General features: G+C 37.6%; 17 protein-coding genes and 1 non-coding gene across 22 annotated transcripts in view; 9 read left to right on the top strand and 9 right to left on the bottom strand.

Moving 5' to 3' along the window:
* LOC126793211 (probable methyltransferase PMT20) overlaps nt 1–751 on the bottom strand; it is a 4816-nt gene extending 4065 nt beyond the window's left edge. Inside the window, exon 1 of the mRNA XM_050519670.1 lies at nt 611–751. The gene's annotated coding sequence lies outside the window, so the exon portion shown is untranslated. The remainder of the gene's footprint in view (nt 1–610) is intronic.
* Nucleotides 752–14243: 13492 nt separating this feature from the next.
* On the top strand, nt 14244–16413 carry LOC126793243 (uncharacterized). The gene is made up of 2 exons (XM_050519706.1): nt 14244–15725; nt 15836–16413. Exons 1-2 carry the CDS (start codon nt 15585–15587, stop codon nt 16097–16099), a joined length of 405 nt encoding a protein of 134 aa, XP_050375663.1. The 5' UTR covers nt 14244–15584; the 3' UTR covers nt 16100–16413.
* Nucleotides 16413–17134, top strand: LOC126793247 (uncharacterized; the record flags this gene model as incomplete). Its single annotated transcript, XM_050519708.1, has 1 exon — nt 16413–17134. A coding segment is annotated over one exon (627 nt), but the record flags the coding sequence as incomplete, so codon positions are not given.
* Nucleotides 17135–17780: 646 nt separating this feature from the next.
* On the bottom strand, nt 17781–21546 carry LOC126793204 (replication protein A 70 kDa DNA-binding subunit E-like). Its single transcript, XM_050519660.1, is given in 3 exon segments — nt 17781–17880; nt 18175–20852; nt 21195–21546. Coding segments are annotated over 2 exon segments (2775 nt in total). The 5' UTR covers nt 21467–21546; the 3' UTR covers nt 17781–17880; nt 18175–18349.
* Nucleotides 21547–22895: 1349 nt separating this feature from the next.
* On the top strand, nt 22896–27923 carry LOC126793232 (uncharacterized). Its single transcript, XM_050519695.1, has 5 exons — nt 22896–23203; nt 23478–23608; nt 24089–24214; nt 24440–24567; nt 27070–27923. The coding sequence occupies exons 1-5, from the start codon at nt 23029–23031 to the stop codon at nt 27380–27382; spliced, it is 873 nt and encodes a 290-aa protein (XP_050375652.1). The 5' UTR covers nt 22896–23028; the 3' UTR covers nt 27383–27923.
* An 8823-nt stretch (nt 27924–36746) lies between these two features.
* LOC126793214 (protein CYCLOPS-like) lies at nt 36747–42725 on the top strand. Of its 3 annotated transcripts, none has more exons than XR_007672036.1 (13): nt 36747–37147; nt 37260–37498; nt 38042–38091; nt 38324–38464; nt 38650–38698; nt 38800–38852; nt 39155–39849; nt 40241–40284; nt 40396–40444; nt 40818–40866; nt 41191–41319; nt 41704–41833; nt 42070–42216. XR_007672036.1 is itself a non-coding variant. In XM_050519673.1 (12 exons), the coding sequence occupies exons 2-12, from the start codon at nt 37313–37315 to the stop codon at nt 42194–42196; spliced, it is 1572 nt and encodes a 523-aa protein (XP_050375630.1). In that variant the 5' UTR covers nt 36753–37147; nt 37260–37312; the 3' UTR covers nt 42197–42725. The 3 variants fall into 3 exon arrangements, 1 of the variants encoding a protein (XP_050375630.1); XR_007672037.1 differs by having other exon boundaries at nt 42053–42177; XM_050519673.1 differs by lacking the exon at nt 41704–41833 and having other exon boundaries at nt 36753–37147; nt 42070–42725.
* A 335-nt stretch (nt 42726–43060) lies between these two features.
* On the bottom strand, nt 43061–44611 carry LOC126793239 (probable ribosomal protein S11, mitochondrial). The gene is made up of 2 exons (XM_050519702.1): nt 44366–44611; nt 43061–43929 (listed from the first exon to the last, which is right to left on the bottom strand). Exons 1-2 carry the CDS (start codon nt 44475–44477, stop codon nt 43364–43366), a joined length of 678 nt encoding a protein of 225 aa, XP_050375659.1. The 5' UTR covers nt 44478–44611; the 3' UTR covers nt 43061–43363.
* Nucleotides 44612–45201: 590 nt separating this feature from the next.
* Nucleotides 45202–47292, bottom strand: LOC126793231 (phosphoribosylglycinamide formyltransferase, chloroplastic). Its single transcript, XM_050519694.1, has 5 exons — nt 46892–47292; nt 46531–46642; nt 45844–46020; nt 45628–45754; nt 45202–45343 (listed from the first exon to the last, which is right to left on the bottom strand). Exons 1-5 carry the CDS (start codon nt 47256–47258, stop codon nt 45230–45232), a joined length of 897 nt encoding a protein of 298 aa, XP_050375651.1. The 5' UTR covers nt 47259–47292; the 3' UTR covers nt 45202–45229.
* A 159-nt stretch (nt 47293–47451) lies between these two features.
* On the top strand, nt 47452–49112 carry LOC126793238 (uncharacterized). Its single transcript, XM_050519700.1, has 2 exons — nt 47452–47628; nt 48150–49112. The coding sequence occupies exons 1-2, from the start codon at nt 47471–47473 to the stop codon at nt 48700–48702; spliced, it is 711 nt and encodes a 236-aa protein (XP_050375657.1). The 5' UTR covers nt 47452–47470; the 3' UTR covers nt 48703–49112.
* A 12679-nt stretch (nt 49113–61791) lies between these two features.
* On the bottom strand, nt 61792–67477 carry LOC126793205 (E3 ubiquitin-protein ligase ORTHRUS 2-like). The gene is made up of 9 exons (XM_050519661.1): nt 66963–67477; nt 65409–65941; nt 65161–65286; nt 64487–64586; nt 64297–64358; nt 64124–64226; nt 63814–63958; nt 63346–63560; nt 61792–63078 (listed from the first exon to the last, which is right to left on the bottom strand). The coding sequence occupies exons 1-9, from the start codon at nt 67398–67400 to the stop codon at nt 62122–62124; spliced, it is 2679 nt and encodes an 892-aa protein (XP_050375618.1). The 5' UTR covers nt 67401–67477; the 3' UTR covers nt 61792–62121.
* A 1575-nt stretch (nt 67478–69052) lies between these two features.
* On the bottom strand, nt 69053–69562 carry LOC126795569 (uncharacterized). The gene has a single exon (XM_050522381.1). The coding sequence runs from the start codon at nt 69560–69562 to the stop codon at nt 69053–69055; it is 510 nt and encodes a 169-aa protein (XP_050378338.1).
* A 9135-nt stretch (nt 69563–78697) lies between these two features.
* Nucleotides 78698–81297, bottom strand: LOC126795570 (uncharacterized). The gene is made up of 7 exons (XM_050522382.1): nt 81145–81297; nt 81040–81057; nt 80864–80956; nt 80561–80592; nt 79582–79942; nt 78997–79092; nt 78698–78911 (listed from the first exon to the last, which is right to left on the bottom strand). The coding sequence occupies exons 1-7, from the start codon at nt 81295–81297 to the stop codon at nt 78846–78848; spliced, it is 819 nt and encodes a 272-aa protein (XP_050378339.1). The 3' UTR covers nt 78698–78845.
* TRNAP-AGG (transfer RNA proline (anticodon AGG)) lies at nt 80046–80117 on the top strand. Its single transcript has one exon. It is a non-coding gene; the product is annotated as a tRNA-Pro (tRNA).
* A 2099-nt stretch (nt 81298–83396) lies between the features above and the next one.
* On the top strand, nt 83397–85949 carry LOC126795571 (uncharacterized). The gene has a single exon (XM_050522383.1). The coding sequence runs from the start codon at nt 83397–83399 to the stop codon at nt 85947–85949; it is 2553 nt and encodes an 850-aa protein (XP_050378340.1).
* A 5271-nt stretch (nt 85950–91220) lies between these two features.
* On the bottom strand, nt 91221–96734 carry LOC126793218 (probable polyamine transporter At1g31830). Its single transcript, XM_050519675.1, has 2 exons — nt 96622–96734; nt 91221–92758 (listed from the first exon to the last, which is right to left on the bottom strand). Exon 2 carries the CDS (start codon nt 92753–92755, stop codon nt 91298–91300), a length of 1458 nt encoding a protein of 485 aa, XP_050375632.1. The 5' UTR covers nt 92756–92758; nt 96622–96734; the 3' UTR covers nt 91221–91297.
* Nucleotides 96735–111195: 14461 nt separating this feature from the next.
* On the top strand, nt 111196–113193 carry LOC126793246 (acyl-CoA-binding protein). The gene is made up of 4 exons (XM_050519707.1): nt 111196–111329; nt 112598–112715; nt 112833–112895; nt 112978–113193. Exons 1-4 carry the CDS (start codon nt 111318–111320, stop codon nt 113049–113051), a joined length of 267 nt encoding a protein of 88 aa, XP_050375664.1. The 5' UTR covers nt 111196–111317; the 3' UTR covers nt 113052–113193.
* Nucleotides 113194–113916: 723 nt separating this feature from the next.
* On the bottom strand, nt 113917–117196 carry LOC126793226 (uncharacterized). Its single transcript, XM_050519687.1, has 4 exons — nt 116429–117196; nt 115329–115384; nt 115048–115237; nt 113917–114491 (listed from the first exon to the last, which is right to left on the bottom strand). Exons 1-4 carry the CDS (start codon nt 116975–116977, stop codon nt 114138–114140), a joined length of 1149 nt encoding a protein of 382 aa, XP_050375644.1. The 5' UTR covers nt 116978–117196; the 3' UTR covers nt 113917–114137.
* Nucleotides 117197–129446: 12250 nt separating this feature from the next.
* On the top strand, nt 129447–140881 carry LOC126793200 (uncharacterized). 3 transcript variants are annotated; one of them, XM_050519653.1, is made up of 24 exons: nt 129454–129529; nt 129572–129613; nt 129981–130266; nt 130401–130469; nt 130617–130754; nt 130854–130971; nt 131623–131705; nt 132100–132195; nt 133422–133590; nt 133666–133808; nt 133880–133966; nt 134179–134364; nt 134856–135023; nt 135636–135756; nt 135853–135922; nt 136482–136569; nt 136899–137019; nt 137197–137390; nt 137476–137584; nt 138256–138411; nt 138623–138725; nt 139157–139330; nt 139767–139912; nt 140573–140881. In XM_050519653.1, the coding sequence occupies exons 3-24, from the start codon at nt 130024–130026 to the stop codon at nt 140764–140766; spliced, it is 2976 nt and encodes a 991-aa protein (XP_050375610.1). In that variant the 5' UTR covers nt 129454–129529; nt 129572–129613; nt 129981–130023; the 3' UTR covers nt 140767–140881. The 3 variants fall into 3 exon arrangements, with proteins under 3 accessions (XP_050375609.1, XP_050375610.1, XP_050375611.1); XM_050519654.1 differs by having other exon boundaries at nt 129513–129529; nt 129978–130266; XM_050519652.1 differs by having other exon boundaries at nt 129447–129613.
* The last annotated feature ends 1293 nt before the right edge of the window (nt 140882–142174 follow it).

Below are 142174 nucleotides of genomic sequence, written 5' to 3' on the forward strand. Positions count from 1 at the left end.
TGACTCTCTTTACAGCCGTAATCAGACTGTAGAAATCAAAAGGGATTTAGAGTGGAGAAGAAAAAAGAAAAAAGCAACAAAGCAATTTCCATCATTTCCTTGAACGTAAGAAAAGTTTTTATGCATGATTCCATTGCCAATCAGCTGCTTTCTTTCGCCATCATTCAGCATGAAGAAAACCAACAAAATCAAAACCACATTCTTTTTTTTATGCAAACCCACAAAGAACACAAGCTTGAAATTCACTGAAACGGAGCAACCAAGATTTGAACCAAAGAACCAATGCCAGCTAAACTAGATGTCGACAAGCCAAAGAAAAACAGAGCATTTGCAAACCAATTTGCGAGAGATGTCATCTTCATCCAAATATAGTAAAAAACGAAAGAGAAGAAAAATGGGTTACTGTCCGAAACCCAGATCTAATGCGCAGAACAAAGAAAACCCAAGATTGCAGAAGAAACGAATGACGGAATGCCAGACCCAAAAAGACCAAAGAAACAAAAGCAAAACGATGATGGGAGATCTGACACAGCAAGTAAGTAGTACAAAATAAACAGTGAGACCCAGTTCTTAAGTAAACAGAACAAAGAGATAGAAGAAGAAGAAGTACCTTGTTGTCTATAAGCTGACAAAGAAAATAAAAGAAGGGTGGAACCCTTTCTCCAGTTCTCTGCAACAATCGTGAGAACCCACGATTTAGAACCACAGGTGGGTTAAACGGGGCAGAGAGGAAGGAGAAGGGATATGGCAAGCAGCACAATATATGGGATTTATATAGATAAACAACTCTGCTTCCTCTTCTGCTTCGCTGTCCTCCTTCAATTACTCTTCTTTTGTAATTTTTTTCTTCTTTCTGTTTTCTGGTGGTAAATTCTTCTGTTTTTCTTTCTGTTTCCTTGTCTTTTCAGTTTTTTACTGACCCAAAATATCTCAATTGACCTTATTCAAGGGATTTTCAACCGCATTGATGATAACAAAAAATCTGAATTTTGGTGAGTTTTCTAGGCTGATGTGTTTTTAGTCCCCTCCTCCTTGCCATCTTGTCCTGCTGGAATGTTTTTGTTACACTATTGTTAGACGACATATTAACTCCAAACTATAATGAGAAGTCGTTTTTTATTTGCGTGACAAGATCTAAAATCTGTGCAGCCAACATTACAAGTATTACTAAAGAAATAATTAAATGTAGAAGTATTTCCAAGTTCAATTCATTAGATCAACGTTGAAATTTTAACTAGTGTAACCTAGATCGGAAATTGCATGAAAGCTAGCCTTCTACCAATCTAGCACCGTGGCCGTTAAGGTCTCATGTGGTTTCCATTTCCGACATCGTCATATGAAGGAGGACCTAATCAAAATGAGTTGCTAGATGGCAAAAGAACCTCAAGGAGTCTGACATTAAAACAGAGGCTCAACGTACTCGACCCATTTGGACCAAAAAAAAAAAACGTACTCGACCCTGATCCATAACAGCCTTCTGACGCTGCCACACCTGAAGTTGAAATTCCTTGCAAAACTATAGTGTTCTACTTTTGCCCTTCTAATTTTGTTACAAAGAATTGAAATCTCATATTCTTTTGTCACACAAACGATTCTGCTTGGAATAATCCAAGAAATAGGTTAGGAACTTTATCTTTTCTCTTTTATCACTTTCAATTTTCTTTTTGCTCCACCAAGCAACAAAAATTCGCTCCTGATGAATCATACCTTGTTTTCCATATTACCTTTCTGAAGCTAGTTTATATTCACCCTTTGTGAGTTTATCTAGTCGGTGATATTCACTGCAGATCGAAGTTGGTAAACCAATGGAAACCCGTGCAAGAATGGTGCAATTATACACATGCAATTCCGAGTCAAACCGAAGTTCATATTCGAATTCATGGGTTTACAAAACTGTCGGTAACAAAAGGAATACTTAATTACTTATGCACATCACCTCAGATACTGATAGTCAGATTATCAGATTATACTTATTAATTATCTGGCCAAATTGCATTACTATAGGATTATATTTGGTATTTTGTCGAGAAGCTAGAGAGATCGAGGTCTTATTTTTCTATACAAAATTTCTTCAGGAAGTGCGCGCGGTGGGAATTGAAGAGCACAAAGCCACGAGTCAGAAAATCACAAGGTTTCTGACCATCTTTAATACTATACTACTCCTTCATTCAATCATCGTATGTCAACTTCAGTACAGCCAACGTTAGTTTCCTTTATTTCTGAAATCTGAATCCCATTTTTCATTGATGATAGGGGGTCAGTCAGTTAGAGAAAGCCATTATTGAAAAGTTTGGTCTTCCTGCAGATCAATACGTAGTGCTTGACTCACCGTCATCAAGAATATTAACCCAAAAGGACGACTTTAAAAACTTCAAGAGAGGAATATGGTTCAATTTTCATCGCTAAGCAGTCGAAGTGAGAACTTAGTGGGAATCAACCAACCAACCAGTTACTATGCAGGATTAGAAACTTGTCTAGATTAACTGGAATTTTGTTTTTTAAATTTTTTTTGTAGAAATTTAGAACCAAAACTTAGCCTTAGCAGAATAATATTTAATTAAAAGATACTACAGAAGTACACATGCTAAAACTATAACAAATAGGTAGAAAGTTCATTGTTTAGGAAAATTAATTAATTAATAGAAAGAGAGTGAAGAGAATCAGAGTAAAGAAAATTAGATGTAATTTAGCCAAAAAAATAGGAAAAATTAAATGGAGAAAATGATGAAAAGCCCAAAAAAACAAGGGCTAAGAGAGTTCGAAAACCTCTGTCCTTCGAGGATTGTAGGAGAGTTGGAGAGTGAACCAACTGAATGAGGGTAATTTTCAATGCAAAGCTACATTTAGTTTAATATATCCTTAATTTTTGTCTGGGCTGAAGCGCATAGAGCCCACCACTTGTACATGTCCCTGCAACCACCAATTAATGGCTTACGATTATTTGCATGCTATCTTGTTACGATTAAGGTGCGCCTATTGCCATCTCACCGTCTTCTTTGTTCACCCCACAATTATATGTAAACTCAAATATCCACCTTACCTTTAAAAAATCATAAATATTGTAAAATCACACGATTAAAAAAAGGTCAAACTAAAATGAATATCTCTCTTATTTTTTCTTTTAATTCGTCATACTATTTGGTGGTGGGAACCCAATCACGACGGCACAACATGGTGTACGGTGGTGGTGCGGCAATCCTGACGTCAGGCTATTTACCGGATTACATCAATGGTTGTTTTATGAGTTGCTCGATTGACAGTGCCGCGTTGATATCGGTTCGACAACAGAGTGATTCAGTGACGGCAGCACTCGGGGGTTATTAGGCTCTACGGGCCTGGGTTCTTTCTATGCCTCAGGTGTCGATGGCCTGGGCTTGGGCATTGGCATGTGTCCGGGCAATTGGCTTCCTGGAGGTAGCTATGTTATTTTTTATTTTTTATTGCTTTTACTTAATTCTTGTTATGCATGGCTTCATGTTTATGAGCCTATCTCACTCATGTGGCGTATTTTCCCTCTATGGGTTATTGTATTTGCTTTGTCCAATTTGGAAGGACTCTGCTCCATATCATTATGTCCATCTATCTCAATTGTTTCCAGAGTTTTAGTCCTCGATTACCAAAACAACCCAACAACTATCATTGTGTACCTTCATGTGAGCATGTGTGTCTGTACGCATAAAGTGCAGTTGTGCACTTACCAATTAGATTATGGGTGCTCACGTGTGAGTTCATCACCCCCCTCCCTCCATTTTCTTCGGTACTGGTTCTTGTCCTTGGTTACAGTTTTCGGTTCACTCTCGTCAGCCACAGCTCTTACATTGCTTAAGTGACATTGGTGGATTGTGTGGTGTTGTTTTGAGGGAGCTCTTCCTCTCGGTAGTGGACTTCCATATATTATGTGTATTGGGATTAGTTTGGCATCAGTTCGGGCATCATTGCTCAAGTCATGGTAGCGGCTGGTTTTGTGTTGTTGCTGATGTTGTAATTTTAGATTTGTGTTTAGGGTTACACTTAATTACACTTTCCATGTGGATTGTGATAACTTGTAATTTTTCTTAGCTTATGTTGTTTTGCTCTGGGGTTTCCCTGATTTTTAATGAAGTTTTTCGTCAACCACAAAAAAAACCATATGTTATTATCTCTATTCAAATTTCTTCGCAACCTTTTTTTATATATAACTTTCATTCTTTTTGCTTGATATTTTCTCTACTTGAACTACACACACACACACACACACACACACACACACACATATATATATACACAATAAGTTTCAGGTGCAGACATCTGCACCATGCAGATTCCGCAATTCTGGCGACTAACAATACGCAACGATGGTGCGGAAGGTGCTGGTCGTGCTCCCCCCTCATGACGCTCTTGTATGTGTCGGCCAGAGCTACATCGCCGGTTCATGGCGGCCGGAATCTCGAAATTTTTGGAAATTTCAAGTTTCTCGGCACCGTGCGGAAATTTCAAGATTCCAGCCACCATAGACCGGCGTTGCAGCTCTAGCCGGCACAAACAGGAGCGCCGGTAGGGGGAGCATGGCCAGTTGCCAGAATCGCATAATCCGTATGATGCAAACGTCTGCACTTGAAACAGATTGGACAAAGACCTTAATTAGAATACAATATGTAGGAAAATAGTACCAAATAGTCATATGACGAGCTGTTTGAGGTGTTGCATGTGTTTACTATTAAAATTTAAATAATTATTCAATTTTGTTTATTGTTAATTATGTTTTGTTTTACTATTATTCTTTTAGTTTCAAGGATAAAAGTGAAATATTTGAATTGAAATATGATTATGGGGTGAACAAAGAAGATAGTGGGGTGACAATAACCGCATCATACGATTATTTAAATGCTATCTTGTTTGCGATAATGAAGCGGGAAATGCGTGAGTATATGGAGATGCATGTCTTTGGTATCTTATGTGTCTCAGGTTCGAAAGGAATAATGCATTAGCCAACTCGAGAGCTTTGTTATGGGAGAGGGTATTAGAAAACAAATATTATCTCTATGTTTGTTCCCGATTATCCTTGTTTCCTCCAACAATTTTAGCTATCGTGTACATGGCAACGTGCAGTTCTGATCCTTGTAGATATGTTCATTATGTACGTTGTCATAGTACTGTCTAGTTGAATGAATATATAGGGGTTTTTTAGGTACCGAGGACTGTTTCTTAGCTTAAGATACATATTTTTATTTTTTGCCAATTTTCTGATTGAATTATTACATCTTCACCGTCAAGTTTTTAGGTAAAAACATATATATTATCTCTGCAAATTTTCAGTCAATTGGGTAATCGTTAAGTCACTCAAAACTGTGTTTTTCTATTATACACATGAACGGTTCAAGTTCGGTAGATTTAATCCATTCATTGGTTTAACTTAGTTAGATACCTTAACGATTACCAAATTGACTGTAATTTTACAGAGGTGATCTATAAGTTATTACCTAAATATTGGACGGTGGAGATATGAAAACTCGATCGAAAAGTTGATAAAAAATGAAAATCCGTATCTTAGCTTAAAGAACAGACTTCCGCACCTGAAAAATTCGGTGTATATATATATATATATATATGTGTGTGTGTGTGTGTTGATTTTCACTTTACCTGGTTTTGTATACGTCGTCAAGGTCGTTGCGAACAAAGAAATGGCCCATTCTTTAGAGAAATCTACTAGATGCTAGAAATGATAAAAAATTCACCATAATGTGCCAATTCAATGTAATGACTCTTTTGTAGGACCTCTAATAATTAAATTGATTGCAAAGTGTAATTCTACGTGCCATATATTATATTTTAAATATATATATATATATATATATATATATAGTACGCGATGTATTTAGCTTGCTCAAGTTTCTCAAAATTGAGTTTGTTGTGTCATCTCACAGTGCATTGAGTGTAGCAGTGGAAGATCATTTATTTTCACATGTTTAGTTTAAGGTTCGAAAAAACACTAGACGGTATACAGGTGGACAACTAGGTAGTCTCGTAGGTGGCGCGTAGATGGATTCGAATTATTAAATATTTATTTTTATTTTTATATATGTATTTAAACTATTTATATGTTTAAAATATATATAATAATGCTCAATAATTTTCAAAATAGTCTAAACTCAAATTCAAAGTTCATACAAAAATATTAAAACAAAAGGTAAATTGTAAAACAAATGCAAGACTAAATCTTAAGTTCTTCTTCTTCAAATCCTTCAATAACTTTTTCAGTATCAGACTGAAACTCAATATTTATTTTTATTTCCTCATCTTCCGCGTCATCATCCGAAATAAAATATTCAATATGAAGTTATTTTACTTCAACTGCGTTTTAATTTTTTTTTTCTAAAAATTCACTGATTTTGACCGCCGAGGAACGTCGCGGACCGCCTAGGTGGCTGTCAAATCCCTCAAACGCCACGAATGACCAAATAAGTAAAAAACGTGGCGGTGACCCGCCTCCTAGCGTTTAGGCGGCCGCTTTTTAGAACAATAGTTTAGTTACATGCGCACTTATGGGTTAGTAACTCAAAAACAAAAAATGGTGAGGACATAGCCCAAAACGGATAATATCTCACTATATATGTGTTGTTAGATTCAACCTGCTTAGATTTCTAATCAGTGTCAATGCTGGACATGGGCGGAGCTACGTACTTTAAGATCAACAGGTGCCATGGCACCCCTCCAAGTTTGAGCTATCAGCTATATATGTATTTCATATCGCTTTATTTACTTTTTCTTTGATGGCGTATTAACATATCTTTTTAAGTTTTTATATACCTTTTCTTCTAGTGAATTTTGTTTCTCATCGAAAAACACAAACAAATAAATAAATAAAGCATTTATGTTGTGCGTAGATTATGGCTCTTTTTTGTTGATTAATGTCATTTACATATCAAATAATCTCCACCGACATGTTTGTCGTTTTTCCTTTGTTTTCTGGTTTTGTCATGTATGTGTGCTTTGCTCATTCTCTTAGTACAACAAAACAACACAATCCCATCTAAAAAATAAAAAATAAAAACAACGCAATCAACCAAATTAAAGCTACCAATAACGTGAATGATATTACATAAGATTGTTAATTTCTCTCTGCACAAAAAAGAAGAAGAAGAAGAAGAAATATATAAGTTTCTCTCAGACTTATCCACATTTGGCATTTTATGAGTTATTCAACTCTAGCTACTTAATTGAGTCATTTTCAACTGGCCTTCATATATTATCTTCTAAACGGGTACGTATGGCCGGGTATGTAGACTGTAGTTGTATTGTCAACTTCAAGATTTATATGATGCATGATGCATCAGTGGAACGTAAGTAATAATAATTATCAGATCCAGATTGCTGATACATATGATCATTCAGGTTTAATTGATGTCCTGATCGCCAGCATAATAAAACAACCTCAGAAGCAGTGTGGGAAAACAATTAAAGCTTATCCATATTCTTTGATTCTCCAAGATTATATGTCTAGGGCCGGCAAGTTAATTAAGTATCGGGTTCTCTATTAAAGGTATTTTCACAATAACCTGATGTTCGAACCAAAACCATCTTACTACCGGGGGAGCGGTCTCTGCAGCGTCCCGAACAACTTACATTCTAGCATGTTGATACGTACTATATATGTCCACAGTCCACCCCGTTGTTAGTTAATTTTTTTGTCCCTATTTATTTGGATGATGCCTATTTAATCATAATGAACAAAATATCAATAAGATTCTAAGGCAGTCGTTATATGCAGGGTGATGGCGGTACGGTATGTTTCTGTCTCAAAGAGAAAATCGTGTCCCTTGTGGTTAGTTGGTTACTCGAGTCTTTTCCAATGCCGACATTGAACCAACACTCTTCCAATGATCCCGCACTGCTAATTTTAGGAATATCAAGTTGATCGAAGATAGGAAATTAGGAATGTTCCTATATCAATTGGTTTGAGTTGCATGTGAGAATCTAGATATGCATTTCTATAATGTGACGCACACGTTAGCTTTGCATTGAATTGCGATGAGGAAATGTAACCAGTATTGATTCACCGTCGACTGTGTCTTTTGTTTTCTTGCTCAAAACAGAGGGCCGTCAATCATTATGTTCTATACTTCTATATGATATGAAATGGTTTTCTATCTTCACCAATCAAACATAGCTGCAAACATTTTCTTTTCCTGCACGCGCGCAGTACAGCCTCATCGATATCTGAGCACCCGGCAAGCCTTACCGGAGTTTGTCGTACCGTCGATCGTCGTCATACTACAGTGAAGAAACACGTACATTGCCATCTCTTCTTTAGCTCTAACGCAGGTTCCCGATTGCATTGATTCTTCTCTTTTTGGGTTCGTCAGTACATGAATTGCATGAAATTAAGCTTCTTCTCCTTTCGAGAATCGATCGGCTTGTACCCTAATACATGCAAGCTATGTACGTACTTGCGTTGGTTTTTCTTATAACTTTTTTTTGTTCTTAAATTTGCTTATGTTGGTCCCTTTTTAATTAAGGATGGAGTGATGGACGATGAAACATTGGGGGCTATTGTGCTAGTGACAACAACTTGGATAGAGGCTTCGCTAGTGGCGGCAACCCTACTAATATGACGTTGTGTATAATTTTCATAATCAATGGATTAATTAACACAATAGATGGGGACATGGCATGGACCACATTGTAGACTCTAGTAGTTCTTAACTTTGGAACTTGCAATCTAGCTAGTAGTTCTCACTTTGTAATCGATCGAATAGATTAGTTAGCTCAACATTCTCGAGTATCGTAATTCTTCAAGTTGATTTTGTTCTTTGTTAACTAGGATTGATTTCAGGTCTCTATTCTTGGTCCTAACCAATAGTCTAAATATCGTTTTCGGTATCATATCGATCGAGAGGTAAAACGATATATCGGGGGATATATCGGTTTTATCGGATTTGCTTATTTTCAATAAAAATTATAAAATTATACTTCAATATGTACCAAATAAACTAAAAAAACGGTACTAAGTAACTAAAGAAAATAAGTATTTAATTTAATGACAATTAAAGTACACGAACGACATCTAATAATAAAAATAAGTATTTAAGAATGATTATTTAGACTTGAAATTCATCATATCTATTTAAAATTTATATAAATTAAAAATATATATGAAAAAAATGAAAAAAAAAGTTTTTCAAAAAAAAAAAGAGGAAATAAATATTTAAAAAATTAAACAAAAATTGAAAAAAAAAATTCAAAGTTTGACCGATATTTGACCGTTGACCATCATTTTTACGTTGACCGATAAATTTTGACCGATATGCTCTTATCGTATCGGATTCGAAATATCAGAGATATATCGGCGATATCGCCGATATTTCGAACAGGGTCCTAACTAGTTAGTAGTTCAAGAAAATTAGTGCTAATTAATATGTTTATATCCAATCATTTCTGATGTGAACACATTGTTTGTCATTGTGATAGTTTAAAATCCAATAATGGTAGAGCACTATTAACTCCATGCACGTCCTAATCATTTGATCTCAGAACTTACTCCATTTAGTGTATTCTTCCAACTTAGGATTCTCTTGGTACCATTGCAAGATTTAGGTGAACAAACATATTAGGTCTAACAAATTGCATGGAAAATAAGATGCATGGGTTCACATCAAATTAAAATCGATAGACAAAAAAAGTTAGGAGGAAACTCACATGGTTTAGGGCCCTCCCAGATTGAAAACTAAGCCTAAAACGAGCTTGAAGAAACAGAGTCGGTGGGGATGAGTGGTGATCTCAACACGCATTTTAGATTTGTAATAAAGATTTATTATAAGATAACTAACTCAAAGATGATGCGTAGTTAGTGTCCCTATTCTATTTGAACGACTAATGACCTGGGCACGAAGAAGAACATGGTGCATATTATTGACATTGGCATCAATTAACTTCACATGGCATGTTGATGATGTGAGGATTTGCATGTGGAGATAAGAAAGGGGAAAGAAAGAAATAGACCTCTAAGCCATTGTCTTTGTTTCTGTTGTCGATCTTTTGGCAAATGCCAACTGTACGTGGTGTTTGGAGTGTCGACAGTGTTGTAGTTCTGAAATTTCTTTTTTAATGTATACGCGTACACATCATTAGTTAAGGAGTAGAGACTAAGGTATCAATTAGAAGATGTATATAGATGTGAGATTTTTTGTAAGAATGATAGGGAAAGCAACGATTAGTGAGCATTAACTCACCATTTCCCTTTCATCAAGAGACAACTGAAATGTCTCGTTTTATCGGATGCTTGAAGCCATAATTAATACACATCTTAGATAATGATAGTGTTTAGTGGTTTTCTGAAATTTTTTTCATGTCATGATCATAGGGAACGAAATTTCGTATGCATTGCATATTATTGTAAGATGCACTAGTAACTAGTTAATTCCTTTAACAACAAGTACGTACTCAAGTTAATTGCATTGGAAGTCACACGCTTTATAGTCACTTTCTTTCATTACTGAAATCATGGAGGTAGCATTCAAGATAAAACTTTTTTCAACTCTACTGCTAATTAATTATCTGATTGATAATGATGTTACTCATGTTAGTGTAGGAAACCCGCTTAGTTCAAATACAAGTTTTTTTTTTGTGATATCTCAAGCAAAAAACTTAGAACAGACGTATGATTGAATTAGAGATGGCAAACGGGATACTTAACGTACACGAGCACATTTAAACAGCACCGATAATTTTAAAGAGTCGGACTGAGTCGAGTAATATTGTAAGCATTGAACAGTAAAGTTTGACATATATGACAAAAAATTTGGTCTAATAGTGGTTGAAGAAGTTTGAATTTTGATAGTTGAAGCTATTGCCTTTTTTTTTTAGAAAGGTTCGCATACAACATTTTCTTAACCATTTCAAGCATGTAATTATTGAAGGAGATATATATATATATATATAAATTATTGACTGAATTAATCGAAAAGTTAGAGTCCCGCGGAGGATTCGAATATTTTTCATGATATTTGTATAGTCTGCTGAAAAATTTTTCGTGAGTCTAATTTTGTAGTAGCAGATTACTTGGGAGTGTGCTTCTCGTGATTTTATGTTTTAGTTCCTTAGTTTTGTTTCAGTGGTCCAAAAAATAAAAGGCCGAAAATGTTACAACTGCCACATCATTTAGATTAATATTTGATAAAATTTCAATAATGGTACATGAATTTTTCTCCATTGATAATTATGGTGGAGTACATGAAGTATTGAACTTGAACAAGTTTTCGTACATCCCGTTAACTTATCGTTAACTCATTGTTGCAGACCCTGCTGTAATGGCAAAGATGAAGGGTAAAATTGTATTTGCAAAATCTTAACCTTAAAATACACACCCATGTTGATATCTCGGCCTGAGTTCTTTTCCTCTTTTCATCTTAGTTCTTTTCATCTCTCTTCTCCATTTCAAATTCACTTTTACCTCTCTACAGATCTATAGCGATAGTTTATGCTCACTTTCATTTAACAATGGAGAATTATTAGAGGTACTTTAGGCTTGGTGGAGATCCACCCATATATGGAGGTATGAATTGCGTGCTTACTATTGTCTTTTAGGTGTTTGTTTATCTTTTGCTGTTGTTGAATGATTGTGGTCCAAAACTCCAAATATGGGGTCTTTGATTATGAGAGTCAAATTTGGGTGTCTAGGATTTGGGAGTAGTTTGTCCAAAGTATAATTTTCTTATTGTCAATGTCTGCAAGGTCGATTAAACTGGAATTGGAGTTGTGGTTATAGAGGTTATGTAGTTTAATTTAATGTACTTAGAGTTTTTGGTTTTGGAGGGAGTTTAATGGTGTCGATGTAAATGGATATGAGGTTGTTGAAATAGGTAGCTGCCGAATTTTGATGTTTGAATATAAATATAGAACTGAAAACTGACAAAGTGAATGAACAATGGCTTTTGTTATTATACTTATGTTGGCTTCAAATTAGTGCACATGTCGAAGATGGGATATGTGTGAATTCCATGTGGACATGACATTGTTGCAATTTACTCAAAATGAGGAAGTTCAAATGATTTTGTTTCTGAATGGTACACAAAGAAGAAATATATGTAGGCTTATGAGGTGATTCTACATCGAATAGTTGGAACCAATGAATGTGAGCATATGGAAAGACCCATTGCACCACCATTGTACCACAGACAACCGAGGAGGCCCAAAACAAACAGAACCAAAGAATCAGGTGATGTTTCGTCAATTTATTTTATTTATTAGCATAAATTGCAGTTGTAATATACATACCAATTTTTATAACTAAACACTATCATTGTAATGTAGGAGAAGTAGCAGCGCCAACAGGAATTGAAAAATTACTGAAAAACTATTATTCTAAAGTAATCGCTTGTAAGATGTGTGGTAAACCATGCCATAACTCTAGAACATGTTTAAGAAGAAGAAACTGGATATTATATTAACAAGTCACAATATTTATTCAATTCTTTGTTATAGGTGCCACCAAATTCAAGCAAGAGATACAAGTTGCGTGCAAGGAGAATCAATATTACATCTAAGGCTCAAGTTGTAGCAAAAAGAGATCAGACCAAAGATACTACTCAAGTTCATAAAAATTAGATGCAGAGGAGATTCTGGAAGCCTTGAAGGCTAGCTAGTCTACTAAATTATTCAACAAAGGAAACCATGTTGTATTTTTATGGCATGTAAACCAACTGCTCTAGTGACTTTTTCTTTTTAAACTTTGAAAATGTCATGGCTTTCTGTAGGCTTTTATGATGCAAATGGTTTTTTTTTTAATTTTGAACAATGTTAATGCCATATGTATTGGTTTTTTTTGTTGTGGTATGATCTTCAGAATGTATCCCAGCTTTATATTAGTAATTCTTTTTGGTATTCTTTTAAAATTGGCGGGAAACTTTTCAAAGGGAAAATTTAAAACATCATTGCATATTTAGTATGAGTAAAATCGAGAAAAAGTTAAAAAAGACGTAATTACCCTTTGTAAATGCAAGATAATGTTGAGTTAACGGGGATGTACAAAAATTGGTTAGGATTCAATAGTTCATGTACTTATGTTGTAATTATGAAAGTTGAGCAACTATATTTATCAGTGAAGGAAAGTTCATGTACCATTTTTTCAAGAATGGTATACCAACTATTAGTCACTGATAATTTCAGTATACCGACATTGAAAACTAACACTAAAGTACATGACGTTTGAATCCTAATATTATTTCCATATGTCGTTAACTTTTTCGTTAAGTTTGACGTACAAACAAAATTTTTTTTTGACACTAGCAATTAATCAACAAATTTTCCAATAAGAACTAACATTCAACATGCTAAAACATTTTTACCTAACGTTCTCATGTCTATAGTTACTTTAAACTTGGCGGAATCACTACTGCCTCAATAATCTTTAATAATCATTTTCAGAAATAATCTTAATAGAAATACCCTGAGATACTGGGATACTATATATCAGATTTAAAGAAGATACTGGGATACTATGTTCGAAGAGACATAAAATTTTTCCATGAAACCCTTGAAGATGACCAAAAACCTCTTAATATTTTGAGTATCGGTTAGATCCGTCCTAACTGGTATTAGAGCTTGTTTTGCTAAAAAAAAAGCAAAAATCAAGCTTATGCCATAGAGTTGGCTCATTTTAGCCAATAAAAAAGAATCTAAACCAAATAATTATTAGTCATTTTGTACTGAAAAAACTACTGCTAAGTAGCAAGTTTGCTTTCATTCAAAGCATATTCATGAAAGCCAATACTCAATTAAATACATATGTAGAATACTAAATATTTCATACGACGAACATATTCTTCTCCAAAGAGAGATTGGAGTAGCAGATTTTGATCCATCAAGACCAAGCCTGATTGATTTCCTAGATTATCTAGTATCAATGTTTTGGAGTAGTAATCGTAGACATGAGATCGTTAGGTGAAAATGTTTTGACATGTTGAATGCTAGTTCTTATAGGAAAATGTGTAAAAAAAAAAGTTTTGTTTATAAGACAAGTTTAACGTAAAAGCTAACGACATATATATAAATGATGTTAGGATTCAAACTTTATGTACTAAAGTGTTAGTTTTCAAAATTGATACAGTGACTAATAGTTGGCATATTGTTCTTATCATTTTCCCAATTAAGAAAGAAATAGCAGTTTTTTTTTGGGCCGTGCGTCACAAGTCACAATAAACCCAACAAAACCTGCCGTGTCCTCCACACGTCTTCTTTCTCCACTGATTTCCAGCTCTCTCTCTCTACCCACTTCCCCGCTTTTGGGTTTTCCGGCGACGACGGAACTGTATTCTCGTTCTCCAGTTTTAATTGCACAGCTCAATTTGTATTTTTTCGTTTGTACTTCGTGTCAATTCTGTGGTTTCCAATTTCAATTTTCTCCGGCGTCATTTAATTTCCATATGAACAATAGCAAAATGATGGGTTTCTCTTCAATTGACATGGGTTTTGTTTTTTGGACGATTCTCCTAGTTTTTTTTTGTTCTACATTAAGATTTTTGTAGGTGAATTGGGTTTTTATTGTTGGTGTGGTTGTTTTGGTGCAGAATTATATGCATTGGAGATTTGGAGTGTGAATGTTGTGGTTTGGTCTGAAACTCTCTAGGGTTAGTCAGTTAGTGACCCGATTGGGCTTTCGGAATCTAGGTGCTCCTTCATCCGGAAATGTTGAGCTGGTTTTTATAATGGGAAAGAATTGTACTTTTTAGTATTTGTCGAGCAAACATGGTCATAAGCCTATATAAATTCATATAATGCATTAGATTTCCAATTTGTAGATGTATCTTGTCAGACGTTGAACACTGCCTCCACTGAGGTCTTACAAGAAGACATCATACGCTTATTTTCAACTTGTGAGAAACGCATGATGGTTAGACCATTTTATGTATTTGAATCACGTCGTCTGCATCATCGGATTATTGGTTGTGGTGTTGTAGACTTGTATTTGGCATTGGTGGAAACCACAACAAGTTCAATGCCAATGGGTGGAGTTATAGTATAGTGGTTAGAGGTTCAAGCTGATGTACTCAGTTAGATAAGTCTTACGAGTTTCTTTTCTTCTAATCATTGTCTATTTATGGTAACTCATAGAAAATCTTGTTTTGGGAAGAGTGGGTAGGGCAGTCTTTTGTTATCTATCATGTCCTCCCATCTACAGATCTACTCGTATTTTCAGTATCCATTATTTGGTCAATCCTAGTATCCTTCTTTTCACTTTTGTATGAACAATATTTTAAGATTGATGAAGGCTTGAATCTCTTTCCCGTCTAAATTCATTTCCATGTGAAAGTGGCTTATCTTTTTAGATTCCTCATTGGCTTGGTTGATGGTCCCTGTATGGTAAATTGCAACATAACTCTTTGTTTTTAATCAAAATTTTCAATACAATTTTTGTTTCTGGCTTGAGGTTGCCTACAATTTTTCTTCATATTTAGTTTGTGGATGGCAATGAACTAGTTTGTTGTCATAAACACAACATTTACGTATATTACACACACCTATACTAATTGCCTCTAGTATTCTTTCAGTATATTTTAAGTATTCTTTGGTTGCAGGTAAGCTGTGTTGACTGTTGAGCAAAGGATTTAATGGATTTTCTGTTCAAAGGAGTGAATGGAGAGGCTACGGGTTGCCCCTTTGATGAGAATGACATTCTAAGATTTCCATTTTTGAGGAACCTAAACAAACCCACATGCTTTTCTTTTACTTCTGTAAATGTTCCCATTCCTGTATGTTGTCTCTCTATGTCCTTTCTGACTCCATATACTTGAGGAAAGCAACTGCAAAATGTGAAACTAGAAAAGGTGTTCCATAGTTGATGTTGATTTTATCTTCTCAGGTCCATGGAGCCAAAGGTCCAATATTTGAAGATGGTCCTAATTTTGATATCGCCTTTAATCTCTTTCATGGGAAGGATGGTGTTGTCCCACTGTCAGACAGGTATTCTGAGAACAACATTCTGGAAGTGAAACCGGAACCCCAGTTCAATCCCTTAGCTGCCAAAGCTGCCACCATAAGTCTGTCAGCATTTGGACCCGGAGGGCCTTTTAGTTTTGGTTCCTTCTCTGACAAAGGAAAAAGCATAGCTCAAACGCGTCCATAAGAATGAACACCCTGTGCAGGCAGTTTCCTCTTTTCCAGCTTACTGACTTTATTAACTCTAATGAGAACAGAAAAGAATTTGGAAAGGAAAAGACTATTATTGAGCTAGTGTTTTTGCATATACGTCTGCTAGCATGAAACATGTTTTGGATTATGGTTAACTATAACCGACCCTTGGGAAATTTTGGCTTGCTCAGTAAGTTTTGAATGTGTGTTACTTGTTTCATGTTCCTTGCTCGGTGTCTTGAAAGAAAAGATCAAAAAGTTTTTAGATAAACTCTTGACTTGGATTTTTCATTTCCATTTTCCAGTAAGGGAATTCGTCAAAACATGAGGCACTAGGAAATGATTGGTTAAAAACAGGTAACTGCCCAATTGCCAAGTCCTATAGAGCTGTGAGCTCTGTTTTACCACTTGTTGCTACATCACTTCAGCCACCCGCTGGCATGAAGCTCAAATGTCCTCCAGCAGTAGTTGCTGCAAGGGCAGCCCTCGCTCGCACCACCTTTATTAAAAACCTACGGCCTCAGCCCCTACCTGCAAAAATGCTTGTTATTGCAGCCTTGGGTATGGCAGCCAACATTCCATTAGGCATGTGGAAGGAGCACACCACTAAATTTTCCCTCTCATGGTTTGCCGCTGTGCCCTTCATAGCCATGCTTAGGAAATCAGTCCTGATCCCAAAAACAGCCATGGCATTGACAATTGCCGCGTCTATATTAGAACAGGTCATAGGTTCAAGAACTGAGCGGGTTTGGATGAAAGCAGTGACCGAGAGATTGAGGGAGCCAGCACAGACGGCAGTTGAAAGTGCCATTGCTGACTCTAGATCAAGCCCGGTTGATGGAGTAACAGGCGGTCATTGTGGTGCAGAAGAAAAGATGTTCAATTCTCAAGGTGTCCAGGGTGCTAGGCCAACTTCAGCTAATATATGCTTTTAACTTCAGTGCATGAGGCGAAGGTGAATTACAAGGGTGAAGATTATAGAAAAATTGTGTGCAACTCTTATATTCTGTGAATTGTTATTATGTCTTATTATCTGCATCACCGCATGTCTCTGCAAAACAGCATTTTACATTTGGGAAACAAAAACATCCCTCCCTCCCTTTCAGGATACAAGAACTGATTCTGTCCACAAGCCTAAGACGCCTATCGTCACTGAGACAAACTTGTCCTTTCAAATGTCTCTTAAGAACCGAGAGCCTCATTTACGGCATAAAATATGCAGAATACCACAGAAGATTGAAGAAGAAAATAAATTATAACAAGCGTTCTCATCAAGTAATAATGAGCCAACTGTGAGAGGGTAGATTGTGTAAGGAACTCGGGATTAGGCCGAGAGGTTTTGGTTCCCTGGATGTAGCAAGGAAAAACGAAGTAAAAGAGAATTGCAAAGAGAATTTGCACTGGGACGAAAACGCTGTAGTTTCTATCTTCTGAGATATAAACCGGTTCAGTTCTACCATTCAGGTTTTCAATTTTACTCCGTATGATCAATCAAATTTCTGTCAACATTTTCCAGCCCACTGAAGAAAACCCTTAACTGCATGTGCTAATTGCTACCGGAAGAATTGCACACCGTCGTGGTGAGCTTACAGTATAATGCAAAATAGATTCCACAACCGTCGTCGTTTGAAACATGGCAGTGACGGCACGTTGCTGCAAAATTGTACAAGCATTCCAAAATTTAAGTAATCCCAACAAAAACTGAGCTCAACCTCTTCATTACAAACATTCGAACACTGCAGAGACAGGAGCGACACCAGACGCCTTATACACTATCTGATGCAGAAACAGAAGGAAGAGCAGTGTGAAAAAAAAAAGACACTGACCAAAGTAGATTACACAATCTGAAATTCTGAATATGTATTTTAATTAAAAGACCAAGACTTCAAGATTCTGGCAGTTTTGTACATAAAATGATAAAACAAAGAAATCCACAAGTCAGATTCGGAACAGCAACAGTTTATGGAAGAAAATTCAAGCTATGCTAGTTCTACAAAAGGCATTTACCAACAGGAGCAAGTTGCTCCGAGGTTTCTAGCACTATGAAAAGCAACTGCATGACTGAGCTACCTCGAATGAGATCCCCGATAGGCATATTACAAAACTGTCAAGAGCCAGTACTCATGAATCTCTTCAAAAGCATGACTCTGAAGCTCACCCAGCTCCAACATAGCTGATCATGTACCTATTAACAACTAAGAAACAAATAAAAAAAAAGCTAGGAACTGATGTTGGCTTAACAACTTCAATAGCTGACCCTTTGTTTTGAAACTCCATATCTGCCCGGCTGGACTCCACTACTTCCAAAAGCTGGAATATGGTTCGAGGCAGGACAGTCTTTCGCAAAGTGCCCAGGTTGGTGGCATTTATAGCATTCATCAGAATTCCTGGAAACTAGACTCCTATTGGTGTAGCCCCCTCCTGATGACTGTCCTGGAATATGGTTCGAGGCAGGACAGTCTTTTGCAAAGTGCCCAGGTTGGTGGCACTTATAGCATTCACCATTATTACTGGAAACTCGACTACTATTGGTGTAGCTCCCTCCTGATGACTGTCCTGGGCCCTTCATAACATTTGGGCAGTTCAAAGAATTATGGCTAGTACCTCCACATATGTTACAGCTAATATACAAACCCGCAGAGCCAGTTGAAGGAACCCTAGGACTAACATACTGGCTTCCAACGTGTCCCATTTGATTTGCTGGTGCTCCGAACACTCGACTAGCATCGGTGGCATTGGTACTGTAACTAACATTCTGAGCAGGTGTGTGTTGTCTAATTGCGGAGCTCACCACTCCAGTATTCATCATCCCAACACAAGGTATTGCAGTTTCCCCGTTTGTGAATTTGTCCATCAAATCTAAATAAAATCTCGACTTTGAAGAAAAATTCACTTTATCTACTTTGACGACAGTTGATTTCACACGCTGCTCATCACTAAAAGTCTCCACCTTTACTTTCAATTTGAAAATAAACTCAGTAAAAGAGACCATTCGAATGATTTCAGCAACTTTATCATCATCCTGCATTTAATGTTTCAAATGATGCAAGTCTTTTGCAGATATACCCATTATGTCTTCACCAGTCTCCTGAAAAGCTGTTACCCATGCTACGCCAGTACAGTCTTGTATCTGCAAGTTGAGTATGTATCTGTAGTCAACCAGTTCTACAGACCGCTCACATCTATCACACCTCCATGTCCCATCTCCAGCATTAATAACCTTTCTGTTGCATTGCCGGTCCCCTATCTTGAGTGGGCATGCTGCATAGAAGCAGTTATCTCTCTTTATATAACTGACGCTTGCACTGACTGTAATCCAGTCTGGCTTCTCAGAAGTGCCTAGCTGCTCATCTTTAATCTGGGAAATAGTCTTCCGGACATCATTTCTTCCCACACTCGATGTGTCCCTGGAGATAGAGACACATGGAAAATTAATTCCTTCCCTCTTAAACCATGACCTCACCTCATCAGCCTGAGGGTCATTTAGCTCTATAAAGAGCTGACTAGCAGCTGTGGTCCCCACTGCCTTGCCATTGAAGTCACTGACTCTGCCGGCTTTGACAGCTAGCACAGGAAATAACCCAGAATCGCACTTGCTTTGAAGTTCTTGCCCTTCTACATTACACAAATTCCCCCAGAGAGTTACTTCAATGCTGCGACAAGACATATCCTTCAACTGGAGAGTTCTCTTTTGAGTCTCACCATTTTTTGTCCTTATTAAAGCAGCAGGACTGATAAATGATACCACACCTATTATATCCACAATAGTGTTGGCCTCCAAGCCTTCAACATCACTTAATGGCCGAAAATTGAACCGCTGCTGTGGAATTGAGCCATCATCCTCCAAACATTGTTGTATTGTTGAGTTGGTGTCCAACTGAATTTCAAACTCATGATTCAAATGATTATATTTCCTTTGGGCGGGCTTCACATTCCCTTTGGATATAAAATAGACCTTACCAACTACAATCAAACTGTAGAATTCTTCAGCTACAGAATTGAAGCAGCTTGCTCTAATTTCTCCACCCGAATCAGTAAGATCAAAACTAAATACTTTTCCCTCACCACGTGCATTCTTGAAGGACCTCAAATCTGATTTAGCCGTCACTCTAGCCTTGATTGTCCACCTATTACTGTACTGATTCAGAGCACCAATTTGTACTATTCTACCAGGAGCTTCATTTTTGGCAACTGGTCCTCTGTTACTATACAATGCAGGTGGCTGTTGAGGAGTTGGCTGAGGTGGGCGTGCGTAAGAACCTGAAGGGGCCTGCTGATAAGTCGATCGTGGCGGTTGGGCATAAGAAGTTAAGTGTGACGGCTGAGGTTGCTGAGCATAAAAACTCTGACTTGGAGTTGGCACCTGGGATCTAGGGCTGCGTAAACTTGTGTTCTGACCAGCATACATCCCACTTACCGGTGTTGATACAGCAAAATCAGAACCACTCCCAGGTCTAGGGTGATTGGGAACTGCACTCATTGCAGCACATCTCCCCGGTTCAGCACCGTAAGAACCACCAAACGGGTGATCGACTCTAGGAGGTTCAGCACTACCAGAGTAAGCACCGCCATACGCTTGATCCAATCCAGGTTGTTCAGGAGCCGCCTCAGTCACACGAGCACTGCTGTTAAGAGATAGGCTGTTTCCAGGAATTGCCGCTGGGGACTGCGCATTGGACAACTTAACAGGCTGTCGAATGATATCACATTTATCAACTAGCACATCCAGTGAGACTATAATGATGATCCTGCACCCAGCATACGGAATCCACAAATATATTCCAAACAAATAATTAGAATGAAGGGACGTAAACTATAGCCAAGTAGCCAACAAGCTAACAGCACACACAAAGAGATCAAACATAAAAGTGATGGCAATTTACTATTATCTTTAATATAATGTACTCGCTCTCAATTCCATTGTTAAGTTCTTAAATTTTTCGGCAGCGAAAATCACTAGACTTCTGAACACTAAATGAATAAAGTGCCACATAAAAAGCATGGCTTTCAGTATCCATTTCAATCAATTCCATCACTGGAAAGCGAAACGAAACGAAAACCGAAACAGGCATGGAATTTAGAGGGGTTACCGGCGGGACTGGAGGACGGTGCAGGTGAAATTGCTCAGCCTGATAACAGACCCCTTCTGAAGGAGGCCTTGGTGAACCAGGTGGTTGTGCTGAGTGGCCAGCATCCCTTGCTCGGCGTGGGACCCATCGGACATGCTCAGCCTGTACCGCTCCGAGCTGCCGCCGCGCTGCGTGTTGATTAGCCTCAAGTCGATGACTTGCAGGATGGGCTCTTCGACGGCGACCTCCGTCGTGATCTTGAGTATCGCCCCCTCCGTTAGCCTGACGTCCATCGCCGGGAAATCTGGGGAATCGGTTCGCCGGGAATTAGAAGGATTGATTGGCCGGGAAAATGAGAGAGAGAGAGAGAGAGAGAGAGGTCCCTAGAAATTTTGGGGAAAAAGTGAGAGAGCACCAGAGAAGGAAGCAAGTGTGTGTATTTGAGAGGGAAAAAAGTGAGGGGGAGAGAGTGAGCGTGTCTTGCAATTTTCATTTTCCTTTTAGTATTGAAATACCCAACGTGCCCCTCACACAAGCAGGCTCTCATTCGCCTGCTGCCGTGGCAGGCATGCATCTCTCAACGTGTGTATTCCTGCTCAGGAGAGTCTATTGTACGTTCTATCCTCGATAACTGAATAATATCATTACGGAAGAAATTATTAGTTTAGCGACATTATAATATTATTGATAAATAAATAATTTATTTAAATATTAATAAATTATTATTTTACAGAGAATTTTTTGTACAGTGTTTAGTTTCATTACTATACCTATTTTTAACTATGATTCTATATTTATTCACTTTCCAAATATAGTATAATTTCATGCCTAGAAGTAACTTTAAAATGATAAATTTAAATAATTACTTTTCTTAATTTGTATTATGAATTTTATTCACTATTTCTTTTATATATTTTATCAATCATTAATCATTTTAACTATTTTTAAAATTTTAATAAATTACTTTATATATTCAATATGATGTAAAAAGATTTCAAAAAATATTATTATCTTATGCATTTAACAAGGTTCCTAATAATATACACTGGTCCCGAGTTGGGATATGAGAAAATTATTATTTAATCAAAGTTATTAATTTATCGAATATTTATTTATCAAGGTTAGACGGTATATAAATTTGTATTAATTTATTTTAATTAATAAACTTTTTGAAAACTGCAGGTATTCTTTAAAATTAAAGCTTTTTTTTTTTCGTAATAATGATTTTTTAATGCATTTTACTGTTGTGACTAATGGGAGAAGGTGTATCATAAGGTTGCTTTTGGGTGTTAGAATTTCAAATCGCTTACCAATACACATTCCGAGTTTCCGACCGATATGAGTTCTGATTTGAAACAGATTGGATCCGAATACAACTAATTAATCTTATAATCTCAAATTTAACTACATGCTGAAAATTATGTAAATTGATCGGACTGTTATACTCCTAACTATCCTACTTTCCTTCCATCATGAAAAAAAGCGGTATTTGATTGTTAGGGGCGCTTCTACTAACTAAGAATGAAACACACCAATTTCTGACTTCGGGTGAAGATGGAGATCATCTCCATGCCCATCTTTATTTCATAGTGACTCAGAAAAGAAAAAACTATGTATCAGAAAATATAATAATCTGACGGTTCTAAAAAATAAAATAAAAATAACCAAAAATCGAAAGACCTGAAATCCCCAAACATTGGGCCCAAAAAACGCAAACACATCATTAGCTCATTTTCTCCTGCCCAGTTTTCTCTAGGCAAACTCCGATCACCGGATAGATGGTTCCGGTGACGGAGCCTCTCACCAAAAACCCCAAAAATTCAATTTGATTCTCAAAACCCATATAAAAACCTGAATGGATTTCTCTCAAAAAGCCTATGTAGTTCTCCGGTGGTCTCTCGCTCTCCTCTTCCCTATCGCTGCCTTCTCTTCTCTCTCACTCTTGCTCATTTTAGTCACCGTCTTCGTATCCAATTCTTCGGTCCCCGGCCCCATTTCGGTTTCGTCTCACTGCAGGATCGTCTCCAGTAGTAAGCTTCTGGTTTCTTCCCTCATGTCAAATTTGGATTAAGCTCTGTTTCAATTAGGGTTTTCGGCATCGAAATTGCTTGAAATTTATGTCTTGAGGTGTTGGCATGCTACAAGTTAAGTGTTGGATCATCTTGTGAAGTAATATGAGGACAATGTTCTTAGTCTGTTTGCTGACTTTGATTGATTGATTTGTTTTTTATTTTAGTGTAGGTGCTGTGTACTTGTAGGCATTGTTTTCCGAGATCGTTGGCGTAATTTCTGTGATTTTTGCAGGTGTTGATCTTAAGTCGGCCAAGGTTTGTGAGCTGGGATTGTTGAATTACAAAGCCAAGAATGTATTTTATCCTTTAGAAGGGAGAAGGTTTCGGTGTCGTTATGATTACTATTGGGCTTCTGTTTTTAAGGTATTGGCACTTCGCTCTACTCTATGTCTTTTTGTAAGCGTAGCTTTTGTTTCCACTTTTTACTAAGATTGATTGTGCTGTGTCATACTGTGGTTCTTAAGTTTTCATGAAATTGACCAAACATAATGACTTAACTGTTTATATGTTTTGAGTGTCGCATTTGAGAAATACATATTGAATATGTAGCTGTCTTAATCTTTTTCCCAAAGCCGTAGACATCAACATCATCTAGGCTCAGGTTATGTTCACGTGTAATTATGTTTAATTGAAATTAGTAGTTTGTCTCCTTGGAGATATGCAGTTGATATCTTTTTTTAGGAGCGCTGCCATTAGGTTTTCCTTCAGGCTTGAGGAAAGTTTAGTTCATTGTCAACCAAAAGAGATGATTGAAATCCTTTTACATGTATTGGGTATAGTAACTTATATGCTTTGCATACTTTCTGTTCATTCAAATGTTGGTTCATGTTTTCGTGATTGCAGGTGGAATACCAAGACCAGTCTTCTGGTCAAACTCGGGTTGCACTAGCTGAGGCTCCAACTGAGGCTCTTCCTCTAGATTGCAGACCTAATTTTGGTGCTGCATGGTTGACCAAAGACAAATTCAAGGTAGATTTTACTTATAGTTATGATACGATGCCGAAAGCAAGGTTGAAATTAGTGTTGTGGACTGTTAGAATTTAGTATCACATTAAAATCCAGCTTGATGTTGCTGATATCTGTAGTTGATATTTTTTGTTCTACATCCTTGCCCTTAAGTTGTCCATAGACATTTAGACTTTTGCATTTTCTTTTTTATATCTATTCTTAATTTTCTCACCTTTGTTTGGTCAGGTCAATAAGACTTATGACTGCTGGTACACATTTGGTGTTTCTCAAGTAAGCTTATATGAGGATGGTTTCTTCAGTTGCCAAGCTAAAAATCCGTCTACATTTGAAATGATAAGAAGATATTTCTTCCTGTGAGCAAACTAACTTTATCTGTGTTAATTACTTTTTTTTTTTTTTGCTTTCATTCTGAATGTTGTATCATTGCATAGATAGATTTAAAGGGCCAGTTTTGGATTACATCATGAAATCCCACATGAAATCCCATAAACACAAGAAGATAGTTCTTAGATAATTTCTTGTTTTCTAAGTCATTAGCACTGTTACAATTTTTGTGTAAATTTCTAGGGTCAAGAATTTTTTTCAGAACATGACAGTAGTGAATGAACTTGAGGAGATATTAATTAATTATATTATGTTTGAATAGAACATTGAAGAAAATTTAGGTCTGTACTAGGTTAATGTTCTGGGGCATTGTTTTGGAGCAAAATACTTTTGGAGTTATTTGGAGGAATTGGATGAGGCGAATGAATTTAGTAGATTGGTGGAAAATATGAGGAGTTTTGTTAAATGGCTTGGTAATTATGTCAAATATACATCAAAGAATAGTTTTTATTTTTCTTTAAAGAGGGCCAAAGTTGAAGGACTTATTGATGGTTTTAGAGGCATTCAGCTTGGCTTCTGGGTTTAAGATAAACAAATCTGAATGCTTGATCCAGGAATAATCAGTGGAAGAGTTGGCAATAATTTACCTTTCATAGTTCCCACTTGGGACTTCAGTTGTCAAAAAAGTGGTAACTGGAGTAAAGCCAGTTTACTCTCACGTTTTTGGATTTCTAAAGTAGCTAGAAGGATTGAAAGTTTAATGAGAAATGAGGATATTTCTGCGGGAAAGTCTGATGGGAGAAAAAACAGATCATTTTGTCAAGTGGCAATGGGTGGCACAAGCAAAGGATAAAGGGGCATAGAACTGGCACAGCCGCACAGGTGACCAGGAAGAGTGAGGCTTTGCATGGGAAGTAGTTATTGCCAACTGCTAAGAGAGAATCTGTTTGTGTTGCTGTCATTAGGAGCGAGTATGCTTTGCATGTGATTGGATGGGATTCAGACATTGTGATAAAGTGTTTAAGGGTGAAAAGGTTAGGTTTGTAAAAATGTTGGGTCGGGGAAACAACTTTCTATAGTTTCTTCCCTCACGTACCATATTGCCAGTGCATTTTTATATGCAATTATTCTTTTTCCTTATCTTAAAAATTTGGGTCTCAAGAGATCTAACCACTAGTACGGTGGGACTGTTTAATACCGTATTGTCCTTTTTAGAATATTTGAGGCTGGGCCAGGTAGGCGGTTATGGAAGTTGGAGGCCTCTGGAGCTTTTAGATATCAGTGTTACACAACAAAAGTACTGAACAACTCTTCTCTTTCCTCTTTTGGTCCTATTAATGCTGTATGAAAGGTTGAAATACCTGCTAGTGTATGAGTTCAGCTTGGATTTTTCTCATGGATTGAAAGCCTGTAATATGGTACTTATGAGCAGGCTTCCTGATGTCTACACCACAGAAATGTGATGTTGTTTGGCCACATGCTTAATATGTATATTAGCTGTTAAAATTTGAAGCCTTCAATGTTTGTAAAAGACGCCCTTCATATGTTTGTTAGTAAGTGGGACTCCTTGCTTGAGTGTCGTTCTTCTGTGATAACAAGATTGCAAGAAAGGTATGAATCAATTAGCTAAAGTATTAATCATTATTCAGGCATAAAGTGAACCTCAACCCATTTTTTGTTGGTGTATTTCTTTTCCTTTGTTTTTTGGTTGGAGTACAGGGATTTGCTGTATGCTGTTATTTGTTAAACTATCTCATTGATTCTCTGTAGTCAACCTAGTCTAGATTCAATACATAGGTACATGTTAATCTATAATTATGTACTCCCATAAAGTTAGCCATTCTTTTAATTTCTTAGCATACAAGTTTGATTTCACCTATCTGAACTCCTGTTTCACCCAAACCTTTCATAATGTTGCCATCTTTCTACTGTTTTCTCTTGTACACAGTTCCAATATTAGAAAATTTTAGAACCAAGCCGTTATGTTTGGAGCTGCTATAGCATATAATAACACAGATGATGCAGTATAGACGTATAGTTTACGAGCAGGCAGGTGGAGCTTCTTATATGTTCTAGAATGCTCATTAACGGCTTTTTCTAGATCATTGTTGCATGTTCTGTATGGGCATTCTGTAGCTACACATATATTCAACACCATTTAATCTTTGATCTTGTAGTGATATTATCATTCCATACATTTCGCTTAACCATTAAACAGATAAGAGTTGGATTTAAAATGTAATATGATTTATGATGACTATGTTGGTCATTTTGTAAATAAGTACCATGTATTGAGAATTAGTGGTGAGAGCTGGAAGTTTATCTTTTACAAATGTGGCTTTTGACAAGTTACTAAGCCTTTGCACCCTTCCGCTCTGCCTTTCTACATCTGGCATGAGAATTTAGTTAAAGAGGCAAATTTCTTGTTCTAGCACTGACTCAGTTTTAAATTTATGTCTGTTTTATGGATTTGGGATCTTTTATGCATCTTTACTTAGTGATATATGTATTTTGGGTGTCTTGTTTGTCAGGTCAACAAAGATCTTACGCTCCTGGTTGTTAAGCCAGGAACCGGCCGTGTTTTGGAGGTGGGATACCATACTTGGAGTTGTTACTGGTTTTTCAAGCGCTTTGATCTCAATAACCTTCATTAGACTCATGCAGATCTTGAAATCCCAATTGCCTGATATCTCTGCTAGAAGATTGTTTAAACAGTCAATCTCTGCTGTTCTCTTCAGTCGCACTTGTTTTCTCGTCGCATACATCTCTTTTATGGGTTGGTTGGCCATTGAGTATGGGAAAAGACTTGGCCTGCCTGAGATTTTCACTCTTCTTAAGGACTGAGGCAGGCAGCACTCTTATCTGACAAGTGCTAATTCCGTTTTTGTCCCCCTTTGGATCCTCGATTCTGAAAATTCGGAGCTGCTACACGTACATGTTTCATTCATCCCCGTGATATACAGTTGAGTAGGTAAATCGTAAATGTACTTCAAGTTGTTGAGTAGAATATGTTTTGCTCTATAGAAAGTGTATATGTAAATTACCTGGGATGGAACAACAGTTGCAGTTATCTCATGTCAACAAAAAGATCCCCAACATTAACCACATCATCTCCCCAGGTTTCTCTCTTGTCCCTTTCTGCTGGGTCAGGTACAGATTGGGTCTAATTTAATAGCAGTAATAATGATAATACTGCAGTCATGATTTATGTCTTCACATGTATATTTTCTAATGTTTAGGTTTTTAGGACTTTATAAAGTAACCAGTATAGTTCACTTTACCGGTTGGCAGTATCCATTTTCTTTTGTAATGGAATGAAAGTTACATTGGCCTCACTATGTAAATTGGCAAGGATACCACACACTGTATCGAACTCCGACCACCCTTTTGCTTTCTCGATTAACTATTGTGTATTTAACCAATATTTAATTATTTATTTCGAATTCTACCATTGCGCCTGTGAATTATTCGAAGACATTGCATTGAAGCACTCTAACAGTCTAATTCATCAACTAGGTGGGAACTTCATTCCTTCCAAGCTTTGCAAACATTGGGTTGGGTTGTGGGTCACAGTCTCTAAAATAGAAAAATCGAACCGAACCGAACCAAATTTAAAATTTGGGTTGGGTTATGGGTTTTGTCCAAAACCGAACCGAATGGACCCGTGGCCACGCCTAGTCAATAGTATCAGAACCAAGGTTCAAAATCTTCCCGATATTTCTTATATATCCTCTGATATTTTCCTTTAAAAAATATATATATATATATATATATATATATATCTTAGGGTTAAATATCTTATTTTCTTCCCGTATCTGCAATATTTCTCCGATAACATAAAATATCTTTGATATGTCTCCGATATTTATGATATATCTGATATATCTTCGATATTTTAGAGAAATATCCCAAAACGTTTATTTAAATTTTTTTATCTCAACTTGAGGATGTCTCGGACTCTCGGAGAGGAGTTTTTGATTAATTAACTACCTCGAGCCTCGAGAGATATTAAAAAGAAGACTAGAAGAGTAGTCTCTCAATCGGCTAATTTTTAATTTTTTATAAAAGAAATCTGGATGGGGAGTGAAGGTTCAAGTCTTAACTCTTAAGAGTCAAGACATATCAGTGATAAATACTCTCATTGACCTCGATGATGAAAATAGCAACCCTCCCCCACACGTCATAGAAAAGACAACTGATTTTGAAATTGATATAAATAAGGTATTATATGATGAAGTTGGAGACCTAGAAATGATTATGATAATGCTATTTGTGGGGCGGCGTAGCAACTCTAGATAACTCAGATGATGGTGGTGGTGGTGGTGGTAATGGTAGTTGTGGAAGTCGAAAAGGTGGTAGAGATACAAGATTTGAATATGGACAATCTTATGTAGGTGGAGGATTTGAGCAGTTTACTTGTGAAAGTAATTTTGATCATGCTACCCAAGATGAGGATCATAGATCTAAAGTAGGTTGTCATGGTGCTCAACAACAGAATAGGTAGGTGCGGGAGGAGGACAACATGAGTCATTGATGATCAAAACATTTCATCTGATATTACTTCAGTTGACTTAAGTTTTGATTCTATATTGATAGAACACATGATATAGTAGGACGTCAAACGAATAACATAAAATCAAACTATCAATCTAGTTATCCTATTTACGATTATGATCAGTTTGGAGAAGTATATAATCAATCATCGAGTCGATTTTATCCTTACTATCATCTTTTCGGAGAAATTGTCAGCAGCTCGAAAGAGATATATGAATATCATGTTAACTATTACAAGTCGTATTATATGGCTCATATGTATTGGGCAGAGTACTGTAGTTTTGTTGACCAACGTACATATTTTCAATCACATAGTCTTTTTCTGGTACTAAATAAAATTAATAATTGTATATGTTTATATGTAATTTAATAATAAATAAATAAAAATTTTCAGAACATGAACGATATATTTTTTCCAATATTCCTGATATATCTCTGATATATCCGATATCTCCATTTAAAAAAAACGATATATTTACCGATATCTATATTTTGAACCTTGATCAGAACTCTCCAGCTCTACCTCTAGGGTGATGGTCTTGCCGGTCAAAGTCTTCACAAAAATCTGCATGCCACCACCAAGCCTGAGCACGAGGTGAAGAGTTGACTCCTTTTGGATATTGTAGTCCGCGAGAGTCCAACCGTCCTCGAGTTGCTTTCCGGCGAAGATGAGCCTCTGTTGATCTTGAGGGATGCCCTCCTTGTCCTAGATCTTGGCTTTGACGTTGTCGATGGTATCGGAGCTCTCGACCTCGAGGGTGATGGTCTTGCCGGTTAGGGTTTTCACGAAGATCTGCAAGATTGTGTTTCAAACGAGTAATTAACGAAGTTGATCGAAAGGGGTTTAGAATTCGCAGACAGAGCTTAAGAAAGGTGTGTGAGAAGGTTGGGAGCCATATGTGGTCTATTTAAACTGACGATCCTTTTGTTTTCTATTCCAGAGAGGACGCACGAGAACTACAAATTCTTTATGGAATACAATTAGGAACTCTTGTAGCTTTAGAACTCTAAATCGTATTGGTTTTAGGACATTACAACCTTACATAGTGCCTACGTACTAAGCATAGCTATAAACTATAACAGATCAAATACGCTAGCTAAACATAAAATCTCCAAAATTGATAGACAAAGTAGACATTCCTATTTCCTAACTCACCAAGATAGCTACGAATGTTCTCGACTCGCTTTACTTCCTTTGCAAGCTGAAGCAATTCAGTCCCCAAAGTTCTCTGCAGCTTTTTCCAACCACTCCCACTTGCAACACAACCAACCCAACAACAAAAGAACCCACATTTTCAAAACACCAAAGCTAAAAACTTTCAACAAAAAGTAATGAAAAGAATAAAGCTTTGGGAAAACCCAGATGGAGGAAGAGTGCAGCCCACCTTGGGAAGTGATGAGGCTGAGATTCTGGAGACTGGTGTCGAGATTGTGGAGCGTGGTCTCTCTTCCGAAAAAGAGAGATGAATCCATGAAACGGTGAGTTGGGTAAGAGTTGATTTGAGGTGTTGGAGATGAGAGGAGTGGGTGGTGATGTTAAACAGCGACAAGCGTGTCCCGTGGACCAACTGTACCGATATTGTCCCAATTTAGCCACCTCACAGGTGTTGGGTTTTAATCACAAAAGGCCTCGGTACAATTGGTTATTATCTACCCACTTATAAGCTTTATTTTCTTTGTCACTTCTTAGATGTGAGATCTCTCATCTCCAACACGCCCCCTCACGTGCAACCTAATTTTTAGGTCTGCACGTGACAGATTAACATCCCACATACTGGGATGAAATAAACTAAGGTCCAGTAACCAACGACACTTAGTGGTCATCCAATCGGAAATCCTCCGATGACATGACAAAATGGCACCCAACTCGGGCCCACGAAAGATTGGAGGCGCGACTGGAGAGGGACCCGCTCTGATATCATGTTAAACAACGACAAGCGTGGCCCGTGGACCAACTGTATCGATATTGTCCCAACTTAGCCACCTCACAGGTGTTGGGTTTTAATCATAAAAGGCCTCGGTACAATTGGTTATTATCCACCCACTTATAAGCTTTATTTTCTTTGTCACTTCTTAGATGTGAGATCTCTCCTCTCCAACACGCCCCCTCACGTGCAACCTAATTTTTAGGTCTGCACGTGACAGATTAACATCCCACATACTGGGATGAAAGAAACTAAGGTCCAGTAACCAACGACACTTAGTGGTCATCCAATCGGAAATCCTCCGATGGCATGACAAAGTGGCACCCGACTCGGGCCCACAAAAGATTGGAGGCGTGACTGGAGAGAGACCCGCTCTTGAATAATTTGATTATATTGCTTGATAATTTTCATACACATATCACCTACATATATACTAGTCTACCCACAAAACACTCCATGATTCACTCCGTGAATCACGGGTCGTGTTTCACGCTTACACTCCCCCTCAAGTTGGTGCATACATATCAACCATGCCCAACTTGCTAAGTGAATCATAAAAGACCATTTTAGACACTCCTTTTGTGAACATATCGGCAAGTTGCTCTTCTGTAGAAACAAAAGGAAAACTAATGATCTTCGCGTCTAGCTTCTCTTTTATAAAATAACGATCAACCTCCACATGTTTTGTACGATCATGTTGCACATGATTATGTGAAATATCAATAGCTGCCTTGTTGTCACAGTGCAGCTGCATAGCACATTTAGGCTTAATACCCAAATATGGTAGCAAATTTCTAAGCCATAACAATTCGCACACTCCTTGAGCCATACCTCTGTATTCTGCTTCAGCACTAGATCGTGCTACCACATTTTGTTTTTTACTCCTCCACGTAACAAGATTACCTCCAACAAAGGTAAAGTACCTTGATGTGGATCTCCGATCTGTAATATTTCCAGCTCAATCTGCATCTGTAAAGCCACAAATCTCAAGGATATTGTTGTGATTAGAAAACATTACTCCTCTCCCTGGAGCTGACTTTAAGTACCTCAAAATCCTCACAACAGCATCTATGTGATCCACACTCGGATTATGCATAAACTGACTCACTACACTTACTGCATACGCAACATCTGGTCTAGTATGTGACAAATAAATCAGGCGTCCAACTAGCCTCTGATAACGAGTTTTGTCAGTGGGTACTTGATCTGGGTACTCTGCTAACCGATGGTTCTACTCAATAGGAGTATCAATTGGAGTGCAATCTAACATACTTGTCTCAGTTAGTAGATCAAGCATGTACTTCCTCTGACACAGATAGATACCATCACTTCCCCGGGCTACCTCAATGCCCAAGAAATACTTGAGTGTACCTAGGTCTTTCATCTCAAACTCTGTGGCTAGTTGCTTCTGTAATCTGTCCACCTCAATAGTATCATTACCAGTAACTACCATATCGTCAACATATATGATTAGGGCTGTTACCTTCTCTTATTGGTGTTTGAGAAATAATGTGTGGTCTGAATTACTCTGCATATAGCCAATTTTCCTCATGAATTGTGAGAATCTTCCAAACCAAGCACGAGGTGACTGTTTAAGACCATACAAAGACTTTCTCAATCTACATACGGAGTTACGTGGAGAAGTGGCCACATATCCAGGCGGAAGATCCATGTATACTTCCTCCGTTAGTTCTCCATGAAGGAATGCATTTTTAACATCAAACTGCCTAAGTGGCCAGTTCAAATTAGCAGCGACAAAGAGCAATACCCGGATAGTGTTTATCTTTGCAACAAGTGCAAATGTCTCATCATTGCCATATGTCTGGGTGAACCCCTTCGCTGCTAGGCGTGCTTTATACCGGCTTACTGACCCATCTGGATTATGCTTCACTGTAAACACCCAACGACATCCTATAGTCTTCTTGCCATATGGTGGAGGTACAAGCTCCCAAGTATTGTTCTTTTGTAATGCTTCCATCTCTTCCTCCATTGCTTTCCTCCATTTTGGATCTCTCAATGCATCATGCACTTTGTTAGGTACTGATACAGTAGATATTTGATTCACAAACGACTCATATGACTTAGATAATCTTTTGGTAGATATAAAATTTGCCACATGATACTTTGCTTTAGTCTGAAGGGTAGGTTCATATTTTTTTGTTGGTTGACCCCGAGTAGACCTATTTGGCAAAACATATTGTCTACTATTATCCCTCATAGAATGACTAACCTCAGATGAGTGATCGTCTGTACAAGGAGAGCTTTGATCAGGGGTATAAACAGCTGTACGGGAAACATGAGGGGCAGTTGTGTTGTCAGCTTCTGGTGCCTGAATCTCCTGAGTGATGACCTCCGGTGATGCCCGTGTAGCTGACACATTGGTAATCTCAACGGAACCTGTTACCATATCGACTGACTCACTGGTCTCCCCTTCTCCATGATACAGCTCTTCAAAATATGAATTCTCCCCCTGAAGAGCAGTATCAGAAGAGGAAAAATAACTCATGTCCTAAAAAAAGGTAACATCCATAGTGACATAGTACTTCCGGGTAGGTGGATGATAGCACCGGTACCCTTTCTGATGTCCTCCGTACCCAACAAACACACATTTAACTGCCCGGGCTTCCAACTTAGAATGCTGATGTTGTGGAAGATGAACAAAAGCAACACAACCGAAAACACGGGCAGGAAGATTATGAAAAGAGGGTAATGAGACATGAGATGCAAGTACCTCATAGGGAACTTTTCTTTGAAGGACACGAGATGGAAGACGATTAATGAGGTGGGCGGAAGTAATGACAGCATCACCCCAAAGGTATCTAGGCATATGGGCACTAAAAAGAATACACCGAGGCATATCAAGTCAGAAACCCCATTTTGCTCAGGTGTGTAAGGACACGTTGTTTGATGAACAATTCCGTGTGTATTAAAGAACTCCTGAAAGACATGATTCACATATTCCCCCCCCCATTATCAGAACGAAGAACTCGAATGGTGGCATTATATTGTGTTTGGACAGAGGTATGGAAGACACAAAAAGCGGGAAAAACCTCATCTTTATTTTTAAGAAGAACAATCCATGAAAGACGGGTGCAATCATCAATGACTGACACAAAATATCGCATTCCTGACACAGTAGACTCTTTAGAGGGTCCCCAAACATCAGAATGAATTAATTCAAAAGGAAGAAAACTTTTAGTAGAAGTATTAGGGGAATAAGTAGATCGATGACTCTTGCCCAAAACACATGTCTCACAACTTAAAGAAGACTCATCCACAGTCATAAACAAAATAGGCATGGATTTTTTCATAACACTAAAAGATGGATGCCCTAACCGACGATGCCATAACCAAATTTCACTTAGCTTGTCAGAAGTGGAAAGTAAAGCAGTCCGAGACTGTCCTCCTGGTTTTTCCCCTGCGTATGTCAAATCCAGATGAAATAACCGGCCCCTCAGATACCCCCGACCAATTACTCGTCTGGTGAGAAGATCTTGAAATATCACATACATAGGGAAAAAGGTCACTGAGCACTGAGCGTCAGCATTCAATTGGGGAACAGATATCAAATGATGAGATAAGGCAGGTACATAGAGTACATTGTGAAGCTCTATGGTAGGAGTAATACGAACATACCCTGTCCCTAACATCGGGAATGCCTCACCATTAGCATTAGTAACATATGGTACGGGTGGAGGGGACAATTCGGTAAAATAAGATTTATCATAAGTCATATGATCAGATGCACCAGAATCAATAATCCATGTATCAAAACTAACAGAGTGAGAAATATTGAAAGCCATACCAATTTGACCACGGCCAACAATGGAGGCTGTAGGTGCTCCTCTAGCAGTATGATGATCATGCCCAACCACACCATAAATATCTGGTTCCGGAACTAATTGAACATCAAGAAGCCTAGAGCTCTCCGTTTGGTGTCCAGAACCCATTGAAAAGAAACAATGTAAAAATCAGGGATTAAGCAGCAAAAATCACAAGAAATGGAGAACAATCTGTCGCCGGTGCACTTGCACCGTCGGTGCGTATGCACTGACGGAAGCTAACCAGACCTGATCGGGTCGAGTTGACCTGTCGGGTTGAGTTGACCGGGTCGGAGGCGGAATTGACCGGGTCGGGTCGAGTTCACCGGGTCAAAGGCAGAAATTCGTCGATTGATCTTGGATGTCGTCTTCGTCGTCGCTGCGCCTCCGGAGGTATAGCGCGATCGTGTAGGAGAGGAGCGTCTCGAAGATCGCGTGGATAGAAGCAAGTGATGGTTCCGGGAGAGAAATCACAGACGCCGCCTAGATGAAGAAGCAATACTCAAGTATCTTGATCAAGTACAGTTCTCCGTAGCTTACAATGTAATGGTGGAACTAGAAGCTTTGATTCTTTGCTTTAGGAATGAAAGGTAGCGGCAAGATAACCGCAGCATTGATTTGGGGTTCAGCTTTTTTAGCCTTGGGGTCACCTGAACATAGATGCTTTCTCCATCCTCGTTTTCCCCTGAAGAGATGCGCCGATTTACTCTCGGGTCAGTTGGATGAATTGATGCACCTCACGGTGCATAAAAGGAGTCGAGAGCAGCAGGGAGGTGCCTCGGGGTAACCACCGGAGCAGAAGACAAGCACCGAAGGTTAGGAGCGCCTCGAAGATCGCGTCGTCGTCGGAGCGAGGAGGGGAGAGCAGCGGGGAGGTGCCTCGGGGTAACCACCGGAGCAGAGGTGGGCTTGGAGGAGAGGGCAGCGGAGATGGGGAGGAGACAGCAGCTGTGACCACCGGAGCAGCACCGGAGCAAAGGAGAGCTTCTGCGTCGTCCTCGGCGAGACTGAAGTGCAAAGGCCGAAGTGCACGGCCCAAAAAAAAAAACAAAATCCCAGAAAAAACAGAGACTCAGCTCTAATACCAACTTGAATAATTTGATTATATTGCTTGATAATTTTCATACACATATCACCTACATATATACTAGTCTACCCACAAAACACTCCATGATTCACTCCGTGATTCACGCTTACAGGTGAGTGAGGTGAAGAGAGGGGGGAGCTTTGTGGAGAAGATCTTGGTGGGTTTGGAAATGCTGGTTCAGAAAGCTCACTTGGTGTTTGGAGAGGTCACTGGGTTTGGGCAAACAAGGAGTTGAACAACAAGTAGTGATGTCGAGAATGTGGCATTAAGAATCCACTTTTGCATGAATCACACCACGACGCGCAGTAAGTAATCAAGGCGCTCACCAAAGTATCACTATAAATTCCATTGGAATCGTATGTTAGAGGGACAACGAGAATCGAAGAAACACCCATAGACCATAGTGACATCGCAACCCCAATTAAGCACCACTTGTAGAATCATGCGCCCGCCCCCAACACCCCGCTCCAGTCAAACGAGTCGGGTGAGGAAGTTTACTTAACGAAGTTTTCCGCATCAAGAATTACTAACTAGCCACGTTGTCTGTATCTGTCACAAAATATTTATGGCCAAAACAAGAACAGGAAAAAAAAATCTTCAACGGCTACAGTTTTTAAATACAAATCAAACCGAGAAGTCCCTTTCCTTGTTGTCATCATTTCTTTGCTGTATCAAGGTCATACCCAGACTCCTGCACATTTTTCTGCTTAAATTAACAAAACCCAGAAAGAAACCTGTAATTGGTCATGAATATAAGGCACTTTGTTTTAGTGGAAGATTAAATGTTGGTTTGCATTAGTCCATTTCTTACTCTTCCTGTTAAACAAGTGACTTACTGCCTCAAGATGGGAAGGAAAAGACAATCCATGGCTGTAAGGAATCTTTTAGGCAACCCTAAGTGATTGATTCCCAGATGTTTTATAATAGTTTAGTTTTGTTGACCACAGCCCAGAAATGTCTCAAGGAGGGTCTGACATATGATCTTGGCGCTTAGACCTTTTCTTTGGCATATACTGATTGGCTTTGAGGCTTGAATGATTCCCAGTTGGTCTTATTGCTAGTTTGTTCACATAGCTGATGTTAATTGTTGTCTAGACTGAGTTGCTTGCCGACTACTCAACTTGTGTCGAAAGTGGTTCTTCCGGCTTGCAATAAAGGGATCATAACCTTCCTGGAACAGTTTGACTCTATCTGTTATGGTGTGATTGAAGATAGCTTGCAGGTATACATAATATAGTTGACCCTTTTGAGTTGCTTGAGTTTTTTTTTTTTTTTGTTTCCGGCTGGTCAATGATCTAGATGAAGCTAAGTAAATGATTCTTTTGTGAAACCAGAAAGCAGTTATCGGAGTTTGAACTCGTTAAGGGTTTAAAGAAGTGAAAGAAAGATGGAAGGAAGAGGGCTTTCAGACTTCTATAGGAATACTAGTGAAGAGTTGATCCTGAGATCTTATATGGAGAGCTCAAATGGAACCCCTCTACCAACCATGGAGATGCTTGGCTTCAAGAACTTGTCACAAAATTTTCGTGCAGATAGCGAGGAGCTCTTCAAAAGCTGGCTCACAACTGGAGAGGCAAGCAACTAAGTTGTTTGTATATTTACTTTAATCCTAGCTAGCAAACATATATTCATGAAAAGTCTGATAACATCTAGCTTATAGTCAGCTGGTCATTCACTTTCAACACCGGTCATGGCACCTTGTTGTCTCTCTTTTATAGTTTTGCTCCAAATTTTCAGATATCTCTTTTAAGCAACTTGATGAAACATTAAGCATCCTTTCTGCAGCCTGCAATTTATCTGTGTATATATTTGAATGATCCCAGTCCACTGACTAGTTTCTTGCTACATTAGTCTTTTGGTCTCAATCTACAGCTTTAGACACACTGGAAAGCAGCCGAATTTTTCCATCTTTCAATACTCTGATATACAAATTATTAGTTAAAAGTTAACAAAGCCAAAGGGAACAAAAGTGAAATAGAGTTATCAGATCTTGATGAGATATTATCCAGAAGAACATAACTCATTCCATGTATATTTTTCTTTAATTGGTTTCCTTACTCATTGAACCCATTTTTGATTTTCTTCATATTACTGATTGACATGTATCTGCTTGCAGAATAATACCTTTAATTCCTCAAGCATTGCACATCGAACTCGATCAAGGAGGTAACTAGATCTTCATTACTAGTAGCATTATTTCTGATAAATTCTAACAAGCTTTTGCTACACGCCTACACCTTTAGGATAATCTCTCTCTCTCTCTCTCTCTCTCTCTCAAACTTTCTACTGCTTTGTGATCTCGAAAACTTCTCATGTGTTATTTTTTCCTCGGACAACTTCCTAAATTTGATTGTTGTGGTTTGCTCATTGATAGCTCTTACTACTTTCTAAATTACAGGATATCCACTGAAATTGCTAGTTTGTCTGCCCACCAACCTATCGGTCTACATCAAAAGGAAAGAAGCAATGAAGTTTTATTTCCACAATATAACCCCATGCCTGATGAGATCTCAGCTGACCTCAATCAACATTCTAACAGGTGGCTACTTCTCCTTCAAATAGATTTTCATTAAATATAGTATGTTCCTTGACTTCCTTCTGCCAAGTTCTGCGTATGCACCTCTAGATGTTATTCCACATCATGCTTTTCTCACAAATTAACATTGATACTTTATCAGAATTAGTTATATATATTAATTCAGTTTGGTCTCTTTTTATTATCAGGCTTGGTGTTGAAAGAGGAATGCAAGCTAGTGACTTATACTTGGCTAAGGCGTGTTGACATTGATCTTTTCATATTCAGACAATTCAGTTATGTCAATGTGTGATCCCATTCCTATTCAGGCCGTCTCTAATATTTTGCTATGACTACAGGCCTGGTTTCACAGTTCCCTACCTATGACAAGAAGCCGTTCATCTGAATTGCGGTATGGTATATCATTTGCTTAACCACTTAATTTCTGTTCAACTGTCTCCTATTTTGAGCCCTCTATTGACTCTAGCAGTATTTATGCCCTTCATAGCCCTCAGTTCATGCCCTCTGCTTTGAGATACCAATTTGTTTTTTTAATTGTGATGTGGAGATACCGATTCATTACTTTTTATGAATTGTGTATGCAAATTGTTTGTTAACTATACAAAGAAATCCAAGAACACTACTTAGATTTCACATCTGGTTTATCTTGCATCATCTGATTAGGTCCACTGACACTGTATAAATGGTATGCAGGAAGAGATATGTAGCCTTGCAAAACTCTCAACCGCCAACAGGTACGGATGGGCTGCAAAATGCTTCAGGGAATTATAACAATATAGATAAAGAAGAATTTGCATTCTCAAATGGCTTCAATGTTCCTTCAATATGTGAGGTTCCTAACCAGATGGGAACCTTCATTTCTTCATCCAATTCATCGTCATCCACTTTTGATGCCCCTCAAATGGGGGACATGGATAAAGTATCATCTGTTGTGAGCATGCTAAAGGGTACGTTAGAGCGCAAAAAGCTTAGCAACCAGATGGGAAAAGGTGCAGAGGATGATAGCTCCACTAGGATTTTTCCAGGTCAAGAAGTTGTTGTCAACACCCGTTTTGATCAAGTGCAATGTAATCAGCTTCAAGATATGGTGAGAACTTTTCAGGAAGTATCCACTATGGAAGTTGATGATCATGGGGGTATGAACAAAGTTGAAGGACCCCTGGATCTTGAGATGGAAGGTTTTGTGAATCTCACAAATCCAAACCACCCGATGAGCAGGAATTCTCAAGAACCATCACAAAGTGAATCATCTGCTGCAGCACCAGTAGTTTCATCTGGGATTGATGCATGTGATGGTCCCAGCAACTCAAGTCAAACTATGAGCATATGTGAAAGTTCACTAAAACGAGCTGGTAATAGGAGTTCAGAAAATGGCTCTAGATCGAAAGGTGAGATTCTCTACGTGTACTTAGAATGCATGCAATCCAATGAAAATTATTGTCTGTCACTCCCTTTTGATGCACCATTCCCTACATTTACAAGCTGTTAGACGAATGGGGTTTAAACTCAAATTGCTTGAACAAAGGAGGAAACATTGTACTTCAAATCTTCAACTTTAAAAGTTGATCTGGAACAGGCTATAACTTATAAGTACAGACGATAACTGTGCCTTCATATTTTAATGATGCATATCCTAACCTTCATAAGTCTACCGAAACGATATTGATTGCTTGTGCTAACATTACAATTTACTGAAGTATAAATACTTAAACCTTGGAAGCATGTTCTTAAGTTTAATATTCTTTCATGCAATAAAAGTCCCTTCCCATGGAACTGCAGATATCAGAGAACGTATAATTGGCAACTTGAAAGATGATCAAAAGGTAAAATCCATTATGTTATTATGAATAATGTGGTAGCAAACTAATCATGTGAGTGGAGCCAATATTCAAAATGTTTACCTAAGTTCCAATTTTCTTGGTCCCCTTTCACAGACGGGGGCACGCTTAGAGCGATATGGATCTGTGACATCAGCCATTTCAGGTAATCAATCATGTTTGAGACTAACTATCCCCCTGAAAATTGGATCTCTATTGGATGTTACCTACTAGAGAGCCAAATTGTTTTTAGTTATTCAAGCACAATACTGATCTTAGTTTGTGACTTGTGAGGTCATCAGAACTTACCTGATTGTATGATTGCATATGATATAACAGATAGGTTATCAATGTGGACTTACCAACATTTTTACTTCCCCAGATGACGGACATATATGATCTGACTTTTTATTTTGCCCATGTTTTGGAAACCTTTTCCTAAACTTCCCTGCATGAACACATTTTTGAAAGATGCATTACTGTATAATCTGCAGTCTACCAGTCTCATAATCTATCTAACCATAAAAACGGTTGTGCAGGAGATAAGGAGGATGCCACAAAAAAGCGGAGGGTGGAGAGATCACGCAAGTACGTATCTAAAACTTGGGGAGAGTATATTGTTTTTCCCAGCATAAAACTCTTCTATTCACAATTTTCCTTTTTCTGTTTTCTTTGTGTTTTAACAATGGGTTGGTCTGAGTCAAACAAATGAATAATAATTGAGTTTTGTTTCTATTCAATTATTTCAATCCAAGAAAAATAGCCTTCATTTGATTTGGATTCTCATGTGTGGAAATTATACTTGATTGTAAAGGGATTACTTAACATGGTAACAATCATCATCTATTTCTGAAATGCTACAAGTAGTTACAGATGACAGTTTTATTTATTTTGAGTTTCTTGGTTGTGTAGAATGGCAGAGGCAAAGGAAAGGTACTCAACTCCATTAATCCCATCAGATATGCAATCTGTCTTGAAGCGGTGTGAAAATCTTGAAAAGGAAGTCCGGTCCCTAAAACTTAACTTGTCCTTCATGAATAGGTAAAGGAACAAGCTCACTTTCATTTACTTAGTATTATCAATTTAGGATGTTTCCAAGTTTTAAGCAACTCTGAGGGGGGTTTTTACTCTATCATAGTTCAGCTATTGAATTTGCATATAGCTAGGATGTTCTAGTGTCCAAAGAAAGTATAGAAAGAACTGTTTATTGGATAACGATGTCCATATTGAAGCAACAGTTTGACATGGATAATATATAGTGTCTGTATAAAACTGTAAAATGGAACAGACAACTCACAAATAGCTTCAAGTTCGGAAGCAGTTGGGTCTACTTTTCTGAATAATGTTAACTTTTTATCAGTAGAGTACTAAGTGTGTTTGTTCATCAACTTAATGGAATACACATAATTTTTCAAGTAAGAGCAGGAAAGGGAAAAATATATGGAGTATCCAGACTCCATAGTCTGTGAGCTTACAGCATTATTTTGATTGCTGGGTCCAATGTCTTCACATTTGGGACATGCCATTCCTTCCTAAATTGCGATTGAGCAGTTAGGTTAGTAGTCCTATGTAAATCATTGGATGATTTTTCAAGTCTGAATTGATTTTAATGTTCATGATTTGTTTTCATGTCTTAACAACTTGGAAGTGGAAACCTATACATTTTTACTCTAGTTTAATCGTTTTCTTCTGGGAAGGACATCTATCTTTTGGAACTTGTCCTTCGATTGAGGTGAAAATGTAAATTCATGTTGTATGTCTGTTGCTCAACTAGGTGCTAAATTGTTTCAGGAAGGATTCCGAGCAGACAAAGCAGATAGAGGAGCTTCAGCAGCAAAACGAAGAATTGACGGATGAGAAAGAGCGCCTTTTAGAAGAGATCGAGAGGATCCTTGCAGAAAATGGCAAGATTGGATAACATGGTAACCATGGTTAGCCTCCTGTAATATATACAACATATTCATGAACTTCGATGGTGTAGTGCGTGCAGGCACATCTCGTCATGCATTACCTGAAGGAACTCTCAAAATAAAGTGGACATGCATTTCCGGGACAAAGTTGCGGTTGCAGACAATAAGACTACTGAAAAGCACAGCATGTTCGTGTCAAAGCACTGCATCCTATCCATGGCGTTGCCATCTCATACCAGGAATTGATTTGGCTGGTAAACCAGACGCAAAGACTTCCTAACTTGTGCAACGGAGTTGCATTTCAAGCCATGAACTATCTTATTTTGAGTTGATTTAACGTGTTAAGAGGAGAATATTGGAGGAATGCAATAATTCTTGCATTTTGCAAATAGCAAAAGTGTAGCATTTTGTACATAGCAAAAATGCTGTCAACACTTTCCTGTATGGTTCACCAATATATGGATCTGAGCAGAGTATAAACCAATATCTGAACTAATCGCAACGAATGAAGCATTTGGCAAGCTGTAGATATGAGAATGAAGCATATATGAAGTTAACTCCATGACAGACCATCAAGAAGACATTAATTGACCCAAAAAACTGTGCTGAAGTAGTTTCTTAGTGGTGATTTGTCTAAAGATATCGAATTTAGTTGTAAGACAAGCAAACCATGACTATAACAAGTATGAGGCCGGACTCATATTAATACTACTTCCCAGTTCCCAGCAACTGACAAGGACCATTTTGCAACAAAGATCTGAACAACACTGTTGTGAACTAACTGAAGTTTTTGGCAAGCTAATATATAAGAGCAATGAGTGAATATGCATATACAACTTTATAAACATGCCCTAATATAAGTACTTATCACAATAGGAACAGATAAACTTTGTATCACCAATACGGCCACAGAAGTTTCCAATCAGCTACATAATAATAATAATCATAAAATCCATATCCGAAACCGACTAAAGTGATCTTCAAATAGACTACAAAATCAGATATGGATTGAAGTGAAATAAAAAAGAACAATTTAAGAAAACAATGCCAAATGTTTTCTAGAAAAAGTTTATTTGGTAGTTGCCACCACCGAGTTTTTACTCACCTCAGTAATTTTAACCAGATGCTTTTAGCCACGCACATGTAACACTTGGTCAACGGAGAGCATACTGTATCTAGGTACGACGCTGCTTTCGGAGCCGGCATCCATTATGGGGCTTTCGGGTGATATCTTCAATGTATGCAATCGGATTCTGACCCACTCTGGAGTTAGTGTAGCCATTATTCCAGCTCAAGATAGCTGTCTTCTTCTTCTTGAAAAAACAAAACCCTTTTACTCTCATCACAACTGATTTCAACCCAAAATTTCTAGACATCCGTCCAACATATTCGGCAGTTGCTTCGGCAGCATACCGAGACAATTTTGCTCCTCCTTTCATTTCTGGTACAGATCCAGCTGAAGCCCCAAGTTTCTTGTTCCCCTTTGAATCCGTGACAGTAACAAAAGTATTATTACGCAAAATCTTGATGTGGACTACATCAGCATTCTGCTCAATATGTCTGGTAGGGACCTGAAACTGAATATTGCCTCTGTTTTGACTCTCATCTTGGTCTATAATTTCCCTCACAAAGTTCATCGACCTGGAATTCCTTCTGGGAAACCCTGAGTCATTATCAAACTCCCTTCTGGTCCGAACATTCTCAGAAGCATTAGCACCCTGCTGAAAACTCTCTGACAAACCTGCAAACGCCACATTATTTCAATTATTCGCCAGCAATTCAGACCTCCATCAAAGCGTCTCCATTCACCATTTTTTTTTTCCATCAAACTAGTCTTACAAACAGACCAACTTATGGCAACATTGTTATCCTAGTGCCTGAAATACTTAGATTCACTAATCTTAAAGATAGGAGTACAACGAATATCGGGTTGTTATCCTAGTTCTCTCTTCTATCATGTAGATAATCAGAAGAACCCTAGCATTATATCATTATCAACATCCAGTTAAGCATCTCCCAATTAGTAGCTCAAATTGCATCGACAAAAATAAAAATCATCATAAAGCAGATAAGTAGGATAAAAGCTAATATGGAGTTTGATTATTGGAAAGATTGTAAAACAAATCGAACTTACTAGACATGAGGAGACACAAGGGAAGATAGAAGAGAGAACTTGCCTGGTGGGGGTGGGGGTGAGGGTGAGAAGTTAAAGATGGAGGAGGAGAAGGACCTTAGAGCAGTGAGATCGCCGCCATGGCGAGGGACCAGCCGAGACAGAGAGGAGAACATCACTTGTTGCTGAATGAAGACCAAACTAAAGTAAAATCAGTTGAAGCAACAAAAGTACCCAAATCAAAACAAACCTCTAGATTGAAGAAAAGTATGAATCTTAGCTAGGAGGAGGAAATGAGAGTGAGGGCTGAGGAGGAGGAGGAGGAGCCGCGACTAGTGTCGTTTTTAGTCTTTTAGAGAAGGGAGAGGGCGTTATGGTCAATTCCCCTCTCTGATGAGCTAGATCGCACACCTTTACAAAATGACCAAATTAGTGTTGGTAACATATATTCAATTTATGAGTTAATTTCAGTATGAAGCATTCAGCAAATGAAATGAATTGGGCACTTCTTTTGCCTTTGGAATGTTTCTTTAACTTTCTTGCCAACAATTAGAGTTATTTTTTCCTTTTTAATAGAGGAGCCAACGATCGGAGGTTTAAATATCACAATGATTTTGGAAATTGGGTTACAAAGATGTTCTGGTGAAGAAAAATCAGTGCAATTTACTGCAATACGGCCAATACATGAAATACTTGTACAACACCCTATCAGCCTTTTCCCTCAATTACTCATAGTCTCATACATAAAGTAAAAAAAAAACCTTTGTTACTCGTATGTATGAAGCTTGTTTTTCAGCCCCATTGTGTGATTGTAGGATGGCTCCAACAAACTGAAAGGGCCAGTGCACAAATTCGGATAATTGATCAAAAATGGAATCCTCTTTGCATTCTCTTTAGCAAAGATTTCTCTTGTGTGATTGTTCTTCTGCTAGTTGTATTCATTGGGATTTTCTTTGCTGAGGATGATAGGAACACCATCTTCCCTCCAACTTACTCGCTCTTCGCATAATGCAGTTATCACCTCCACATATAAGCGATGCTCCTACATCAGTTCAGAACAAAGTCAGAAAGTATATTGCATAGTGCACATAATAGCAAATTTATGATTCCATCATTCCAGAAGGATCTTATGCAAAATTAAACAAATGAAAAAGCTCTTTCAGAAAGGATTATATGTGTTTAAAGTAGAGCATCCTTTTGTTATATATCAATTTCCTTTTCTTTGTCTCATAAGAGCCTTGACTTCAATTGACGATCAAACAATTAGTTGGTGAAACAGATGAATAAACAAATTACAAATATACGTGGAACATAAAATTGCATTACCTCCCTAAGAACCCTTGCAGCTATCAACTCAGCAGTGTCATTAGCAAGCACCGGGACAACTCTTTGAGCAAGGATACGTCCAGTGTCATAATGCTCATCAACAAAATGTATAGTAGGGCCTGAATATCTGGACCAAAGTAAAAGATACATTATTAGGAGACTCGCTACAGTGAAACAAAAATCAAAATGATTGGATTTTGGTAACTAATAGCATACCTTGCTCCAGAAGCAATGACTGCTTTGTGAACCCTCATCCCGTAGTTACCTTTGCCTCCAAATGCAGGAAGAAGAGCTGGGTGGATATTCACTATGGCTCTGGGAAAAGCTTGTATCAACTCTACTGGTATAAGTTGTAGGTAACCAGCCAGAAGAACAAAATCAACCTCAAGTTTCCTGTTTATATAAGCCATGAAAATGTAATCAACAACAAAAAGCACAATCATATACAGGGCCTACTTATAGATTATCTAGCAATGCTAGCATCGTCCCTCAATTAGCAGACATATCCAAAAGCTTAGAAATACGAAAGGAATTTCAACGAGAGTAGACACTGAAATGTAGTCATTGAAGAAGATAGCGATTTTCAAAAGCATTCGAAACTGAATGTGTTTCAAATTTGCACAAATTGTCAAGAAGCTGATATTAAACTGTAAAATTAAAACACGCAAAGATCATTTCTAGGTACTGAAAATACAGCCAAATGAGATGCAAGTCATGCAACTAATCCCCAACTCACAGTGCAAGTTTGAGTTAACAGTTCATTCCTGTCTTAGCAAAAACTATAAAAGCATCCTTTTTGCACATAAATAACAAAAAGGATGGTTAAACCTTGAAATCTACCACGGAGAGATATACATACTTGACATGACAACTTAAACTGTTTATCTCATAGAAGAGGCTGACCTGAGGACAGCGACAAGGTCAATTGGAGATATTCCGTCAGGCTCTTTTTTAGTTTTGGGAAACAACACAACTGGAAGGCACTTATCTCTTGCGTACTCCGCACCTCCACAACCTGTCAAGTTGCAACTACAATAAGGTACAATACACATCAATGAACATGATACTACTCTAATCACACAAGCCCTTTATGCAAAATACATTTCCAAAGCTCCGGAATACTCAAATTTAACAAAGTCATGAGTGTAACACAATGACGAGAAATCCGAACAGCTCTACTACTTGTGTCAACTATGAAATCAAATACACCATGTTCACTAAACAAAAACATGAAGAGAAGTTGAACAAGCAATGCTGTCAATACCTTGTTTATTAGTAACTAAGACAACAACGTCGCCATGAATCGAACCCCGAACGCAAGCTTCATGAATAGACCTGAAATTAGAGCCTCCACCGGACACAAACACCGCAAGCTTCTTCCGCCTAATCTCATTCTTCAAATCTCCATTATCCAAAGAAGCAACGGCCCCACTTCTCTCTCTGCTGCTCCTGCACTCCACCACATTCCTAGATAAAGCCCTCTGTGAACTACAAGGGCAGGCCTTGAAGGAGACCCAACTCTGGGACTGAGCAAAAGAAGAAGAAGAGGGAAACTTCACTACGAACTGGGTGTTGGGGTTTTGAACCAATGGAGTTGAGCACAACCCAGACAGCAGATGCTGAACCTCCATCGATGCAAGCACTAAAACCCTAAACCCCAGAATCCCAAAAAGTTCAGAGAATGGAGCAAACAGAGGAGAAGAAGAGGCTGCTGGACTTTTTGCAGGGAAATATATATGTAGGGGCAGTATTGTCATTTAATTTCTTGGTAAAATCTGGGTCCATTGTTGGTTTCATAATTCACTTTTTGGTCCGAAACGTAAATTTTGTGCTGAAAAAAACGATGGGAAATCGTAGGAAGATTACGACTGGGAGAGGCGGAGGCGGAGAAGAAGAGGAGCTGCACGTGGCGGCGAGGTCGGGCGACCTGAGTCAAGTTCAGGTGATTGTCAGCTCCAACCCTTTGAAGGTGAATGGGAGAGATAAGCACTCTAGAACTCCGTATCCTTTTTCTTTTTGTTACTATGTTGTTCAATTCAATGAATTGCGCTTCGTATTTTGAAGTATTGTGTTTTCAATGATCTAGCTTAATGTCTGTAGAATGGTTTTGATTTTGAATGTGATGATGGGTATGAGTTTGAGCTGAGATAGTTAGGTTAGTACTACCACATATAATTGGGGGGTTTGTGCTAAAGTTTTGAATTTTCAATTAGATTGGTTGAAAAGCACAATCGTGACTATAGCATACAGAATCAATCGAAAACAGGATATTTTGTTGTCGTAATGAATAATAAATCTGATTTGATATGGTGAAAAAATTTCAGTGGTTAATGCATTATTGATACGTAGTTGTGGCCCTTTTTTTCTTCAAATGTGTGATTGCTTGAGTAACCAGGCGGCTTGGCAGATGGTTAGCTCTTTTGTTTTTTTAGTTGGATTGCTGCCGGAAAATTCTTGCATGGTTTGTTGAGTGCACTTGTGGAAGTCAAAAGTTGTTTCTTTGACAATTAATTTTATCAAAGACTACATTTAGCTGCGTGGGCTGGGCAGACAGAAGTGGTGAATTTTCTGTGTAAGAACAAGGCTGATGTTGGTGCTGCTGCTATGGACGATATGAAGGCAATACATTTTGCTGCGCAAAAGGGACATTTAGAGGCTGTCCGTGCTCTTCTTTCTGCTGGAGCTTCAGTCAAGTCTTCCACCCGCAAGGGTCTGACTCCACTGCACTTTTCTGTTCAAGGGTCTCATGTGGAACTTATCAAGTATTTGGCTAGGAAAGGTGCAGATCTCGCTGCAAAGACTAAAGCAGGGAAGACCCCTCTTGAGCTTGCTAGCAATGATGAAGTCCGCTCTTGTTTGGAAGAGTGTGAAAGATCCTTGGAGAAAGGAGATGCGAATGGTAAACAGAAAGATGAAGAACCTCATTCAAAGAAAATCCAGCATGAAGATGCCAAGGATGAAACTATGAAGAGGAAGGGTGATCAATCTGAGGAAGCCTCAGGGGAACCTAAAAGAGCAAAAGTTTCGTTGAATCATCTCCTGGCTGCAGATGATGATATTCAGGATGAGGAATGAAGCTTCTATGAGGAGACCTGTATGGTGAAATGACCTTTGCAGGACTTCTTTCACGCACTGAACGGAAGGCCTCTCTCACGGAAGCAACCAAAGAAAGTACAGGTTAATTGCAAGTAGCTAATTGCTATAGTCATAGAATTAAGTAGCTGGTTGAAGCTAGCACTACGATATAGAATCTCATCGATCCATGCTGTTTGAAAGGTATGTACTTGTCTCTCTGATTTGTGTTACCTTTGCTCACCATCATGGTGGTATATTAGTTGTAATGCAATGCATTCTCTTGTTTTGAAGAAACATGTTGCATCTGAAGTAGCCTTTATCCAGCTTGTCATGCAGTTCAAAGTTTGTGGTTGTGAAAGAGTTTTTCTAGACTGGTATAGCACAAGCTGTGATGAAATAATTTCATATTGTCCCCCAAAGTTTAGTAGGCACAATTTAGTTCTCTGTTTCTTCTTGGCTGTCTAAATTATTCCTCTATTGTTGCTGATTAGAAGCATACCAGACCAAGCTTTTCTTTTCTTTTCACGTCTGAGAAAGTATATGGTAGTAATGTTATCACAGGGAATTGATCTAAATATAATAATCTTATTGTGTATCAAAAAAATATGCAGCAAGTAATGCAGTATCTATGACAATCTATAAGATTTGTGGGTTTTAGACATCAGGGCTTAGGTAGTAGGATCATGTATTCATGTTATACAGGTTTTCATGAGAAATGAAGTTGTTTGGGGAAGAATATAAAGGAAACTGAAGAAAAGAGAGTTAAGTTCATTAACAGAAAGACCAACGGTGGCCACTTAAGTTTGAGATGGGAAACATCTCGGCCAGATAGTACTGCAACACTCCCTGGAAATAGAAAAAGGCTCTCATACAGGTCATACAAGAGATAGTAGTTTCTCACTTTCTTGTGTTTCATCTGGTTTACGACCTAGGAAGAACCCAACTTGTAAGCCAATAAACACAGTTCGAGGAAGGAAATTAAGCCTCTTTCGGTCTTTCCTATTTCAAGGAAATTAAGCCAGTAGAACTTCTTTAAATTAATACTTGATTAATTAATAATTTTGTTAAAATAATATTTTTTGATAATCTCGACTCGGAGATGACGTGTTAAATTAATATTTCACTAAATTTGTAAGATAATAGAAATTTGAGTTCATATAGACCCCATCGAATATATAAATTAATAATGACATAATTTATATAATTAATTCTACATTTATAAGTATTTCATTGAAGAATTTGGTTGATTTAATTATCATCAAATAAAATAATACATCGGACAATATAATATTTTGAACAATGTTATCCGTGATAAATCCAACAATGTGATGCATGAACAAAAAGTAAAGTTTGTTCTTTGAAAAAGTAAAAGAAAATATTTATTATACCTTGATAAATAATAAGTTATTAATTAATCAATAAATTAATATATGGTGCAGAATGAATAATTGTGTCTTTATTGAATGATATGAGGCACATATATAGGCATTACATAACCACAATCTCATAGGATTCAGAGTCCTAATCTATTACAGAGATGCGAATCTATCTATAATAGGAAACCTAATAGGGTTAAGACACACAATGGTAGAATAATAATTCTTCCAAAACACTTTCTCTTGTGTCACATGTCTAGGTTGCATGGTGCACATATCGTTGCCTCGGTAAAAACCTTGTCAAACAAAATAAAAACATCTTAGGTGAAAAACAATAGCTTGACCGAAGAGGAAAAAAGCACAACGCTCCGTCTATATTTAATAGCATCATGTGAGGTAAGCTCACCCTGAAGTCTATGAAACAACTCTCCCTGATTAGTGTCATAATCATGGAGTACAAAGAACAACGTATACAATGTTCATTATATGCTTCTCAAAACTAGTTTTGGGCTAATGATTAATCATTAATTTAGCTACACATTTTTAGATCATACATGTTATACTTAGCGAAACTTAGATCTTAAAAAACATGATTGCATAACAATTCAAAACAAGAGTTTGCAATGAAAATCAAATTCTCGGTTAGAATGATCTTCACTCACTTAAACGACCATAACTTCTTCATCACTATAGGTATTAGTAAACCGTAAAATGTTCTAGGAAGTAGACACCCGTGGCTTTTCAATGACATAAAGTTCATAACTCAATTCGACCGGAGCAGTTCACAGTGCTTTGTCGAAGTTGACTACCGTGCAAATTTCCGGACAAAACTGCATACTTTGCTAAAACGGCCATAACTCACTACGATAGATATAATTGAATTGTTAGTATCTCTGGAAAATAGACATATAGACATTTCCTACGGTACTAAATTCACCATATTTCATTGAGTGAGTTGTCATGTAAGTCTCATTGAAATTGACCTATGAGACTGGACATATTCTGATTTATCACATTCAATGTGTCTTTCACAAAAGAATGGGGGAATGGACCTATGAATGACTGATTTTGGTCCGAGACGGAACCGTACGCATCATCTACGCTGCCAGTGTTGACAGCTACACCAAGGTGTACGTTGATGTTGCTGGAGCTGCTGGCGACGTTGGTGTGGATAGGATTTGTGTTGGTTCACTAAGTGTAGAATTAAACACATGTGAAAAGAGCAATGCAAGTCCAATGACGATGTGTTGCGAGAATCACACGTTGTAGGAACCTTGGAGGTGTGTCTTCAATTATGATTTCAGAGATAGAATTTGTATATGGGGGAGAATGACTTGTTGTTTTGGTGAAGGATGTTTGAGGTAGTATTTTGGTAGAGTTTTGGCTCTTGAATGCAAATGAGAAGTGATATTTTTCTTTGTGAATGATGTGTTATTTATAGAAGAGTTTTGGCTCCTTGAATATTATAGCTTGGACTTTTTCTCCTCAATTTCTTTCACTTATTTTTGTCATTGGTGGGTGCAATCTCCTTTGATAAATTCTTTTTTTTTTCTCTTTTGTAAGTGTCTCATTCTTTCTCTTTTACATTATCCCTTTTTCTTTCTCTCTTTTTCGTTCACTTATTTTTGTCATTGGTGGGTGCAATCTCTTTTGATAAATTCATTTTTTTTCTCATTTCTAGGTGTCATTCTTTCTTTATTTTCCTCCTTTGCTTGACTTTTTCTCTATTTTTTTCCTTCATTGTACAATCTGAAAATAATAAAAGACAAGATGATTCATATAAAAAGATGAAGTAAGTTATTAGAATAGGAGAGTAAGATTAGGAAAGTTACGGAATAAAAGTTTAAATTCAAGTAAGATTTTCCCTAATGGTACGTTTTCTAGTCTAAAAAAGATTCCTAATGCAAATATGATTATCAAAATATCGCCAATGCGACTAAAACGTAGAAAGATGAAGACTCCTAATCCAACTAGGTTTCCTAGTCTTACAAGGATTCCTACTCAAACTAGGACTCTACACCAATTCTACGTTTTTAACTCAAGTAAATACAAAAATGCATCCAATACCGCCCAAGACTCTTACTACGACTCAATGACTCAATAGTACAACAATAAGGGCTAAGCAAAGTACAAATTGAGGTAAAAACATATTAAGAACGTCGCACAAAGTGCTCTTATCAACAAGCATTAAAATGAAAATTTATCATTGGCATGTATGACCTGTTAAAACTTAGTAAGGCACGAAGATATAAAACACAATCTCTGCTTAAGATCCGTAAAACAACTACTGCGTCGTAGGACAGTGTGGGTGATTACGCAATTAGCAAGACACTTGGCATTGCAAGGAGTCTTCACCATAATAAAATTAAGAGAGTCAACGTCAGAACGTTTTTAGACAATACGTTGTAGGATATTGCAAGAACGGCGATTGAAACAAAAAGACAATCCCATCAAATGTATCGCATGGCAATAGGACTACATTCTTCAACCTAAGAGTTGGAAAAACATGGTATTGAAGCAATTGAATACCAAACCGTTAGGGTGGTAAAAATCATCCAATTGGTGCGGGTGGTCACCAATAATAATAAAATCGTTTGAGCTAAGAAACGACTTGGAGAAAACCGGAAAAGATAACCGGAAAACCATGTCCAAATAACTCAAAATCGAATGAAACTTTGGTGGGAAAATGCTTCAACAAATAATGTTGGAAATATGCCAGAAAAACAACGAGAAAACGGCGAAGAACCGCCAGAAAAGCGGTGGTGCTGGTGACCGGAAAATCGGTCGCCGACGGCCGAAATCTGGTCGGTTAGAAGGCCGGGCTTCATATCCGACTGGAAACGCCGGCAGGAACCGGGCACTTCTGCCGGAAACGAACCATAAGGTGGCCAAAACGGCCTGAAACGTCGTTAAAATGTTCCAGAAATGTGCCGGAAACGCCAGCAGAGATCATAACGATGTCAAATTTTGAAATTCTGAGGCTTGTTTTCCATATGTTAAGTGTCAAATTCACAATGTAGTATTATTGGGGTCTCATGTAACCCAAAGGCAGTCAATTTAAGAACCACAACGAGTTGTAAACGTTGATCATCATGCTAAGTGTAAGGTAAATAAAATTCTCAAAGAGATCGACTTGTAAACAAGAAATTCAAAAATTTGTCAATCTTTAATACATCACACACAAACTTCTAATTCCAAATTTAAAAGACTATTACTAAATCAATGAAAATAACAATGGCGGTTGGCCATAACAATACTTGATATCATAAAGGTAGAATAAGCTTAAAACGGCTAATCAAAATCTAGAGTGTCCATTCTAGGGACCGGAGGCTTAGCCTTGGAAGTAAGGGGTCGGGCTCCATGGAGATGTGGTGAGTCTCGATCTCAGGTTCATCCACATAGTTTGATTCAGATTGTGGAAACTTCTTGTAGGCAGAGTATGCCTTGATCATCTTCATGCTAGCTCGACAATCCCGATTAAAGTGCTTGAAGGAACTACATTTGAAGTATGGAGACTTGTCGTTACCGGAATTGGAGGCATGAGGAGGCACACGGCCTCCTTGAGATTTGGGATGGGGATGTGCGGCGCTGCCTCCATCACGGGTCCAAAAGTAGGACTTGGGCCGAGAACGGCCTAGTTCCTCCCACGATGAGAATTGTTGCTTTGTTACTGGTATGGAGCGTTGCTGGATTGATTATTTTCCTTAGGAGTTTTCCCATAGTTAGATTGTGGTGTATCAATCTTTTTAGTGCCAACGGGTCTATTGTTATTGTTGAGGAGGATCTCAGAATGTCTCTCCTTCTTTGCCAAGAGCGCCATTAAGTCAGCGAAAGTCTGAATCTTCCCTTCCTCATATGAGTGCGGTACGTATGAGCTTAAACCTCATAGTTGATTGGAAACGTGTCCAATGTCTTATTGAGAAGATCTAGGTCGGTCTTGATGACACCAACGGTGCCAAAGTTAGATTGCAGGCATAATATATCATGATTGAAGTCATCCACTCTCTTATAGTCCAATAGATGGATGTTATCTCATCTAACGGTCAATTCAGGGAGAAGCTTATCATGAACGTTGTTGTATCGATTTTTCTTATGACCATAATCTTTCAGGATCTTTTACGTTCAAGTATTGCCTCTTGAGAGTTGCATGGATTTAACGTCTCATGAAGATGAGAGCTTAAGTCTTGGTCATAGGTGGGAAAATAGTAGGAGGGTCGGCAAACATGCATTGAATCCCTCGGCTCTCAAAAGCGAGCTCCATGTCGGAAACCCAACGGTGGTATTCCTTGTCTTCAAGATCAAGAAGGTCAAATTTCAGTCGTGATGGCAACGACATCTACAAATACTGAATTGATTAGATTCAAGTATAACATAAATTAGAAGAGTGACGTATATGGTCATAAGAAAAATCGATGCAAACAGTGATACTCATGACCGCACCCAAAACAGCAGTGCACTCAGGTGACCACACGAAATCGATTAACTTCCCTTTCAAAACAATCGCGACTCTCCCAGGATCGTCACACGAAAAACATCGACCAAAGAGAAGAGTGGCGAGTTCCCTCGTTTGGCCTCATCTGCGATATAAGAATGAAGGGAGATTGAAGTAAGACGAATATTGCCCAATATAATATATCTATACGTTCAAAAGCGGGAACGTTAATTAAAAATTATCTTTGAATGTGTGGAGAATACGAGAGTAGTTTCTCTTAAGCGAAAATGTTGCTTGTTAAGTTCGCGTTGCTTGCGTGAATATGCAAGATGAGCAATTTTAAATGCTTCGATATGGGGTCTTGCGGGGCAAAAAGTTAATTTTGCCAGGCGAATGCGTAGGAAGCCCTGTGGCGTTGTGGGGTTGCATGCAAGGACTGCGGGGGTTCTACAGGGGCTATAGGGTCGACATGGACTGTAGGGGGTCTGCAGAGGCTGCAAGGGGCTGCGGGGGGTCTGTAGGGTCAGCAGGGACTGCAGGAGCTGCTGGAGATGCGGGGCCATGCAAGGCAGTTACCGACGGAAAAGGTGTCGAAGGCCAGAGACATGGGCGGCCAGCGGGAAAAAAAAAGAGTTTTCTAAGGCTCTAAAAGTTCAGGGTTTTAGGGTAAAGTGCGTGATAATATGGTACATAATGAATAACTATGTCTGTATTGAATGATATAGAGGTTTATATATAGACATTACATAATCACAATTCCGTAGGATTCAGAGTCTTAATTTATTACAGAGATGTAAATTTATCTCTAATATGAAACCTAATATGGCTAAGACACAACAATGGTAGAATAATAATTATCCCCGGAATAATAGATTATTAATTTATCAATATATTAATATCTCGTTAAAATAATAAATTTTCTTAGTTCCGAACCTATTAATTTATAGAGGTTTTATTGTAACTGTTACATATGAAAGCTAAACTAAAGGTCAGATATTCAAACGATAGGAAAGAACCAGAAATGCTAGCAATAAGAGCAGCATATACGGTAGGTCGATTTGACTCATTTGAGCATGAATCTCCTGCTGGATATGTTTTACTTGAGACGGCCAAACTTTTTGAGACCGCATCTCTATAGTTGCACAAATTAAGTTGCTCCGGTGGAAGTCTTGCATGGGGGAGGAAATGTCAGTGCTGTGCTGATGATGAATCTAATATGAACAAATGTGTATAAAGATTGCATTTGTCGATCTCCAAAGGAGCACCAACAGCAATAGCAATCCCTCGACAGGTAAGAAACTTAGTGTCAGGGTTTGTTAAGAAAATGTAAAGGACTTCAGTCAGTTTGAGCCTCTATGAAATGAGCTTTTCGTTCGCTGTACTCAATGATGATGACTGCGTCTTTCAACTTCCCAGCTATAAGGTTGAAGTGAAATAGGGTTACCCTGCAGTCACTTAGGTCTCTTCTCCGATTTCGGGACTTGCTTGGAACTACTAGTGTTCCTGCATGAGGTGCATATAGAAGAAGACGACTGCTCCATGGAGAGAAGGCATGAATTGATGTTTTGAAATGTTTGTGGTTGCTTATAGTTGGAGAGGATGGTTTTTATTTATATTTGTTGCAAATTTCTTTTTATATGAACTGTATCCATCTTTCCTTTCGGTAACTTGGTACTTTATCTCATCGACCGGAGTCTATTACCGACACAACATTGATGTTGATCGAATACATTTGAAGTACATTGATCAGTTTAGTAAGACTTGTTCACTACAAAGGAACTAAGAAAAGGCCGGACACAATTCCTCTTAGAAAGCTAAATGGTGACGGTGTGAGAGTTCTGCTTCAAGCAAAGTGGAAGAGTCGGACATCGTGAAGGATAATTTGACAACATTTTAAGAATTAAAAGCTACAAAACTCCCCCCGGCCATCCAAAATAATATCCTGGTCTTTTCCAGCAATTCTCGTAAGATCATTTTCGCTAGATGTTGTTCTATTAGGTGCCCATCTTTTAACCAAAAAGAACATATATAGATACCCATGCAATATGGCCAACTAAGTCACTAGCTACCAATTTTAAGTATCGTAGTATAGTTACCCAAAATCGTCCAATTCTAGCTACAAATATTGAAGGGTCTATGAATTTGGATAGAGATCGGATTCATGTACTGGATCCGTTCATAACGACAAAAGTGACATTGAAATTAAAAAGTCAATACTAATATTAGTTAGCTAGCAGCTTACACAAATTAATGAACGAGCTCAAGCTAGTTTGTTCCTTAAGAATCAAATAATTGAGAAAGATGCTTAGTTGCACCAAAAATGCATAAAAAAAATTGAGTTACCGATTAGGGGAGTTATTTTGCATACTTTATAGGGAGTTTATTCCACGTGTTATATTCAACTGTAGTTAGTGCGTTGTGTTTTTCTTCTCCTTCAACTAATTTTTCTATTTTATTCAAGAGGTTTTTGTTTTGCTTGATCAAGTTTTTACCGAGGCAACATTATTGAACTATGTCACATTAAGATCACGATACAAGTGAGAGTGTTGTAAGAGAATTACCTCTATAATATTCCTAGTGTATCTTGTCATAGTTAGTATTTGTTAGTTTAGATAAGAAATGATATATAATCTCTGATTCTACGGGATATTTGATGTAATGTCTATATAAAGGTCTCATTATCAATAAATAAATATGATATTTCTCCTTATTTCTGATGCGTATTACTTTCTCTTAGAATAAAAGATAGTTTTTCTCAATTGAAATTGTATTCACACATGCCTAACTACTAGATACACACCATTAATAATACACCACTAAATTACTTTATTGTTTTACAATTTTTTAGATACACACTCCTAAACTTCCTAAAATACCCTAATGTAAAATAGGCACCCTATTTACTAAATTTCTTCTAAATTACACGCACAACATCCATTTAAAACAAAAAACAAAAACAAAAAAAATACATAAAATTTTGAAAAACCTTTTAAGTACATTTTATTTGTTCAATGTTGAAGATTAACAACATAAACATAATGCATATATTCTTCTCAATTTAATTTATTCATCATAAAATCATTCATTTAATATTTTGTTCTTAATTTTTCACAATCGCGAGGAAGTTTGCAACTGATTTAGTTAATAAAATTTTCAAATTGAGTTAAAGTAATAAAACAACATATTATAATTTAAATAATTTAAAGTAAATTAATTATGAACTATTATATATAATTCCATTTGTAGTAGACATAGAAAGGAAAAATAAATTAATATAAATGAAATTATTTATGATCCATTATATGACTTCCATTCGTAATAGATGTAAAAAAAATTGTGAATGCAAACTATGTCACATACGTTTTGTACTTCAAAAACTGAATGTATTTTTTGGTAATTTAACATACATATAACATCTAATGTATGGTGCATGAAAAAAGGGATGCGTATCTAAAAACTAGAGATGTGTGAATAAAATTTCTCTTAAGATTAATGAAGTTAAGTAAAAAAAAAACATGTCAATAACGTCACTCCATCCCTCTCGAATGCCAAGGAGGAGACCAACCTATATAAAGCCTCAGTTTTCATGTGTAACGTCGAAGAAATATGCTCAAATGGGCGAGCCAACGCTGCTACACAAACTTCATTGTCATTCCGAGCTACCACTCCAATACCCCCACAACTATTTGCACACTGGAAAGCTACATCTATATTAATCTTCAAACAACCTTTAGGGGAAAGTTTCATCTCACTATCGTCATCTTTTCTTTCACCCTTACCACTATATTAGCCTCCCGATCATTAGCAGCTAATGTACTACCCAACAACTTACCCACCGAGCATCAAACCCACCCTTCTACCACAATACATGAATCCGTCTTTTCCAAATACAACTCCAATTATAACCCAGTAACCATATCCAACATGTCAATGAATCACTTAGGGTTCTAGCTAGGTATGCTCGGCTATTCAAGTTAGAGGACATATATAGAGTCCAAATCGAGCAAAATACTTGTAATTTCAAAATAAATGGACATCATCCTCCACATATTTATTGCAAAACAAACAAAAGACATCACATATAGGAACATATTTCACCTACAAATTCTTCTGAGTTGGTAAGAAACCCTACACCATCTTCCAAACTAAACTGAACCTTTGGTGGAATACTGGTTTTCCAAATTAGCTTCCAGTACCTTTCCATGACATTTCCAGCTGATGTTGAAGTCTGTATTATTATTGAAGTAGCAGGTGACATTCCAATATTGATCAAAATGAAAATTCCAATCAAATGAAAACTATGACGATCAAACAAGTAACAACAAATGAGAATAATAAATCATATCTTTATTTCATGAACATCTGCTTCTTTACCATGCAACTTTTGAAATATTTTATATATTCTTTTTTCTCAAGGAAAAATTTATTTATTCTTATTTTCCGTGGGTTGTCTTGGGCACCTTGATGTATACCATATAGTTTACAACTTTTTGAACAAAAATTACAATTAATTTGGACTAACATAACAACTTTGAGAACAAAGTCACAATATTACTTAAATAATTTTACCACATTCACAACCATTTTTTCATAGACGTACATGTAAAAATGTTGTATGTGAAGTAATTGTAACTAACAGAACTAAAATTACTCAAACAATCACTCTATTTGCCACAATAACAACAATTTTGTTGTCCATTTTGTAAATATGGAGGTATTGTAGAAAATTCCTTATTTTCTTGAAACCTATTGGTTGATAGAGTAAAGTTGAAGTATTTTCTTTTATTTACTCCTAAAATGTGTGCTTCTTTAATTTTTTTTTTTTTTGTAGTAGGCATAACCAAGAAATCCATGTCAAGACTTATAGCAAAATTAGTTTCATAGAAAATTTTTCAAAGCAATGGAAATCCACGTTCGGTATCACCCATAAGAGGGTCAAATAGCCCATATAGCCAACCTAGATACTTGAGTCCATCTGGGGTGAAACAATTTATCACGTAATCATGAGTTTATAGTTGATATATATGTTAATACACATTAGTCAGTTACCATACTTTATTGGACAAAAAAACTAGCTTAATTTTTTTTATGGATAGTGATAAATCTTCAAAATCGGTTAAATTATGTGGATTTTGTGAATCAATAAAAGTCTGGACAAATTATTATATTGCTTGATCTCTTCAAATTCCACCTGGGTTTCTTCAAATCTCACCATCCCACTGTTTATAAAAGTGTCGAACCCGGAGTCTGTAGGAGCCGGTGTAGCCTATCTAGAGCCTTATCAACAACATCATGGGAACCACTATTACAAACAAGAATTTTGCAATTACAAAATAAACCACATATATTTCATATTAATATGTTCATCAACCAACAACCATAATGTTACAATATTAAGCTCAAAAGCTCTATCATAGGCATTTAAATGTTTCAAAAGCAAAAGAAAATATTTATATAACATTTGGTTTAAATGATAGAAAATGCTAGCTATAAACTAATTAAAAGCTAGGATTTTTTGCTTCTAGGTGGGGTTGTCTTCTCTAGCAGCAGAGCTTGCACCAGAATCAGAACCATGTGCCTTGTTCCTTTTGGAGGTAACTATTAGGCTACAAAACAATGGTAAACACTTTAAGAGCTATTCCATTAAATTTTGTATATTAGATAAATAAAAATCATTGAAAATAATAATGGAGTTAAATTTGTTGGGAAATAAAAATTGAAATCAATGGAAAATAAAGTGATAAAAAATACTCTTGAAAATTGGTGGGAAATAAAACTACTAACGGTGTTAATTGACCGAATGAACTAAAATTATGCAGAAATAAAAACTCGAATTACCAATGCGATAGTTTCAAAAATGAGATACTAAAAGTTAGAATGAACAATAATTGAGATACTGTTTGTTGAAATCTCCCTAATAACTATGTTTTTCTGGTAAATCATTAACCGACTAGAAGTCGTCTTCGGAAACGAGCGAGTTCATATATAAACATCAACCTTTTGTGGTGGAAACCAAACTCTAATCGAACCAAGGATCTACCAAAACCTCTAACATGAGATGCAACTCGCTACCTAGTCTTTGGTAAATCATTGACCGACCAAAGCTCATCTCCAACTACCAATTCAAGGAAAAGCGTCTATCGTACATGCCAGCTCTGTATTGTACATGCATCAGTACATTAACCTAGTGTATATATAGGGTCTGGATGACTCCTTATGATAAATCTACACCAAATAATTCAGATTGCCAATTCAAAATGTAATCTACTATATAACACCAATCACATTATTGCTATTGCACATATGGAATTAAATTCATTAAGGAATCACGTTACTTGAGTACAGAAAGCAAATAAGTAATCAGCAAAGGTATTTTTGCTGAATATATCTGCCTAAATAAGAAATTTCTGGAACAGTAACGTCAATATGACCTGAATTCCTGAAATGACAAACACAAATGTGAAAACCACAGCCAGACGTTTTGTTATTCGCCTTTTCTAGTCTCCACTGTAATGTGTGTAAACCATAAAGTGATAAAACCCTTTCGACCACTAATCTGATTTTCATAGCAATCAAAGAAGGAAGAATGATTTCTCCTGGTTCTTCCTAATCAGAGTTTCCTAGCAATCAAAGCCTCTAGATCTTCAAGCCCTTCGCGAACGAAGAAGCAAAAGATTATTTGGGATGCCACTTGCATAACATTTATCAGAGGAGAACGTTAACATTTCACGAGCTTGATTACCTTCTACATCTAGATACTAATGAGCTTACTTATAGAAAGGCATCTTTGGATCATCATGGGATATTAAAATCCCAGGACCGATGCTAAGACATGAGAAAACTCACATATAAGTTACAGATAAATGAAACATCAAGCGAAAACAAGAAACAAATGTCCCAGAGTATGGAAACTAAAAGCAAATAGTAGGTTACTTGTGAGGATTACAACGATTCTCCTTGTGATTTTAGTTTCTATACAGCATCATCTAAGTTGTTAGCTTGTCTCAGCAATATTAGTGGTACAGTAATGTTTCCTAAATTCTAAGTTGAAACACCTTATGAACAAATAAAACAACAGATGAATGTAGAGGGAGGATCCAATCAGAAGTAGAGCATCCAGTAACAAGCAACTAGTTTATTATCAGGACTCCAGCTAATAGCAGATTCAGCACAAGTTTCATCAACATGGCACACCGGGAAATCACTAAGGCACTAAGGGTGACTAAGCAATTCACTAAGGCACGAAGATAAACTGCACTAAGAGTTGTACAAAAACACAAGCTTCTAACGTAGTTTCCTAGAGTGATCAAATCTGACAAAAGCAAGGCTTGTAATAGTTTATATTATACAAGAGGCATATCACTCTAATGAGAATATATTTACTACATCAAATATAAGTACTCCATTGCCATGAAGATTACCAACTGGTTTTGCATTACATTATCAGGCATTAAGCCAGCTACCTGTGTAAGCAATTCTCAAAAAAGAACCTTCCAGCAGCACTAAAAAAGTTTGTGCTATTAATCCTCAAAAGAACCTTGAGGTACCCAAAAGCATAACTTACCCATAAAAAAAAACCCCCAAGGTTCACACTTCCTTCCTCGATAGCAATCATTCGAAATCCGCATCCACATGGAGAGGACTAGATGGTGAACCATTCTCTACACTCACTGCTGCCCTAGCGTTCTTCCTACCTCTGGTCCTTGATCCAACACCTTCACCAGCAGGACCAGCAGCAGCTTTCACCACTCTCTTCCCACGTTTCGCCACTGGAGCCTGCAGCTCATTGCCACCCCCCTTGGCCATAACAAAATCAGAATCTACATTGCTATTATTAGTCAGGACGTCAGAAACTTCAGTACTAGGTAATGAGCCGTCCTCTTCACTCGTAGCTTCTTTGGCCCTCTTCCTTCCCCTAGTTTTCGCTCCAACACCTTGGCCAGCAGCTTTCCTCCCACGTTTAACCACTGGAGCCTGTACCTCATTGCTTTCCTTGGCAATATCCATCTCAGAAGTGGTCTCCTTGACTATATCTAAATCAGTTTGCTTAGCAATTACCAACTCTGAATTGGTCTCATTGGCTATATCTAAATCAGAATCTCCATTCACACCATTTGCGTGAACAGCAGAAACTTCATTACTTGATGGTGAGTTGTTCTCTTCACTCTCAGCTTCGTTAGCCTTCTTCCTTCCCCTGGTCTTTGCTCCAACACCTTGGCCAGCTCGACCAGTTGGCTTACCAAGTTCCTCAACAGGATCATGTACTTCATTGCTTTCCTTGGCAATTTCCATCTCAATATCTCCAGTGACACCAACAGTCTGGACAGCAGAAATTTCATTTACCTCCACAATATCGCTCTTTGGCGAGTCATTACCAGTATCAACTTTCAGTCTTTTGGGACTGCCTGTGGGATTGCATTTTGCTGGAGAAGTCTGCTCACCAACTATCACAGCAGGTTCTTCAGGCACTTCTGGAGTGTCCACTTCTTCACTTGATTCATTAGCTGGCTCCGCATTTGCTTCCTCTTCTTTCAGTGACTCTATTGCTTTCATAATCTCTGTGTTCACCTGCCAGGTTCAAATCCACAAGCTAATGTAAAGTTTGAATTAATTTGTTTACAGAAATTCCGACATGAATCTGAGTTTTATTTATACATTTTTTCTTCTGTGCCGAGGAGACCAGGATAATTAAGGCTACAATTTCCAAAAGGCAGTCAGTTCTTACAAGATTATATTACTTTTGTTGATCTACTATCTTCCAAACAATCAGATAAAGAAAAATTAAAACAAAATTGTTCTATTTCCAGATTCATGCAACACGCAGAAGAGACAAACCTGGGGATTTTGAACAAAATCAGAGACATCAGTCGGACAAGAAGGACAGGTCAGTACATTTCTCTGAGTTCGGAGGCTTCTTCCACCTCTGTTTCTTTCTGTCACCACACTCTTCCCAGCAAAAGCACCTTGAAAACATGATTTGCAGAAGTTATGCCCACAGGATGTGGTAACAGGTGATGTCATTACCTGGCGGCAAATAAGGCAGCTAAATTCTGCAAATAGAGGTGGAAAAATGTTAGCATGACAGTAAATAATTTTACAATCAACCAAAACGTCAGACTAGGTTTTCATTACAGTTGAGGCCATTTAACTGAATCTCAATTAATTGAGACTGAATACAATCATCAGCAACCGGTTTACATGGCATTCTTCTATTTGGAAACTTTTTCAAAAATATGGTTATGTAAAGGTTTTTAGTAACACACATCACCCAATAGCAAAGAAACATTACACGCACACACAAACCTTTCAAGAGCCTCTCTCTTACACTCATGTTCTGTGCTTTCCTAATCATGGTCCTTGACCTCTTCCGATCTTCAGGATCTAAAGCTTGAACAGGTTTTTTGCTCATGGGTGGTGCCTTTATCCATTTCCAGCAGCTATCTTTCTCCTGATAAAAATAGTCCATTAAATTGACTATATTTAAATAAGGAATAAAGGAGAATGCATTAACCTAGGCAGTAAGCTGCAACCAAATGTTTTAGGAAAAAAGGGAAGTAACCCACAATGTATTCTGAGTTTGACACATTAAAACCAGTAAACATAATCAGCTTACCTCATAGTCCCATGAAGGACTTGCATTCCTCTCTGTAATGTTTGTGGCTTTTGTCAACTCAGGTATAGCAGGTAATGGTCTAGGCCGATCTCCATGTTCATCACTGTAGTACATGTTGAAATCAGGCAAAGAAGAGTATTTTAGGAAGAATGTACAAACAAGCTTAAACATACCTTGTCCATGGTGCAGGTTCGTTGTCACATCTGACAAAAAGATACCGGCAGACCTTAAAACCCTATCAAACCCAAAAAAAATATATATATATTGTTCAGTAATGTAATGAAATTTGGCAAATAACAAAAACAAAACAAAACAAAATGGCTTATATTAGCCTCTCAAATGTCTGGGTTAGCGCATATTTACCTGGACTCCCACCTTTCTCCAACACTTCTCAATTCTATAAACTCCGTCATACCGCAACCCTTTCTCAGGGGGGTATGAGGAGCGCTTCTCCTTGTGCGATCTAATTAGGACATGGAAGAGTAAATATTCAGAACATTAGTGCAGAGAACCTCTAGTAGAACCGCTATTGTACTCATAAGAAAGGATGTATGCATACCTCTAAAACCAAAACGAAAAATACCGAGATTGGACAATAAACAAAAAGTTTCACCAAGACCACCACATATATTATTTGATTGATGGGACAGATCAATGTAACCTCTAATACAAGAATGCCACCACTTTATTGCCCAATAATAGGCATCCAACCTACTGAAGCTAAATCACTTTAATACCAGATATATCAAATGCCGATAGAATGGGAAAAGTACTCAAAACAGATTGCAATTTTATTAAGCTGAGGCGATAATAGGAAATTACAGCACTACGAAGAACCACCCAACTAAGGAAAAATCAGAGATCAATCGCTAAGCCTAAAGAAGATTATCTAACTGCAAAGCATTGTTTGCTATACATATTTGTCAAAACAAGATAGCGAGGTCAAACAAACGTTGTGGGTATGAATGACCTTAAGTGATTAGAAATATATATAAAAAATCATAAAATGGCAATAGAGCTTTGAGCATTATACTCACCTTACCACCCTTACAGGATAGCCCTTCTGACAACTGACTTGGAGTGCCTTGTTATATTTCTCGAATGTCTGGTCAAAGGACTGATCCTTATTAGTTCGCTTGTTCCCACTCAAATCTCTTCCGCCACTGCCATGCACAATCATGTAAGCAACACAAAAAATGGAAGCATAAAATGTTGGAGCTAAAAAGATAATAATATTCAAGAGAAACAAAATAGAAGAAACAATATAAAAGAGAAGCATGGAGACCTTCCTGTGTACAGAAACCATTCTCCATGATCCTCATCATCAAGGTACCCTCCTGAAAGCACAACAGACTGGGCACCATGATTAGACTGTCCAGCTATACCAGAAACATGGGGAAAGTGTGCACCCCATTGCCGACATTCCAGCCTATCCTCCCAACATTCGCCAACCATGACACCTTGATTTCTCTCGGGATCATTTTCAGCAGGTATAGGTCCAAAATGATCAGACGGTATTGTGACAAATATTTTTCCACTTGCAGCGTTAGCTTTTCCAGTCTTTTGTGCCCGCTCAGTAGTGTAGGCTTTGTCAGGCCTGTTTTGGTTTTGTATGTAATGATATACCTTGGCAGGCCCCCCATTAACATGTGATTTGGAAAGCTTAGCCATACGTATGGCAACTACAAGGGAAGAGTTGATACGGGGTTGAGTTGCCATCTTTGGGGGAATTGGAGCACGGCACTTTGCACAAGTATGCTTTCGTTGCCCAACCCATTTCTGGAAGCACTTCAGGCAGAAATTGTGGCCGCATGGTGTCTGAAAGCAAGACACACAAATAGATCTTATTAATGTAACTCAAGTGTAGATGTACGGCAATTTATCACAGCAGTACGCTATGAGAGTGCAAAACATAGAGGGAAGGAATCATATGGGCCTGCATTTAAAATTCTCCTGATCAATTCGTTGGTTTGATAACTTATAACTCAACAAGACCATACGGAACAACAAGAATGTCCATATCAGCAAAAAAAAAAAACACCACGATTTTCTTGATTGGCACATGGTAAAACAAAAAAGGCAGTTTTCAAAAAAGGAAGCCAAGTTGCTGACAAAATTTCAGAAACAAAGTAAGAATGCCAAGTTTTCAAAAGCTCAGAATGCTAAGTTGCCGACAAAGTAAGCACTTAAAGAAAAGATTGTACGAAAGGAGCAGCAAAAGTGACCGGACCACAGTGCCCCAAATACCGGATCAGAGGGAACAAAAAGTGAATAAAACAACAAAACAGGCGTGCACTATCAAACCAGCCTATGGGCTACGGCATTTCTTTAAACGGACACAACAGAAGCTAAAGAAGAATAAAATTTACTGTAGTTTGATTACCAATTCTTTATTTGCGTTTATTTAAGGAACTCACAAATCCATGTTCCGGGAACTAAACCGGTTAGATGCATAAGCATCAGTACTAACACAAGCACACGACGCAAAACATCAGTTTAGACCCGAAAATGGCAAAATTAGCACAGAAACCATAACGATAAACAAATCTGCGTAGCTCGCCTTTTAAGTTCACTACATACTCGAAGAAACATAGAGATGCAGCCAGAGATAAACACAAATATATCTAATCACTCATTAAAATCAAAAATAAATGAAACAAATGTAATACAACCAGAGATCATCACCACAATTACCACAAATGCACAAACAATTTAATTTCATTGCAGCGTAATCTTCAGATCTAGAAACTTTCGCAACGAACACTTGTGATTACGATATCAAATTAGAATCAGCTAAGCAGTAAGAACAAGAGCAACAAATAGAGAGAGGACTACGAACCGTGACAGGTCTCTCCGGCAGCTGCATACAGAAAGAGCAGTTGAAAATTCCGTCCAGAACATCAAGCACATCCTTCTTCGCTCCTTTCTTCTTCTCCTCCTCCACCTCCGCCTTGCCGCTCATCAGCTCCTGCCGCTTCTTCGCCTTCTCCTCCTCCGTCAGTGACTTATCCGCCATAATCGCCTGGATCTTCGCGATTAGGTCCCCGGACTCGCTGGACTTGACGGCCGGAGCTTCGACGGAGATGGAGGTGCAGTCGGGGCACTCCCACTGCGCCGTCGCGGCCAGAGTCTCGGGGCGGGAGGAGGGGGCGAGGCAGGCGGCGTGCCAGGGAGTGACGCAGGTCTTGCAGGAGAGCTTTTCCTCGTCGGAAGGTTTCGCCTTGCAGAGCATGCAGACGCCGTCGCCGTCGCACGGCAGTTGGCTAACGTGCGCCATGGCCGTTTAGAGCGAAAGATAAAATGCGCCGGGTGGTGAGGGAAACCCGGAGAGAAGTTAGAGAGAGAGAACTGGGATTTGGGTGAAAATAAGTGAGTGGGTTTTTTAAGGAGAGAGAGGGAAGAGGGAGAGACGCTGGTTGGGGGTTTCAAATTTTTGGGGAGGGATAAGGTACGGTGTGGTGTACGTGGAGTTGATGTGGTTTGTGGAATGATTGCCCCACGTCGTGATAGTCAAGAGCAATTTTGTACTGGTTGACTGGAATTTGAATATTTGGAGATTCCCGCTTTGGAATTTTTCATTGGGTGGTGCGATTGCGCTCCTATTTTAATATTTTCCTTCTCTGTCTGATTATAATTTAACTTTTTAGGAAAGTAAATATATATTTTGCCCATTTCCCAATATTTATGGGTACAATGACTAAATACCTATTATTTTGTGTCTATGTACAAAATATTTTTCTTTGTAGTGGGCAAAAAATTATCAGAAAATTTTGTATGTACTGTCTGTGTATCATAGGGTTTTAGCATACGGAGCGAAGAACTATACTGGAAAGCTAAGCTTGCTATTATTTTGTGTCTATGTACAATATATTTTTCCTTTTTATTGGGGTAAAAATTATCAGAAAATTATGTATGCACTATCTATATGATACATGATGTAATCTTAGCCATATATAATTTATATTTAGGGTCACCGTGTATATATATATGTGATTTTCTCTAATCTAAACCGTTCACACGTAATATATATATATATATATATATATATATATGAAGATTGACGTTTTACATGGAAGATTCTTTAAAAAGTTATAGTGTAAATATGAAACTATGTCTAAGACATGCATCAGTGTGGAGACTTGAGGCACGAAATGAAGGATTATTACAAATCGATCCGTATTTGTAAATGATGAGATCGATTACCAAATATCATTGTGATGAATGGATTAATGGGAGCATGACATCGTTTAACAGTGCCTTAGCCCAAATTATATTACTATTTGGACACATTGAATCATCCCATGAAAATTACTTCTTCTTTTTTTGTATTATAGGGTGTGTCAATAACACTGCCATATATATTCCACCCAAAGTCCCAAGCATTAACAGCTTCATTCATGTACAAGGCACATATTAAATACTGCAAGAAGTAGCACATCGATCTCTTATATTTTTCTAATATAGAAAAAGCCCTTCAGATATTCATAATCATAAACACTACAAAAGTTACATGAACCGTATTTCAAATTCTTAAATTGTCGCAGACCTAAAACTTCTCAAATATTATACATCAAACCCTTTCTGACTGTTGCGTTTTTTTAGCTCAAATTTCCCTTGCATCTTAAGTCCCAAATTTACCCTTTCACCCAGTTATTCAACAACCTCTTATAACCCAAAATAAATACCACCACAATGTAGTAATTACTAATTCACCCTCGTCTTTACCCACAATCTCCTAATTTGTCTCATTGTTAAAAGGAAGAACAAATATGACCTGGAAACCTGGATAAACTAGTGATGATCATGTGTTGAGAGACAAAAACTAAATAGCTTCAATAATGTTTTTGGGTCCAAAATCCATTCAGAGCCTTTTTCGTGTCCTTCGGTTTTCGGATCCTCCAAATTAATATTGACATCTGAAATTTTACGTCACTCGAGCCGAAGCAAACGCCTTAGATTTATGGTTGCTGAGTCATCGAAGCTCCTAGACACATGCTTCTTCTTCCTCGAGAACGATGGCAGAGGTAGTGAGCTCGGCTCTGGCGACATCGCGAAAGCTGATCCAGCATATTTCAAATCCACAATCCCCGCCTTTTTAGGCACCATCGTTCGCCCTTGTCCAAATCTCTCTAATTGGTTGTCGCTCGTTGCCTTCTTCATTCGGTTCAACGGCTCTCCTCGTCTCAAAATTATCACATTCTTTGCCTTCATCAAAGCATCATAGTTCGACCGACCAATTCTCTTAGAAACCAACGTAGCCGACTCTAGCCTCTTCTGCTCAGCTCGTACGGCTGAATTTCTATATCTATGATTTTGCAAATGAATGGGCCCATTTGCGTAGTACTTATAACTCACTGGTTGTGAAAACAGTGTCGTTGAACGATTAGATCTGATTCGCTCGATCAGACAATCATGTGGCCTTAAAATCTCAGTTCCCATATCCCTATAAAATTATCAAACTCTAGATGAAGAAATAAAGAATCAAAGAGGAAAAAGCTCGATTTTTTTTTGTCCTCCTCTTCTCCTGGGGATGAAGAAGGGAGGTTGTTTTATGTTTCTTTCCTTTATGCTTCTCCCTCTGCTAGAATCTTGTCGACTTGTCTAATGTTTTATTTGTGAGATAAATGTATTTTTAACAATGGTTGATAGCTTCCAAATTTTAAGGTATTTTTGATGGTGAAGAGCTATCAATGTTTCCGTAATTATCTCAATACTCACAAAGTATTACGGAGAGATCGAGATTTAAGCAAACATAATTTTGAAAAATTACATGACATTCTGGTATATGATTAAGCAAACATACAGTGACAACATTTACTCAAAAGAAACTAAACATTGTCTAGTGATTTTTTTAAATCAAACGTCAACTCATTTGTATTTCAGCAGGCAGAACTGAGTTAATACACCCGAAGGCCGACAAAAAGAGCCACCTCTTTTGACTCAATAAACAATTATCCATAAGTAAAACTAGCTAACAACTAGCTACCATCTAGATAAAACTAGCCAACAAGTCAAGATTCATCCACTTTTTCATGGTCATGAAGTACAAAATAACATGATACATATGATGTAGAAGACATGAATAAATTTTAACAACCACACCATTGTATCAATGCGATGTGATTCAAATTATGCAGAGATAGCAGAGGGGGCTCTCTCCTGCTCTGTTAGATTCTCATCAGAGGAACAACCACTGTATCCTTGTCACCTATAGCTAGCGGACTCTCCACAAGCACTATATCAGAAATCTTCATATCCCCAAACATACTAGCTATGGTCTTCTTCTTTGCAGCCATCGTCCTACCAGAAACCTTAGAAGTCCCGGCCTCATCCATAACCAACTCTCTAGCAGCCTTCGGCCGGTTAGTACTACCCTTAGGGCGGTGAGGCTTACATTTTGCCTTAGGAGAAACCCTAAGCTTTTCCATTCTTATGTTGTACAACCAAAGATACAGTTTCTTCCACCGAAATAGCCCTAGATTGAAAATACCTCTTCTATGGACGAGGTAATTCAGTCGTAGCAAGACGCTTAAGAAGATTAGATACCGGTGCTACCGACTTAAAATTCGTCGGACCCATAGCTCCCAAAGACATTTGGGAATAAACAAAAACCCTAGCCTCACCAACTTATTCCAACATCAGAGTCAAAGAAGAAGAAATAAAGCCCGCCTGAATTAGGGAAAGCTCGGTAGTAACAACCCCAGCATCTTCAGGCATCATCTCAGCCTCAGAGGAGCCCATAATCCACTTTTGGAAAGCTAGGCATAGGTTCAAATGATTTCTCCTGCTCAGCTTGAGGTGGAGATTTAGCCGGAGAATCATCATAATGAATGGAGAGACCTGCAATGTTCAAAGGCAAGTCTTGCATCAACTCCGCCCTCTCATGTATCAAGTACTCATCACAACCGAGCTCATCATCCTAAAACAACCCACAACGCTGGCATAAACCTTTGAATTTCTCAAAAATCTAAGACAGTTCCGCCTTGAGAGAGTCTGACGCCTCAAAGAGCATCCAAGATCTCAAACGGTCCTTGATATCAAAGTGAATCAGGACATGTTGTTTTGCCTCCCTATGAAATAAAGCCGCAAGATCCTAATTCTCCACCCTACCTAGAGACTCTCCGATGAACATAAGGGCTTCCTTGTATCTCAAGTTCGCCGACAAACCCTAAACCACCACCCAAGTAACCAAATCAAAAAGAGGAACATCCTCCACAGGGCAATACTCCAAGAGGATGAAGCACCGTGAGGAGAGCGAGGGATTTTATTGGCCATGGTTGATAGGTTGTGAATTTTGTCAAGATCTGAGAAACCCTAGCGGCTAGGGTAGAGAGAAACGATAGATAGTATCATTAACATTGTCTAGTGAATTGAGTATGGTTTCTCTAATTCCTTTTCTCTAATTCCTTTTTTCTCGACGATTTTAATAAACTCAACTATCATTTTAAGCTAATTTGTAAACATCCAATATTATACTATGTTAACTGAAATTTGCACTTCCCGTTTTCAATCGACACTCCTTATTTCTTCTTTTAGTAAGTCAAGTTTTGTTTCGGATAACATGTGTTTTGTCTTTTATGACTGAACCGAAATAAAGAACTAATGCATGTGATATGTAAGAATGACTGATATGTTCGAGTGTATATTTACCTAGGTAGCACGAACACGTCCCTCATCTACAGTATCGCGAACACGTCTGAATACGCCCGAACACGAGTATTGGAAATAGACACGGCCCGGACACGCGAGTATCTGCATCGAACACGTGGACACACACCAATTCATGATAAAAGTGAAAGTGCTTATGGTGAGATTCGAACGTTGGTCATCCAAAGCACCCAACAACTCATCAATCATTCCAACAGATTCAGTTTTTGTTATATTTATGCACACTTTAATATATAAGGAGAGAAACCTGTGATAAAAGTAAAAATGTTTGTGGTAGGATTCGAACTTTGGTTATCCAATGTACTTATCAAGTGCTTAGTCATTCCAACAAGTTATATTTTCATCATTTTAATGCACACTTTGACATATATATATACATCTAAATACTTTCAAATTTATAAAAAAATTTTTTAATAAAAATATATATATAAATTAAAAATAATATTTAATTAGCGTGTCCATAACGTGTCCGTGTCCAAAAAAAATTTAATTTGCCGTGTCTGCGTATCGTATTGTGTCCAATACGGACACTCGTGTCCATGTCCGTGCTACATAGATATTTATTGTTTTGTTGTCATACAAAGAGAGCAATTGTTTGGTAGTTGTAGCGCTCTAGAGGTACCATATAAATATTCGAGATTCTTGCATTCATGTAGATGTTAAGTGAGCTACTCTATTCAACACCCATTTTTTTCAAGACTCCATTCTACACACATGTGGACTTCACCAAATATGGACTTCCTACAACAAACTATCAATTATGTATGCAAGCTTAATCAATAATTATTCAAGCCTTTAGCTTTGGAGAAATTTATTTTTATTCCTTTTAGTTGCTTTTTGGTTTACATTGTATTTGATTTGGTCGTTCTTTTTCACTAACCTTATATTCGTGCGATTCGGCCACGTATTACACTATTACTGGTGAATTTTTCCTCTCAATTTTTTGTATCACCGTCGTCTCTCAATTTTTTTTTATCACAAATGTCTCTCAATTTTTTTTTAGAAAAGTAATGTATATAAATATAAACTAAGAATTACAATCCAAGAGAAATCATGGTGGTCCCTCCCTACCTAAACCAGCTATTATACTCTGTAGGGAAGCCACATTTGCTTGGTTATGTGATTTCATTTACATTGGCCACCCCATTAAAGGCCACAAATGAAATGTGTCTTTTGCCAACTATGTTTGTAGATCACTCTGAATCTAATCCACTACTATCTACCACTCTCCCCCACTGCATCCCTGGAAACAGAACACAAAGAATTATGTAATATTCAAAATAACTAGATGTAAGGAATTAATGGTTTTGTAGTAACTAAAGCCTCAAATGATAGAAACCAAGACTATATATATTGAAGATATTTGATGTGTGTTTGAATTAAAGAATCAATTAGTCTACATCCGTGTGATGTGTAGTCAACATATGTGTGCTACTTAGTCTTGGAGTAATTCTAACATTCTCGTTTTGTGTGTATATATATATATCAGTAGGTGTAGTTTTACTTTATTCATGAAATATATCAAGAGAAATAAAATTGAGTTGAAACTCTAAACTTTCATCTTCTTGTTTCATCTCAAAATTCAACATGGTATTGGAGAAGGTTTCATGGCCTATCTCTTTTACTCCGCATCTTGGATTAGAACAGGTTTCCTCATAGGACATGTTTATGCAATCTTGCTTCCGTAAAACTTCATCTTAATCTTCCTTCTCCATTAATTCATAATGTCTGGAGGAAGTAACTATATCTACAGCTATCTCACTCATTCCCAATAAGAAGTAAATTCAAATCTGAGTCATTATCTGATTTCTTCTTCTTTCATTTTGAAGAGAAATCAAGTTTGAGGTCATACCTCAATCATTCCCGATGAGGAGTAAGCTCAAATCAGAGTTTCTTTAGTTTTTGATCTTTGAACTAAATAAAAAAACCGCTTGGAGCATTCTCCATGTTTTAGTTCAAAATCAAATTCAGATCTTTCCATTCATTTCATTTTTGGAGGAGAGATTTGTTTAGGAGTTCATATCTCCACATTTCATTTTGGTCATTTTTGATTTCTTCTTTTCATGTTGAGAAGAAATCTGTTATCCATAGTCAAGATTTGATTCTTCATCTTATTTTTTTTCTCTTTGGTCGACAAATATATTTGATTCTGACCCCTCCTATTTTCTTGCCAATGAGGCTCGGCTGATCAGTCCATATTTTCCATTCCTGACGCTAGTGTTCTCCTTTGCGCTAAATCAGTTTGATCACCTTTAGTTCAAGCTTGGTTCTGCGGTTTCCCTCAATCCAGCTTGAGGGCTAGAATTAGAGCATTAAGATGTTTATGATCTGCATGGTTATGTAGGGGATGCAACCAGTGCTGCAGACCCTACATAGAAACAAAGTTGTTGTCTCTTTTGTCATTCCGATTTCTTCATCCTTCTCGATCGGTTATGAGGTCATACCTCAAATCATTCCGATAAGGAGTAAATCCAAGTCGGTCTCATTATTTGATTTCTTCTTCTATCATTGGGAGAGAAATCTGTTGTAGTTCTTCCATATAATACTCCTCATTTGTTCATTGTCATTTCATGATTTCCATCCCATTACATTTTGGAGGAGAGATTGGTTTAGAGTTCATAACTCCTCATTTCATTTCTCCTTGGCCAATTTATTATTTATTCTTTCATTTTGAAGAGATTTATTGTCCATGGTCAAGATCCGATCTCTTCATCTTTCATTTGGAGGAGAGATCTGTTTAGAGGTTTTGTTTTAACCTATGTTGGACTATTTGAGTTTTTTTTTTATATATATGTTGGTTCCAATCAGATTTTTTTCCCTTCTAGTAAGAAGGCCGGGGTCATATCCCGATTTGGCTTCAGGGGGAGCAATTTTAAGCAATCAACCATTTGAGCAAGCAATTGCTCTGTTTTTCATGATTGACCTTGCTGCACTAAAACAGAAACTGAGATTGACTCCGACCTCCGAATTCAATTAAGTAAAAATGTACATAAACTAGACACAGAGAGCTTTCCCGGCATATGTGGCTCATGATCTCAGGTTGTTAGAGAGAAAAATGGGAGCCATCCAAAGTGGACGGACAAAGCTGCCATAATTTGTTTCACTTATTCTCATCCACCCTCCCAACCATAACTTCTTTAGCCATACTTGGAAATTGTTGGTTAAACTCGGTTGTCGTTTCTCTTTCAGGCTTTGCTTGTAGGGGAGTATTGGAGCATTGGGTAGAGTTGCAAGTGGCAGACATGGCTGTGCAGACAGAGCTGCAATTATGCAAGGCAAGGTGTGAGAGCAAAGTGTGAATAATACGAAACGTATTATTCAAATTACATTTAAATTGTTGAATTGTGGTTATTGCTCAGTGGTCTTTGGCCTTAATTTCAGCATTAATTGTTGATTGAAGAATTCTCCCGTTCTTCATTAATTGTTGATTGAAGACTTCTCCCGTTCTGCATTAATTATTTATTGAAGACTTCTCTCGTTCTGCATTAATTGTTGATTGAAGACTTCACATTCTGCATTAATTGCTGATTGAAGACTTCTCTCGTTCTGCATTAATTGCTAATTGAAGACTTCACATTCGTTTAGCTTGTTAAATAGGCAGAAATGTTGCTCTTCGGTGTTAAGGAAAATAGTTTATTTCAAACTAGTTTCATTCTCTTTGTTCTTATGTCTTCATTCTTCTAACAGTCTAAATATCAAAAATTTGGGAGAGTTAAAAGTATCATTGACCCCATAGAGTGAGTGGAATATGCATCTGGAAGCCTTTGGATCTATCAGTTGTCATATAATCTGATGAATTATTAGAAAGTGACGTGCACAAACTATAGTACTGAAAGTATCATACAGAATGCACTTTACTCCACAAGAGGGTAGTAAATACTAAAGGTCTGAAGACAAATGGTTTGTCTCATTACTTGAACCATAAGCAGCGAGAGGAAGATATGCATTCTAATTATAACTCCTTATGATCCATCAATTGTCATATACTCACAGATATGGTTTTTCTCTAGTAATTTAGTGGAAGAATGAGAAACCTGCTCACGTGCTCATACTTCATATCATGTGCTTAATTGACTAAAGATTTCTTTTTGTTTCTTCTCTTTTTATGGTAGGCTCTGAGAAGCTATCCAATTACCTATCCATATCTAAGTATAAATCAAAATAGCCCACAAATTGTAACCCACTTTTGCTCTTTTTCTTCAATCTCTCTGTTTTTTTTCTCTACATATTTACAAGTGTAATTAATGTTTGATATAATTAACTATGAATATGATACAGCTTGACAAATATCAGCAAACTGCTTCAACTAATACTGATCAATGTTACACAGTAGAATACTCACCTGTACTCTCTCTGATGGACAAATGAGGCGGTCACAGAATAGCTACTTTGATAAAATCCCATAACGGAGGTTAAGAGCATCAATTGCTTTCTCAAAGGACTCTGATAACTCAGCAATGGATGTTTTGCAAGCTGAAATTGAAGCCACACATAAAGTAGTCAGATTGATTTAGACAGTAGTTTATAACTTGGCACAAACCACACTATTACATGCTGACAATTTTCTAATCAATTTGTTCATCCTTTTCGTTTCCCTCGTATCAACATAATCTATTATCCTATTAATTAGTATTACTTGTTATGGCATTTGAACCAATGTTTTCAGATGTGAAAACGAAGACGAAGGTGACATGATCAAGTCTCACAAGGCAAGAGCATCGGCGCGCTAAGGCGATCTAAGGCGAATGTCTTTCTAACAAACATTAATTTAATACAATATATTTTCAAATAATATGAAAATGAGCAGAGAATAAGTTTTCCTCTCCATTCTGACCATGAAAGATTTATCAGTAGCCATAGTCCGAACGAAACTTTACTCATCAATCCCTCCTCTCCCTTCCCAAATGGTTGACGCTCCCATCCCCCCTCAATCACCAGTCAGTTCTATCACTACTAACCCTCCACCCCTACCAGCCACTCACACCACCACAAACACTACCATCTCCAACTTCCTCACAATCCGATTGGATCGTACCAACACACCAGAACATTATTGAACACAACAACGCCATATATTGCAACAACCTACTGCAAAATGAGGAAACAAACCAAAACTCAAAAGGTTTTGTGCTCATTGTGTTTACTATTTGATCAAATCATTGATAAAGTAACCAACTTCAATGCATTCAAGTACTGCTATATACTTGAAGTCTCTAAACCAAGAAATGCTAAACAAAATAATCAAAGTAGAAGCTCACTAGTTAAAGATCTAGATTGCATGGGAGTTGAAACCTCCTCAGAAGCCTCCGAAAATCTTCCACATCTCCAGTGCATTATTCATAGTCTCCCTCACTACCTTCACCTGTTGAAATATCAATTAGCAAAATCAGGGGAAAATGCACAACAGTGCTACTAGTACTACTCAAATAATCAAGAACACATTTTTTCTTGGCAACAAAACAAAGCCTTAATACCTTATCAAATCTTTAGCTTTCCAAAGCACTCAAGCAACAAGCTTTATAGAGTGGCACCAAATCTGACTCCGCTGTGGCTACTTTTCCGAGCATCTCAGCCGCGCCCTTTCTCACTGCCCAGTCATCGCTGCTTAGAAACTCCACCACACACGACACCAGCCAATCCAACGCTCCTCTACTTGACGCGCCGTCGGGGCCAACAATGCTTTCGATAAGCACCATCAGCGCCGCCCTGGCCTTAAACCTCTCGCTCTTCGCCAGCATCTCAAAATCACAATTGCATCCTCCAATTGCGCAGCCGACTCCTCCGAACCACACGTGGGAATCGTTCCATCTCTGATTAGCTTGATAAGGTGAATGAGGTTGCTGACACTTTAGCCCTAGTTGGTCATCCAGTTGATGAAGCCGATCTCATCTCTATCATTATGAATAACGAGTGGTTGAATTACAAGGAAAAAATGACGTCGTTTTGACACTAAAAAAAAGAAAATTAAAAAAAAATCTCGTCGTCTTCTTCGTGCAGATGCGGCCGCCTCCGCTTTTCCCTTCGCTCCGCCGCTCCGGCAGTCGCCTTTGCCTCTTGGTTTGGTATTTACCAAGTCGTGGGAAGCAGCAGATTCCGTCTCCGGCGAGACCCAGTCACAGGTAACATGCACGTAATAAAGTCGTGAAAATGAATTTTATTAACTTGTAGTTTCTAGTTGTCACACACGACACTAAATTGAAAGGTTCGCTGATCATTGACTTATATAACTAGGCCCCGTTGTAAGATTTAGCAAAGTAATTTGACAACTAATTTTCTTGTCGAAACAATTTGACAAATAATTTATCAAATTAACTTAATAACAAATTAGTGAGACTTAGTTTTGGCCATGGTTTCATCGGTGGCTTTTAATTTATTTGTGTGGATTATTGGGTTGAGTAGTGTAAATGACAGTAATATCCCGAATTTTCGAGTTCAATTTCTTATAATTTATAGTAAATTGTTATACTTGGTAATTCGAGTAAATTCACATTCTACACCTTAATGTTGTTGTCTTTACAAAATGAAAGCGATTTTGGAAATTTAAGGTTGAAAAACGTTATATTTTCAGTGGCTCAAGAGTTGACTTTTAATCTATCGCTCATCTCTGAAAACTTCATTCACGAAAGTCGTAGAATTCGTAGACACGATGCACGCCTTAATCGGAAGTCGTGTTTGAAAGTTGTTAGCAACGAAAGTTTGGTTTCCGTTTTTGGAACGTGTATAAAATTGCATTTTTGGAAAACATAATTTCCTAAATCAGAAACCAAACACGAGAATGCAAGCATAAAACACTGATTTGAACAGATCAAAAGGAAAGCGGTACATATAATGTAGTAGAATTGTGGGCATATATACAAAGTCGTCAGGAATATAACTCATTTCCACATAACTGGATCATTTGTCTAAAATTTTGACAGGCTATGGATTGTATCTCAAGATTTAAAGTGACAGCACAACATTGCATTTACACCAACAATTAACTTTCTCCTAGCAAAGTATGAGAACTCAGACATGAGTTACGAAAATTTCCTTTTGTATGCAAGCAAGAAAGATACTAAGCCATAGACATACCACGAGAAGCCGAGGCCTGTGCATCTACTATGAATTCTGCATAAGAAGCCTGCAAAAGAAACAGTAGATTACTCATAACATATAGCCATAGGATACACGTTTATAAGAACAACAGATTCGGATAAAGTAAATACCATCATAGCTTCCCGACTTTCAATAGTCCTTTGGGTCTTCTTCTTGTATCCCTTGTCTGCTTCATCCAACATTTGCTGACATGCTTGAGTCTGAATCTGAAAAACACAAAAAGCCAACTAATAAACAGCTTGAGAAAATGCCCTACTCTAATCCGAGCTCATCTTCACTCTAGTTACAATTCCGAAGCATTCGCCACAGTAAATCCCCTAACAAAACATGAAATGTCGTAATAATTTCATCCAAAGAGAACACCGATTACTGTGGAAATGGTCACGCTAAGGTATGATAACAAGTGTCAACATCAAAATAACAGTTTAACTTCAATTTAATTTGCTCACCATTCCTAAATAGTTTCCAAGAATTCTTTAGGAAACTGTAACCCTAACTCACTCTACTGTATCAGAAAGCTCTTAATCAGATCTCTGGTCTAGTAATCCACTATTCAATAGCTGCATAAATTCGTAATAATTAGGCGAAAACTCAAATTTCTATCCAGTAAACAATCAATCACAAAGCTCAAAAATAAACACAAATTCGAATTGAGAGAGAGAGAGAGAGAGAGAGAGAGAGAGAGAGAGAGAGACCTTGAAGCGCTTGTGGAGTCGAGAGCGAGCGGAATCGCAATCCTTGAGGATCTCGGTGTGAGAGCGATCGATGTGTTGCTTGAGATCCTGGAGGCGCGACGAGGCGAGGTTCTTCAGATCCGGGATCGATGCCAGGCCGTTGGCGTCCGCGGCTGGCGGAGAAGAGATCCGATGACGGAAGAAGCCATGACAGCTGTCATCTTCTTGAAAAACGTCGATTTGGGAGCGGGAGGAGAGTGGTTGGGGGAAAGAGGCGACGTTTCGAGTAGCGCCGCGGCTGAGCTCCGGCGAGTGCTTCGTCTTCCACCGACTGAACCTTTCTTCATCTCTCTCTTCTGAGCGTTTGAAATTTGAAACACCTCTGTGAATACTTTACCAAAATGAACTTGGCGCTCAGGACAGGCTTTATATAAGCAAATATGGGAACATTTTATTATAAGTAAATTTACTTTTAGATTATCGAAGGGCATTTGGTCTAGTGGTATGATTCTCGCTTAGGGTGCGAGAGGTCCCGAGTTCAATTCTCGGAATGCCCCCTTGGTTTCTTTTTCATTTTTCACTTTTTTAACCTGATCATAGAAACCTGGAGCATTCAACAGTATCTGCACTTCTTGAAACCCAGTGATCATCTCAATCTAAGTCGGATATGTACCGGCATTACTTTTCGCAATCAAAACTTCCCAGACTCGACTGTTCTAATATTGCTGGCTGGAGGTGTCTACATCCCTAGCCAGTTACTAGAAGAACACTACAATAAATTGACTCATATTGCTGGCTGCCCCAAAGCAAAACAAAATTCACACAGAAATGTGTCATTGATGTAGCTGCCGGAGAAGATTTCAAATCTGACCAGACATTAGCGCGGTTCTACAGCTTTCATTCAAAACTTCTCTCTTGTTTTCACCCTTTGTTTTTTGTCTTGTCCGTATATCTCTTTTCCAGCAAAACCTATGGCCTATATATACCTTATATCTCATACGGCAGCTCATCTCTTAACCCTAGAATCTCTTCCTAATACAATCTTAAATAAAAAAGAAAAAAATCCATATGAATATGAAATACACATTTTATTATAAATCTCTTTTTTATAACAATTTCTAATTACCATTTAACTAAATATATTTGAAGACATATTTCTAAATATATTGAACTACCCTTGAAGAAACAATCGCCAGAAACTTCTATGATAGGAAAAAAAACCATAATCTTTTCCTAGTCCAATTAGATAAAAAAATTTAATTTTCTTTTTGCATATCAAATCTTCATGACTTGTCCTCCACACCTTTAGATCTTCATCAACTATATGGAGGCCAACATATGTATGTACCTTTAATCTCCCCATTTGGTCTTCCATGCAACTTTCACCATCAAGTACCTACAAGACAATCATGAACAATGTAAGTACAATTTTTCGATAAACAAACTTCCAACATGTTTACCAAACAGAGTTATGTCTACAGTACCACGAGAATATCCCTGTGAAATAAGATAAGTATAGAGTTTATCATATCATACACGAGGAGTTTGTTTAAGACCATAAACAACCTTTTTAAGTTTCCAAACGTAATCAGGATGGTGAATATCTTTAAATTCTAGAGGTTGTTCAACAAACACTTCTTCCTGAGAATAGCCTTGAGCAACTAGTCTAGCTTTGTTCCTCGTAATTGTGTCATGTTCCTCCAATTTATTCCTGAAAATCCACTGAGTATCAACCATATTAGTATTTTTCAGGTTGAGGAACAAGAGTACATATCTCATTCTTTTCAAATTGATTGAGCTCTTCTTGTATTAGATTGATCCAATCATCATCCAGAAAAGCGTCTAGAGCTTTGTTAATTTCCACAACTTCTGTGTTGGAGCTTTCTGTATCATCCTCTTTGTTGGATGTGATCTCTACATTTCTCCCTCTTGTGCGCATGCCTTCTCCAATAATGTCTGTGGAAGAATGATTTTTACGAACCTGCTTGAATCTAGTTCGATATTTTGTTGTTGGTTGTAGATACTTGTCCACATCCTTTGCCTCTTCATGTGACTCCACATTCTTATCTTGCATGCTAGTTAAATTTTCATTAGATAAACTGGACAAATCCACATTATTATCAACAATAACATTTATTGAATCAATTATAGTTTTAGTTTCTTTATTATAAAATTCATAATCTATATCAATATGACACAGATTGCAAAAAGCTTATATGAAATTGTGATTATCTTTTTTCCTCCACACTTTCTTACCTGGATACCTCTGAGTTACTTTCACGTCATGTTTAGGTTCTTTATAAGATTTATATAAACCAATAAACATCAAGTTCAAATTGACCATGTTGTTCCAACTTACTTCGAATATCTTTAATATATTTCTCATAGTCATCTGAGTTTACCACATTTGAATTGAACGAGGTCTGAAAATTTTCAGATTTTTCATGTTTTCAATGTATTTTTCACTTGTCTTTAAACCTGTTTGTTCACGAACAAAATTAGTGGAAATATTAGGATTTCTATTTGAGCTAGACTTACCAGTATATCTCATGGGTCTTGGGAACGGGTTATGAGATTCTTTTTCTTATTTATTATTCCTAAGCTCTTCTAAGAGGGGAGATACAGAATATAATCCTTCTTATTCGGAGTCGGAGGGCGAATCAAGCAAGCGCTATTGAAAGTCGTAAGTGAAGGAAGTAAGTAGCGGGGGGGGGGGGGGGGGGGGGAAGTATAGTGAACAGTTAAGTGGCTATCCGGAGGGCAAGCGGGTAACTGACTAGTCAAAACTTAGGTAGGTCGATCGTCCCCCAATAACAGAAGGGTAGCCCCCCTGCCTTACTGGTCAGGACAAACTGGAAACGAGGCACTCCAGGGTGAGAATTCTTGATCTCTCTCAATATCTCTCTCAATTCGAAAATCCAGGATTTGAATTGATGTCCTTTCATTGAGTCCTCCTAAATTGCATTGATTTATCCTAAAGATTTCATTCCGGTTATATCATTGTAACTCTTTCTTAAACTCAAAATGTCATATAACTATTTAGAGCTATTTTGAAATTTTCCAACTTTGTTATTTGTTCCATCAAGCAAAACATGCAGCTTGACAAGTTTAGAGTTTAATAAATCAATTAAATCATCTTTTTCTATAACCTCATCCTGGAGCATTTGAATTTTTGCTAGAAGTCGTTTTCGTTCAAGCACATGATCATTATTGTCATTTTTCTGTCTCATGTTTAGTTTCTCCTATACCCATTGTAATTTTTCCTCTTCTATCTTGTTGGCATAGGCTTATGCCCGCCATAATCAGCACAACTATCAGCGCATTAAGGCTAGTGTATAGCACAGTCTTACAATACTAATAGCAAATCAGCCGCACTAGCTACGCAATGGGCCTCCCCGTGACCCAAATTGACTACGGACGCGCCCTCACGCGCATCTTAAAGAAGGCTCCAGAGAGCACCTTAATCGGACGTCGTCCCATATCGAATGGCAAGTAAACGATCCACTTCAACTTAACAATAAAAGGTCAGACTCTTGACCTTACAAGGTAAGTACACTGAACTCCCTACTGTAACTCTGCATAAATTACCATCGCCCTAACTTAAGCGTCAGAGAGTCGAAGACCACGCCGCCATGGTCTCTACTTTGACGACGTGTGCTACCTGTGACAGGAAGGAGACGAGGAGTACGGCGTACCATATCCACGAGGAGTACGGCGTACTAAATCAGAGTATAATCACAGCATTAACATTGGCGCCGTCTGTGGGAAACCGCAACAAAAAAGTCAACCAAAAAAAAAACCCCATGCAACACCTAGCCAAACAACTACACTTCAACATGGGCACTACCAATCCTTCCCCCTCTACTCCGGCAGGCGGTCACATCGAAGACGTCACAGACCTTAGCCTCAACCACCCTCTACCCTCCGCCAACGACCCTTTCATCCTCACACCTACACCCGGAACAGTCGTCAGTACTAATGCGACTACAGATCCGGCACCCGCCGCAAGAATGGAAAGCATGGCTCGCGATCTAGCCGATTGCCAGCAGCGCGAGGCACTGGAACGCGAGAAAGCAACAGCTCTCCAGAGCGAGCTTGACAGGATGCGGACACAGCTCGAACGGGCCGAGCGCAGTCATTTACATGGGGAGTCAAATCGCGAAGGCAGCGCGCAAACGAGAGGACGAGAACAAGTTCGCTTAAGCATCAGCTTGACCCCCTCCGAACTCGCCAAGAAACGGCCACCATCACCACGGCGTATCCACAACTGTGAGGAAGGAAGCACAAGCGTCACCTCCCGTTCCAGACCCCCCACAACTGCTCACAACAGCGAGTCTGCCATGCTAGCCCTGATCTTGCAGCGCCTAACAGCAATAGAACAACGGGATGCCAATCCACGGTGCCAACCAGTGTTCGCAGCCAGGCCAGGCCCATTCACTACGAGAATAATGAACACCGTGCGTCCTTCTCAATCCAAGAGCCCAAAAATCACGCCGTACACAGGTGAAGGCGATCCATTCCGGCACATTGATAACTTCAAGAAAGTCACTGCCAGTAGAGAATTCGACGACGCCACCTTGTGCCACCTATTCAGCGAAACATTAGATGGGGATGCTATGAATTGGTTATTCGAACAACCGGCGAACTCGATGGATTCTTTCGCACAGTTAACCACAGCATTTCTTAATCGGTTTATCCTCATGGCCGGAGCTGCCCACACAACTGATGGCCTATTTCAAGTAAAACAAGAGAACAGTGAAACATTGGGCACCTTCGTCATGCGATGGCAGACCGCAGCATCCAGATGTCGGAACCTGAACAAAACGCTCACCTTGGCTGCTTTTAAGGAAGGACTACGGTCAGAGAACTTCTTGTTCCACATCAATGTGGACCCTCGAATGCGCGGCGCCACATATGATGACATCATGACTGAAGCAGTACGATACGCTCAGACAGAATACGTCACATACGGAGAGAAGCGGACCCCAGTACCATCCGACAAAACCACTGCGCCGCAGACATATGTACACACAATCCCCCTCCAACGTGAGCTCTTCCCTAACATAGAAGACCATGGCAAAGGCCGGAAAAGAGAGTGGCATCAAGCAAATCACCGTGATGCGCGCAACAACGATCGGCACAGAGGCCGGGACAAGAACATGAGACTTGGCCATGAACGTCGTGACAACAGAGACCCTCGCCAAGTTAACGCGATGGGACGCCGTAGTGACCACACACCGCCTAGGGAAGAGACCCTGGAAGACTTTTTCCATGCACATCAGGGCACGCTGAGGAAACCTGCAAGACCACTACGCCCCCAAACCGAAGCAGAAACTGGTAAGTGGTGTAGATTTCACGAAAATGGAAGCCATAACACGAATGATTGCCGCACCCTCTGCATACTAAGAGCCAATGGCGACACGGGGGTTCGCCCGGCGCAGCAAAGGGTACAGCAGCATGTGGTCGCCGCAGTCGAGAACCTGCGCCGCATTAACGTCATAGAGGGAGGAGCCCCGAAGACAAACATGTCCAACCGAGCAAAAAAGCGCTTTGACCACAGCACTCACCCAAGGCAGGTGTACGCCATCACAGGAGGAAACGCTAAGCGACAGAAGGAAGGATGGAAGCCGATCACCTTCACTGAGGATGAGGAAATTGGCATCTCCTTACCCAATGACGACGCTTTCCTCATAGACGCAGTCTTGGGCGGACAATGGGATGTAGGGAAAATGATGATCGACACGGGATCCACAGTCAACGTTTTATTCAAGGGGTGCTACGAAAAAATGGAGCGTAGTGGCAAGAAGTTGGTACAAGACCACGAACCACTAATCAGCTTCTCTGGCGACATAACCCAACCTCTAGGCTCAGATTATATGACAGTACGCATTGGGACCACACCATGCACAGTTTGCGTTGAAGCCGAGTTCATCATAGTCGATGCCTACAGCTCATACAACGGGATCATCGGCCGACCTACACTTAACCGGATACGAACTTTTATCGCCGGACACATGATGCACATAAAATTCCCAACTCCGCACGGAACAGGACAAGTCCGGGGTTCACAATCCATAGCAAAAGATTGTCAAGCACGCGCGATTCGACAGACGCGCAACCGACACGAAATCCTGGCAGTACATGCCACAGTAAACTTGACCGACAAGGTCGTCGACGCACGAGATGGCGAAACGTCGAAGGGAAAAAGCAAGCATAAGGCTACATCATACGAGGCCAAAACTCCGGCAAACCCTGAATCCTCATTAAAAAGCATTACGCCATTCCCAAACCATCCGGAGCGCAAGATCAAAGTCGGCGTAACTCTCAGTCCCACTGTTGAGAGGGATTTAACAAGTTTCTTGGGCGACAACATGGAAGTCTTTGCATAGTCCTATGAGGACATGCCCGGAATCTCGCCCGACATCATCATGCATGAATTGCACATCAAACCTTCCGCACACCCAATTAAACAAAAGCGCCGAAGCTTCGACGATGAAAAGAGCACGGCAATACGCCAGGAAGTAGACAAATTGAAAGGCATGAAATTCGTCCGGGAAGTACAATACCCTGAGTGGATCTCAAACTGTGTTATGGTCCGTAAAGCCAACGGTAAATGGCGAATGTGTGTGGATTACAAGAACGTAAACAAAGCTTGCCCAAAAGACAATTTCCCCCTACCGAGAATTGACCAGCTGATTGACGCAACGACAGGTCACGAGTTGCTAAGCATGATGGACGCCTACTCCGGGTACAATCAGATACGCATGAACCCGGCGGATCAAGAAGCTACGACCTTCGTCACTGATAGAGGCCTGTACTGTTATAACGTAATGCCCTTCGGATTAAAAAATGCGGGCGCTACGTATGTGCGTTGCGTCACACAAATGTTTGACCAACACATCGGTCGGGAAATCGAGGTGTACGTCGATGACATGCTGGCCAAAAGCACAAAAGCCGAAGACCATGTAACCAACCTCCGAACCATCTTCAATGTGCTAAAAAAATACAAGATGCGATTAAACCCGGAAAAATGTTTTTTCGGCGTAACAACAAGTAAGTTCCTGGGCTACATCGTCAGTCAACGCGGCATAGAAGCAAATCCCGAAAAGGTACAAGCCATCCTGGATATGGCGCAACCAGTACTCAAGAAAGATGTAGAAGCCCTCCAAGGCAGACTCGTGGCATTATCTCAATTCATATCAAGACTGACTGACAAGTGTGAGCCGTTCTTCAAATTGTTAAGGCGCTCTAAGAGTAAACTGATCGAGTGGACACCGGACTGTCAAGAGGCCTTTCAGGGATTAAAAGACTACCTCGCCGCAGTACCATTATTGTCAAGTCCAAGTAGTTGGCCTCCAATTCACTTGTCCACGACCAAGCGGATGACGACGCGGACCAACTTCCTTCTGCAGACGCGGAATCGCTATCAGTTAGTATAATTATCCTAGACATTACGCCACAGCAAGCAACACCGAAGTCAAAGGCGAACAACCTAAAACTAGAAGTCAAAAAGTCAGTCAGATCTATCCTACGAACCTCGCAAGAACGAGTTTGAAGAACATGAAGAACACGAAGAACATGAAGAACACCAAACCCAGTTTACGGCGAAAACCCATCTGCACCGCCCATACAAACACCCCACCTTGCCGGAAAACAATCATCCAAAGATCAAATAGACCCAAAACCCACAAATATGCCGGAAAGACCCAAAACCCAAAACCACCGATTTACCCTACAAACACAAGTCTACCAACAAACAACAAGCCACAAACCGAATAAAGAAGGATTCGATTAGAAAACATACCTCAAAAAGCCGATTCACACAAAAATCCCGATGAGTTCACGATTGGAAGAAAAGGGAGCAGACGAGAGCAAAAGAGAGGGAATGAGAGAATTTGGATTTCGAAAACTTTGATCTGTCGATAATGACAGCCATCCTGTCCCTTTCACTCTTTTATAAGTGAACCCCATTCACATCCAGCCCGTTGATTACTCAAAAGCAACCCTTAACCGTCAGATTTAGAAAGCCGTCACTCGCATCTTAGCCGTCGACCCAAGAGACGTCGCTCCAGATCTCGTCACGTGGCCTGAGTTACCGAAGCAACATTTCGGTTACACGCCTTAACTACATGCAATAACTGTCTTCTCGGATAACGTCACCCCACGAATTTGAAACGTTCGCGAAACATCCGCCCAATGCATGTACGACACGTGCTGTCCAAAGCGCGAATGGCGCTGTCATCAGTCTGCAAACACTACGCTCAAAGATAGCGATAAAAGACATCCTACGCGTAAGAATTTACTACGCTATGACGGACGCACTACGCTCCAAGATAGCGATAAAAGACGTCTTAGATGTCAGAATTTACTACGCTATGACGGAGGCACTACGCTCAAAGATAGCGATAAAAGACGTCCTACGCGTAAGAATTTACTACGCTATGACGGACGCACTACGCTCCAAGATAGCGATAAAAGACGTCTTACGCGTAAGAATTTACTACGCTATGACGGACGCACTACGCTCCAAGATAGCGATAAAAGACGTCCTACGCGTAAGAATTTACTACGCTATGACGGACGCACTACGCTCAAAGATGGCGATAAGAAGTCCTACGCGTAAGAATTTACTACGCTATGACAGACGCACTACGCTCAAAGATGGCGATAAGACGTCCAACGCGTAAGAATTTATTACGCTATGACGGACGCACTACGCTCAAAGATGGCGAGAAAACGTCCTACGCGTAAGAACTTACCACGCTATGACGGACGCACCACACAGAGCAATCAAACGTATTACACAATAAAAACTCGGCATTCCTTAACCGGGGAGTGGGGGGACTACGAGAGGGTCCGCAAGACCCATTGCTGATTATGGCAAAACGCTCAAATATTAACTCCCCAGTCAAGAAATCACCTCCCTAGACTGGGAACTTAGGGGGACTTGTTGGCATAGGCTTATGCCCGCCATAATCAGCACAACTATCAGCGCATTAAGGCTAGTGTATAGCACAGTCTTACAATACTAATAGCAAATCAGCCGCACTAGCTACGCAATGGGCCTCCCCGCGACCCAAATTGACTACGGACGCGCCCTCACGCGCATCTTAAAGAAGGCTCCAGAGAGCACCTTAATCGGACGTCGTCCCACATCGAATGGCAAGTAAACGATCCACTTCAACTCAACAATAAAAGGTCAGACTCTTGACCTTACAAGGTAAGTACACTGAACTCCCTACCGTAACTCTGCATAAATTACCATCGCCCTAACTTAAGCATCGGAGAGTCGAAGACCACGCCGCCATGGTCTCTACTTTGACGACGTGTGCTACCTGTGGCAAGAAGGAGACGAGGAGTACGGCGTACCATATCCACGAGGAGTACGGCGTACTAAATCAGAGTATAATCACAGCAATAACATATCTTCGTCACTCGTTCCTTTTAACAAAGTGTTCTTTTTTGAAATTTTCTCCGCAACTTTTATAACTTTTGCTTGATATTCAAACATCTCATTATCCTCATAGCTGTTATCTTTATCTTTTTTTTTATCATCTTCATCCTCAATTTATGAACCTGCATAATCTAGAGAGAAGAAGATACAAGAGCAAAAGTTTTGTCCCTTTTTGGAGAACTATCATCATCATCACTCCAAAAGGTCTTGTAAGCTTTGTTCCCTTAATCAAACTTTTTATTTCCACAATCAGTAGCAATGTGGCCAATGTCACTACAAGTATAACACTTCTTATTACTATTACTACTACTTCCATAATCATATTTCTTTTGTGAGGAATTATCATTACGTTTCTCAAAACGCCTATTATTTCTATTAAAATTCCTCCTAGAATTCTGATTATTTTGTTCATTTGAATTTGACTTTGTCTGACTAAAAAATCTCTCAAATTCTAAAATCAACAGTTCATTATTTTCAGCATCCTCGGAGCTTGATTTAGGATTTTTTGTAACACTTAAAGCAATACTTTTAGAATTCTTACCTTTCGGTCTTTCATCCTCTTCAAGCTTCATCTCCTAAGCCTTCAAATTTCCAATCAACAAGTCCACCGAAGTGTTGAGATTATATTGCTCTTGAATTGTTGTCTTTTTCATCCTGTATGACTTTAGGAAAGACTGTAATATTTTTCTTATAATATCAGATTCATGTAAAGGTCTCTCAAGACTTTTACACAAACTAGAGAGATCAGTAAAACGACTATAGAAATCATCAATAGATTCATCATCTCTCATTTGTAAAACATCAATTTCAGAGTAATATTGTTGTAATCTTTGTTCTTTTACAGTATCATTACCTTCATTTAAAACACATAATTTATCCCAAACCTGTTTGGCCTTGACGCAGTTCTGAACTCTTTTCTTTTCTTCTATGCTCATTGAAGCATAAAGAGCATCCAAAGCCTTATGATTTCCTTCACTAGCTTTGATCTCCTTGTCAGTCCACTCATCTTCATGTTTTAATCCACCAGTGGATGTACCCTCAGTAGCTTTTGAATCAACATCTTTCATTGGAGGTTTCCATCCATGTTCAACGCTTCTCCATGCCTGAAAATCAATACCATATATAAATGATCTCATTTGAAGCTTCCATTGAGCAAAATTCATACTATAGAGCATGGGCGGTTGATTCAATCTTTGACGGTTCATCTTTAATCCCACCGATCTCACTAAGTACGTCTAGTGACCTGCTCTGGTACCAAATAAAAATACAAGATAGAACAACAATGAGTAATAGCAGCGAAATATGTAGAAGAATTTTACTTTTCTATCGAATAAACGATATTACAATGACTATACCATAATCAATAATAATAAATTCTCAAAAGTAAAAATACTTCTTACTTGATAGTCACAATCAAGTATGAAACAACCTCACTAAGATCGTTGCTTCAAGTGTTGATACAACCTCACTAAGATCGTTGTAATCACACGTACTTTGACTTTACTAAGCTTGTTGATGTTGCCACTAAGGTTTTCAATGGAGTAACTAAGATTTCCTAGCACAAAGCTCTTATTTACTGCCTATATATACCTTATATCCCATACGACAACCCATCTCTTAACCCTAGAATCACTAGGCAATCAACCCAACTCCCTTCCTAATACAACCTTAAGTAGAAAATGAAAAAATCCATATGAATATGGAATACACCTTTTATTATAAATCCATTTTCTATAACAATTTCTAATCACCATTTAACTAAATATATTTGAAGACTTATTCCCAAATATATTGAACTACCCTTGAAGAAACAATCGGCAGAGACTTCTATGATAGGAAAAACAAACCATAATATTTTCCTAGTCTAATTAGGAAACAACTTCAATTCTCTTTTTGCATATCAAATCTTCATGATTTGTCCTCCATACTTTTGGATCTTCATCAACTATATGGAGGCGAACTTTTGGATCTTCATCAACTATATATGTATGTACCTTCAAAATGTTGTGAGCGAACTTCTGGATATCTGAAAGTTTTTGAATTAATTCATAATAAACATATAGAGAGTAAGGTTCATCAATTAATTCAAATATATTACAGAAACCAAGTTTACAAATTATTCTTTTTGGGTAAATTCACAGTTTTCATCAGGCAATTAATAGTGATAATCTATCAATATTTAATGATACATTTTAATCTATCATTGTCTTAAAACAAAGATGATAACTAGCTATTGCAACAATTAACATATTGCTAAATCAGTGACAACATTTTCCAAACTTCCTAATATATCAAGGAGTTGGCACTCTCCTGATTTGCACCCTGAAGATCTGGGAGATCGGAACTGATGGAGAACTTCATCCACCTCTTCCTCTCAGCATATTTGAGACAGGGCTGCATCAGAAGACCAATTACTATAGCTATAAGACTCACAACCACAACCTTGAGTTGAGAAAGAGCCAATACAACACCAATTAGTAGGGTTGGTGGAATGCACAAAAGAATGGCTCCAACTGTTCCAATTGGAATCTTGTAAGGCCGAGATGCAGCGGGGTACTTCATCCGTAATCGTATAAATGCTATAAACTCCAAAATCATTCCAACACAGTACAAAAAGTTTTCTGCAGCTATGATCTCTTGAAAGCTTAGCCAAGATAGCAAAAGGACTCCAGAAGCTGAGAAAATAATGCCAATGACCGGGGTTCCATAACGAGACCGCTTACCAAAACATGCGGGCAGCATCCCTCTTTCTGCCATCCCTAGAAGTTGGAAAGAGTCGCTATTCATTTCAGCAACAAACATCCCCATATTTGACATGGCTGCAGCCCCTTGGATCCACCACCTCAACCAAACACCTCCAACAATTTTTGCAATATCAGAGAAGTAACCATCAGTCCACAACTCACGATCAAGTGGAACTGCCCCAGTACCAATCAAAAGGGGGAAGAAATATCCAACAACAACCAAAATCAAAGCATAAAAAAGAGCCTTGGGGAGAGTCTTCTTCGGGTTCTGCACCTCGCCAGCAAGTGTACTTATTGAATCCCAATAGTTCAGATTCCAAAAGAGAGTGTTCAAATACAGATTCCAGTCCACATTGTGTAGACTCACCACTATCCATCTTGAAGGCTTCAACTTGGGAATTGCCACAAACCCCATAACCACAAAAGGAATGATTGAGAAAATCCCTAAGAGTACAGCAACCCATCCCACAATGGTTAAACCCCTATAGTTCAAGTAAGTGAGGAAAAATGTCAAAGCTAGCACTGCCACAATTCTTGGAAGTCCACCACCTAAAGCTGGTATTCCAGACTTCAAGTAGTCCAGAAACAGAACAGGGTACAAAGCATTATCAATGACTCCACTTAACCATTTCATCCATCCTTGTTGAAACCCCCAATATGGACCCAGGGCAGAAGAAACCCAAACCACATAACCCCCATTCACAGGGAACATGGTACCCATCTCTGCAGTAATCAAGGCCTCAGGAACACTCCAAATGAATGGAAAGACCAAGAATCCGATAAGCGCTAGAAGGGGACCAGCAGCCTGGACACAATCCTCGATACCAAATGGACCTCCAGATACCTCATAGAAGATGAGGAAGACAAGGGGCAGGATTGAGACTTTCTCGAAGTTATCCACCACCCTAGGTGAATTTGGTTCCCTAACTGCAACATATCCAGGATCATTGTGCTCTCCCATTTCAATGGAGCCTTCTCCAGTTGGTGCCGTCCACATTTCCTGCATTCAGTATTTTGTTTTCAACTTAGAAATCATTTGGTTTCAATTTTTACAACCTATTCTTATAAATCAGCAGTCTGTATGTGTGTGTGTGTGTGTGTCTTTACATCTAGCTTACCTATGATCAATTGAGAATCAAAATACCGAATAGGGCACTCAATATACCATGAATCACCAACAAAAATGTATGCAGCCATACACAGTTCAATGAGCTAAGAAATACAGAAAACTTAGCAATAGAGATGTGCACTCTTTTAACTGGCAATAAAATCCGATGCTTCAATTAAACTAGGAGTTATCGGAGAGATACAAGTACAATTACAATGGCTGGAGGGAAATAGCCTACAGTTGTTGAGCTACTGCAAACTGCGCGCAGATCAAAGCGTTGAAGAAAGAATAGGAAAATTGCAAAAAGCATTAGAAGAATAGCGAGGAACAGATTCGAACTTCAAAATATAGTAGTGAAATAAGGTTTACAAAGCTGAATAGACATGCACCAGAATTGAACAGAAAGCCGGATTTAGAAAGAGTCTGGTCAACAAGGACTCAAACGTGCAGATCGACATGACAAACAACATTTAGATAAGAATTTCCATGCCAAGTCCACAGACCTAAGAAGAGTGAGGGGCAAAGGATGTTTCTCATGGTCACCACTTCATTTTTCTCATCCTTGCTCTTTAGTAAGAAGTAGCATTGACATGGTCAAGCAAGAGGAGACTCTACAAAAGAATCCATGAAATAGTAACCATGATACGCATTTCCGAACACAACTTCCCCGCACTTTCTTGAACCATAGAAGGTGGAGGATTTGATGAGTGACATCCATGACTTGCAGACCAGGGTGGATTTGATTAGGGACTTGGGAGGCAACGTCAATAGGATTCTTTCTATGATTTCCTCAGGAAAGTAGTCCGACATTGCTTCTCTCAATCTCTGTTCAGAATGTTATTCACTTTACTTCTCCCCTGTTTGGGAGTACTAGCTAGTATAGATTAATTGGTCTTTTGGGTCGGTGGCGACTGTAATGTGTTAAACAGCGACAAGCGTGGCCCGTTGACCAACTGTACCGATATTGTCCCAATTTAGCCACCTCACAGGTGTTGGGTTTTAATCACAAAAGGCCTCGGTACAATTGGTTATTATCCACCCACTTATAAGCTTTATTTTATTTGTCACTTCTTAGATGTGGATCTCTCTTCTCCAACAGAATGTTCACCTCGACTCCTTCAGTTCTTGTTTGTTTTGGTTACAACTTCTTTCAGTTCTTTTAATTCACGTTTTTATTTACTTTTTTATTTTTGTAAAGAAGAGATCACGGCATAATTATTTCTTTTCTATATAATAAGGAAAAACAGATCCTTTGTTCTTGATTTGTAGACTTAAATCATATAAGTATCGTATGTGGAGCTATACATATGGGTTTCCGTATGACTTTGTAGTATGTATGTCCAATATCTAATCTGTGATCGCAGAAAAATCCTATATAACAACTAGGGGTGTTAATTGAAAACCCAAAACCGAAAAATAACCGAACCATAACCGAATTATAACCGAAGAAAAAAAAAACCGCACCAAACCGAAAGATTTGGTGTGGTTTTGGTTTGAGATGTTTGAAAACCAAAACTGAACCGAAAAACCGAATATATATATATTATAAAAAAATTATATTATATATATATTTAATATACATAATTAAATATGTTATCGATCAAGACCCAACTTTATCAAAATTCGGTGAATTTTTTACCATATCTGTATTTATATATGCTGATCACATCCGACGGTCGAAATTTAATAATTCGAATTTTAGATATTGGAACCACAACATGTCTACTAATGTGGTATAACTTGTTTAGTGGTCTTTTTGCAAATGTATGCATTTGTGAAGCAACTATATCTTATAAATAGAATTTTGCAAATCTGTCTGCATGATGCGTTACGTATAGTAAAATATGATTATGGTAAAAAAATCACATATTTTCGATAACGTTTGTGTCCCGATCGAGGCGGTCAACCCTTTTTACGCTTATTATTCCCTATGGGTAGCCTTATCCCTGGAAGGTAAAATTTTTGAAAATTTTACACGAGCTGCTACATCACATATATGTGAGAGTGTGTGCATGAAAAAATCCACCAAAACTAGTCAAGAAGGAGGGGGTAAGAACAAATTCACTTAATTAGATGAAATTAAGTTAATGTTGACCACATCGATCGAGACCCAAATATTATCAAAATTAGATAATTTTTTTACCATATCCTTATTTAAATATGGTGATCACATCTGACGGTCAAAATTTAATATTTTAAATTTTAGACATTGGAACCACAACATGCCTACTAATGTGGTATAACTTGTTTAGTGGCTTTTTGCAAATGTATGCATTTGTGAAGCAACTATATATTATAAATAGAATTTTGCAAATCTGTCCGCATGATGCGTTACGTATTTTGAAATATGGTTATGGTAAAAAAATCACATATTTTCGATAACGTTTGTGTCCCGATCGAGGCGGTCAACCCTTTTTACGCTTATTATCCCATATGGGCCTATGGGTAGCCTTATCCCTGGAAGGTAAAATTTTTGAAAATTTTACACGAGCTGCTACATCACATATATGTGAGAGTGTGTGCATGAAAAAATCCACCAAAACTAGTCAAAAAGGAGGGGGTAAGAAAAAATTCACTTAATTAGATGAAATTAAGTTAATGTTGACCACGTCGATCGAGACCTAAATTTTATTAAAATTAGATGAATTTTTTACCATATCCGTATTTAAATATGCTGATCACATCTGACGGTCAAAATTTAATATTTTGAATTTTAGACATTGGAACCACAACATGACACTAATGTGGTATAACTTGTTTAGTGGCTTTTTGCAAATGTATGCATTTGTGAAGCAACTATATATTATAAATAAAATTTTGCAAATCTGTCTGCATGATGCGTTACGTATAGTGAAATATGGTTGTGGTAAAAAAATCACATATTTTTGATAACGTTTGTGTTCCGATCAAGGCGGTCAACCCTTTTTACGCTTATTATCCCCTATGGGCCTATGGGTAGCCCTATCCCTGGAAGGTAAAATTTTTGAAAATTTTACACGAGCTGCTACATCACATATATGTGAGAGTGTGTGCGTGAAAGAATCCACCAAAACTAGTTAAGAAGGAGGGGGTAAGAACGAATTCACACTTAATTAGATGTAATTAAGTTAATGTTGACCACATCGATCGAGACCCAAATTTTATCAAAATTAGATTAATTTTTTACCATATCCATATTTAAATATGCTGATCACATCTGACGGTCAAAATTTAATATTTTGAATTTTAGACATTGGAACCACAACATGCCTACTAATGTGGTATAACTTGTTTAGTGGCTTTTTGCAATTGTATGCATTTGTGAAGCAACTATATCTTGTAAATAGAATTTTGCAAATCTGTCCGCATGTTCTTTTTATTTCGTTAAGAATCAAGTAGATAGACAAGGAAAGAAACTCCGATTTTCTTTACAAAATAACCGAAAGAAAAACCGATATAAACCAGAGAAAAACCAAACCAAACCGAACCGAACACAATTGGTTTTTGAAAAAAAAAGTGAAAAACCAAACTGAACCGAACCGAATAAATAGAACAGTTTGGTGTTCGGTATCACCTATAAACCGCACCATTCACACCGATTAACACCCCTAATAACAACAGGCCACTAATATCATTAAAAAAGGGGAAAGTTAAAGAAATAAGCCGCTAAAACGACTGTAATGTTTTAAAAGCATATCCTCCTCGGAGCCATATCTATACAAAAAATAAATCAATGGCCAACAATGTTCTGCGTTGAAGCCAATATACCAACGTACCTTGTCTTGATGCTGATGTTGATGAGTCTTTGTTGACTGTGAGGTACCAGAAGGCGGAGCTATGCAGTTGCTGTCACTTGCGCGGCCGTATCCATCTCGGACGCTATCTGATGAATTCGAAGCAGCTTCCATGCATGAGAGAGAGAGAGAGAGAGAGAGAGAGAGAGAGAGAGAGAGAGAGAGAGAGAGAGAGAGAGAGAGAGAGAGGATGCTTTAATTAATTTGCAGGGGAAGAAAGACGAGAAAAAGAGGTGGGCGGGGGGAATTAGAAGGAAAGGGCCAGCCAGAAGAAATCAAATAGCAAATTAAAAGCTATACGCCTATACATGAGTTTGAAGACTTCATATGCTAGCTTTATCTTTATCATGCAATTTATAAAAGAACGCAAATTAGTGTTAGATGAATCGTATTAGTCATCAATTCATGCATATCAAAATATAATGTTACACAAATGATCCGATTTTAACCAAATATCAGACTTAATTACCATCATTTTGAGTATACAATGAGTGTACAAAAGCACACCAAAATGATGGTCATTAATCTCATATGCCTTTGGGGAATCGGATCATTGATGTAACACTATAAGACAAAAAGTCTAGTAGTACACACCATGTGCAATACAGTTTGTCATATTTAACAAATAACCTTAATTACCTTAATTGACCAATTGAATCAAATATGAACAAAAAGGGGAGATGTGGATCGGAGAAGATACTCACACGAAATTAAGGATTGTGATTGTATTCAAGTCTCTTCAATCTTTTTTTTTTGGAAGAAACCGATAACTTGGTTTTAGTGGAGTATATTTCATGAGAAATTATGGAGAATATTTAAATTTTGTAGTCAAAGTCTTAGAGATCATCTAACCGTGCAATATTTCAATTAACATTTAGATTGACTTAGGGCCTAATCTAAATTTGCATGCAATCGAATTCAATAACACTTAGAGTAGAAATCAAACAAGATTACATTTAAGCACCAAATCTTTGTTGGAGACATGTTTCATGTATGGCGTCACCCACCATGGTTTCACATGCAAATTTCCATAATTTTTACCACTTTTAATCAACACAAATCGAACATACTTAGGGCATGATTTGATTTGTGTCAATATGGTTGATGAATATAGCACTCAAACACAATCTTAAGGAATGCATCCAAACACTAAATTCATATGCACATATCTGAAAATTATCTAAAAGTATGAGAAAGATGATTAGAACACAACAATAGAAATACAAACTCATTAATTATAGAAAACCATCAATTCGGCAAAGATCCAAAAATCCAATAAAACAATATGAAAATTTTGATTCTTAATACAAAATAATAATCCCACACAAACATCATACTACAATCTTTATAGACAAAGTATTGTAAAAAAAATCAAAAACGAACAAACCCGTGGAGATGAGTTGTGAGAATCACACGTTATATGAACCTTGGAGGTGTGTCTTCAATGGTGATTTCGGTGGAGATGAAATTTGTATATGGGGGAGAATGGCTTGTTGTTTTGGTGAAGGATGTTTGAGGTAGTATTTTGGTAGAGTTTTGGCTCTTGAATGCAAATGAGAAGTGATGATATTTGAGAGGTGAAGCCATGTATATATAGAGGAAAGATGGAGGGTTTGAAATTGCTTCTTTCTTCCTATAATAATGTCATGTTTTAATCCCTTAAATCATGGAAAGTTTTATTCCCTAAAACATGCTATGCTTTAATCCCTAAAACATGCCATGTTTTATTCCCTAAAACATGCCATGTTTTATGCCTTTAATGATCATCTTCTATTTATTTGTTGCATGACTTGGCTCCATCTTTTTTTCTTTAATTATCTCTTCAATTCAATTTGAAAATAAGAAAATAAAATCATAAGTAAGAGATAATTAGTTTCAAAACATAACAAGGATTCCTAGCCAAACAAGGACTCTAAACCAATTATGCGTTTTAACTCATGTAAGCACAAAAATGCATCCAATACCTCCCAAGACTCTTACTACGACTCAATGACTCAATAATACAACAATAAGGGCTAAGAAAAATACAAATTGAGGTAAAAACATGTTAAGAACGTAGCACAAAGTGCTCCTATCAACTACCCCACACTTGGCTTTTGATAGTCCCTTAGCAAAATAAAACTAAATAAGACACTATTGCCCTTAAATGATTGTCTCAGAATCTCAAAACACATAGTTTTCAAGTTTAAGCATTTGAATGTAAACACATAAATTCCAAGTTTCATAAACATGCTTCATAGTATGAATTAGTCAGATACGAGACAATAAGCATTTAACATGTTTAGTCAATCCAATCCTCCTCACAAGGCATACTCTCTTCTTTTCACTCAGATTCATGGTTATCATTCACACATAAGTATATGGAAGAGAAAAGATATTAAGGCATCAAATAACTTGCATATTTTAACAAATGAAAGCACTTTGTGAATAACATAGGAAAACCTCAATTAACAACTAAGTGCACAAATGGACCAAAATCATATGCTCAACTCTTGTGATCATCTCCACAAACCAAGATTTGCTCATTTTAAGAATCATTAGGATCATTAGATAAGGTAAATGTTTAGGCGTAGCTAAAGGCATGAAATATCAAGAAATCACAAAGGTAATCCTATAGACTTAGCAGAGTAAACATCATCCTTATGACACCACACACCATCAGGGGCCGAATATAACAAGTTGGGTACAATCATCATTCTAACCACAAAGTGAACATGAACAAAGGTCAAGTAAAAATTTTTAGACCTTCAATTACAACTCAACTTCAAATCACAAATGAAAGACAACATAAAATTTTTTATTTTCTTGCCGAGTTCATCATTCTCTTTTTTTTTCAGCAATGCTTGCTTAAAAACTTATTGATTTTTTTTTCAAATGTCTTCCACCCCACACTTATTTCATGTATCATCACAACATCATCTCAATAAGAATTCTGCCAAATCTATAGGACAAGGTAGAGGTAACTATACTAAGCATGGAGATAACATATGTGATGAATAAAAGGCTCAATGTAAGCTCAAATGTGGTTCAACTAAGGGGTCCCAAACATGGCACATATAGGGATACATGGTTGTTTGGCTAAAATGGTGGTATTCATAGAAATGATCCATAAATCATTTTCAAAATCAGAGCATCTTATGACTTAAATGTTTCAACAATCACAAAAGTGAGTTCTAGTAAATTCTAGAGTCCATTAAAAACTATGACACATAGTTATTGAATATGCAAAGAATAGTGAGGTTCATGAATAATCACGAAATTTCAAATTACATCTCATGAAAAAAAAAGTACATATAGGCTAAAAAAATCACAGGTTGTTATGGACTTTAAACTGACCAAAAACATGTATGTCATAATCAATCAATCCAAATCTCACATGTTCATACCAAATCCACATCATCAATGAAACTTACAATTCAATTCGTATGAAATGCAAAACCATCATCTATGTATTTTAGAGACATAATCATCCTACAGTTTATGGGCATCCTAAGACTCAATAAAGCAATAATTTTTATTTTTATTTTGGATTTTTTATATATCATGACACAAACAATCAATGAACTTGCAACAATACCCTACACTTAGAAAATTACATTGTCCTCAATGTAAGCTCAATAGTAAGAATGTAATTCACAAGCATAGAATAAGATCACATATCAACACATATACAAGTTAACCATAAGAGTGAAGAGATTAGAAAATTCAAACTCATGTAGACGACTCCTCCACAGATACGGTTGAAATGGGTTGCCTCCCATGCAGCGCTTGAGTTTTATAGTCTCTCAGCTTAGACTTTCTCGTGTTCATTCTCCGTTAGGCGCATCTCTCACAATTGTCTCCTCATACGTGTGCTCCTCAAATGGCTCATAGTAGGGCTTAAGTCGATGCCCATTCACCTTTAATGTCTTCCATGTTATATCACTTTTAATCTCAACTGCACCATGAGCAAACACGTTAGTAACAACAAATGAGCTAACCCAACGCGAACGAAATTTCCTTGGAAACAACATAAGCCTCGAATAGAATAACAAAACTTTATGTCCCACTTGGAACTTCTTTCCTCTAATCATTTTGTTATTATTATTTTTCTTTTATTCTTAATTATTTTTTATTCTTTTATTTTATTTTATTTTTAATGTTACGAAATCTACATAAAATATTACTGAGTCTAATTGATTTTATTCACACACAATCCTAACATTTAAGGTACGTGGAGCAGAGGAGCTAACTGTGCAATGGACTGAAACAGCCCCAGGTAAGAGTCATGCTTTATCTGATATACCTTAAAAGTTAGAATATAATTTTCTTTTGAAACTATATACATCTATTTATACAAATTTATTTTCTAAGTTATAAAGCGAGGTGGACGTGCGGCCTAAGTACGTCGTCTAGACACAAACTCATTCCTTTGTTTTAGAAGGCTGGATAGCTAGAATCAGAGATAGTCACAAACCAGGACTCATTTGTTGGACACCACGGGGGCCACATCCTCGAAATGATGCTTTCCCAATCGACTCCATCACCGAGATGTATGTCAGTATATGGGCCTCTGAGATCCAATTTTGTAAACCTTGAACCAGGGTAATGAAAATAGCATGCCCCTTACTCATCTCGGAATAACTTTGTGTGTTAGATTAACCCCAAAGTGTTATTAAAAGCCACCCTCAACCCCAAGTGACCTCAGCAAGGTACAAATGGAGGGTTAAGGCTAATATTAAAAAAATGGACTTTACTTATTCCGTTCATTTTATAACTTACAATAAACTAAGCATAAATAAACATTTAGTTTCCTTAAAAATCATCCAAGTGTAACAAGTATCCTATATGCATACTACAACAAAATTAAAACATTTATCACAAAAAATATATTTAATTTTTTTTAATTTTGTTACTGTACGTATTTTACTGTTACCCATTAGTATTCACATACATTTATTTTTTAAATTTTTTTTTACAAAGATAAAGTTTTTTTTACTTTTTATTTTTACAGTTTATAAGTATTTTTACATTTTTACACTTTACAAAAAAAGTAAAATATTTTTTACAGATTTACATTTTTTTTAGATGTAAAAAAAATTATAATTGTTTTTACTGAATGTTACTGTTCACCGTACTATTCATAGGAATTTATTTTTACAAATATACAATATAGTACAAAATTAACACTTTAAAGAATTGAGATTTTCTCAATTCCCTGGCAACGGCGCCAAAATGATAGATCGTTTTGTTAAAACGTCTATAATAAACCATGTAAAACATCATCGTTAGTATAGAATAAGCAGGGATCGTTCAATCCGAGGAATTGAAGGGAACTCTAAACTTTTAGTGTTAACAAATAATGGGGGGTTTGAGATTGATTATTAACTACTAAAATAAAACCTAAATTATTATTTACATGATCGACTTCTCTTTAACAAACTTAAACCAAATTTACCATTACACCACATAATTACAAGTTCGAACCTATCATGCATTCTAATTCGCCAATTACATATCATGCATTCTAATTCGACCAATTACATACTTTTTAGACACCAATACAATTAGAGCCTTAGGGGATCATCTAATCGTGCAAGATTTCAATTAACATTTAGATTGACTTAGGGCATAATCTAAATTTGCATGCAATCGAATTCAATAACACTTAAAGTAGAAATCAAACAAGATTACATTTAAGCACCAAATCTTTGTTGGAGACATGTTTCATGTATGGCGTCACCCACCATGGTTTCACATGCAAATTTCCAGAATTTTTACCACTTTTAATCAACACAAATCGAACCTACTTAGGGCATGATTTGATTTGTGTCAATATGGTTGATGAATATAGCACTCAAACACAATCTTAGGGAATGCATCCAAGCACTAAATTCATATGCACATATCTGAAAATTATCTAAAAGTATGAGAAAGATGATTAGAACACAACAATAGAAATACAAACTCATTAATTATAGAAAACCATCAATTCGGCAAAGATCCAAAAATCCAATAAAACAATCTGAAAATTTCGATTCTTAATACAAAATAATAATCCCACACAAACATCATACTTCAATCTTTATAGACAAAGTATTGTAAAAAAAAATCAAAAACGAACAAACCCGTGGAGATGAGTTGTGAGAATCACACGTTGTAGGAACCTTGGAGGTGTGTCTTCAATGGTGATTTCGGTGGAGATGAAATTTGTATATGGGGGAGAATGACTTGTTGTTTTGGTGAATGATGTTTGAGGTAGTATTTTGGTAGAATTTTGGCTCTTGAATGTAAAGGAGAAGTGATGATATTTGAGAGGTGAAGCCATGTATATATAGAGGAAAGATGAAGGGTTTGAAATTGTTTCTTTCTTTCTATAATAATGTCATGCTTTAATCCCTTAAATCATGGAAAGTTTTATTCCCTAAAACATGCTATGCTTTATTCCCTAAAACATGCTATGCTTTAATCCCTAAAACATGTAATGTTTTATTCCCTAAAACATGTCATGTTTTATGCCTTTAATGATCATCTTCTATTTATTTGTTGCATGACTTGGCTCCATCTTTTTTTTTAATTATCTCTTCAATCCAATCTGAAAATAAGAAAATAAAATCATAAGTAAGAGATAATTAGTTTCAAAACATAACAAGGATTCCTAGTCAAACAAGGACTCTAAACCAATTATGCGTTTTAACTCATGTAAACACAAAAATGCATCCAATACCTCCCAAGACTCTTACTACGACTCAATGACTCAATAATACAACAATAAGGGCTAAGCAAAGTACAAATTGAGGTAAAAACATGTTAAGAACGTCGCACAGTGGTTCTATCACAATAACATGTGTATACGTAACTATTTATCAAGGTTCTAAAAAGCGCTAGACAGTATGCAGACGGACAGCCACCTCCTAGCGCCTAGACGGTTAGGCAGCCTCCTAGGCAGCGCTTAAGCGGTTTCGAATTATTAAATATTTATTTAATTTTATACATATATTTAAACTATTTTAATGATTAAAAATATATAATGATGTATAATATTAATTTGAAAAATACTTAAAATAGTCTAAATTCACAATAACTTAAGTAGAAAGTCCATAAAAAAATATTTGAAGAAAAGATAAATAATGAAATAAATGCAATAATACTAAATCTCAAGTTCTTTCTCTCTAAATTATTTCCAAACTCATTCAGTATCGGACTCAAATTTAATATTCATATATATTTCCTCTTGTTCTGTTAATGAGATTCAGTTTGCAGAAAATAGACAAAGAGTGAGAGCTGCAGCCTCTTTTAGTTTTTTTTAATGTCAAATGATGGTTGACCGCCTATGACTAAATAAAGCCGATTAGACCGCTTAGGACTGAATATGGCCGATTAGACCACCTATGACTGAATAAGGCCACCTAGGACCGCCTAGACGGCCGTTTAATTCACAAAACGCCACAGAGGACCGCTGAGGCAAAAAACGCGGCGGCAGGTGACCTCATAGCGCCTAGGCAGCCGCCTATACCGCTTTTTAGAACACTGCTATTTATATACTGAGTCTGTTGTTGTCGCTCATAAATAACCAGAACCATGTTACCCACAACTAAGTTATTAGAAATGAACATGATCACCTTATCCCCGCCCAATTGAAAAGTGTTGGCGTGAATCCAGCCGGGAATCACGGGTCGTTGTAATTAGTGTGAATTAGTCTATATGTACCATTGTAATCTGTATATGTAATCAACCAATTTTAAGAGCAATAATCGATAGCTTACCACTTGGTATCAGAGCCTCCTGCTCTGTTCTTTTCTTTTTTCTGTTTTTCCGGCAGGTTGACCTCCGACGCCTTTCCGCTGCCTCTTGGCCGCTCCGCACTCGGACTCGCCGCTCGACGTCGCCGTCAATCTTCCCCGGCGCTCATCGACCCGCTGTCCCTCCGAAGTCCCTCCGTTCTTCCGGCTCCGCCGCTGCTCCTCATCGACCCGCAGTCGCCCCTCCGCCGATGTTCCTCCGAGACTCCCTCCGCCAATGTTCCTCCGAGACGCCCTCCTCTGGTGGTCTCTCTCTCTCCCCGCCGCTGCTCCTCATCGACCCGCAGTCGCCCCTCTGCCGCTATCCCTCCGAGACGCCCTCCTCCGGTGGTCTCTCTCTCGCCCCTCCGAAAAGCTTTTGTGTTTCTTCTCCTTTTTTCACGAAGTTTCGGCGCAACACCCTCAACATTTATCTGCTCTCGATCCGACCCGGCCCTCTCTCGACCCGACCCGGTTCGGCCAGATTCTGTCAGTGCATATTCACCGTCAGTGCAAGTGCACCAGCGACAGATTGTTCTCATTTTTTTTGTGCTTTTTGCTGTCTAACTACATTGTATCTTTTTCGATGGGTTCTGGACACAAAACTGAGGGTTCTCATCTACCTGAAGTTCCAACCTTCGAAGTATCTGTCAAAAGTTCTGACAGTGGTTCATTTGGGAGCACCAAACTCAACGAAACCAATTTTCGGAAATGGAAACGACTCATGGCTGCTCATCTTCGAGGGATGCACAAGATGAGACATATCACCGGCGTCAATAAGGCTCCTAATCTTGAGGATATTGTTGCCTACAACAAATAGGACAACGACGATGGTCTTGTTATGTCCATCTTGTGGAAAGCTATGAATGATGAGATAGTTGATCTGGTGGAGGCATGTGCTACTGCGCAGGAAATATGGGAGACACTGACTGACTTATATATTAATGACTCTGATTTCATACAGGTTCATTAGTTAATCCGCACAACTTTGGCTATTCACCAGGATGAGCAACCGGTGGCGCATTATTTCACCAAGTTAAAGAATATTTGGGCTGAGATTGATGTGAAACGTCCTTGCATGATAAGAAATCAAGAGGATATTGTTTGGTACCACAAGGAGAAGGAGCTTGAACGAGTTCACCATTTCCTGAAAGGTCTTGATGCCAAACATACCAGTGCGAAAGGCGAATTGCTCCGAATGACCAAACCACCTAGCCTACTCGTCGCTTTCACCTATATCCGAAAGGATGAGTCTCAGCAGGAGAGTATTCTTCCGGCACCGGCTGTCATTTCCAGCCTTACTATTCATGCTCGATCTCCGGCACACCCCTTCCGCAAGCAACTTCCGCTTACCTTCATCGATAAGGACCACCACCAGGTTTCGGGAATCTACCTCACCCTCCTTGCTCTTATTGCCATGATACTAACCATGCTCGTGCGACATGTTGGAAATTATATCCGCATTTTAGGCCCAAGAGGCCTAATCATCGTCCCCAGGCAAGAGCAGCTCTTCACTTAGCTCCGGAACCCGATATCTATAGTGTGGTTGGGCATGATCATCATACTGCTGGCGGAGCACCTACAACATCCATCGTTGGTCGTGGTCAAATTGGTATGGCCTTCAATATTTCTCACTCTGTTAGTTTTGATACTTGGATTATTGATTCTGATGCATCTGATCATATGACTTATGATAAATCCTACATTACCGTATTGTCCCCTCCACCCGTACCCTCTGTTACTAATGCTAATGGTGAGGCATTCCCCGTGTTAGGGTCAGGATCCGTTCGTATTACTCCCACCATAGAGCTTCACAACGTACTCTATGTGCCTGCTTTATCTCATCATTTGATATTTGTTCCCCAATTGAACGCTGACGCTCAGTGCTCTGTAACATTTTTTCCTATGTATGTGATATTTCAGGATCTTCTCACAGGACGGGTAATTGGTCGGGGGTATCTGAGGGGCCGGTTGTTTCATCTGGATCTGACATACGCAGGGGGAAAACCAGGGGGACAGTCTCGGACCGCTTTACTCTCCACTTCTGACAAGCTAAGTGAAGTTTGGTTATAGCATCGTCGCTTAGGGCATCCATCTTTTGGTGTTATGAAAAAATCTATGCCTATTTTGTTTATTAGTGTGGACGAGTCTTCTTTATGTTGTGAGACCTGTGTTTTGGGAAAGAGTCATCGATCTACTTATTCCCTTAGTACTTCTACTAAAAGTTTTCTTCCTTTTGAACTAATTCATTCTGATGTTTGGGGACCCTCTAAAGAGTCTACTGTGTCAGGCATGCGATGTTTTGTGTCATTTATTGATGATTGCACACGTCTTTCATGGATTGTTCTTCTTAAAACTAAAGATGAGGTTTTTCCAGCTTTTCGTGCCTTTCATACCTCTGTCCAAACACAATATAATGCCACCATTCGAGTTCTTCGTTCTGATAATGGGGGTGAATATGTGAATCATCACTTTCAGGAGTTTTTTAACACACACGGGATTGTTCATCAAACGACGTGTCCTTACACACCTTTGCAAAATGAGGTTTCTGAAAGAAAAAATCGTCATTTACTTGACATGGCTCGGTGTATTCTTTTTAGTGCCCACATGCCTAAATACCTTTGGGGTGATGCTGTCATTACTTCGCCCACCTTATTAATTTTCTTCCCTCTCGTGTCCTTCAAGGGAAAGTTCCCTATGAGGTGCTTGCATTTCATGTCTCATTACCCTCTTTTCATAATCTTCCTGCCCATGTTTTCGACTGTGTTATTTTTGTTCATCTTCCACCACATCAGCGTTCTAAGTTGGATGTCCGGGCGGTTAAATGTGTGTTTGTTGGGTACGGAGGACATCAGAAAGGGTACCGGTGCTATCATCCCCCTACTCGGAAGTACTATGTCACTATGGATGTTACCTTTTTTGAGGACATGAGTTATTTTCCCTCTTCTGATACTGCACTTCAGGGGGAGAATTCATATTTTGAAGAGCTGTATCATGGAGAGGGGGAGACAAGTGAGTCAGTTGATATGGTAACAGGTTCCGTTGAGATTACCAATGTGTCAGTCACACAGGCACCACCTGAGGTCGTCACTCAAGAGATTCAGGCACCAGAAGCTGACAACACAACTGTCCCTCATGACTCTCGTACAACTATTTATACCCCTGACCAATGCTCTCCTGGTACAGAAGATCACTCACCTGAGGTTAGACATTCTATTAGAGCTAATAATAGACAATATGTTTTGCCAAATAGGTCTACTCGGGGTCAACCAACAAAAAGATATGAACCTACCCTTCAGACTAAAGCCAAGTATCCGGTAGCGAATTTTATATCTACCAAAAGATTATCTAAGTCATATGAGTCATTTGTGAATCAAATATCTACTGTATCAGTACCTAACAAAGTGCATGATTCATTGGGCGATCCAAAATGGAGAAAGAGATGGAAGCATTACAAAAGAACAATACTTGGGAGCTTGTATCTCCACCATATGGCAAGAAGACTGTAGGATGTCGTTGGGTGTTTACAGTGAAGCATAATCCAAATGGGTCAGTAAGCCGGTATAAAGCACACTTAGTAGCGAAGGGGTTCACCCAGACATATGGCATAGACTATGATGAGACATTTGCACCTGTTGCAAAGATAAACACTATCCGGGTATTGTTTTTTGTCGCTGCTAACTTGAACTGGCCACTTAGGCAATTTGATGTTAAGAATGCATTCCTTCATGGAGAACTAACGTAGGAAGTATACATGGATCTTCCGCCTGGATATGTGGCTGCTTCTCCAAGTAACTCCGTATGCAGATTGAGAAAGTCTTTGTATGGTCTTAAGCAGTCACCTCGTGCTTGGTTTGAAAGATTCTCACAATTCATGAGGAAGATTGGCTACAAACAGAGTAATTCAGACCACACATTATTTCTCAAACATCAATAAGGAAAGGTAACAGCCCTAATTATATATGTTGATGATATGGTAGTTACTGGGAATGATACTGTTGAGGTGGATAGATTACATAAACAGCTTGCCACAGAGTTTGAGATGAAGGACCTAGGTACACTCAAGTACTTCTTAGGCATTGAAGAGTTTGAGATAAAGGACCTAGGTACACTCAAGTACTTCTTAGGCATTGAAGTAGCCCGGGGTAGTGATGGTATCTATCTGTGTCAGAGGAAGTACTGATCTACTAACAGAGACATGTATGTTAGACTGCACTCCCATTGATACTCCTATTGAGCAGAACCATCGGTTAGCAGAGTATCCAGATCAAGTCCCTACTGACAAACCTCGTTATCAGAGGCTAGTTGGACGTTTGATTTATCTATCACATACTAGACCAGATGTTGCGTATGCAGTAAGTGTAGTAAGTCAGTTCATGCATAATCCCAGCGAGGACCACATGGATGCTGTTGTAAGGATTTTGAGGTACTTGAAGTCAGCTCCGGGGATATGAGTAATGTTCTCTAATCACAATAATATGCTTGAAATTTGTGGCTTCACAGATGCAGATTGTGCTGGAAATATTACAGATCGGAGATCCACATCAGGGTGTTTTACCTTTGTTGGGGGTAATCTTGTTATATGGAAGAGTAAGAAACAAAATGTGGTAGCTCGATCCAGTGCTGAAGCTGAATACAGAGGTATGACTCAAGGAGTGTGCGAATTGTTATGGCTTAGAAATTTGCTACAAGATTTGGGTATTAAGCCTAAATGTGCTATGCAGCTGTACTGTGACAACAAGGCAGCTATTGATATTTCACATAATCATGTGCAACATGATCGTACGAAACATGTGGAGGTTGATCGTCACTTTATAAAAGAAAAACTAGACGCGAAGATCATTAGTTTTCCTTTTGTTTCTACAGAAGAGCAACTCGCCGATATGCTCACAAAAGGAGTATCTAAAAAGGCTTTTTATGATTCACTTAGCAAGTTGGGCATGGTTGATATGTATGCACCAACTTGAGGGGGAGTGTTGGCGTGAATCCTGCCGGGAATCACGGGCCGTGATTCCCTCCGTAAATCACGGAGTGATTTGTGATTAGTGATTAGTGTGAATTAGTCTATATATACCATTGTAATCTGTATATGTAATCAACAAATTTTAAGAACAATAATCGATAGCTTACCACTAAAAGGAGGTAGATAGTTCGTTCACAAGGAGAAACTCAACAAAACTAGACCTAATCTCACACTCAAAAACCCAAGTCTAAGACCAGGCCTAAGGAGCCCAAACCCGAGGAAGTACCTCGGTCTTACAGCCGGCGGCCACCCTTGCTCCACCCAACAACCTTCGCCGACTTGAAGCCAACCCTACCTGGAACGAGTTTGAATCCCAATCCCAATGACAATGACCTTGAGCCCATATAAGATAGAAAAAATTATAAATATATTATATGTTTTTAGATTACATCTCTGGATATAATATTCAATTGAGAAATAATATATCCTCTACAATGATACCATCTGTCAATCTGAATATCATCAGACAATTGTCATGTTAAACAGAAGTTTGTATACTTATTGCCCAAGAATTTAAATCAGACAACACACTCGTAAGTTGTAACTTACTTTTGTATCATCCTTTTCGTATTTGATTTGAGGAAGTGCCACAATGGCTATACCCGTACTTAATTGTTTCTCAATGCAATTATTTTTCTTTTTTCTAAAACTAAATAGAGTCCACATTTTTGAAATTAACCGAACTTCCACCCTCCTCAGGAGCCATATCCATATTTTATTGGGGTTTTATCTATACTTTTATAATTAAAACTCACATTATCGACTAAAATGAGTGTAAAAATACATGAACACCCTTGCACCATATGTTATTTTAAAATGAGATTTATAAATTCAGAGACAATAAGATAAAAAGAGCTTCTATTCATACCTCCAAAAATGACACTTGTCTCCATCTTTTTCTTAAATAGTTTTGATTTAGTTAATGCATGTGAAATTACCAAAAAACATATAACAATAAAAATACAAGAAGAGAAATAATTCTTTACTTATCTATTATGAAATACAAATGTAGATATCTTTTATATTTATTGCTAGACAATCCAAAAAAAGATATCAAATTGCATTAAATGATGTAATTGATTATCTTTTTTTTTTTGATAAACATCATTAGTCAAAAATTTAATGTAGTTGATAAACATCAAATTAAATGTGGACGATTTAATGTATAAATTATATAACTATAGAATTTTTCATAAACTTCGATTTGAATCAAAACAATAAAACTCGTTATTAGAGGTTAGAATATTTCATATATGTTGATGAAGAGGTTAAATATTTCATATACGTTGATGTTACTATCAATGAATGGAAAATATATTTTATTCATTTATTATGAATTTAGAAAACGAGTGGAAGAGTGATCAAATTAATTTGAGAATATAATTTGTGTGATTATTATGCATTTTTTGAGTTGTATATAATAAATGAATTTAAAATAGAGTATGAAAGAAATTAATAGATAGTAGTATAATTTGATATATCAAATTATATAATTGGCATTTTAGAAAAATTTTGGAGGTCTAAATAACATCTTATATATCTATAAAAACAAAATAGATGTCTATTGAGTAAGAAGGTCTAAATATCGTTTTTAGATGTATGAATAAAAACTTCCTAAAACAAAAACTAAAATCAGAATAGAAAAAAAAAATTATTTCCTCTCTAGATAACTTTCACCTGCATATAACTGTTCACTATTTTTAATATTTACAATAATATTTATATTGTAATTAAAATAATTAACACTGGGTGTGTTTTATTCTAGTTGATATATTGTAGTAGCTTCACGAGTATATAAGACCACCTCGACCACTCACAGCAAACAAGGCACTTCAATTTCAGTCGCACACGTTCCGATCAAAGCAAACCAGATTCCCTCTCTGAAATCAACGCAAATGGGTCTGAAGGTCTACTTTCACATCTCTCTTCTACTTCCCTGTTTTTCAATTCAATCTCTATAACTTCTTAATTAATTTCGTGATCACTCTAAATTGGATGCACCAAAACTAGTTCAGATCTGTGTGCTGCTTTGTTTTGTATTCAATCTCTCACTTATTTCTGCGCTGTTTTGTATTTACTTTGACATTGATGAATTGGTTAAGTATCTCAGCAAGAATCACCCAATTAGGGACTTACTGATCGTATTGGGTTGTCTTCCTTTTGATTGTTTTGGACTGTTGATCTAAATTTAGTTACTGTGGATTTGTTTTTGGTGATATTTTTGATCCAGTAATGACTGATATACGAGCTAGTTCAGATCCAGAAGAATTTATAAACATGCATTCCTACCCGTGATGATTTTTTTTTTCTTTCTCTAGATTCTTCTTTCTTTGTTTTGAACTAGATATATAACTAGGAATTGACAGAGGTTTTTTTGTAAGGAGTTTTACTATTGTGTCCGGTTACAGACAGATGGTACTGTGAGCTTCCAATCTTGTTGTGTTTTCTAATTAATTAGGGAAAGAGTGTTTGTGATCCCGCTACTGTGAAGTCACAAGTCTTCTGAGAAATCTACGTATATACTTCATCATAAGTTTGTGTGATGTTGACATTAGCACCCCTCTGACCTCCGTCATCTTTATGATGGAGCCAAAAGGATGATGTCTAAATATGTCTTTTGTAGGATTCTGGAAATGTATTTGTTACATTGTTCTCGCTGTCTAGAGTTTACTATGTAACAAGAAGCTTGATATGGTCCCTAAGTTGTCCATTTGTCTGATTTTGGAAAATTTAAATGGGTCCCGAAGTGGCTAAGTTCTAGTTTCACTTGGACACAAGGAAGACTTGTCAATCAAATTGGGGGCAGTCATAGACTAGTTGCTTGCTTGCTTTATGGCAACCATCTGTGAGCGGATAGATTGTACTCACTAACTAATTTTGAATCAAGGTTGAAGTTGAACATAGCTGTGAAATAGATTTAGTTGAACAAATATGTATAGCTTGAGGGAATAACTTTGACATCACCATATGAAATTAGCAAATTTATTTTTCTTTACATAATTATTTCTTTGATCGTTTGAGTGAAAGGTGATTTGCTGAAATGGAAATTAGATGTAGTGTGTTTCATGCTTTCATGACAGTACTGCTTTAAATCTCTCTATAATCTGCTTCTTTATGCTTATACTTGGGAATAATTCTGAGAATTCATCTTGTTGACTTGGATGTGGAATTGTAGGAGGAGTTTGAGGAGCATGCTGAGAAAGCAAAGACCCTTCCAGAGTCAACAACCAATGAGAACAAGCTCATCCTCTATGGATTGTACAAGCAAGCCACTGTTGGAGATGTTAACACCGGTCAGTATGCTGCTCCCTACAATTAAGAAAATCCATTATTTCTTGTTTTTCTAGCTTTACGAATTTCTGTCTTCGAAATCTGGCCGTGATGATTGTTCCTTTTTGGCCAACTTGTAGCCCGTCCTGGAATTTTCAATATGAGGGACAGAGCAAAGTGGGATGCATGGAAGGCTGTTGAAGGTGAGCATATTGATTTTACAACTTGTCATGTCAAATTTATTATCCTCTATTATGATTCTAAATCATTTTTCCATTTTGACAGGCAAATCCAAGGATGAAGCCATGGGCGATTATATTACAAAGGTGAAGCAGTTGCTGGAAGAAGCTTCTGCTTGATATTTTCCTGTGGTCTTACTGGCATATGTTTCTGAATCTAGAATTCTAAATTGATCTGTAATAATTTCTACTTCTTTGCATTGGTACTCTGTTATATCTCAAAATTGTATGAATGTCATATCTATGAGTTGCTTTCAGTCGATATGGTTTTAGTATGTGGTTTCTACTTCTAATGCCTGCACTGTTGCTCCATGGTGATTAATCTAGAGCCTTGCTGGCACGACGCTTGCCTAGTAATGTTGGATTTTATGACTGTAGATTACTTCCGGCTAGAATAGTACTTTACCGTAATCAAAAGGAGAACATTTTCTTCTTGTTTCCCTATCCTACTCAACTGGTGAACAACTTGAACTAAGAGATTATCTTTTGCACAATTGCTTTTGTGTTACTCAATCCCACGTAACGGTACGCTCAATCTTTGATATAAAAAAAAGGAGAAGAAACTTCGCTCTCAATCGTTCTATTGCTTTCAACTTTCAAGGAGCAACAAATCAAACACCAATCCTACAAGCTCCCCATGTCCCCATACTAGTGATAAAGACACCCAATTCGTTCCCACCGAACCCCACCGCATCCGTATCAATGGCAACATTATAGATTTATAGATGGCCACATTAACTTGTCACATGCCACATTTCCATGAGAAGGAATGGTCACAGACAGCTCGAGGCTTTGTTATGTTGGCTGGGATGGCCAAGCATAATGGTCCTGCATCGATCTTTTCCTGTCGTAGAACTGTAGAAGAGTGAGAGCAATCAAAGCAACGGTGTACGACAGGCAAAGAAAGTCGCACCCAAATACACAAAATCAGTTGGGAGTTAGAGCACCTCAAATGTTAGTGATACCTACCATTGTCCTTGTGGTTAACTGCTTTCGATTGTTGGCGATTCTGGGAAGATAAATCTAGAGAAAATAGAGCGAAAATGATCATGGACTAGGACAAGATGATCAAATGCTACCATAAACAAAGTGCAACGATATTATTTTTGCACGAGGACATCTAACCACCTTACTTATGGCTTGGATCAGGATACATACAGGAGCTAACTAATTTGGTGAAGGATTCTGAGTTCAAGTCATGCCAAGTTATTGAACAAAAGGATATCTAGATACATAATACTCCCTTACACGAGAAGCACCATCTCGGGCAAGAATTCCCTCAAGATCTCCAGTAATTCTGGCCAACCATATCTCTAAATTCCTTTGAAGTTCTCTGAAATTGTTTCTAATGGAGTCCAAAGACCGTCTCATCATAAATTTGGCCTGGTTCCCCAGCTCATCCCCATAATAACTTTTTCCGATCTCAGTTTGCACTGCCATCAGCTTCTGTGCGGTGTCTGTTACACGTTGCTGAAGTCTGAATGATTCAAGTAAAAATTCTGTTTGTCTTTGAGTTCGAAACTCAGGACTGACTGTGGCTTCACAGGGATCACTAGCCTGCTGTAGAAACGATAGTGAGATATATCAGTCAAATTATCCTCAGAGAAACAACTTCCAAAGATCCACAAATTGAAACAGATGTAAATAACAAAAAGGGTAAGTGAGATTTAAGTATGTAACTGACATGAATATCTCAATCTATATGCATATTTGAGCATCAAAGCTAGTACAGATAGTGTGATTAGTGCCTGTTCAGTTCAACAAGCGAAAAGTGAAAAACAGGGGCTGGTTATGGAAGTTTATTGGCAACTATGGTCATTCAACAGACTCTTTCATCTTCAAATGAGGGTCAGTGAAGTTTATTATATATATGTGTATCGTCTTATGCATGCCATGTAATGGATAAGATATAACAAATATTATCAGAAAATCTCTTTGTAACTTGCAGACACACTTAAAGCATAGACTACAAACTAACATGGCAATAGCCTTGCATACCAAGGAATTTCTTGTTTTTTTTTCTTTTTTGTATTTCTGTCAGTACTTTGGCTTATGGTTAGTATTTGATAGAGCGAGGGTATCAAATAGCATGTGGCAAAAGGGTGCTAAAAATTACCATTCTTCGACATAGATCATCTATTTTTCCCGCAAGAGCTTGATACCTCTTTGTCTGCTTCCTCATTAATGAAGGTACCTTAGAAATATCACCCTTCAAAATATTTTCCAAATTCAGTAGGTCCTGTTCAAGTACTTTAAGTTTAGATGATACTCCAGTTGATTCACCATCAACCTTCCATGGGGACTCCCTTCAACACAATAAAACAACGATGATCTTTTATTAGCTGCAGGATCTGAATTAAATGCCTCAAATGATCGGTTTATACTGATAAAGCATACCTTGGCACAAACTGCTTTGTATGATACAATGGTTCAAGGGACTCATACTGTACATCCTACATGAGGAAATAAAATACTGAGATACACAGTACTGTACATAGCTCTATCCAAGTTTAATGTATTATCATATCAACCTACTGGGAGAAGGAAAAAAAAGGCCATGACCCATGAGAAAAATGATAAAGAAAGACCTACTTATCAATACCCTAAATGTGTGCATGTTTTTATCTTTGTTATTAACATACGGGTGTTCACGACAAAAACAACACCGGAGGTCCCAATTTTCCATTAAAGAGAAAGGTTTCAGTTAATTTTGATGGCTCAAAATGGGTCATATTATGGCTTACTATTTCCCAAAGGGCAAAGTTAAGAACAATGAATTCTTACCAAATAGACTACTGTTAGCCGGTCATAAAGATGCCATGTGTCAGAACCTCCAAGAAAGACCAATTAATCCTTATCATGACCAGAGGGAACACTAAACAAGATTAATGACACTATTCTATAAGGTACAATAGGTCATCTACTTATCAAAGCCAGAAGTTTCCCTTCCCTTATACAGGATGCTAGATGCCAAGTTTCCTACTTACTTAGTCTATACATGCCTTCCAAAATGCAACCAACCCCCCCTGCTAGAGCCGAAAGAAGGCAATCCCTTCCAAAGATGCTAATAATGCCTAGTCAATTGCATCATTGTTACGAAAACAATAAATAAAGCCTCATGATGTCATTCTCAAGAAAAAAGGCCTCATGATGATGCAATGCTAGTGACCCGAAGCGTACAACGCAGACAACACAATGGTGTTGTCCCTAACAGTGGTCCAAAAACAACAGTGAGGTTTTATGGTTATCAAACAAGTGGTTAAGCACTCTAGCAGCTGATTCACTGCACCATAACAGAAAATTTATGCAAAGTTTTATATATCTGTTTTCAGCTACTGTAGATTCAGAAAATGTGCCTTCTGTTTTTCCTAGATTCTAGAATTCCTTGACGATTTACGACCTGAATTTAAGTCCTAACACGCATCGAAAGCTTGTAATTCGAACAACATTGACTAATTACAGTAAAATGTACGAGCCTTGAAATTATGAAATCGAACCTGCCAGAGCTTGGAAGCCTCGGCGACCAATTCGGAGTCGAAACCAAAGGCATATGCATTGTCATAAACATTAACCTCTTTCACCTGCTGACACTGCTCCGCCGCGCCGCCGCCGCCTCTGCTCGCCATGAACCCAATCATATCATCTCTCTCCCCTACCTCCCTCTCCAGCTCACAAATCCTCGACTCGGAGTCCTCCCTCGTCTTCTCCAGCTCCTCCACCCTGGCGCTCAAGCTGGCCATCTCGCGCTCCGCCGCGTCGATCTGGCTCAGCAGCCGCTTCTCCTCGGCCTGCCACGCGTTGCGGTGGCTGGCGAAGATGTCGACGACTCTGGCGTTGGCCTTGGAGTCCTCCTTCCTCCTCGATCTCATCTGGCGGACCTGCTCCTCCGCCTGGCGGAGACGGTTGGAGAGGTCGCGGACGTGGAGGTGGAGCTCGAGGAACTTGTGGGGGGCTAGGGCGAGGAACATGCTCAGGCCCAGACCCAGGTAGGAGCACATGAGCTTCTTCAGGTCCTCTGAGTCAGCTTCTGGTTGGCTCTCGGCCATGGCTACTAGTACTAGTGGTAGTACTGGTGTAGAAACTAGAGGGAGAGAGAGAGAGAGAGAGAGAGAGAGAGAGTTGGGGATTATGAGGAGGTGAGTTGCAGAGAGGGAAAAGGGAGGGAGGGAAAAAGGAAGCTTTTTGGGTTTTGGGGATTGTGGGAGAAGGAGGGGGTGGGGGATTGCCGGATTAGGAAGCGGGTCGCCTTTTTTGTGTGTGAGACTGAGAGATTGGGAAGTGTGGCAGCAGCTTTTTGGCTTTTTGGTGGGTACAGTATTTACAATACGCGCATATATAAAATTTGTATTAAACATGCGTTAATTAAATATTATTTTAAATATATTATAATATTTTGAATTCATTTCTCGACGAGTGATGGTCACTACGATGACACACATACATATTGTTACAAGTCTACGAGTATTCACGAATTAGTTTTCTAACACCCAATTTTCTACAAATTCCCGAAGTATTTATATTTTAGAAAATTGCTTTCATATAATTAAAATCACTTCAATTAATTTGAGCCATCATATCTCACCATCTCTTCATCTTAACCATCTAAATCATTTTCTGATTTATTGTGGGCATGTGTCACACATTAAAAGTTCCTCTCTTCTCCAAGTGACACCAAGACACACCACATTTCTCTTTCTCTTTTTCTTTTTCCCCGACGCAGAGATCTACTCTCCCTGCTCTGCTTCCTCCTTCACGTCGTGCCGCCGTCCCAACAATTCCAGTCAGCGCACCAACCCAAAAATCTTCCTCTCCCTTTCCTTTACCAAACCCAACTCACAAATCAAACATGCAATGGTTTCTTCTGAAACAGATAGGAGAAGGAGAACCATATCCGAATTCAGACTTCTCCGATCAATTCTCTAGATTTTGGCAATTGATTCTTTAGTATAAGGTGCGAATATAAATCTCCTCTTCATACTTTACATCCTAGAGAACCTATATTTTCAGTTTTGATTTGATTCTAACCAACCTTCATTTTCCGGGTTTAAGCTCCAACGATGGCTTTTGTAAATTCCAACAAAACCACGCCATCTGGTCTTTGATTCCAGTTTTCAGTGGTAAGTTATGCCTTCCCCGACGTCTTTGACCTCTATGTTATTCCAATTTCATGAATTTGAACTGAATTTGACAAATTTCTCACTCTGTATAATCCTTCGCCACGAGTGTTGCCGTCATCTACCCCACTATGTCCTCCTTAATTGCATGTCCGAAGGGACACGCGTGTGTTCATTATGTATTGCAGTGTATCCGAGCGTGTCCATAATCATATCATGTGTCTGACTGTGTCTGTGTATGTGTCCGTGTCAGACATGTGATACGCAGCCCAGTCAGTGTGTCCGTGCTACATAGGTCATATTGGTCTGAAAGGACATAGAATTTGTCACCATGTTAAACTTTTGATTTTAAGAAATTACTACGCATGTGAATAAAAATTTGGTGGGTGAACGACTCGAAACTCATTAGCACGCTGCACATTAAGGCTATTATCATGACATGGAAATGTTTCATTTCCAAACTAATTTGGAATGTAATAGGTTTTTTTATTTCCATGTGATTGTTTAGAATATATTGAAATCTAAAAGTTGAAATTATTTTGTTGACTCACCAAAATGGAATAGTTAGTCAAAATTTTCATTACAACTCATTTATAAGGAAAGAAAATACAAAAGATATATATATTAAAACCGGTGGAACTCAAGGGTTTCGTAGGGACCGTTTGTTTTTCGTCTGACGGTGCGTCAATTGATGTTGCTGTCAGATGGGAGTTGTGGAGGGTCCGTCGTGGGCCTAGTTTCAAGTTCTGGTTGTGGATCTCCTGAGGGTGGCGGCTTTGTTGGTGGTCGGAGTTATCGATGTTTGTTCAGGTCGTTGCAGTTGCTTTTGACGGAGATGCCTTGACGTCAGCTCAAACTGATGGTCGGGTTATGTCAGCGAGTGGAGTTGGGTCAATGAGGAGATATGAGATGGGGGAGTGATAGCGACGGGTTGCCTGGATTTGGTTTGAATTCCGGGTTAATTTTTGCCTTTGGTGGTGGGTTAGATCTTGAAGATGGAGGAGCCCAGGGACAGAAGGAAGACAAAGGTTGTATGGGCTACAACCCAACCGAAAAGTAGCCCAACAACCCCTAGGTATATAGCCCACCCCACTGACCCCAACTCAATGAAAAATAATAATAATTTGGCTCATCTTATTCTCGGTTCTCAGTTCCATATTTCCCAGTTCTGAGTTCCATTTTCCTTGTCAATCATTGCAAAAAAAAGCCATAGATATTTTGAATACTCTAAACTCCATAAAATTAGCAAAAAGAAGACTTCAAGAGTTGAGAGAGAATGGTTGGGATGATTTGATTACAAGGGTTGCATCATTTTGTTGTGAGAATGATATTATTATGCTTGATATGTCATTTCCTTACAAGAAAGGTGTTAGAGCTTGTGAACAGAATATTACAAATGAGCACTATTATCAGGTCAACATACTTAATGTTGTAATAGACTTCCAGTTGGCAGAGTTGGATAGTAGATTTTCAGATGATTCATTGGAGCACCTTATTCTTAGTGCTACATTGGATACTCGTGATAATTTTGTTGCATTCAAATCAGAAGATGTTTGTAATCTTGCTTTGAAGTTTTATCCTGAGGATTTTATATCATTTGATTTGTCAACTCTAGACATGGAATGTGGATTTTTGGTAGCAGATATTCTAGTTGATCTAAGATTTGTCAACACATCCTCTGTGTTCGATTTGTCTCGGCAGTTAGTTGAATCAAGAAAGTCTGCATTCTTTCCTATGATTTTATAGGTTGATTTGTCTTATGTTGACTTTACCCGTTTCTACAACAACAACATAGAGCTTTTTCATCTATGATCATCATAAAAAGTTGACACCGAAATAAAATGAAAGATGATTTTCTTGATGATTTGATGGTTCTCTACATTGAAAAAGAGTTTGCTAATAGTGTTGATAATGATTTTGTGATTCAGGATTTTGAAGTTAGTGGAACCCGACGGGTACGATTTAGAAAGTTATAGGTCATTATTTGTTATTTTCTTACAATCATTTTTATTGTAGTTTTCAATTTATGAGGTTTTGGTTTTATGTCCCCCTCATATGTTTTTAATATAAAGGCGTGAGGATGAGCCTCTCAATGGGTTCCAAATCTCAAAAAATATTTTGTAAGTGTGATGTGTGAAAATTAGCCCATCCCATTTTCGATTCCTAGTTCCGCCTCTGAAGAAGCCACATCTCTGGCACGGTCTCAGTCAGAAGTTTTTCTGAAGGTGGTAGGTGTCGACAACTGGGTGACAAGTTGTGGATCGAATAGAGGCAGCAAGTCAGGCTGTCCTCGGGGCGTGTTGATTGTTGACGATGTCGTGGGACTGGGTCGGTTGGGTCGGATCTTGTTCGAGCTTGACTTGAACCCAAGTCTTTGATATCTTTATTCATTTGTTTTTAGCTAGGTCGTTTTGGCCTTACGACATTTTGATCCTAGTTTTGGGCATTAGCCATTAACTAGGATTTGGTGTGCTCTTCGGGTGGTCTTGAGGTTCTTTATAAGCGAGCTGGTCATGCAAGCATTTTATTTTGGTCCTGGTGAATATATATATATATATATATATATACAGTCCCTATCCAGAGTGAAGGTTCACTCTGAAGTTTCAGAGTGAAGTTCCAATTTTGGCACACTTTTCGGTCAAATTTTTTCACCACAAGTGATTCAATATTTAGATATGCTATTCAAGATCATCTCTATAAAGTTTCATCCAATTTGACAATGATTTGAGCTTTCAAAATTGAGATTTACACGAACGGTTCACGTTGAACAGTTTTAATTCATTCATTGATTTAATCTAATTTCAATACCTTATCGATGTCCGAATTAGATGAAATTTTGTAGAGATGATCTTGAATAGCATACCTAAATATTGAATTGCTTATACTGAAAAAATTTGACCGAAAAGTGTGCCAAAATTGGAACTTCACTCTGAAATTTTAGAGTTAACCTTCACTCTGGATAGGGACTGTATATATATATATATAATATTTTTTTTGAGGTTTATGCTAGGGTAGGATGTACTTAGTTCCTTAGTTAAATTTTTTTCCTTACTTTGGTTCTTTGCTTAGTTCCAATCTTCGAGGGGTGAAGTATGTCGTTGTATCCTTCTTTATTTCTTGAGTTCTATTGAATAACAATAGGGAACTTCTATTCATACCCCCCAAAATAGCACTTAGACCTCTCTTTTTTTCCAAGTTCATTTTGACTTTTTCAACGCATGTGAAATTATCAAAAAGACATATAATAGGAAAAAAACAAAAAAAAAACAAGAGAATTATCAACTTGCCTATTTTAAAATAGCAAATATAAATGATTTTTTCCCTTTTTCGTCAATCCGTTATTTATGTATTTATCAGGAAAATCTCAATTTGGAATAATAAATTGAATAATAAGATTTAATTACTTTCATGTTTTATTATTAAAAAATACAATAAATAACATTATTTATCTTCATGTATCAATTGAAAAGCTACATAGAATTTTTGATAAACGTCAATTAGTACCGGAGAGAAAACATTGTTCAATAAATGTTAAAAAATTTCGTTTGATTTTACTGTTTGGTGAGTTTCAAATCAATGAATAAAAAAAACAATATTATTAATTATAAATTTAAGAATGAAAGAGAAAATTAATTTGAGAAGATAGATTATATATGTAATCATTAAGAATTTTTGAGTTATTTATAATATTGAATAAAAGTAGAATTGGAAAGATAATGGATAGTATATTAATTTGATATCTAATAATGATATATTGATTATGGACATTTTTGGAAAAATATGGAGGTCTAACTAGTATTTTAGGTATTTGTAAAAGTAAAATGAAGGTCTACTAAGTGAGGAAGTCCAAATACCGTTTTTGGAGGTATGAATAGAAGCTTCCATAACAATATCGTCGAGTTTTCAACAAAAAAAAAAGGAAAGAAAATACAATTTAAAAGAAAATTAGTCTTTATTTATTTACGGTTGGTAATTCATTTAAGTCTTTAAGAAGAAATCAATTTCAAGTCAAATTATATTTTTTATTCCCATTCTAACATCAAATTACAACCAAATAACATCTAGACATGGAAATTGAAATAAATTCATTTTCCATAGCATGATTTTATGTCAACCAAACGAGACTAAACATGGCCTAAGGATAGTCCACTGGCGTATTTAATTAGGAGTACATTGTATTTCAACAAATAGGTATTCAATTAAATGTTTCAAATCTCCTTATATTTTAAAAGTATTCTATATAGATTTTAAAAAGTCATTCTAAATCCGGGGAAATTTTTATATGCTATTATAGTATCATGTGACAATGCTCAGTGGTCCTCCTTACCTGTTATATTTCGATACGTGAATTTATTACACTAAGATTATAATTTAACATATTTTTATTATTTATGAAATGATTTTTATGGGTATTGTAGATTTTGAACTATGATTTCGGGTTTAGAATATAAGTTTAGGGTTTAGGGTTTAGGGTTTATGGTATTAGAGTGTAGGGTTTAGAAAGAAACTTAAAATAGTCTTTGACAAAATAACTTAAATATAATTTTTCTAATTAAATCTTGCATGTCAAATTGTAATTGGAATGGTAGACTATTAGACATTGTCACGTGATGCTACGGTAGCACTGAAAAATTTCTCTTAAATCCGATGGTATTCAAATCAGTAAGGATTTTGAAAATTTTCATTAAATGGTTGATTTTATAGGATGCTTAAAGCATCTTCAATAGGTTCTTTAACTGTTGATTTGGACACCCCAAATTTAATAACAACGTTATTTAGCTTTGATAGTATTAACCTAAAACACAAACCACGAATTGTAATCAATTGATGAGATATTGCTGAAGTTAAGAATACAATACGATTTTGAATATAAGCTCATTGGGAAACCAAATTCGACCTTATATGAGAATGATAGGGTGAGATATTCTTTCTGCTCCCAAAATTCTTCTTTATGTTTCCTATCCTTTTCCCCAACCCTCTTCCTTCTCTTGCTAATATATATAGCAGAGCACAACCAACTCTAATCAACCACTCATCATAAATCCTCTAACCGACCCTCTCAAAAGAACTGACAACTCTCTCCCATCCTATTGGTTCTACCTAGGCATAGTCCCAAATTCCAGGTCCTACTTCCTTGCGGCTGCTAATCCTATAAAGACAAGTCCTGCTTGGGATATAAACTCAAAGAATTGAGAGCCTCCACTTCTTTAACGCAGCTTAAGTTGATTTCTTTTTTGAGAAAAGGAACCATATATTAACGAAAGGAACAAAACAACATAGGCCTACAACTACTTCGAACAGGGAGAGTAGTGGCCCAAACGATCCAAAACAAAGAAACTTAGAAAGAGGGAGAGATTGGGGGTGTGTTGTTGTTTTAAAAAAAAATCACGCGTGGTAAATTTCATGTTGTGGAGCCACACGCCATGGACCAAATAAGCTCCGAGATTCTACGGACAGAGAAGACAAACGAAGGAGATTCATGTATTTGAGCAGCACGAAGCAAGTGTACAAGTAGCTATAGAAAGCACAATATTGTTTGTATATTTGTTTGACTTTAGTGGCTCTAAACCCAAAGAAGAAATTATCGGAAATTGTTATTTCAAGGTTAAAATGTTAAAAAATAAATCACTTGATAAAAAAGTATAATATTAAAAGGTGTTCATGATAAAATTATCATTTCTTAAAAAAAGAAGAAGATAAAATGTCACTGTTTTTCTTTTTTCTCATTACCATTATATCCCCCCTTGTTAAATTTTGATCAAAACTCATCTCTCTCTCTCTCTCTCAAACTAAATGCAAAAGAACATAGAGACGAAGCGAGACCAACAATAGCCGACGCATCTACCGTGGACCCCGATGTCTCCTTCTTCTCCAACCCCACAACTTTGTGAGCAGCACCCCCACGTCATTCTCCTCTCCACCTCCATCAACTCTGCCGCCCACGTTATCTCCTCCCTCACCCTCCATCACCTCCACTGCAACACTGTTTGGATCGATGTCCTCTATGTCAAGGAGTTCTCTAGGTCTCTCATCCTCAAATTTCTCTCCATACTTTGATTGCCTCCGCACTCACCCAATGATAAACTTCGAAGCGCGAAAACTAGCTGAAAATAGCCTACTCCAATGGTGTATCAATATTAATTCCATCTAATTGGGTTGGATGAGTCACCAATGTGGTTGATGAAGTAAATCCTTTTGTGGATGCCAAGTTGATGAAGTTGCACGCAATGTGTTCAACGAAATGCCTTAGAAGGATGTGAGAGGAGGTGTTGAAGGTTTTCATGCGAATGCGAGGGGGGGAGTGTTGCTGGATTGGTTTTTGTTCTCAAAGGTGTTGCCGACATGTGAAAAATGTGGCCATTAGGGCTGGAAATTTTGTGCTAGTTCATAGATATTTTGTGCATTATAAGTCTTACATCGACATTTAGTTACTCACATAGTTATTTAATACTAATATGAACACCAGATCATTGTAACTATCATGTTCCTTATTTGAGTATCATTGTAACTATCTTGTTATGTAACTATCAGATTTGACTTTTCTGTTACTTGGTTAGCTTTTGGTTTTATGTTTCATCTCATTAATTCACTTATTTGATAATGTGTATATTTAAATGCGATAAAAAAAATCAACTTTTAGTTACCTGATGAGTTACTTGAGTAGTTACTTATTACTTCAGTAGCTACATTGCCAGTTACTTGAATAGTTTTTAGCTTTATGAGTAGTTATTGTAGTAGTTACATCACGAGTTACTTGATTAGTCACATTGCGAGTTACTAAAGTAGTCATCATACTTGAAATAGTTACATGGTCGATTACATGATTGTTTGAGACTTACGTAGTTACCTCACTAATTTGAGTAGTCGCATGACCAAGCACTTTAGTAGTTATATAATAGTCACTCTAGTAATTGTTCCAGTTTTCTAGAAGTCGTGAGTTGCGAGTTATTTGAGTAGTTCCAGTTTTCTATAGTAACTATTCCGGTAACTATATTGAAATTAAGTAACTATCTTAGTAATTTTATTGACATTAAGTAATTGTTATGATAACTGTATGAGAATTAATAAATTGTCTCAAACTAGTCATGATTAGTTATCTGAGTAGTTATATGATTATTACTCCGGTAACTATATTGACATTAAGTAACGGTCTTGGTACCTATATTGACATTCAATAATTGTCTGGTAACTTTCTATGTAACTATATAAGATAACTGTTTGGTAACTGTGTTAGTAACTTTGTTGGTATTGAGTAACTGACATGGTCCCTTTACTACCAATGTAAATGGTCCAGACTATTGTTTTGATGCTTGACTAATTATAATTTATAAGACTTGTTATACCCTGCAAAAAATCAGTTACATGACTAATAATTTCAACAGTTACAAGACCATTACATAAGTATTGCCCAATTACCTGAGTTGTTGCATGAGAAGTTACTTGAGTAATTTAGTTACATTAATAGTTACTTAAACAGTTGGCTAGTTATATCGTCAGTTGCAAGATAAATTTCCTTGGCAACACTAAATCTATGAACCTGAGTAGAGTGACAACATCAATCTCACACTTCCTCATCTTCATTTCAAAATAAAGCGGTGCAGAACAATGTTTAGCATTTAGGATTCAGGGACCCTAAATTCTAAACCCTAAAACCTAAATGCACCCAAAATTTTAGGGTTTAGGGTTTACTAAATTTCCCTTGAACCAATATATCACTTAATTGTTAATATGTTTATTTAGAGAGTTACTTGAGCCAATACAATTAGCAAGATAGTTACTGAAGCCATTGACGTTATTTGGTAACTATTTAGAGTAACTAGTTATTTGGATAGACCATTAAAGAGAGTTAACACATTGCTATACGTACTATCGCTTACAATGTCAATTGTTACCGAAACAGTTACATTGTTAGATATATATCTAGTTACTTAGTTAGTTGCAAGGCCTACTAACTTGGTTGAGACACACTATTGTTGCGGTGCTTGAGTAATTATAAAACTAAATATATCCTACAAATACTAGTTACATGATCAATAATTTTGGAGTTGCAAGACTAATTACATTTTTAGTGGTCAGTTAGTTGAGTAGTTACATGAGAAGTTATGCTAGAGTAGTCTAGTTACATGAGTAGTTACTCAACCAGTTGCGTAGTTACATTATTAATTTTCATATAACTTCCATGTAACTCGCAAACTAACCATTTGAAGTAACATTACGAAAATCTAACATTACAACATATACACATGTAATTGTTGGGTCTCAATACTTTAAGTAGAGTTTGCTTTGAGAAAACATTGTGAAATGGTTGCCATGTGCATATTGACATCATTTCCTCCTCTCTAATGTATCTCTCAACATCGCACTTACACAAAAGCAATATCCTCACATTTACCAGATAGTTACTTTATAGAAACATTGTTACCAACATAATTACATAAACAATTACTTAAAACCAATATAGTTACGAACATAATTACTAAACATTTACTCAATTGTAGCACATATACAAACTCACAGTTATAAAAGCGGTTATGAACACAGTTACTCAATACTTTGAGTATGAAGAGCCTAAATGAAAAACACAAACAACTTCAACTCAAAAGATGCAGGATTCCTAACCAAATAACTATTGAAAGTTCACGCTGTATATAGATACATGCTTGCAGATCTCTCACCCATAATATACATTAAACTAGAAGTTAATTTGATGCAACAAATAACCTAGCACTTGATTAAAAAGCAAACACAACCAACCTACATGGATGGAAGCATGTATCATATCTAGTCTATTGAACTCGGTATAGTTACATAGATAGTTATTCATTTATCATCTAATTCCTAACCAAATGGTTCATATGGGCATATAGTATACGTTTTCTCCACTTTGTTGTATCTCCTAATATCACACCTACCAGTTACTTAATAAAAACAATGACCAATATGGTTACATACACAATTACCAATAAAGTTACTAAGACAAATACTTAATACCAACAAAGTTATTAACACAACTACAAATAATCAGTTACATGACTAATTACCTGCATATTTACACGGTTGTTATAGACTGCAAGACTAGTTAGATAAATAGTTACTTAATTGCATGACTAGTTACATGTACAGTTAGTTGACCAAAAGTAGACAATTACATACCTGGTCACATAAACAAAATACAAACCAAGCTCATTAAAATACAAAACTTAACTAACTGGGTAAATATTAGTATCAACTAGGTAATAAGAGAAAAACATCTCTCATGGTCATATTACAACACCACTAACACTAATAGCATACCAAAACAATAGAGGCACATTAATAGCTACAATCTCATTGCAGACTTTTATCAAACACCTTATATGCATTACTTCTTTACATTAAAATTGAGCAATAACAATTAAATAAGGCCAGTAGCAAATGAGCTATGGTTAAATTGCAACAATCATAACATCATATCTTTTCAACTTCATAACTAAGCATTCAAAATTAAGGTAAAAACTCTGCATCGACCCAAAAAAGCTTCGTTCTTGCAAAACCCGACCCGAGAGAGAGAGAGAGAGAGAGAGAGAGAGAGAGAGAGAGAGAGAGAGAGAGAGAGAGAGAGAGAGAGAGAGAGAGAGAGAGAGAGAGAGAGAGAGAGAGAGAGAGAGAGAGAGAGAGAGAGCAGAAAACCTTATGGGGTGATCAGATATGAAGGAGAGGAGCTTGGAGACCCGACCGGTTGAGCATATCGACGAACCACGTCTCAACCTTGTGGACATTGCCGTCTCTGGCATAGTTTGCTAAAGAAGAGGAATCGACAAAGCCTTGACGATGGCTCTGATGGCGATGCCATTGAGTTGTGGTTAAACTCCTCCACCACGTCGTCAAGATCTTTGTAGGTGATGACAAAGATGTGGAGAGAGAGAGAGAGAGAGAGAGAGAGAGAGAGAGAGAGAGAGAGAGATGATGATAATGATGAGCTTGATCAGGTAATTGGAGGTGAGAGAGAAACGATGACATGTCACAATTTATAATTTGTTTTAAGTTTAGGGATAATTTTAGAAAATTTATATTATGATGTCATAAATTATTATCAGACTAGACATGATGCCCTTATTATTATTTGGGGTTTCCAAATGCCCCTTTTTATCAATACCCCAAAACCAAAACCAATTATAGAGCTTAGTTTTAGACTTTTAGGGAGGAATTGAATTTATTTTTAGGGAGTTACTAATCTAGTCATATATCTACCAATTTGACATCCAAATAATTATTGGTCTACACTATAGGTTTTTTTTTTAAAAAAATTATCAGATAACTCACACACCATTACACAGTTAAGATTTGAATTGATGACATCGTTTATACAATATATTTTTATCTCAATAAGTTTTCTTTTAATGTTCGGTTGATTTCACATTGAAATTTTATTTATGACTTTCTTCGTTTTATTGATTCTCAACTTTTTTCTAAAGGTAATAACACATATTTCATTAAGTAAGTCGCCGATAACACGTTATTTGACGATGAAAAATAAGTATTTAATGGAAATTTTTATTATTAGTATAATACTTTCTTCTGATGTTTATTGTAATTCACTCATGTTATTTCTTTGTTTTTTTTGTTTATTCTACTGCTTCACCACCTAACAGTGTTGTATATGTACCATCTCTCTAAAAATTTGTTGAGTACAGTAGAACCTTGTTAAATTAATACCCGATTAATTAATAACCTCGCTAAAATAATATTTTTTGCCGGTTTCGACTCGGGGTTAACATGCTAAATTAATATTTCGTTAAATTTGTTAGATAATTGAAATTTGAGAATTCATATAGACTCCATCGAATATATAAAATAATAATGACATAATTCATATACTTTTATGAGTATGTCATTAAAGAATTTTGTTGATTCAATTATCATCAAATTAAAAATATTACAATAAATAGAATAATATAATATTTTAAACAACAATTTTCGTGATAAATCCAACAATGTGCTGCATGAACAAAAATTAAAATTCTTTTTTCTTCAAAAAAAAAGTGAAAGAAAATATTTATTATAAATTATTAATTAATCGATAATTAATTTATTAATATAATAATATCTCGTTAAAATAATAAATTTTCTCAGTTTCAAACTTATTAACTTATTAATTTATATCGTTCTTTTTGTCATCCACGTTGAAATCACAACGTTGGCTCTCCCTTGCTTGCCCATTGCCACACCACAAAACGATGATGACGTAATTTTCAGTTTTCTTCCTCTCATGAATTTCCGAGTGAACATTTCCAGAAAGTCGTTAAATTAACCACCGATCAATTTGGCAAAAAAAAAAAAAAGAATATCAAATACTTAAAGAGCACTAACCAACCTCCCATGGGAGAATCACCAATCACCAGTCCTCACTCGCATACTGGTAGGTAGACTCTCCTCCAATTTCTCACGCAGCACTGATCACCTTCTTCTTGTTCATCATCATCGCCCCTCTTTCATCACCAACACTCCCACCGCCGCTCATGCAACCCCGATTTCGTCGCTGAGATTTCTTCAGTCGAAGCAGCCTGCTTCTCAGTTTCGCTTCATCAGGTTCGCTCTCTACTCCTCTCCCCTATAAATCCAATCTTCCATACTCCAAATACCGCCCATTCCTATTTGATTCAATCAGGAACTAGAATTGGCTATAATGACGCATCAAATTTGTATGATTCTCTTTGCAACTGAGATCACGATCGGAATTTGAATCGTGATTGGATAGGATTGGATATATGAATTTCTCTGTTTGTATATTGCAATATAAACTGTTCTTACTAGTTTTATGGTGATCTGAACTGAATTTTTGCTCACGATTTGCATAGATTATCTTTCTAGGAAGAAGGCCATTCTAGAAGCTTAATTTCTCTTAGGAAGTATGAGTTTATATATGAAATTTACGATGCCGATTTTTCGCTAGCAGGAAGAAGGCTACTAAGTTTGTTAGTAGAGGCTTGGACTTTAAAATGGCTGGTAATGAAGGGACACCGGTGGCCACAGATGTCACTTCAGGAGAGATGATTTTCGAGCCTATCGTTGAGGACGGTGTGTTTCGATTTGATTGTTCTGCAAATGATAGAGCAGCGGCACATCCTAGTCTCTCTTTTGTTAATAGCAAGGATAGGGAGACACCAATTAAGTGTCAGAAGATGCCGTCTTGTATTCCGAAGTTCGAATGTCTTCTTGGACAGCAGATTGTTAAACTTGAGGTCAGTAATGAATGTAAATTTGTCCTCCTCATTCTATCTATGTTTGTTTTCCTCGTTTTCTTAAGAAATATATTGTATTTTTGCTCGGATAATTCCTTGTTCTGTGATTAACATGATATACTTCTTTCATCTAGCTTCCTGTCGGTACCTCTTTATATGGAACTGGGGAGGTTAGTGGGCAACTTGAGCGGACAGGAAAAAGAGTAAGTCAGTTTTTGATGACCAATGCATGTGTGTTGTATAGATTAGTGACTTTGATTCTGCAATGATTCCAGTTCAAGTTATTAAGACTGTAGATGATACCTCTTATTCTTGTCAGGAAATTTTCATTAGTATTTTTTTTTTTTTAGGTTTTTACTTGGAACACAGATGCGTGGGGATATGGTTCTGGAACTACGTCATTGTACCAGTCGCATCCCTGGGTGCTAGCTGTTCTTCCTTCTGGAGAGTCATTAGGTGTTCTTGCAGATACAACAAAGCGCTGTGAGGTGCTATGATTTTATCGTCTTTGGAAATTAACTCAAAACTGTCATTGCTTATTGATTTTGCAACTTACATCGTGGAGTATATTCTTTGCTCACTGGCAGATTGATTTAAGAAGAGAATCAATGATACAGTTCATTGCTCCATCCTCTTATCCGGTCATTACTTTTGGCCCATTTGCTTCACCAAGTGCTGTTTTAATAGCTCTATCACATGCAATTGGTAAATTCTCAAACCATTTAACTTGAACTTGTGTTTATGTGACAATTATGTATTGTCCATTGTTAAGTTTTGGTTCGGAACTGTCTGTGCGTTATGATTTAAATAATCCACAAGTTTGAAATTCTCAAGCTTTGAAATATATCAGAAAGAGTGAAAATAAAATTTTCCTTATTTAACTGCTTATATAAAAGCAGTTGCTCAAGTCACTAGGAAATGGTAAAGGCTACTGGTGTATGAGATTCTACAACTCTTTCTTTTCTCTTTGCCATCCCAAAAACCATGAATAGGTGAAGGTACCTGGCATTCCAAGTCATTTTTTCTGGCACTTGCAGCTCAAATATCAAATTTAGAACATGGAAGAAATTTAGGATATGGAATTTAAATGACATACATACCATGGCTTGACATAATACCACTCCTTTCATAAAAAAAAGTTAATTGGATTTTGAAGGTCTTGAAGAGAACATATGTAGCAGTCTGAAGAAGTTGTATGTTTTGTGATTTGGTTTTGCTTAAGTACATAATTGAATAGTGGTTAAACATGTTAATGGAGGTTTATCCACTTACTAGTCATTGTAGCCCTTGAATAATATGCACTTTGTTGTTTATTGTTAATATAATTGTTTTAATCAGTGAATATTTTCTCACCAGGTACTGTGTTTATGCCACCAAAGTGGTCCTTGGGTTATCAACAATGTCGCTGGAGCTATGACTCTGATGAGAGAGTTCAAGAGGTATGTAGTTTCACTAGTTTGTAATTTTTTCAAGTTAGGCTCTCTTTTTTTCTGTATTTATCCCCACCACACAAACACAAACACACACATGCACATGCACGCATTAAATTATTACTTCCTTCCTTCCTTCCTTGTTCAACAAATCTTGAAAGTAGGATTCTGTTACCATACAAATTAGTGTGATTTACTTGTACGGTGTTCTTGTCTTTATAAGAGACGAATAAAATTAATTAAAGAGATATAACACAAAATGATGGACAAAATGTTCACTAGGACAGAGATAATACCACCTAAATTAAAAATTATGTGCACCAACACCAAAACTGTCAGCAACACGAATCTTATGTGCACCAGCGAATTGATTTTCATGATTGAGCACCAACTTACATTGCAGGTTGCAAGATTTTTTCGGGAAAAAAAGATTCCGTGTGATGTCATATGGATGGATATTGATTATATGGATGGTTTTCGTTGTTTCACATTTGACAAGGTATGTTTTCCTCTAAATTATTAGTGTATGACAATTCACTGATCCATCCCATATACAGTCACAGAATGTCATCATTACTCTTCTTTTGGGTTCAGAATCATATAAAGTTTGAGTATTTTTATGCATTTAGGTTTGAAAGTTAACACCCATAATTCTATTTGAAAAATCTTTGAAGAGAGGAACTGGTGCAGTGGGGATGAGTTGCCCATAAAGTCCACGTTACTAAAGATTTTGGGGGATTTAGTGTACATAATCACAGCTAGTAAGTAAAAGTCAACTTCAGCTACCACTTTTGTATGGGGTCTCAGGTCATTGCATATGGTTTGAGATATCCTAGTGCAACTAAGCCTATTGCGTATGTAGAATACAAGGGCCATGGTTAGTGGATGATGATGCCCTACCAATGAGGGAAAGCAGCAATGGGCCGTTGTGTACAGGGTGACATGGATGTATGTGGAAGTAAATAGCGGCAAGGCTTGCATACGTCTTAAAATTGAAAAGCCTATTTTTCAGAACATGCATCGTTTTCTCTTGGCGGGGATGGCAAGGTCTACTAAAGGGGATGTTTGTGCCCCTTAAAGGACAATCTACGGCTAGAAAAGTCAACTTCAGCTGGCCTTGGTTTCTGTCACTGGTTGCTGATGAGGGTGCTCAACTTGGGTTATTGGGTTAATGCCTGGAAAAATATATTATTGGTTAGTAAATCAGTTGTTCAGACTCTGATTGCACTAAGCACATTGAAGTGGAATCTCAATATATATATGTGTGTGTGTGTGTGTGTCAAAGAAAATCATCCCTAATTTGAAGTCTTCATATCTTTTAATCAGCTTGGTTCATGTATTGACTAAGCTTCTCTGTAGCTTCATTTGTCGAGTTAAATTCCACCATATGAGACATTGCTCAATTCTGGGGATACATTCATATTCCATAGTCTACAAGCTCAAATTAGTACACTCATTTTAAATAAAGTAAAGTCTATCAGTTGCCGGGTTTATGGATGGATTGGTGACAGAGCAATACTTTTTAATGGTGTTCAATTGGTGTTGTTCGATGACTTAAATATTATTTGATGCTGTTTAATTTGTTTAGTGATTTCTCAGTGGACTGCTGGTGACTGTATTTTTTTGCTGTTTTCTTCTTTTAATAGTTGGTTCTTTTTCTATAACTCGAGTGGATATAGGATATTATTCCTTACAATCTAATCTCATTACGATATTTCTTTTCAGGACCGTTTTCAAGATTCAAAATCCTTGGTGAGGGATCTCCACCAAAATGGTTTCAAGGCAATATGGATGCTTGACCCAGGGATAAAAGCAGAAGATGGTTATTTTGTGTATGATACTGGTTCTGAAGCTGATATCTGGATTTCGAAAGCAGATGGAAAACCTTTTGTTGGTAAACTATCTCAACGTATGGGGCTTGCAATTTAACATAGTATTTACCATCTTAAAATGTCCATTTTATCTACAGGGGAGGTATGGCCTGGGCCATGTGTTTTCCCAGACTTTACACAGACAAAAGCTCGATCATGGTGGTCCAACTTAGTTAAAGATTTCATTTGTAATGGTGTGGATGGTATATGGAATGACATGAATGAACCAGCTGTTTTTAAGGTAGTTCTATTCTATAACCGTTTAAAGGTGCCTGCAATTTGTTCAGTTGATGTTGATTTATTTTTTCTCAGGTTGTCACAAAAACAATGCCTGAGAGCAATGTCCATAAGGGGGATGAGGAACTGGGAGGTTGCCAGAATCACTCACACTACCACAATGTATCATTTACTTAACCCTAGTCTTGTACTTTTGCTGTATAATTTTAGTTTTTAGTTAGCTTCTGTTTTAGAATTTGGCTCCACTGTGCCACCCTGGCAAAACTCTGTCCGGTTTCTGAATGTCTTCTTGTGCTCTTATCGTGTTGCAGTCTGCTGCACTTGTCATGATAATATTCTGAACTTCAGAACTTGTTGATTTTGCTGCTGATTAGGTATACGGGTTGCTGATGGCGAGATCAACTTATGAAGGGATGAAGTTGGGTAATGAAATGAAACGTCCGTTTGTCCTCACAAGAGCTGGATTTATTGGTAGCCAGCAGTATGCTGCAACATGGACCGGAGATAATCTTTCCACTTGGGAACACCTGCATATGAGTATTCCCATGGTTCTTCAATTGGTATGCAACACTTTTAGCTGGTTTCTTGGAGTCCTGAAAAGTTGTAGACTTGAATTTGATGGCCTTGCCTCTTTTTTAGTTGGCTTCTCATACAGAAATTCAATATAGTCTTTCAAGATTATAATTATTTAAATATTGAAATGTCTTCCAGGTCACCCACCCTTTTAGGTTGTGATTAAATGAATGTAATTGTGTCTTAATCGAACCCTTGATATCAGATCCAGCTGTAGTTGGCAATGAATGATGCCATCAATTATCTTTTTTGATACTGTTTCACTCTTCCCCTGAAACAAATCCACGTAATATCATGGATTTCGAGCTCATTCATCTAAATCTTGAAATTTCATGAAATTGCTCAAGAAAATAAAAAGATGAAAAAAAGTTCTACTATCAACCACTTGCTCAAGAAAAACTTAAAGAATTTTTTATCAATTTGTTCGCTTCTTATCTTTATTCAACTCCTATATGATGCTTCCTTAACTTTCTTTCAGGGTCTAAGTGGTCAGCCGCTATCAGGGCCCGATATTGGTGGCTTTGCTGGAAATGCCACACCTGAGCTATTTGGAAGATGGATGGGAATAGGCTCTCTGTTTCCCTTCTGCCGTGGGCACTCTGAAAAAGACACCGCTGACCATGAACCATGGTCTTTTGGGGAAGAGGTTGGTCATGCTTAAGAATTATGAATTCCTATTGTGCTTTTTTTTTTTGAATTATCGTATTCATCAAATAAAGACTGGATAAAATAAATCTTTAATAACTACAGTACATGCTTTACAATAGTCTTCATTGAAATCTCTAAAGAGTCTTAATGAACGTGTGGATAAAGGAGAGGATGCTGGTAGCTTGACAGCCTGAATTACAATAACAAAGAATGAAAATTTCATGGGAGGGTAGAGGGTAGCATCAATTAAAGAGAAGTTGAGGTTTATTCATTTCGATGGTTTTGCCATATATAGGGAGAAACAGGGATGCATTGGAATGCTATATTGAGTTTTTGGTCATCCATACATTTTAAGGATAACTATTAGAGATGCAGCAGAAAGTATGGCATTGGATAAATATACCCGTCCCAGTGGAGGAGAGACTCTGATAGTTTGGACAAGGCCTTATGTTTCCATAACTGGACATCCAGTAGTGCATATGACACCCACTTTTATACTTAGGAATATTCTCTTTCTTTTTAGGTTTGTTGTTATTTATTTTTCTTTTTGGCTCTGGTTTCCCTACTGTGCCTGCTATTGCTTAGAACTAAGTTTTCTTTTTTATATTAGTGTGAAGAAGTATGCCGCATGGCACTGATGAGGCGCTACCGGCTTATACCTCATATATACACTCTCTTTTATATGGCTCATACGACGGGTACTCCAGTGGCAAGTCCTACATTTTTTGCTGGTGGGATTTCATGCTGCTGAATGTTCTGACTTCTCTTGGAGAAGGTGGGCAAGTGCTTTGTTTAGCCACTAATATAGACATCCTAGTGTTTTGCAGACCCGAAAGACACCAGCTTAAGGAAAATGGAGACTTCTTTTTTGTTGGGTCCGGTATTAGTGTGTGCAAGGTTCTCACCTCTTACCTCTTTCTTACGTGTTACCGTATGTAAATCATCGTGTAGATTATGCATTCCTATAGCTCATTATAGGATTTTTATGGTTCTAGTGTCTTTATGCCTTGAGCAAACTGAGACTGAGCATTATTTTATTAGACTGAATTTGACATCACTTCTCAACAGAAAGGCTGGTAAATCTCCTGTCATGTACTATCTAAATCAGTAAATCCTGTCTATAGAAGTACATATTGACAATAAAAAAAAATGCTACCATCCTATGTGTCACATTGTCTGTCCAATCAACTCATTTTATATGGAAAAAGTGAAGATTAAAGTTTTTCAAATATTATGGTATATATTAAGTGTTTCGTCCACCTTATATTCTGTTTACAATATTGGGAAATTAAGGAAGTATAAATTGAAGGACGCACCCTGTGGATACATTGCAGCATGCAGATTGAATGCTTTCTGGTTTCATTGACAGATTATTAACTCATAGATGATGATAATGTTTCCTTATTCGGTCTTTGATCCTGGAATATTGCTCTGACATCCTATTTGTCATGATCAGCACTGCAGTTGGTCAGGGGATGGATGCTCTGAACTGCACATTGCCGAAAGGAATTTGGATGTGTTTTGATTTTGATGATTCACATCCTGTATGTATTTCCGTACATAATGATAGGTTTTTTTTTTCTATCTCTACTACTATAAAGCCAGCACCCTTCTAAAATCACCAAATTATGTTTTGCCAAAAATATCCCTTTTATCAAACACAATTACACAAAAGGATTGTTTTTAAAAACTCAAAACGAATAAGCCTTCAAAAAACAAAATAGAACATATAACGACAAATAAAGTTCACTTTACAAGATGGCAAGTGTGATAAATTAACACGTGCATCGCACATGGTACAAGTCTAGTTTTATTAATATCCTGTTTGCCCTCATTTCTTTGTTTCCTTTGATTTCTTTTCTGTTTATTGTAGGATCTACCAGCATTATATCTGCAAGGTGGAGCAATTATTCCTGTGGGTCCTCCTCATCAGCATGTCGGTGAATCTAATATATCAGATGACTTGACGCTCCTTGTGGCTTTAGATGAACATGGTAACTATTGAGTTGTGTGTTATTTTGTTCAAAACAGCTTCTTATCAACCTGTTACAGTAACATACGTATGGCTGGCGATATAAATATTTCTAAGTTTATATTCTCTCTGTCTTTCCTGAATTTTTGTAGGCTAATATTTGTAGATAGCAGCTGATTAATTGTCTCTTCCTATACAGGGAAAGCTGAAGGTGTTCTGTATGAAGATGATGGTGATGGATATGAATTCCGGGAAGGAGGATTCTTGTTGACACACTATTTTGCTGAACTGGAGTCATCAACACTTGCTGTCAAAGTTGCAAAAATTGAAGGATCTTGGAAGAGGCCAAACCGTCGCTTGCATGTGCGACTATTGCTTGGTGGAGGAGCAATGGTATGTTTGTTGGAGAGACAGTAATAATGCCTGTGATTAGAATACATTAATAACATCCCATATTAATTCGGATGTTCTCATGTAGGTTGATATCTGGGGTAAGGATGGAGAGGTTCTTCGAATTTCAGTTCCTTCAGAACAGGAGGTCTCCCAGCTGGTTTCTACTAGTGAGAAACAGTACAGAGCTCGTTTGGGTAAAGTCTTTGATGCTCATACTTTTATTTTATCCTGAATACATGAGATATTGCTAAATCGCCTAAATGCTACTTCTTGCAACATAACAGATGCCTTGACTGAATCATATTAATGGGTTGAGTTAATGCTTCAATGAACTATCCTTATATTTCTGTCCTCTGTTCATTTTATTTTTGATGAGGAACAAGCTTTCTTTTTGTTTTGACTAACTATCTTAATTCCACACCTAATAATTGCCTTATTTTTATTATCATTTAATTAATGATTGGAGATCTATCTTTCTTCTGTGGGCGAACTTACCTTGGCGGATGCACTTCTTAATTAATTTTTGGATGACATTTCTTATTCATTGATAATAAGCACTATTGAAGAATCTCTCTGAGAATCAAAAAGCAAAGTACAAGCGGGTGGACAAGGAGTCCGGTTCAAATATATTAGTCATAATCAATTCTGTCCTTGTTGGATATAACTGCAAAATTCTATGAATAAAAAATTATTTAGTTGCATTCCAGTAATCCACTCATGCTTATATTATATTTTGAAGTCTTCAGAACCCCAGAAGTGATATTTCCTGAAATGTAGCCAGTATTAATATATATGTATATATGTGCTGTATTAAAAAGCCTAATTAGGGACCACAGTTTAATGGGTTTTCATTTATTAAATATAGAAAATGCCAAGCGTATTCCAGCAGCAGAAGTGAGTTCTGCGCACAAAGGAATAGAGCTATCAGGGACGCCTATTGAACTGAAAGGTGGTGATTGGGCTATTAACGTAGTGCCCTGGATCGGCGGTCGAGTCATTTCCATGAGTCACCTTCCTTCAGGTAGGACTTTCTACACTACGGCTTTTTTTTTTGGTTGTGTTCTTTTCCTTCTCTTCATTATGTATATATGTCCTTACATAGTTACCGTGCTCTCTGCTGTGCTATGTAGTCTCTCCCCCAATATGTTAAGATTAAAATTCCTGCATGTATTAACTTGTGTTACATTTTGTTGCATTCTGTTGTTGATACTTTCATGTGGTCATGGTTTCAGGGACACAGTGGCTTCACAGTAGGGTTGATATTAATGGTTATGAAGAATATAGCGGTACCGAGTATCGCTCTGCTGGTTGTTCTGAGGAGTACAATGTTATTGAGTGAGTTTCTGGAGTAAATTAGTACTGGCTGCATACTTTGATAGAGCATGACTAGAAAAGAAAACCCAAGGCATTATCTCTTCAGAAGGCTATCATATTAATACTCTTGCTGAGATAAGTTAATTGGTTTTATATCACATTGAAAAACCCATTGAGTTCTATATAATTGTATCCATGCCTTAGGAGCCCTCTAGAACTCCAAAAGATGGCACTCATTCGTCCTTATGTAGAAAGATTCAAGATTTACAAAATGGATCCTGAAATCTGTCCGCTCAACCAGTTATAAAATGGCATTGGAGTAGGTTGTGTTAGACATAGGTTCGGCTTGAACTGGAGCCGGCATATAGGTTCTGGATGGACATATGTGTTCATATTGATGGCAATGATGAAATTCTGTAGCTTGCATTTATTCTCTAAAGTCTCCCCTGCAGACGAAATCTCGAGCATGCCGGGGAGGAGGAATCCCTCATGTTAGAAGGTGACATAGGGGGTGGATTGGTTCTACAACGATACATATGTATTCCGAAGGATGATCCCAAGGTTTTCAGGATTGACTCTAGCATTATAGCACGCAAAGTTGGTGCTGGTTCTGGAGGATATTCAAGGTTTGCTCTAAGAACGTCCAGCTCTTTTTCCTCCAAATTTATGCATGCATTACATGGGTGATATATTTATAAATTTAAATGAAATTTACATTTTCCTCTAATTGTATCTGTGTTTGAGCTCCAGAGAATGCATGTTTGAAAATTTTTCTGGTGGATGCTTTTCCTATTTACTGCAAGTTCTCAAATCTCTAGAATATAAACCATATAACAATGGTTTCTGGACACCACTTTTGAGTACTTTAAAAAGCCATAAAATGGCTGGTTAGCTGGTCCTAATGTGTAAGTCCTGATTTGGTATATTCTCCCAGTAATGGGGAGCCTGATTGGAGCATTAGTAGGTCAATGTGTAGTTCTGTTTCTCTATCTTCCTTTTGTTGTTGTAATCACAGGAATTGTATCCTAGTGCATAATTCATTGTCACTATCTATCTTTGTAGACTGGTCTGCTTGAGAGTACACCCGATGTTCACCCTGTTGCACCCCTCAGAATCTTATGTTTCATTTACGGCCATTGATGGGTCAAAGCATGAAATTGGGCCAGAATCTGATGAGCAATTCTATGAAGGGAATTTACGTCCAAATGGTAATTGATCTATCACTCAATCTTTTGCATCCATGACTGAAAGACACATAACTCTTGACCTCCAAATGAGTTTCATTGTTTGGGCGTGTAAGGTTTATCATGAGTTCATGAGTTCATGACTTTATGAGTAATGGCAGTATCATATTTCTCTGCACAAGAAGTATGAGTGATCTCGGTGTATCTTCTTAAATTGACATAGTTTCAGCAAATTACTGGACAGGACAAGAATTTCACGGGGTAGTTGGACTGTTGGACTTGAGACATCATTTGAAATAAAGTCTAGTCTCATTAACCTTGTGTCACTCACTGGTTTGAATTGTTAATAGTCACGTTTTTAAGTGAATTGAAGATTACAAATATATGAGAATAGTTGAAATCTATGGTAGTGTCCTTATCAGTTTTAGTTGCAATCTAATTTTTTGTGTATTATATTTTATATTATTATATATTAAATGATCTGCTTAATATTAGAATCCACAATATCTTCCATCAAACGTATAAACCAAAAGACATGCAAATGGTTGGAGTATGATTTTCGTCCCGCTTGAGTTGGATTGAGGTGCATGCTTAGCAGCTGAGCTGACTGTGCAAGTAATAGAAAATTCAATTTCTTTGGCCTTTTCTCATACAATAATTGCCTCCTTTTTCTTGTTGCAACAGGTGAATGGATGCTCATTGATAAATGCCTTGGCTTGGGGTTACTGAATCGGTTTGATGTTAGTCAGGTTTACAAGTGCTTAATCCACTGGGGAACTGGTACGGTTAATTTAGAGCTGTGGTCTGAGGACAGACCTGTTTCAAACCAATCACCTCTTAGAATAGCCCATGAGTATGAGGTGATAAATCTCACTTAGAAAATCTGGTATGTAAAATTTTACCAAATAAATGTCTGACTAGTGAGAAGCTGCTACAGTTTTAAGTGTGGCTTTAATCGCTTTAATTATGCAAGAAATGCATGTTAATGTTGCATATCTATTTTAGTACGCTTTTGGACTATATGAACAAGGCAAGGCACATTTTATACACAAATAGGGTATCATTAGGATATAAAAAATGTACATGTCAAATGATTAGACAATGTTTCAAAATCTGAAATTTGCGGGTATTGTGGTGAAGTAAATTGCACCCCCAGGTTAGAAAGAACCATTGAACTATTCTAGGAGAACATAATATCCATCAGAATAAGAAGAATTATCATATTTATTCATTGATAATGAAGTTTTTATATAGGTATTATATCAAGTATCCCGTATAATTATTAGAGAATATATATCATTCTTTATCTAGATTATTTTATACTAATTAAGATAAGATACACTAGGATATCACGGAGAGTAATTTTCCTACAACGCCCCCTTGTATCGTGATCCTAATATGTCATGGTGCATAAACTGTTGCCTCGCTAAAATTTTACCAAGTAAAACAAAAATCTCTTGGGTAAAATAAAAAGCTTGGTCAAAGGAGAAAAGAGCACAACGCACTAAATATAGTTGAAGATAACTTGTGGAATAGACTCCCCCTAAAGTCCGCAAAACAATTCTCCTTGATCGGTAACTCAATCTCGGAGTTTTGATAAATAACGTATACAAATGCTCTTCATATTCTTCAAAAGTAGCAATGAGTCAATGTGATACGAAACACTTCAAGGTTGTTAACTATGGAATTGAAAACAACCAAGACAGACACAACTAAGTGTTTAGGTTGAAGAAATTGTTCTTCTCTTATTATTGTGCTTAAAGGTTATTACAATCTCTGTTGTCTACGCCTTTGCTACAATAACACTAACTGTTTCGCTCTCTCTATGGATCTAGGCTGAAACCCTTTATTTATAGAGTCTAAAACTCCACAAATCATAATCCAACTAGAAGACTATTTTTTATCCTAGTTTAATTTCCAACTAGAAAAGAAATTCTAATTCCTAAAAGCTAAAGGATACACCTGTATCATGGCTCCCCTTCTTGTAGGAACTTAAGCTCCTGTTTAACTTAAAACTGGAGATTAGGAAACTCAACAGTTCCTTTTTTCCTTGCTGAACCATGCATTTAGCCTTGCTTGGAACTTAACTAGCATGTCCAATCAGAAACGTTGTCCGTTGTCTTTTACGTGTTGTAGTCATCTTTTCGCTCCAGAATGCAATCTTCAACTGATGGTAGAATCGTCTTGCCATCTTTGTCACCGTCATCAAGTAGTGGCGGCTCAAACAACTTCAGGTACCCGACATTGATAACCGAGTACATCCCTAAGTAAGGTGGCAAATCTAGC

The sequence above is a fragment of the Argentina anserina genome, chromosome 5 (genome assembly GCF_933775445.1).
Source record: "Argentina anserina chromosome 5, drPotAnse1.1, whole genome shotgun sequence".
NCBI lineage: Eukaryota > Viridiplantae > Streptophyta > Magnoliopsida > Rosales > Rosaceae > Argentina > Argentina anserina.

Coding starts and splice junctions, on each gene's coding strand:
- LOC126793231 (XM_050519694.1), bottom strand. CDS start 47,258: ATGGAGGTTCAGCATCTGCTGTCTGGGTTGTGCTCAACTCCATTGGTT. Junction 46,643..46,891: donor CTTAGTTACTAATAAACAAG/GTATTGACAGCA, acceptor GCAACTTGACAG/GTTGTGGAGGTGCGGAGTAC. Junction 45,755..45,843: donor GTCATTGCTTCTGGAGCAAG/GTATGCTATTAG, acceptor ACTTTGGTCCAG/ATATTCAGGCCCTACTATAC.
- LOC126793232 (XM_050519695.1), top strand. CDS start 23,029: ATGGATTTCTCTCAAAAAGCCTATGTAGTTCTCCGGTGGTCTCTCGCT. Junction 23,204..23,477: donor CTGCAGGATCGTCTCCAGTA/GTAAGCTTCTGG, acceptor TGATTTTTGCAG/GTGTTGATCTTAAGTCGGCC. Junction 24,568..27,069: donor ATAAGAAGATATTTCTTCCT/GTGAGCAAACTA, acceptor CTTGTTTGTCAG/GTCAACAAAGATCTTACGCT.
- LOC126793214 (XM_050519673.1), top strand. CDS start 37,313: ATGGAAGGAAGAGGGCTTTCAGACTTCTATAGGAATACTAGTGAAGAG. Junction 38,465..38,649: donor CTCAATCAACATTCTAACAG/GTGGCTACTTCT, acceptor TTTTATTATCAG/GCTTGGTGTTGAAAGAGGAA. Junction 40,445..40,817: donor TGTGACATCAGCCATTTCAG/GTAATCAATCAT, acceptor ACGGTTGTGCAG/GAGATAAGGAGGATGCCACA.
- LOC126793200 (XM_050519652.1), top strand. CDS start 130,024: ATGGCTGGTAATGAAGGGACACCGGTGGCCACAGATGTCACTTCAGGA. Junction 131,706..132,099: donor CTGATGAGAGAGTTCAAGAG/GTATGTAGTTTC, acceptor CTTACATTGCAG/GTTGCAAGATTTTTTCGGGA. Junction 139,331..139,766: donor GGTTCTGGAGGATATTCAAG/GTTTGCTCTAAG, acceptor CTATCTTTGTAG/ACTGGTCTGCTTGAGAGTAC.
- LOC126793218 (XM_050519675.1), bottom strand. CDS start 92,755: ATGTGGACGGCACCAACTGGAGAAGGCTCCATTGAAATGGGAGAGCAC.
- LOC126793243 (XM_050519706.1), top strand. CDS start 15,585: ATGGATTTTCTGTTCAAAGGAGTGAATGGAGAGGCTACGGGTTGCCCC. Junction 15,726..15,835: donor CTGTAAATGTTCCCATTCCT/GTATGTTGTCTC, acceptor TTATCTTCTCAG/GTCCATGGAGCCAAAGGTCC.
- LOC126793238 (XM_050519700.1), top strand. CDS start 47,471: ATGGGAAATCGTAGGAAGATTACGACTGGGAGAGGCGGAGGCGGAGAA. Junction 47,629..48,149: donor GATAAGCACTCTAGAACTCC/GTATCCTTTTTC, acceptor ATTTTATCAAAG/ACTACATTTAGCTGCGTGGG.
- LOC126795571 (XM_050522383.1), top strand. CDS start 83,397: ATGGGCACTACCAATCCTTCCCCCTCTACTCCGGCAGGCGGTCACATC.
- LOC126793226 (XM_050519687.1), bottom strand. CDS start 116,977: ATGGCCGAGAGCCAACCAGAAGCTGACTCAGAGGACCTGAAGAAGCTC. Junction 115,385..116,428: donor AGGCTTCCAAGCTCTGGCAG/GTTCGATTTCAT, acceptor TTCCTCATGTAG/GATGTACAGTATGAGTCCCT. Junction 115,238..115,328: donor ACAAAGCAGTTTGTGCCAAG/GTATGCTTTATC, acceptor ATTGTGTTGAAG/GGAGTCCCCATGGAAGGTTG.
- LOC126793205 (XM_050519661.1), bottom strand. CDS start 67,400: ATGGCGCACGTTAGCCAACTGCCGTGCGACGGCGACGGCGTCTGCATG. Junction 64,587..65,160: donor TATCCTGTAAGGGTGGTAAG/GTGAGTATAATG, acceptor TGTCCTAATTAG/ATCGCACAAGGAGAAGCGCT. Junction 63,561..63,813: donor AAGAGAGAGGCTCTTGAAAG/GTTTGTGTGTGC, acceptor CTCTATTTGCAG/AATTTAGCTGCCTTATTTGC.
- LOC126795569 (XM_050522381.1), bottom strand. CDS start 69,562: ATGGGAACTGAGATTTTAAGGCCACATGATTGTCTGATCGAGCGAATC.
- LOC126793239 (XM_050519702.1), bottom strand. CDS start 44,477: ATGTTCTCCTCTCTGTCTCGGCTGGTCCCTCGCCATGGCGGCGATCTC. Junction 43,930..44,365: donor CTCACCCCCACCCCCACCAG/GCAAGTTCTCTC, acceptor TGGCGTTTGCAG/GTTTGTCAGAGAGTTTTCAG.
- LOC126793246 (XM_050519707.1), top strand. Junction 112,716..112,832: donor TGTTGGAGATGTTAACACCG/GTCAGTATGCTG, acceptor GCCAACTTGTAG/CCCGTCCTGGAATTTTCAAT. Junction 112,896..112,977: donor TGCATGGAAGGCTGTTGAAG/GTGAGCATATTG, acceptor CCATTTTGACAG/GCAAATCCAAGGATGAAGCC.
- LOC126795570 (XM_050522382.1), bottom strand. CDS start 81,297: ATGGTTGATACTCAGTGGATTTTCAGGAATAAATTGGAGGAACATGAC. Junction 80,593..80,863: donor TAGTTGATGAAGATCTAAAG/GTGTGGAGGACA, acceptor AGATTGTATTAG/GAAGAGATTCTAGGGTTAAG. Junction 79,093..79,581: donor GACTCCACAAGCGCTTCAAG/GTCTCTCTCTCT, acceptor TGTGTTTTTCAG/ATTCAGACTCAAGCATGTCA.